The sequence below is a fragment of the Podarcis erhardii genome, assembly GCF_964252035.2.
Source record: "Podarcis erhardii genome assembly, chromosome: 2".
Taxonomy (NCBI): Eukaryota; Metazoa; Chordata; class Lepidosauria; order Squamata; family Lacertidae; genus Podarcis; species Podarcis erhardii.
Genome location: NC_138498.1, coordinates 73,950,003 through 74,051,346, shown reverse-complemented (window position 1 = coordinate 74,051,346; position 101,344 = coordinate 73,950,003). Strand labels below are relative to the sequence as shown.

Here is a 101,344-nt window from a genome sequence, read left to right as displayed (position 1 = left end):
GCCTGCTAATGGGATTCTTTTCAGTAGCCATGTGCTATTTGTCATCTCTCAAAACAACAGTTGACCCAAAACTTCCTTTGGAGCGCTTATGGGTGGATGGATGTGGGCTGGTTCTTTCATTATAAGTCAAATGAGGTGACACAAAAAGGATTGTTTTGAAGGTGACTAGCTTTTCCTTTCAGGTTTAGAGGCCAAGGCTGCCTGTTACACCCCCTGGTCCGCACTGAGCTTTGTGACAAGATCCTTTTATTCTGCTGAGCCATAATGAAACAAACATAGCTAGAAGGAAGTGAGTCAGGAACCCCGGTCTGCTTCAAGGGAAAGTGTGATTCAATGCTTGCGACATCAGCCTTGTTCCCCAAAGGCTCCACAGGATGCTGCAAAATGAAATGAAATTGTGTAATCCACAGAGACAACTCACTGTACATCCTAAATCTTCTGATCTTCCCATAGGAGGGGTGCTTCTGCTGAGTACTGTATGTTAGCTGATTTCTTAGAATGAAAACACCCAAAAACTCTGTGAGCGAACTGAGCTGAAGGCGCTGGTGCTGGGCTGCCTGCCCACACTGACAGCTGAGCTAGGAACCACAGGCGTATCAAATTTAAGAAGAGCTCAGCAATGATTTGGCAGAGAACTCCTGAGTCCTGTTTAGTCTATGCTTTCCTCCTCTGCAGCTTGCCAGGGCTAAAGGTATCAGTAAAGGAGATGGACTGACTGGTGGTACTTATAGGCCACTTTTCCACAACAAGCTGGGCTCGGTGTGGCTTGCAGCAAACAAACAAAACCTTCAAAATAGGGAACATTGGAAATACAGAACACAGTAGTATCTCGGTTTTCAAACATTTCCATTGACGAATGTTTCGGTTTTCGAATGCTGTAAACCTGGAAGGAAATGCTTTGGTTTTCAAACACACCTCGGAAATTGAACATGAAACATGGCTTCCGCTGAGTGCAAGATCCTGAGACCTAGCTGTTGGCTATTGAGTTTTCAGTTTTCGAACGTTTCATTACTTGAACCATCTTCTGGAACAGATTACGTTAGAAAACCGAGGTCTGTATACAAAATACATAATAGTAAATTTAAAATAGCAGGAACCAACAATTTAGCAAGAACAGAATAAATTCAATATTACAAAGGAAAAAAAAACAATCTAGGTATTATAAATACACACAGAGAGAAAAGTTAACCAACAAAAAAGTTGGTACAGCTCTTTCTGTACTCCAAGGAGCCTGGCTTAAATGCTGTTGAGAGGCAAGGGGTAGAAGACATACAGCAGGCATGATGACAGGGGAGAAGAAAGTGAGGCTGAAAGGTGGATAAGGCAGCTCCAGAAGGCATGTAGTGAAAGCAAGGCAGCTCTATAATACAATGCAGGGGGAATGGCAGTATCTCAGTGGCCGAGTTTCTGCTTTTCATGCAGAAGGTCCCAGGTTTAATCCCTGGCATCTTCAGGTAGGGCTGGGAGAGACCCCAGTCTGAAACCTTGGAGAGCTGCTAACAGTCAGTGCATGCAATATTAAGCTAAATGGACCAAATGGACCATAAAGCAACTTTCTATAATCTTATATTTCATTGGAGTCTGTCAATCCATCATATTACTTGGGTGCAACACTTTTCTTAGTGTTATTTATTTAATGCCTTCCTCTGCATTGTCTCTAATATCATACCAGCTACTTAGTAAAATAACTACCATTTTGGAATTACTGAGATGGAGCAAAAGGAAAACAAGGAGTCAGGTAGCACCTTAAAGGAAAAAAATGAATTTATGATTGCATCTGATGGAAGCAGAGTCTAGTCCACAAAAGCTTACGCCATTAAAAATGGTTATTGTTTAAGGTTCCACAAGGCTGTAGCTTTTGCTGCAACAGGGAGAAAAAACAGACATGGACACACCTCTTGAAATTGAGATGGAGAATGTTGCCGAAAGGGTAGGGAAGGAAAGAAAGACCATGAGGAGGAATCATGGGTCCTGAAAGAAGAAGGAAAATAGAGATGTGAAAGTGCATTAAAGGGTAAATGCAGCAGAGGCACTGTGGGTGCTTCAACCAGACTTTTAGCAGGCAAAGGAGGGGCAAGCGCTATCTTGAGGTTGCCCTTTCAAGCCATTGCCATTTTCTGTCCTGATATTTGTGTGCATGTATAATTCACCTTGACAAATACCAGATCAAGAAGACTTTATGAGGGTGCACTGCAATGGCATGCTTATTCCTAAGTAGACCCACCCAGTACAAAAGGTAGGGGAGTTTGGTTTTTCCTTAAAGCTGCTCTCCTTCTCCTCACCACCCCCACTGGGGATCTTTAGAGGGTAGCATTATTACTAAGGGTACAAATATCATTGGAAAGTATTGTCTTGGGCACAGAATTACTGAGAACCAGCAACACCTTCAGCCAAACTTTGGATTCAGGCCCCTGTGATCAGCCATGAATTTTTGAGTTGCTTTGGGCTAATCACTCTCCTACCTTTTGAGCTTCAGGGTACCATGTGAAGAATTATAATGTGGTAAGTTTGGGTGGTTGGACGGGAGAGGATGAGTGGAGACTGTAAGGAATGCTGGGAAGTCCCTTAATGGTCTTGGCAAAGCTGCCAAGTACCTCTTTTGCTAGGGAGACTACAGGTAATATGTTTCTGTAGAAACTAGTTGTTAGAAAACCTTCCTGAAGTCTTCTAAAAGAGCAGAAGCAGAACTTTGCTCCTCCACCTCCATCTAGATGTAAAGGTGGACAGGGTTGCTGTGCCTTTAGTAGTTGTGTAGAAGGGGGTGGTATTTCATCAGTTGAAGCTCGTCCTGTGCCCTCTTTCACACCTGACCGGATTCCCTCCATCCTCAACTAAGGATGATGCAATCTATGTGTCTCTGTGTGAAGAGACACAATAGAATACTGAGGTTTTGGATAGACTGAGACACAAGAACCATCTTCAGGTGTTCAAAGCGAATTTATGAAGGGGCAAAGAGGAATCTGCAGGATGAGCCCCACCACCTTGATGGTGCTATGCGTGCCAGGCACATGTGATCATTGTTGGTCTGAAGGGAACCGTTTTCATCAGGTCAGCTAGGGTTCCTGTCCCTTTTTTGGAAACCCTGTATTTGAGTAAGGCAGCCCCTTCAGTCTAACACCAATCCTGCATGAGCTGGGAAGCAGGTCTGGCATTTGAAGCATTATGGGAGCAGGGCTTGCATCTTCATGTGTTCAAATGAAATTCCCAGAGAGCCAGAGAGAGCCAAGCATTTGTGGGTACTAACTTTCTGTATCTGGAGATTTGATGTGGAAGCAGTCGTCTCTGGCTGTCTGGTAGAGCGCTTAAGCTGTCCCTCCACCATACTTAACTTCTATATTTTTAAATAAATGCAAACATTGCAAAACTCCAATAAAACTCCACAGACCTTCCAAACGAAGTGCTGCACCCCTGGAACTTCTCATCATTTGGAGAAGCAGGGTGAAGCTATAATGGCTTGTTTTGCAGTGTTGTTGTTATGGCGAGCAACACTAAAACAATTTGTACAGAACAGTGCTGCTCCTGCATGGTAGATCCCCAAAGGGCAGGCAGGGCCTGCACTCTGCCCATTTTTTCTGAAGAGCCACGACTGCAACTCAACACAAGATTAGCATGTGTTTCTCTCGATGTTGAAAAAGAAAGGGTGGGTGAACAGAAAAAGCAGATTGAAGCCAAACCCCAGTTTGGAATATAGCCACCCGCAAACATCCTAAGGAGTAAAGAGTGGGCTCACAGTGGAAAGAACTAATCGCCCACTTTGAATACAATAGTACCACTCAACTGTCAAGAATGCAAATGTATTTTAATATGGTACTTTCCAGCTGCTTCTTCACACCTCCCACACAAAAGGAAACCCTGAGTTATGCATCACCCAAAGTGGTTCTGAGTGTCTGCCTAGGAAGTAATACTTTGTATAGGCCACACTGTAACTGCCATGTAACACAAGCAAACAGAATGGACTTTCCCTTTCCAGAAGTGCTGCTGGTTTGTGTGTTTGTGCTGCTGAAGGAAGGAGGGCTCTGCCCAGTGTGTGGCAGTGGGGTTGATGGCAGAGGGAGAAAAGGAAGAGGCCTGGCAAGGAAACTTTGCAGTAGCAGGAGTGGATAACCCACGCCACCCTGGGGTCGGGACCCACTGAAAGCTAAGGAAGGAAATGGTAGAAGAGGTCATGAAAGACTTAGTCAAACTGTCTGCCCAAAGGAAATCCCACTACGCAGCAGGCCTGCACTGAACCGCCAACACAATCCTGACCGCAGAGTATCATCAGCAGAAATAAAGTACACTACGGGGGAGGAGGAGGGAAATGAGATCACTGAAGAACAAAGAGTTTGTCGTTGACTCAAATACAAAAAGGCAAGTCATGTGTTGCAGCAGAAAGCCACCATCCATCTAGTAAGGTAGCAATGCCCCTCGCAGATTCTTAAATTTGATTCGGAGGAAAATACCTTTTGACCAGAGATATTGGACAGATTGAGCGTAGCCGTTGATCAAAGATCATCAGTGTTGAAGCAATGATTCTTCAACATCAGCTTCGTTGGATTGGTCATGTTGTGCGGATGCCTGATGATCGTCTTCCAAAGCAACTACTCTATTCCAGAGTGGCTACGTTTGCACTGGCAAATAAGAGAAAACACATCACAAAAAAGAAGAGGTTTGCAAAAAACTGCACACATGCTATTTTGTATGTATAGATGCAAATTTAGAAATCATTACTTTAATATAAATAAATAAAGACATCTCACATTATATTGGGAGGAGCCTATTGGGACCAAGTGACCTTTGTGTGGTAGGGATAGATGCATCCATTTCAGTTCTCCCAATTTTTCATTTTCCCAATGTTAAATTCAGTTATCCACATTTCTTCAGCATTTTTTTTAAAAAAAACCTTCTGAAAAATTGTCAGCAATTTGGTGCAAAATTCCCCCAATAATGCACATTTTTGTATGCAGCTTTCTCTAATGTACACATTTCTGCAAAGCAATTCCCACCAATGTAATGCATTTTTAATGCACACTTTATTATATGCCCTTTTGCACACATTGCTTGCTGGAGAACTGCATTGCAAAATTCAGGGACATGTGAATTTCGAAGGATGGCTGCTTTTCAGTTGGCGTATTGTTTCAGAAAGTGCAGATTTGGTAGGTTCTCTTTCAAATGTGAACTTAACATCAAATTGCTTCCCCATCCCCAGGGCTTTTTTTCAGCTAGAAGTCACCGGAACTCAATTCTGGCACTCCTAATTAACATATTAGGAACCATGTAATACATTAGGGTAAAGAGATTCTGGTCCTCCCTCTAGTTCAGGGGTGTCAAACTCAAATTCATCGGGGGCCGCATCAGCAGTTTGGTCACCCTCAAAGGGCCGGTTGTATCTGTAGGACTATGTGTCCACTCTTTATTATCATAAATTATTGTCACTGCATTCAATTATTACTGTTTTTTGTAATAATGTAGACGGTCCAGAAAGATGTTATGGTCGATTGTATCAAAGGCCGCTGAGAGATCCAGCAGAACTAGGAAACAAAGTTGTTACAAATAATAAGCCCTAATGAGACGATTGCTGCAATCCTATGTGCATTTACTTGAAACTCCTGTCAAAGAAAGTGAGGCTGGCTTCTGAGTAAACATACACGGCATGGGGCTGTAAATAAAATGTGTGTGTGTGGGGGGGGAGAGAGAGAGAGAGAGAGAGAGAGAGAGAGAGCGCTCTGACAGGAAAGCATCAACATGCCTTGTGCACTCTCATTTTCCTTGGCTAATTCCCCTGCCCCCCCCCCATCTCGGGGTGCCATTGCATAGCACAAAAGGCGAAAGAGCGCGAGCGCGCTGCCTGCAACTGGATCTCCGGCTTCTTCCTTTCCTTCCCCGAGGCAGGAGGGAGAGATCAAGATGGAGCTGCTCGCAGGGCGGAGAGTGAGCCGGCCAATTGTGTGACCGAGTGATGGAAGGGCTGCAAGGAGCCGCGTCCGATCTCCTCCCAGGAATGTGCCAGCAGGACTGACATGTGCTGGAAGGCGGGGAGAACCGCCCAGTGCCGCTGCGCGGGCGCGGAGTCCAACTTGTGGAGGTGAGATAGAGAGCCGGGCGCCAGATCGCCTTCCTCGCTTGGCTTGCCGCGAAATTGCAAGAGTAGGAGGAGGAGGAGGAGGAAGGCGGCGGTGGGGGGCGGGGAGCGGAAGGGGTGCCAGGGAACACAGCCCCCTCCCATCACGGCCATCATCATCGCTGCCCCCACTTTACATTTATTTTAAGGGTGTTTGGAGTGTGCGTGCCTCTCTCTCTCTCCCACTCACCCCCCCCCAGCCACCCCATATTCCCAAAGAACAACTTGATCACGGGCATCGTTGGTCCTGGAAAGGCTGGCTGTGCAAAGATGGAGTGGGAGGCGAAATGAAGAGGAAGGGAAGCCCCGGGCTGGTGAAATCCAGCGCGGAGGAGAAGAGGACGCCTCCCGCAGGGCGAGTTTGCACGCCGGGATCCAGCGGAGAAGATCAAAGGCTGGAATAAAAAAGTTTCTCCGAGGAGAAAGACTCCCCCTCCGCGGCGCGGAGAGACCTGACCTTCCGCTCGCTCTTTTTGAGCAGCGAGCGGGAGAGAGAAGCCAGCTGCCCGCCTCGCTTCGGCCCCCGACAACGAAGGCACAAGTTGAGAGACGCGGGGACGTTTGAAGCAGCAGCCACGAGAATAAAAGGTGAAGGCTGGCGGCCGGCGGCGGCTACACGGGCCACATGAGGAGGTCTGGCGGGCCGGATTTGGCCCGCGGGCCTTGTGTTTGACACCCGTGCTCTAGTTATAAACCTACATTCAAAAAAAGACAAAGTAGGTATTTTATCCAATCATGCACACTGCAGGTGGGTTCTGAAGGGGTTATTTATATGAAGCTTTCAAGCTTAAGGAGTTGTTAGTACACTTTACACTAATTATAGAGAAAAATAAACACCATCTCATAAAGAGAAAGAAAGGATATAAGGTTCATGAGAGGCCTGAAAATAGGCTGCGGAAAAATAGGCTTATTTGGTTTCTTTCTTTCTTTCGAACCAAAACACCCGAACTTTCTCGGTTCAGACTGACATAACCCAGAAAAACTGGGGAAAGGACAGTAGGAAGGGAGATGTCAGAGCCACTCATTTTTTTCCGCCCAACAACCCCTGGCTACAGAGAATGCCTGTTTCTCACTTTAAGTCCCACGGACTTCCAGGAAGGAGTAGTGAGCTAAGCTGAACTGCTATTCCCAGGAACAACTGAGGGGGTGGCAGGGATAGAACATGACTATGTTCTTGGAAACCCCGGGGGGGGGGGACCTATCACAGAGCTGTACAAATTCCCTTTCCCCTCCCTAAACTAACTGGACTGAAACATCAAGCCTGCTCAATTTGACCAAATAAACACACACACATTTTGGAGCAGATAGTGGAGATAAGCCGATGAAATAAACAATGCTCTGGAAACTTTATCCAGAGCCATGTCCGACCTACAGATCCACTGAGAAATACATTAAAGTAAAGGTAAAGGTACCCCTGCCCGTACAGGCCAGTCTTGACAGACTCTAGGGTTGTGCGCCCATCTCACTTAAGTGGCCGGGGGCCAGCGCTGTCCGGAGACACTTCTGGGTCACGTGGCCAGCGTGACGAAGCTGCAGCTGGCGAGCCAGCACCAGAGCAGCACACGGAAACGCCGTTTACCTTCCCCCTATAAAGCGGTACCTATTTATCTACTTGCACTTAAGGGTGGTTTCGAACTGCTAGGTGGGCAGGAGCTGGGACCGAACGACGGGAGCTCACCCCGCCGTGGGGATTCAAACCACCAACCATACAATCGGCAAGTCCTAGGTGCTGAGGTTTTACCCACAGTGTCACCCGCGTCCCTGAGAAATACATTAAATGTATATAAATATATATATATTTTAGAAAACAGCTTGTGGTGGCTTTTTATTGGGCTCATCTGTTAAGTAAACCACGACTTAGGCTGCAATTCTAACCCCACTTCTGAGTAGACATGGTTAGGATTGCACTGTTGGTAATTAACTCTTGATATTTTATATATATATATATATATAATGCCTTTTTTTAACCTTTAAATCAGAAACAAAAAGTCAGGAGGCCATGGATCATGATGTTTATTAACACACTTAACTACAAAAATATATAATCATAGGTCACTTTTCCAGTCTTAAATTCAGTTCTGCACATTTCCACATCAGTATGGTTTTTAAAAGGCCCTCCTGAAAATCCACCAGTATTTTAGGGCAAATTTATCCCAATACACACATTTTATATGCAATTTTTTCTAATATAAATATTTTTCCTAAGCATATTTTATCTAATATAATGCATTTTATGTTCCATCCCCCAATACATTATATACACTTTTTTTGGGCACACTTTAACTTAGTATATGCATTTTGTACAGATTACTTGGCTGGAGAAGTGTATTGCAAAATTCCGGGAATGCAGATTTTCAAATGTGAACTGAACTGAATTTCTCCCCTTCCACATATATTTCAGAAAGTACAAAATAGTTTGTACTATTGTAGTTTGCTTGCCATGCATCTGGGCACCTCTTTAGTTATCATAACCAAATGATGGTTCCTGAAAGCAAGCAGCAGGTTTTTGTCTTTGCTTGGATACAAGTCAGTAGCATTTTGAATCAAGATGGTGGACGGAACCTTTTAAATCTGTATAGTACTGTTTTTTCATTTGTTTCTTAGAATTCCCAAAGCAATAATGGAGTCATTCTTTCAATGCTATTTCAATGCTGGAGTCATTCTTTCAATGCTATTTTCCATTGTTCCAGTATTAAGTACATACTGATCTAGCACTGCTAGCACAGTGTTCTTCTGAGTTCACTATCTGATTTACTGTGAATGGGCCTAGCACAGAAAGCAATGCCAGATCAGAGACTGGGATCTTGCATGAGAAGATTTCTTTCTTTCTTTCTTTCTTTCTTTCTTTCTTTCTTTCTTTCTTTCTTTCTTTCTTTCTTTTTAAAAAGAAAAAAAAGTTTTAAGTCCTTGTAGATTTACAGAGAAGTACAGGTAATAATAAAATAGCAAGTAAGCTCACAAATTCTTCTCGTTACATATTGAACCTACATGCATTTCAAAAGGGCCAAACAATAACCCAGCAAGAAAGATGAGCAAATGAGATTTTTTTAACACACCAGGAACTCAAAATAAAAAAGGAATAATGAAAAACAAGGAACTACAAAAAGGAAAGGAAAGCTGCTGCCATAAATTATCATGTAAGGGCTACTCTTTCTCCCTCTTCGCTTTGCCCCAATTGATTTAGGTGTCCCAGGACATGAGAACAGAAATTTGGTAGAATGCACATAATTTAAAAAAGAATCATCAAATTTCAGTTTAGTGGATCCCTTGATTTGTGAGGAAATCTTATTTTGTATTAACACTTACCAGTCTTTATCCTCTGGTGTGGCCCCTACCAGCAACACAACTGGGGACAGTTCTATGCTGGAGGCCTTCAGCAATGTGTAATATTGGGGTGGGGTGATAGGAGACAGGCAGGCAGTGATCTTTAGCATAAGTCTAAAGGAGTTAGAAGGTGAAATATACTCGGAGTCGAGAGTGGATTTCATGCTCTTTATTCAGCTCATAGTGGTGAGGAGGAATGGAAGTTCCCCCAAAATGTCTGCTTTATATACCGTATTTTTCGCCCCATAGGATGCACCGCCCTATAGGACGCACCTAGTTTTATTGGGGGGGGGGAATAAAGGAAAAAAAATTATTTCCCCCCCAGGCACGGGGTTGGCACGGGGGAAGCCTGAGCTTCCCCCGACCCCAGCCCCCAGAACAGCCTGCTATCCGCAAGCCTAGGGAGCCGCGCTGGTCTCCCCAGGCTTGTGGACAGCTGTGCGAAGCCCGGGCGCGCTCTTCAGCGCGCCCGAGGCTTCAAAATGCAGGCAGCTCTGCGCAACCCTCCGGAGCCCGGTGTGGCTTGGCACCGGGCTCTGGAGGGTCGCGCAGAGCTGCGCGGACCCCGGGAGTGCAGGCAGCTCTGCGCGACCCTCCGGAGGCCGGCGCGGCTTGGCCTCTCACTCTCGCTCTCCAGGCTTCAGCGAAAGCCTGTATTCGCCCCATAAGACGCACCCACATTTCCCCTTCATTTTTGGAGGGGAAAAAGTGCGTCCTATAGGGCGAAAAATACGGTACATTATTTACACAATGGGCCCCACGTGATTGGCTAATTCCGGGATTCACCTGTAGGCCAATCCGGTTGCGGATTCACTTCCACCTGGAGCTGGATTGGGTGGCTCCTGTGGACCAATCTGACTGTTGCATTCTGGATCCTATTGTTCTAGGACCAATCAGACTGCTGCATTCTGAATCCTATTGTTCTAGGACCAATCAGACTGCTGCATTCTGAATCTTCCTGTTCTAGGACCAATCAGGCTGCTGCATTTTGGATCCTATTCAACTCAGTACATAACAGAAGGCCCCATGGGTGCCCCTAAAATCAGCCGTGATCTGTGGGATGGCAAAGAGAAGTCTTGGGGTTTGGGAGGTGTAGTGGAGAGAGGGCCCAGTTCCCTCAGGACAGTCTGATCTGCAGAAGGGCTGAGAAGCAGATGGTGCCGGGGATGCTTAAAGGTTCTCACCTCATCTCTCTGCTGAGGCTGATGACAGCAGAACCAGCAGCTAATCTTCTGCAGATCACCGAAATGTCCTGAAATAGCTCAACCCCAAAAGTGACAACAACCAAGGCTATCAGCCTCTGATTGGCCAGACCTTTTGGCTGGTGTAAATTGTCATTACTTCACTGACACGACAAAGTGATAATAAATTTAACCAGCACAGATATCTGAGCCATTAACTTTAATTAGAACAGGCTGGCTAGGACTCAAGTCTACATAAATATTCTTGCCATTCAGAAGCTTAGGTTTGCATTGACACAGGTCTCTATATTTAATGTACAGTACTCTAAGTGAAGCAATCAAAATAGATCCCCAAATAGACATGCAACTCTGCATTTAATGAAGGATATAGATGGCTTTCTTAGAATCGCAGACAGAAAGATTTATGGGAAGAAGCCACAGAAGGGAAGCAAGCAAGTCACTATGCTTACTTTTTTCAAGCCACACACATATGAACCATGTCCCAAAAGTTTGGATGAAATACTGGAGAGCGATCAAAACATAAAGCTTCAGAGATTATGGGTAATGCTGGAGGAATTAGTGACCACATAGATATTCAGGGAAACAACTGTACTTGGCAAAATTACCGTCAGTATGGAGGACGCTTATCTGTATCCAGAGGCCTGGGTCAGTAGCTCCCCCAATAGGTTTGCAAGATAATTGCAAAAGCTGGAAGTTCTCTAAATTTCGAATATCTACCCTCACAGTTTTGTGACACTCTAGATGGCCTGATAAAGGCATTACACTAATATGGATTTTGGAGATTTTCTTATGGGCCAACCGAGTTACATTTATATTTACATTCACAGTTCTGTCCCAGTGTGTTGAACCAAAGATGAACTCCTTGCTGCGGTGTCCATCCCACACATGTAAAAGGCTAGGAGACCTGGCAGGCTGGTAAGTCTACACCTTTCTTAATGAAGCACTAGAATTGATCACTCTGTTGTCTTTGGCACCCCCCCCCTTTTTTGGCATACCTGCACCCAGCCACTCCCATGAACCTTCCTCTTGGTCTATGGTTTAGAACACCCAGACAATACAATACAGAGTCTCTCTTGGCCTTCTTTGTAAAATTGGCATGTAGGTCACATCAAAGCTTAGATCCTCTAGAGCAGGGATGGGGGACATGTGGCCCTCCAGATATTGCTGAGACTCCATCAGCCCCAGCCAGCATGGATAATGGTCAGGGATGATGCGAATTACAGTCTAACATCTGGAGGGCGACAGGTTCCCCATTCCTGCTCAGGACAAAGGCTAAAGTAAGGTTAGCCAAAGCGGTGTCTTTTACTTTTACTTACTAGGTGTGCGTAGTACAGCCCCCATCAACCCCAGCAAGCAAGGCCAATGCTCAGGGGTAATACTAGTTGTAGTCCACAATATCAGGAGGAAACGACATGCTGTGAAGTCACTTGTTGTTGCACATCACCATTTAAGCCATGCAGTGTGAATTTGCTGGGCATTGGGGCTGGCTGTGCCAGAAGAGGAACAGAAGAGTTGCAGCTGCTGGCCAAACATGTATGAAACCAAACAATCACAATTCAAGGGCTGCAACCCTAACTCCTAGCAGCACAAATGCTTTAATATTTCTGAGTCCTTAAATTAATCTGTTATTTCATGTGGATAGTGATGCATAGTTGCCTACCCTGGGGGCAAGACCAGAACCTGCCTGCAGCTGCTGCCTGGCGGATCTCCCATCTCCCTATACCTGCTGGACCTATGGCCTCTTGGGGGACTTCCAGACCAGGACTTGCCTGCAAGTGTGCAAGTAGGGTAGGGACCAGACCCCTGGGTGGGCAGGCAGCATTGGAAACACCTGCTGCCCCAGAGAGGCATGCATTAGTTGCTAGGGCAGCTCTATAAAGCCTACCTGCCCTTTATTGTCCCTTTGGGGGCAGCACTTTGGAGAGTGTTAAGCACTGAGAAGAGATTAGTACTATACAACAAATCTTGGAAAGTGGTCCTACGTGCTGTACCACTATCTTCTCTCTCTCTCTTTATTTTATGGAAATTTATGCATTTTACTAAACCAGCATGGCCAAACATTCCTTTAAATTAAGGTGTGTAGGCACCGTGATCTTAGCTTTCCATGAAGGATGAATCACATCATTTCCAGGGATTACTTCATTGCACATCCACCCTACTTAATTCCCCTGTTTGGTAGTGTCTGGAATCTGACTGATTTATCGCTTTTATTTCCTTTGATGCAAGGAAATGCTGGGGGAATGTTACCATGCAAAATGGCTTTTATTTAGTTCATTTCCTATTTATATGGGTCAGTTCCCAATAGTTCCTATGTTTCCCGTCTTTGAGGAATACCTGAACGTAGCAGCTGTGAGAGATTGCACGTGTCCTGCATGTAGAAACCAGATCACCAAGAACTGATCCATACAGCTTGAGAGGAACTGTCGAATTAATTTAAAAAGTGAGAAGTAAATGGAGGTCAAAACCAAGACCTCTTCAACCACAAGTTGAAAACGGCTGCAGGGCCATATCTTTGAGCCTGTCCCTCGTCACACAGTTTTTGCTGGAATAGGGAACTTTAGGTTTGAGGGCCAATCAAGATATAGTACCAACTTCTGCCTACCAAACTACCAATCATGACACAATGCCAGCCACTTTCACTAACCAGAAGCTACCCAAAGCCTGTATACATGAAAACTTTCACTGCCCTCTTAAAACCATACAGCAGTGATGGGGGAACTGTGGTCCTCCAGATGTTTCCGAACTACAACTCCCATCATCCCTGATCACAGGCCCTGCTGACTGAGGACAATGGGAGTTGGAGTGCCACAGGTTCTCCATCTCTACCAAGAGGAAGTGCATCCAGCAGATTGATTTGGGGAGTATTTCTCAATATTCAGATCCAAGTAAATATTTGTGAGAGGATGATGATCAGCAGTTAATTCACGAAGGCTGTATTCATCTCATTGTAACTGCTTACAGCACAACCACACATTAGCCGTTTTCTCGCAGCACATGGATTGAAAATGATTGTGTTAAGGTTTCATGCTACCCAGAGACATGCTGGGGCAAAGAAACATTCAAACTATTGCTGTTGCTAACTCTGAAGGTATGTTGCCTACACAGCAGGTTTCTAAGAAAAGGTGTGGATGCAAACGCATCATTTGCAAAGTGCTATTTTACCCCGTGTTCCTACATGCTCTAGAAACCTATTTCTCCAGTTAAAGGAAGCCTTTACCCCTGGAAGTATAGCGACACAGAAATGATTGCTGTGAGTTCCATCATATAGAGTAATTCCTTTAAAACTATGCTAGGAACAGAAGTTCCTAATAGGAACCCGAAGTTCACAGCAGTTAGGCTTGGGACTGGGAGCTTTTGTAAATTTTCCCTCTTGCTGCTGCTTTCTCACTGATGCAGGGACAATAAAAGGAGTATTTATAATCCCTCCAGGCTGGCTTGTCTTTCACATGAAGCCCCCGTGACTTGTCCTTCCATGTTTTACAAAGGAGAAGAGAAACCAAAGAGAGGGAGGCACTGACTGCAATTTCAAGCTTTTCTATTAGGGATCAAGTTTAACTGGATCGCTGCCCATAACCTGTTCTCTAAAATGGTAAAGCGATTGCTTTAGCACATAGAAATACCTTGCATTCCCAACCTCCGCCCAGAAACATCTAGCCTGCTGGAGTAGTTTCTAGCAAGTATGAAGGTTATCAGAAAATAGGTATGTTAGGCTAGAGCTGTTCCTTCTATTATTATCTTGGTCAAGGGACGGAGCAGGCATTTTAGCAGGCCATTTTCTCTGAGCATGGCTGAGGTTGGAAAGCCCACAACCAAACCCAGGGGACATTGTAGAGAACAGCAGCAACCATCTTGCTCCATTATTTAGATGGGGATGGGAAGAAGGCAGGCAGGGATGTACTGAAAGGGAGCCAGTCTCCCCTAAGATTGGTGGCAGCAGCAAGAGAGATAATAATAAAAAAGTAGCAGCTGTCATAGTCAAAGCTAACTGACGAAAGGATCCAGCTACCAACTGCACTGTTTTGCTGGATGTGTCTTGGGAGCAGAGCTTTGCTATGGCGGAAGGAGCTGAGCCAAGAGCTTCTGTCTGAAGTGTGAGGAACATCTGGCCCTCCAGATGTTGCCAACAAGCATGGCCAATGGATAGGGGTGATGGGAGTTGTAGTTTAACATCTGGAGGGCCAAAGGTTCATCACCCCAGCTCTAGTTCTACCATTTTATAGTATTTATGAATGGTGCTCTTCACAGCGCAGGTGGCATTCCTTCCGGATCTTACAATATTAATTACATATTGGACTGTTTTGACATCCCGCCATGTTCTGCGCCTTGAAAAATATTTCTGGAGCCCTTGAGAACAGATATGGTTGTACCTTTTCCATAAACCATTCAAGAAAAAAACCAAAGATTATTTGTTTAAAATATTTATATCCCATTGAAGCAAGTAACACTACTTCGTAAAATAGTACCTCAGTGAAATAAGAACGCTTAAAAATTGCAACATAGATGGCATCCGGCAGCAACACCTCAGAGGCAAATCATCAAAAGTGTGCCATTATCCAGATGTCTGTGATTTAATCTAGACCGGCCAGGTTAATTACATACCAGCCCCTGCACATCGCAGATGACATAAATGGTGGTGTGTGGCTTAGAGGCCTCTGCAGATGCTATGCCTTTCCTGGGATGTGTCAGCTTCTTCCCACCCTAAATCAGTAGGTAGGGGAGGGAGTAGTCTAGAGGAAACGATCTGCACGCGAAAGGACACACAAGGTGATGGCAGATGTGGCAACTTCTAGCCACCTTAAAATGCCCATTGCACCTGATCACGGTATATGTGACTTGTGCCTAGGCTGTTGCCTATTTGTGGCTATAATTATGGAACAAACAAACAAAACAAAAACCCCACCTACTGGTTCCACACACCCTCATTTCAAACATCAACTATCATACCTCCTCATTACAAAGAATAATACAACAAACAAGGGTTAAAGGCTAAGCCAGCTCTCACCAAAACATTATTCATGGCTAGGGCTGCTGAAAAGTTGGTACCAGTGGAATTGATGTGCCAGCCCCACAGCTCAGGCACATGTATTGTCTGGTACTGACATGTACTGTATGTGCCATATAGCTCATCACTGGCTTCACCCAGTGAATCTGCTTCCTAATATTCCTATGCATTCTTGATTCAAACTTTCCATACATAGGATTTCCCTTTAATGAGAGCTGCCCCACATAGCACCCCTTCCACAAAAAAAGCAGATTATCCTGGGTGCTGGAACCTGGACCATTGTTTTTTCTTTAGAATATGCTGTCCTTTTCTGTAGGGCCACAATCTTCCCCCAAACACCGACTGGCATAGATCCCCTGCTTCTTTCAGCCTTTGCGGGCTGAATTATATTTCCAAGCAGATTTGTTTCTATTCTCAGAAACATTGGCTGTTGTGTAAACAGGGGTTGCTTAAGGTTGTAGAGAGAAAAAGGTTCTGTTGCTCAAGAGCTCTCACTCTTGCATCTGCATGAGAGATGGAAGCCTTAAAATGTGTTTGTGGAAGGGGGGCTATTGTTTTGTTGTTTTTAACTGTTTATTTGTCTGTTTTCTCTTGTATTTTTTTTCTCTTGTGAGATCTTTTGATGAAGGGCAGTGTATAAATTTATTAAAATAAATATATAAATAAATAAAAATTTCTGTTATCTTGCATTCAACTGAAAGCCAGCGAGGAAGGGCTCCAAAAAGTCAAGATGAAAGCAACAGACATATTGCTATTGCTGGGGCAAACAGTTCTAGTTCCACAATTACGCATGTCTAAGAAACAAATAGAGAGGAGTCTGAGGAAGGCTGCATGCCTGTTCTGTACTTCTTGCAAGAATCCGCTCTCTCCAAAGCCCAGGGCTATTGGGGCCTAGCACAGTGGAATATACTGCATACTGAATAACTGTTTAAGTTGCACATAGCAACTGCAACATTTGCAGAACACTCAGTCAGGCACTGGTGTGAACCAATCAGTCAACATGCTAACAGGCAGCTGACTCTTCTCTGCCAATTACAAATATATCAGGCTATGTGGATGTATAGAACAATGGATGCCAACCTTTTTGGGCCCAGGGGCACATTTGGAATTTTGAGAGAATGTCGCAAAATGGCTGCCATGAACTGGACATAAAACTGGGATTTCTGGTAGGCCTATATAACAAAGCATAAACTGATTGGTTGACCTGAGAGAGGAGGGTTCAGATCCACACTTAATCATGATGTTCATTGGTTGTTTTGGTGCCAGTCATCACCTCTCAGCCTAATGTACCCCACAGGATTGAATGTGAGGGTGTAATGGGGAGGGGCATAACCATTACGCCACCTTGAGCTGCTTGGAGGGCTATTATTATTATAAATACAAAGTAATACAATACTCAGCATCTCAGATTACACAACATTTTCTAAGTTTAAATATCATGAGTTCTTCCTAGATTCCCACTTCTTTCTCTCTCACACACACTGCTGGGCTGGGGCTTTCTCGGTTCCTCATTTATGCTTGGTTGCTGACCTTTTGCTCTCTTCAGTGATAGCTGCTGCCTTTCCTGATGCATCATCCAGTCCGTTTCACAGACATATGCTGCCACATGGCTGTGCACAGCTAAGGGGAGGATGGAATGGAGAGAACATGGCACTCCTTTCCACAAATATTTTCTGTTTTAAATTATTCTGCTGCCAAAACACTTTCTGTTTAATTATTGATTTGCTAAACTAGCTTTTATTTAATGATGCTCTGTGGTGATGTGCTGTATCAGAGGAAATAACAAACAGAATATCTCATACCATAAAATGGTTTCGCCACAAAGTCAACACTGGCTTCGGGTAGAATGTGTGAGCGAGTGAGGGAACTGGGGTGAATATTGGGTGAACAAGTGGATCAGACGATAAAATAGGCTCTGAAAGCTTGACCAACACCCACCATCTACCCAATGTTGGTTGTAGTTGTTTGGGCTCTATTGACAAGAGACCATTGTAACTTAGTGATAAACACACACTTTGCATTCGTAAGGTCTTGGCTTCAGTTGGTCACTGGGCTACACCATCATAGTCTGCACCACATCACTGCCATCCCTGCCAGGATTCCCCCTGTTGGAAACCTTTTCAACCTGAGGACCACATGTCTTTGTAGACAACCTTCCAGGAACCATAGGCAGTGGTAGGTGGGGCCAATGCCAAAGGGAAGTGAAGCCAAAGCCACATACAGACCCTATTCACACACCCTAATCTCTCTCTCCCCACCCTCTCTGTGACAGCTTGTAATGTGACGGCTGAAGCAAGGATTCCCCAAAACTAAAATTAGTGTGTAGTAACATCTCTAGACAACAGGCTGGTATCAGACAGACCCAGTCTATGTAACAGTTGTGAATAATAAAGACTGATGCAATGCCTTAGAGACAGACATTGCAGGTAGGCTACCACCAGCAGCTATTAATTAACTGATGGTGATGAGGAGGATAATAATAATAATAATAATAATAATAATAATAATAATTTATTTATTTATACCCCACCCACCTGGCTGGGTTTCCCCAGCCACTCTGGGCAGCTCCAAACAGAATATTAAAAACACAATAAAACATCAAACATTATACATTAATTTTATATACTGCCTTTCATCCAAAGATCACAGGGCAGTTCATAACATAAAAAATGAAAGCAAAATGAAAGCATATACTAAAACAAGAAAAGTAATAAACCAATACCCCCCTCCAAAGCACACACATTTAAAAGTACATAGAATGTTAACTAGCCAAAGGCCCGGTTAAAGAGAAACATTTTCATCTGACACCTAAAGTTATATAATGAAGGTGCCAGGCGAGCCTCCCTTGGGAAAGCATTCCACAAACGGGAATCCACTGCAGAAAAGGCCCGTTCTCGTGCTGCCACTCTCTGGACCTCACATGGAGGAGGCACACGAAGAAGGCCCTCAGATAGTGATCGCTGGCTCTGGGTTGGTCCATATGGGGAGAATTGTAGGTAATTGCATCCTTTCAGTGTACACAAAGCCAGTAAAGGATGCAGGTGGCGCTGTGGTCTAAACTGCTGAGCCTCTTGGGCTTGCTGATTGGAAGGTCAGTGGTTCAAATCCGCGTGACGGCGTGAGCTCCCATTGCTCTGTCCCAGCTCCTGCCAACCTAGCAGTTCGAAAGCATACCAGTGCAAGTAGATAAATAGGTACCACTGTGGTGGGAAGGTAAATGGCGTTTCCGTGCACTCTGGCACTCGTCACGGTCCTCCATGCACCAGTAGCAGTTTAGTCATGCTGGCGACATGAGCTGGAAAACTTTCTGTGGACAAACGCCGGCTCCCTCAGCCTGAAAGCGAGATGAGCACTGTATATGGTAGCTGGCAGGGCAGACATGGATTCAAATCCTTAGTTGAGCATAAAACCCACTGGATATCATCTGGTCACTCCCCAACTCTTAACCTAACTTACTTCACAGGATTGCTGCAAGAATGAAATTCCCCTAAGGAAGGGGAAGAGAGTGATTTAAGGTAGAAATATAATTTTTGTAGCCGGTGATGTATTTTATCGTGTGCAGCATAAAAAAAGCTAAAAGGCCCCTAAAGCCTGTGACACGACTGACAAGGTTTGTTGGTGCTTGTATTCCAACTGCAATATGTGCCTTGTTTGTGTTTGTTTATATGATTCATATAAGCAGGAGGTACCTCTGTTTTTGAGCGTCTCGGAAGCCAAACGTTTCAGTTTTCGAACACCGAAAACCTGGAAGTAATTGCTTCCATTTTCGAACGTGCCTCAGAAATCGAATGGCTTCTGCTGTGTGTTTTTCAGTTTTTCCAATTGAACTTGCAACCAGCCCTTTGTGCCTTGGTTTTCGAACAATTCAGAAGTCAAACAGTCTTCTGGAATGGATTACGTTCGAGAACCAAGGTACCACTATATCGGAAAAGGATGTAGACATTCTCAGTATTGTGTGTAGACATTCTCAGAATTGTGAGATGCAATGACTTGCATTTTCCTGCTGTGGTCTTCTCACTGCTGTCAAGAGAGAGAGAAAATGCTTTAAAAAGTTGTGGCAAGAAGGCCACTCTAAATTCCCCTTTTGGTTTTATCTTAATGTCAAAAACAACACTGGAAGCCAACACAGGCTAAGAATATTTTGCTAAAGGTTGTGTTTTTAGCACTGGCAGGAACAAAATCTGAACAGCTGACAATGATTCATGCACTAATTGTTAAAACTACATGTGGTTGTGTGGAGGGTTTCAGAATAAGTTTGAATCACAATTGCTCTTAGGGCAGTGGAAAAGTATTTGGTCCAAATAACAGGAGAAATCAGTCTGTCCTGGACAACTTTTTGTTATGGAGCAGCAAACAATAATTGTTGTTAAAAACAGTTACCCACAGTTTACCTGTCATATTGCATCAGGCCTACTTACCCATCACATGTAGCCTAAGGTAGGTAGTGAGAGTCATAACCCAACTCCCTGCTCTAAAAAAGGATAATCTAATACAAATCAGTCAACAGTTTAGTGCACCATTATACTTGACAAAGAGCAAAACTATCAACCTCAATTAAAAAAACCCAAACTGAAGTCAAGGTATTTGCTCCATTCACTTCTTTGGAGGAAGTGTCAATTTCACTTCTGGGAAAGAAACTTGCCTCACATAGAATGCAGAAGGATCAGAGAAATATTTCTTGGAAAATAAAACACAGATGTCTAGTTTGTCCCCCCCCCCCCCCGGAAAAACAAACAAACAGCAGACGATCTTATGATTCACTACTTATGTCCCATTATCGCAATCACCTCAGCACTGTATGGGAAGAAAGTCTGCCCAGAAGGTCTGCAGCAATTCGCAGCCTATGGAAAGTAGCTAAGCCCACCTGCAGGTCTGCTCACACTTAACCAGCTTTCATACATTGAATCATGTCAAACAGGTTGCCTCTCGACTACTTTAGCATATGGCAGCTAGATGAAAAAGCTTGCCCATGTTGGCTGCCAATCCATGCCAAGCAGATGATGCATATAGGCTTCAGATTTGGCACATTCAACTTTGGAGTGGCAGAAAAAAAGCTTAATCCTGTGCATGGTGATATGTGCCCACAACTGGGTCTCTCCCATGATCACCAACCATGTGGTGAGGTGGCAAGGAGAAGTGGCCCTTATTCAACATGTGCAGTTCATGTTGGCTACTATTACTGATCTCGTTTGTTACACTGGCCATCTTCCAAGGAGCTCAAGGGAAAAGGCCCAGTATTATTCCCCTTTCACGCTCAGCAATTATGCGAGGTAGGTCAAGGTGCCAAGCGGTGGACTTATTGGCTGAAGGAGGATTTGACTCTCCGGTCCAACCAAATGCTCTATCCACTCCACCAAATTGGTTGGCTATACCTATCTGTGCCTGAAAGCTGTGCTCCCAAGACGACTTCACATATACAGAGATTTAAGACTTTTCTCTTACTCAGCCTGCAAACAGAGTTTGGTGATCCGTGTTGTGAGTCTCCACCATTTTTTGGGGAGATGGAAGGTAATGGCAAAGGCAATCACAAACATTGCACGGGCTTCAATCAGATTGTGGTTTCATTTCTAGTTTCATTTCATTTCAGAATGGATAGCTCTGTAACAGATCACAGAGCAGCCCCATCTCCACATCAGGGTCTTCCTGGAGAGAATCACCATGGGCCTGTAGTTGGAATTGCTGCGCCACCTCCTGGTACTCTGGCAAAGCCCATGTTATTTCCAGACACTTTTCCAGGAAAGCTGAAATTGTCAGATGCAGTGCGTTGTCCCCAAAGAAACCTAATCACCACCAGCCTGAGGGGGGAAAACAAAACCCAGCCCTCTGCAAATTTCATTTAAGGAAAACACTCCCACCCCCTCCTTGCTGAGGCTCCAAGGAATCGAATACATGTGCCAACTGACTAGGAATGAGTTCTATTAAATTATGATACAATTATGTAAAGTGAGGAAAGCAGTAATATTACCTGCCCACAGCTTTATGAAGCAATTAGAAACTCTCTAGTGAACTGGTTGTCAAATTGCAGACTTTCCATGGTGGAACCTCCCCTCTTGGGAGAAGTCTTTGGCCTGGGGTGTCACTGGCCCCTTGGAGCCTGCCACGTTAATATGTTCTCAGAGGCTTCTGAGATGAAGTGTTTTGCTAAACGTGTATTAGATGCTGTGGCACACACTGTACTGAAGAAGGCATGCTTCCTGTACCAGGACACTTTGGCAAAGAAACTCATGCAAAAGAAAATGGCAATTTTCTCCCCTCATGTCCTAAAGAGGAGGTCAGCACATGCCATGTGATCTTAAAGATCACTGGCTCAATAACTGTAACACAAACTTTTATAAAAGGAGACAAAATGGGAAGGTAAGCATAGGCATATAGCAGCATGGACCAGTTGGACTTGGGTTCAATTTCCCTCTTAGCCATGAGCTTGCTGGGCAGTCTTAGGCCAGTTTCTTCTGCATTGTGCCCAACTGTAAATTAGGACTAAATGGTCATCGACCTCTGAAGACTGTTGCCAGGAAAGAATGAGATTAATAATTGCAATTTAGGTTGCTTTCTCAAAATGCTTAAGAAGTTAGGAACACCGATATAATGCTGGGATAGCTCAGCCAGTACAGCAGGAGACTGTTAATCTCAGCGTTGCCCTGCGTTGGTCAAATAATTCCTGCATTGCAGGGGGTTGGACTAGATGACCCTCATGGTCCCTTCCAACTGTACAATCCTATGCTGAGTCAGTCCAGCTGAGTACCATTTTGCACAACGTAGCCTAAAAGGCACACTGAAAAATACAGCTGTAACATGTTTAATGAGTGTGGTGGAGTCTCCTTCTTTGGAGGTCTTTAAGCAGAGGCTTGACAACCATATGTCAGGAGTGCTCTGATGGTGTTTCCTGCTTGGCAGGGGGTTGGACTCGATGGCCCTTGTGGTCTCTTCCAACTCTATGATTCTATGATTCTATGATACATCAGAGTGTGAAATTATAAAGCTGATGGACAGAATAGTTAGCGTACCTCTCAACAATCCTACAGGAGCATGTCATGTTTAGTGTGTGCTCCCTAGTTGTGTGGCCTGAAAATCCTCTCTAAGAAACCTGTGTACATATATATATGTGTACATATATATATATCGGGGTTACAGCTAATAAGGGCCTGTCCTCAAGAATATTCACTGAAATGTTGCCTCTTAGTCCACTTCAGTCATTCTAATTGTGTGAATAAGATAAGTAAGGCGGCAGGATCTACCTGCTCTTTCACCGGAAAGGAATTCCTGTCTGTGCTTAGAGGCTGCAAAAAGACTCCCAACTTACCCCATACAAAAGATGTAGGGAAACAGTAGAGTTCCTGCTTGTATACACATGGAAGCAACAGGTATCCTTTCCCTTAACAAACTTTAGCCCACAGTAGGGTGGTATAGCATAAGAGGCACTTAACCAGTCACATGACCTTAAAAATGCACACTGGAGGGCAGTTTTTATGGATGCAAGGATGTAACCAGCATTTACTAAATCCAGAATAACCAGGATGATCTTATGACTACCCTCCTTTAAGTTTCTGTCCAGATGTTTAGTCAAACCAGAGTAAACTGCAAAACCTAACTTTTGAGTAGAAGCCACAGGACATTTCTTTCTTTGTCCCATTTGTGGCTTCTGTTCGTATTCGGTCCGAAATCCTCTAGCTGGTTCCATTTAGGGAAGAAGCTTGACTATTGATACATGCACGTTTGTCCTTTCTTTCAGCAAATTCATCTCCTGTTTCTCCAGACATTCCTCCTGGATGAGTAATTTTCCCCTACCAAAAACCCTGGATAAACAAGTCTGGACTTGGATCTGAACTAGAGGCAGAGGTCTAAATTTGGTTCAAATTCACTGAGGTCAAAATCTCGTAAGTTAACATGCCAGCTCATTCTGGGCTGGGTCAGACATTTTGCTGCAAACCCAAATGTTCTGCCCTGGTGTCTGCTGCCACATTCCAGTGGAACCTGGGGGCAAGCACACTTCTTGCATCAAACACAGCATAATGTTTGCCTGCCAAGTAACTGCTTTGGTTGTCTTGCCCTGCATGGTTGGGCTTGCCCTGTACTTATATATTTCTGGTAGACTCCAGATTAAAAGATCAAGAGGAACAGGAGCAAGTTTTCACCCAGTCTTCATAAGCAACCTGTGTGCTTCACTCCCCAAAGATGCAGTGATGGGCAACCAACCTGGATGTCTTAAAATGAGATTTCCACAAATTCATGGAGGATAAGGAGGTTAGAAGGGTATGTTCTGCATCTGCTGTTGCAGGTAGTATGCCTCTGCACACTAGTTGCTGGGAATTCCAAGTGGGGAGAGTCCTGTTTCACTCACGCCCTGCTTGCGAGTTTCCCATAGGCATCAAGCTAGCCACCTTGAGAACAGGGGGCTGGACTAGATGGGCCTTTGACTTGGCCCAGCAAGGTTCTTCTTACATTCATGGGAAGGTTCAATCAATTTAAGGTCTTCACATATGAAAACTTGCCCCCTTGACTTTTGTTAATGCAAAGTTGAACACTATCATATTTTACCAATATAAACTTCTATTCGTTTTTGTGAGGCTTATGCAAGCACAGTGTGGGCTTTACTTTCAATGATCTGCTTATCCATATTTGGAAAGTGGAACTATTCCACTTGTTGAAAACCAATTGCTGGCAAAAATCATGGCAGAAAGAAAGAGAGAGAAAATGCATCTAGGTTGGATGCAGAGCACACACCTCTCATGTGAGAACAGCAACAATCGTGTGACAGTTTGACAGTTTAAAACTTTCTTTACATAACATCTATCACACAACGGGGCCTGCTGATCACCTGAATGAAGTGTCCACCAGCATGGAGTGTTCTTACTGGCTGTTTGAGAATATACCGTCAGAGTTCACTGATACAGGTTCCAGACACCCATCCCTATTGCAGCACTGAGGTCTAACAGAAGGATTCTTTTCTGTGTTGACTAACACTAAAGGCAGCTGTGCTGGGAAGACAGAACTCATTCAGTATCTTCTGTTGTTTTCTCCCCCATGTTTCTGGATATGCAGGAACCTTGGCCTATATAGGAAGACAACAAAACACAGCATTGACCCCCATAGAGAGACCACAAGGGCTACAATGAAGAAGAAAATATCTCATGGGAAAACCTCTTTTCCCATGAATCCACTTCATCAGATACAGGAAGTGTTTAAAGCACATTCATGATATGCCTGAGTTATTTTGGCGGAGAGCTGGAGGTGACAAGTGGTGTTCACCTTCAGTTACTTAGGCATGATGCCCAAAATGCATTAGGACAGAAAGAGAATAGAGTTTTTTCATGTGATTAATGGATTTCAAAACTGTTATTTCTTTTCCGAAGGCCGTCCTGCCATGGCATGCATGCCATGGAAGGAGAAAAACATGTGGCTCAAACTTTTGTAGCAGAATACGCATCAGCTGGAGCAGGGGTCAGCAACCTTTTTCAGCCGTGGGCCGGTCCACTGTCCCTCAGACCATGTGGTGGGCCAGACTATATTTTTTGGGGGGAGAACAAATTCTTATGCCCCACAAATATCCCAGAGATGCATTTTAAATAAAAGGACACATTTTACTCATGTAAAAACACCAGGCAGGCCCCACAAATAACCCAGAGATGCATTTTAAATGAAAGGACACATTTTACTCATGTAAAAACACGCTGATTTCCGGACCGTCCGCTGGCCGGATTGAGAGGGCAATTGGGCCACATCCGGACCCCGGGTCTTAGGTTGCCTACCCCTGAGCTGGAGCATCTTTCCACTGAGACTCACAGCATTCCAAGCAGGGGGCAACACTTGCCAGTGCTCATTACGCTTCTGTGAAACTACTCTAGTAGACAGTAGAACAAGAATGAATGTAAAACAGGCTCTTACTTTCCACAAAAGTCGTTATGGGTGGCAGACACAAAGAGAAGCAAGTCGGGGTGACTGCACAGCCAGTTCTCCACCATCTCTGGATGCCTGGGGTCAACTTCTAGAAACACACTCCTGAAAGCAGAGAAGCAAGAGAATGAGCCAACTTGATCAAAACTTCCTAATAGACAGGGCACTTCACATGATCAAATTGGCATGTTGAGAATGTGGGTTTAGTGGATCTGCACAGAGTTTTAAGCACACACTGAAGTGATTTGTGCAACTGCTCAAATACACTGAGCTTCCAAATGTTTTTGGCAACTTTGAGGCTGCAAGTTGAGCATGGATTAAATTAAGAGCTGGGTGAATCGTGATGAAATCACATGCCCAGTTCAATTAGGTCATGATAGTTGGGAGCCTCAAGCTACCATACGGTGGTTCATTAAGTCCAATACAGACTAGTCCAATTGATGCAGGCTCCTCATCTGAATACTCACTTCTTATTTCTGCACTTCAGTTCCTAACTTGACAGCATATAATTCAATAGTGATTGAGAAAGAATGCTATGACTCCTTTAAACTGAAGCAATCAATGGTGTTGAAGGAATGGTGGCGCAAGCAGTATCAGATGGATTCTTTTGGTGGAGCAGGGGGTAAAAACCTGTTACTTGGGACCAGAAAATAGAATTCTATGAACCTAAGAACTGCTGGTGCTGAATCTGACCAATGGTATATTAAGTTCAACACACCATCTCCAAACAGGGGCCAAGATCAAGCAAAGCAAGATTGAGAAAGACACTGTCTGCTTTTGCCCTAAGCACTTAAAACTATATTCAGCAGCTATGGCTGATATTCAGTACTTTTGGGTGGGTGTGTAACACTCCATGCTAGCCTGAAGCACATTCTTTTTTCCACACATAAAGCACTGCCGATAGCCATTGGTGGACCTGCCTGACCTCCCCCAAGTTGGAGGCTATCAGAATCTCTGGTTGCAATTAATCCTCTATGGCAGGCACGTCCAACCTCAAGTTGCCTGTAATGTACCAACAAGTATCAAAAACTGGCAGTGATCTACCATCCTCCATAGTCATTTAAGTTTATTAAAGAAAGAAAAAAAGAAAGGATCTTTATTTCACAGATATAGTAGTTATGTTTGGATATCATTATGACAGATCCAAATAGTTACTCCCTATCAACGGGAATCTCACACCTGATGGGGATCCCGATAGTGCCTCATGCCTCCCTCTGCCTCCACTCGCCCTCGTGCTGCTCAGGGTTGCATCGCTGTGGAGACTGGCTGCGGCAGCAGCTGCTGCTGCTGCATCTGAGGTTGCAGAGAAAGGTCCCACGATTGACCAGAGACAACCCGGCAGTCAACCGCGGGCCCGCGATCGACGTGTTGTACATGGCTGCTCTACGGTATGCATATTGTGAAAAAGTATTTTCTTTCATCAGCCCTGAACCTACTGCCACTCATTGTCATGGAATCACCTGAGTTCTATATTATGAAAGAATCCTGGGGGCATCATTCATACATGCCTAACAATCATAATCCCCTCCTTATCTGCCAAATCAGTTATTTGTTCATGCTGAGCATTAAGCATTAATCTGTCCTTGAGTGCAACAAGGGCTAGAACACACAGTATTTTATCAGTGTATTACTGCATTTAATGTGTCCTTCTGCTGTTGTTAATTAGCAGTTGTGGTTGGGAAGGCATTCAGGATTGGGACCGCAGTGGAATGGAAGATGGCTTTTTGTTTTTAAGAAACAAACAAACCAGGAGAGAATTTCTCCAAGAAAAAACAAGCGCTTCGGGGAAATAATAGGATTTTCCTCAGGACAGTGAAAGGACAAAGCACTACAAACTTTTCCTCTTGCGCCAAGGGTCCAGATTCTCATTCCACTTCTGCTGTGGTTGCTGTTTAACAAGAACTAACCCAGATACATGAAATGCAGGGCTGCAGTTAACATAGAATGTAGTTTGGTTCCCAGAGGACATTTTCTATTCAGAGATTCAGGATTCCACACCTGTCACCAGAACTAATTATTTTCTGCTACTGGACTAGGAATCTTACAATCTAAGTTTCTAGTGCACCCTGATAGACATCTTAATGACTATACCCAAACCCATCCCTAATGATTCTCAGCTTGAACACAGCCAATGGCAGTTTTGCAGGCTAAATAATAAACTGATGGAGAATGAGCCAAGCCTAGGCAGTGAGTGCTTTCAGAGCTTTCCCACACGGAACATTCCCTCTGAATCAACCAGGCCCAGTCACACACACAAAATGGGCATGTGTGACCTTCAAAATGTTTTTCCTTCAATTCCTCCTCCACCTTTTTTGAGGGGGGGGGAGTTAATAAATAACTAAAATAAAGAAAAAACTCCACAGATTCTAAGAAACACTGGTTATGCTTTGAGGTTAACAATGAAAAATGATATTATAAACCCTGGAGTATGAGATGGCAAGATTTGTGCTCCAACTTTGCAGGAGGGATTTCAAGTTGCTTTTCTTTGGCTGTTAAATCATCAGTGCCTTTTTAAAACCCACAAGAATGTAGCAATATAAGTGCTACCAGTTTTCATTTTCTCATGCTCTGGGAAAAACACTGCCATCCCAGCTCTCTCCCTCCCCATCCCAAGAAACTGCTTGAAAATATTTAGCCACCTTCCAATTTTTCGTCTAAGCTTAACAAACTTTGTTTATTATTAAACAAAAAAAAAAAACCTAAGTTCTAAAAGACTTTAAACACTTCTCTCTCTTTTTGGTTAGTGCTTTATTGAAGTCTGCTGGTTGAAGAATTCTCTATGCCCAGAGATGATCAACTTCTTCAATACAGTCACTGCCACCATTACATCACTGCTAACCCTCCCTTCGGTTAGAGTAAAAGGTAAAGGGACCCCTGACCATTAGGTCCAGTCGTGACCGACTCTGGGGTTGCGGCACTCATCTCGCTTTACTGGCCTAGGGAGCCGGTGTACAGCTTCCGGGTCATGTGGCCAGCATGACTAAGCTGCTTCTGGCAAACCAGAGCAGCGAACGGAAACACCGTTTACCTTCCTGCCGGAGCGGTACCTATTTATCTACTTGCATTTTGACGTGTGTCAGGGAACTGCCATCAGGGCCGGAGGGAGAGAGCGGGCTCCAGAGGGATTCCAGAGAGCGTCCCGGGATGGGGAGAGGCAGCCCATCTTCTGGGGAAGAGAATCAGCGTAGCACCAGTGGAGAAGGGGGGCAGATGGGGGAATCGGCGAGGCGGTCCCATGACTCCTTGTCGGGGACCAGCGGGGAGAGTAAGGGTCCTCCGCTGCCCACACCCTCCTTGCGCAGAAGGCTTCCGCACAGGGAGAGTAGGAGGAGACTAGGCATCAAAGAGCTTCTTTGCTGGAAGAAGTTCAAGAAACGCCCACTGACGGATTCTGCCAGCGATTGAGACAGCCATGGGCGAGTGGCTGTCCGGACAGAAGAGGTTCACTCAGGCAACCCAGGTGTGGTGCCGGTTTACGCACGAGCAACCCCTAGAACTATTACAACGTGCTTTTGAATTGCTAAGTTGGCAGAAGCAGGGACCAAGCAATGGGAGCTCACCCCGTCACGGGGATTTGAACCGCTGACCTTCTGATAGGCAAGTTAACCCACAGTGCCACCCGCATCCCTTTGGTTAGAGTACTCTGAGCCAATAAAGCAGCCTTTCCCTTAAGCTCGGACAGGGACAGCAGGGAAGGAGGTGCCAGAACAAAGTTGACTTTGATCAGGACAATGTAGTACCCAGTTTCCCCAAAGTACAGTATATTCATCAGGAACAGCAAACACATATTAGACACAGCATCCAAAAATTAAATTAATTTAAAATGCATAAAATAAAATGAAAACCCTTCCTAACACAACAATAAAGTTTTTGTTACATGACAATCCAATGAGACCTAGTTACTGTAATAGTGATGAGAAGGACGGTAGCTCAGAGCAACTGCTTTGCATTCAGACGACCCCAGCTTCAATCCCCAGAATTGACAATTTCGGCTGAAACCCCAGAGAACTTTTGCCAGTCAGTGTAGAAAACACTGAGCTAGACGGATCAGCTGTCTGACTCAGCATAAGGCAGCTTTCTATGTATGTTCCTATTGTGTAAAATTGGTATTTAAATAGTTCCCAACTTCTTGTTTCAGGGCTATGTGGTCAAGGATTATTTGCCCCTTTTTTGCTTTTGTACTGAGTTTTCCTCTCTCGGCACCATTCTCCATCTAGTGCTGGGACTGGAAGGCCAAGGCATAGCCCAGCTCAGAAGGGACATGACTCTCAGGAACCCTGCACTGAGAAGCACAGCCTAGGTGCTGTGCACCTGGGAGCTGCATGAGATTTCTAAGCTACCCCTCCACTTTCCAGCACTAAAGGGCAAGATAGCACAGGGAAGTGATGCAGAGGCCTCTGGGGTATTACTTCCTATTTTGCTGCGAAGGCAAAGGGCTGGCTGGCTGAGAAATGCTTCCTCGCCCACCACTGCTGGTCTAAGTGATACTGCCTGACGACACTTTTGACCTGTAAGGTGCCAGGAGTTAAGTAAAGGAAGATTGGACCCTGCCACTAAGCGCTTTAGGCTAGTTAAGGGGGCACACACAGTTTCCCTCTCCCGGTAGGAAAACAGCCATGGGAGCTGCCACTGCTGCCCACCTCCCAGCATTTGTCTGAGCCAAGTGCGTCACACTTACATAATGGTAGGGACAGCCCTGGCATTGCTGCTGTTTACTGCAGATCAGATCTCTACATGTATCGTTCAATTTGCTTCCACTGGTGGCTGTTCCACTAACCATCCTTTGTACAGTGGTACCTCAGGTTAAGAACTTAACTCGTTCTGGAGGTCTGTTCTTAGATGGTTTATCAGAAAAAATAAAGAATAAATCAAAACAGGAATTTATTTCTAAATGGGAGGTTTTCAAAGAATATCTGAAAAATAAATATAGTAGTTTAAATTCTGTTGCAGCATTCGAGGAACTTCAGTGATAGTTGCTAGGTAGATAGAAGAAATTAGATTTATTGAAAATAAGTTTAATTATGAAAAAAATGTGTATTGGCAATACGTAATATGAATTTGAAATATGGAATAGACGGGAAGTTGGGTCTTTAGTGTTAAGACCAATAGATGTTTTATTGTTTGGCAAGAAAATTATGTGTCTATGGTTATTTTTGTAATTTGTGTGTAATTTGGTATTTGTGTTTTTTTGTGTGTTTTTTTTCTTGTTATATAAATAAATATTTTTATTTTTTTTTAAAAAAGAGAGAGCACAGAGCTGACTGCCATACCCCAATTCTCCCTGATCTGGTACACTAAAAGTAACTGGAGGCACTGAGAGAACTCTCAGCCTCCAAAGAGGTGTCCAAGTTTTCCACAACCACTACCCATAAATATTATCTGACATTTTCAATAATTTGTGATTTGTGGGGTTTTCTTCAAGTGTTTTGAAATCCACTGTAACATCGTAGTTGCGAAAGGAAGCTGTAGGTTGTTTCCTAGGATTGAGTTCAAACTGGACTTGTAATAATCTGGCTAATGAAGCAAACATTAAAGAGATCTTTCTCACACTTGTTTATTACACGTACTGTGGTTTCTCTCCTCCCAATCTATCTTAATGGAGATCTTGGCCAGCAAAGCTACGTTTTCTGGTTGATGGGTGTGTTCTTAAAACTACAGAGCCACAAATTGGAACATCTCAGCCACAGCAGGGTATTTTGAGATGCAGCAGGCTGCTGGCCTTTAAGTTCCCAAATGAACTTCCCCAAATCATCACAATATAATATCTTAGGATCACTTCCCAAGTGCCACCTAATATAACTTCTTCAGCTCCAGTGATTCCTTCAACTATTTTTAAAATTATCTTTTTGTAACTCCTTCTCTCTCTCTCCATACCAGCTTAGGCGCCAAATAATAGATATAAGGTGCCAATATTTTTATGGTTTGTTGAAAATAACCAACGAATTAATGACATAGGTAGGATGGTCGAATGGTTAGGCGGGGGGCTGTAGACCCCCACATGGGGGTTTAATTCCTCCTCCTATCAGTAAAAGGGAGTCCCGTGGTGTTTCTACACCAAAATGCAAATTTGGAGGTGTACTTTACAGGTGCTGGGCTAGGGCTTGCATTGAGTGGGGGTGCCCCCGTTTCACCCCTGCTGGCCTCTACCACCCACTGTCTGTGGAGTGAATGCTGAGCCTAGCTCCCCCTCTCACCCGCCAAACATGTGGGCATGCCAAAGTGCTCCTGACAAGATCTGCACTGGTGGCAACATAAGAAACCCCCTAAATGGCACTTTCTAGGTGCAGGGATGAGCCAGCCTAGCTGCTGTCATGGGATGACACCAGGCCTGATCTGGACCTGACTGCTGCTCCCGCTCCAGGCTGACATAGCAGTCTGTTTGCCTCCCCTCTCTTTTGCCCTGGTCACTGTGTGCAACAGGGCAGTGTATGTTGTACTTGTGCCATGCCATAAATGTGGTTGTTTTTTTAAATTGCTCTCTAACTTGGTGACTTTCAGACATACTAATGGTGGCTATATTGATTTTTAAGCAAAGGGAACAGGTAACAAGGGAGGATTTCTCACCTCAGTTGTGGAGTTTTTCCTCAATCCCCAATCTCTGAACCTGAGACAGAAAAGGAAGAGAACTGGGAATGACAGAAACTGCTCTCATTTGCACACTCCTGTCATTCTCTCCCTCCAAATTATTTTAGCTGTGGTGGCAGATGGTGTCCCTCAGGAAGTCTTATTCCCGGTTCCCTGCAACAAAGCTCCCTTATTGTCGGAAAAGAAGCAGCCAGCATTAGCCAGAACTTACCTGCCACCCTTGAGGATGTATGAAGCCAATTTCAGAATCTGTTTTATTACACTCATCCCATCCTTTCCTCCATCCAGTGCACCAAGATCCTCGTATCTAGAAACCAAAGACAAGGTCTAAAAACCAAAGCATTACCTAGCTTTACACACAGCAGCAAAACAAACAAGGTTGCCTGAAATATATGTTTGCTACTGACAGGCAGTAGCAGCTCTCCAAGGTTTCATTCAGGCAATATTTTTTCTGGCCCTACCTGGAGTTGTCAGGGATTGATTCTGGAACCTCCTGCATGCAAATTACATGTTCTATCACTCAGCTATGGCCCATTCTTTCAAGGGAAATGGAAAAGGTCATGACACTTCAGAACCATGTCAGGGAGATGGGGAAGGGGTCCAGCAGCTGCTACTATCTCTTCAAAATATGGCGAGAGCCCCTTTGAACTCAAAGATCTCCCCACATCATACCTAGACTGGCCTTTAGAATGCTAGCAGTCCTCACCAAAGAGCAAAAGAGATTGGGGGGGGGGGGGAAGAAATGTAGCGAGGAACAAAGAGGGAAGAGGTTTCTGGCTACCTGAGGATTTCTGCCGCCAACTGAGTCATGTCTTCATGGAAAATGTATGGTGGATTACTGATTATAGTATCTATCAAACCCCAGGGCAGTAGGCATTCCCAAGAACCTACATTGAAGAAAGAATAAAAACAAATGTTAGGTTGACAGAAATGATAAATATCACCAAAATTAATGCTACTGAATATTTTTGATGCAACCAGTGTATACATATTGCCAAAAGAACTGATATTATATACAATCTTAGCAACACAAATTGCAACTCAGTGGAAAACAGCCAAAAAACTTGCACTGGACGCTTGGCACTGCTCACTCTGGAATATAGCAATAATGGAGAAAATCACATATAATTTGAGATTTCAGCAAGGACTAGAACCCCCAGACACTTTTTATATGGTTTGGCATTCCTTTATGACATATATAGCAGAACCATCATTTTCAAGACAAGCCTGGCAAATCTGGAACTAGAGTTGACAGTCCTAACTTGGGCTCTGTTGTTTTTAAATCCTGTGCAACTACTCATTCTATGTGCCTATTTTATAATTTTGTTTTTCACCATTTAATTTTTGTCTGCTCTTATAATCGTACATTATAGAACGAAATAAAAATTATAAAAAGCTTTACCAAAAAACAAAAGCAAAGCAAAACAAACTTTAGGTATAATAACAGGCTCAAAGGTAACTTGCAAAATTGTATTTGTTTATCCCTCCCGACCTGCCAGAACAACTAGCAGGTTGGTCTGGATCATATGTGTAATCCAGCCTTCATAAACCATGGTTCATAAATCAAGGGTGTCAAGCACTCCTTCCTCACTCCTCCCCTCCTCTGACAAAGAAAAGATGAAGGAGAAGTACTTGGTCCAGAGACTAAACAGCAGCTTATAAGGCCTACACTGATCATCTAAAAATGACACCACGCCCCCCCCCCCGCCCAATAAAAAAATAAATCAGAAAACCCTTCCAAACTTATAAACTGGAAAATAATGTTTAAGGGAACTGTATACTGTTAAAACAGTGGTGTGAAAAGCAGCAGTAGCGCTCTCCCAATAAGTGTGTCCTGCTTGTCAGGACTGGGCAAGATGGTGGCAAGTTTGGGGGAAGCTACAGGTTGGTGGAAGCCCTGCAGAGGCCTCTACCACCAACTTGGAACTCCCTGGCCTCACTGCCTTGCCCCTCTATTCCTGTCCACTGGGAGGGCACTGCTGCCTCTCTGCTCCCCGCATGGGCTGCTGTTGTACCTGGCCGGATTATAAAGAACAACATATGAAGCTGTGGCAATTTTGGAATAAATAATACCTTATGGGAGCTAAAGCAGCACAGGTTTCATAGCACTATATTGGGTGCTGAAACATGCCAATGGTTATATAATGGCAGCCTTATAACACAAAGTGTTTCCCAGCATCATGAATGCCAATGCCCTATAGTTCTCAAAAGCCAAATTCTGGTTATTTTTATGTCTATTCACATCCTGCCTTTTTCCCTGACAGGGACTCGTACCTGTTAAGTTTAAAAAATCTGGCAAAATGGCCGCTTCAGAATTTTGTGAAGACATTTAAAGTGACATATTTGAAAAAGGGACTTTTTCTTCAGGGGAGGAAAAAGGTTACTGAAGTGCAGCCAGGTTTGCTTACCTCAGCATTCAAATTGTTTACAAAAATCAGCAAGCCACTGCTTTGCAAGTACTGTGCTGCCATATAAGGCCTCAAGCTCAACACATTTAACTCATTCTTCAACTGAAAATAATAATATACAGTACAGGGCTATTTTTTTTACAAAAGCTCATGACACATTAAAAAAAAGTAATATATCAATAAAATAACTGAAAACAGAGAATACTAAAAGGAATAATAAGCAGAATACAAAATATGACGGAGGTAACTGGGCAAGTTATTGATGCATTTTGGGTACCGCATACTGATACAATGTTGAATGTACAGAAATCACGACTGGCAACTGTATTCTGCAGGTCACTACACGGTGCTTCCGACATGTGAGAATTAGCACTCTTGCATTTTAATAGACAATGGCTCTTGTCTTTGTCCTTCCCTTGGTACCATTTAACATGAGCAACTGCATATATGAAACTTACTTGAAGACACATCATGGTGAAGGATCTTTACCCTGTCCTGCAGACGTAACCTTTTAGAGAGGAGATCATACATGAGATACAGATCATCTTTTAATGTAACAATTGAAAATGGCATTAAAACCCATCACATCCAATTTAATGAAGAAAACCATTGCAACAATCAACAGCACAGTTTTTCAGTCTGAAAACTGTGAAGTAATTATTATGGTTCTCTTTGGCACAAGCTCAAAAGAAAAAAAGAGAGAGATGTTATTAGTGTAACCATCAATTATGCAAAACTTTGATTAAGCAAGGAATTTTGCACTCCTCACTGCAGTCCTCCTCTGTAGGAAGTCATTAGAAAACTAAAGAATATCAGTCTCCGTGGCCGGCAATTACCTTCTTCCTCCCCATCTCCTTTCCAACATCATAATATACCGCTAAATCACCAAGTTTAGCTGGCGGTATATTATGATGTTAGAAAGCAGAAATCGCCTCGCCCTGGCTGCTGCTGTGATATGTTCAACACCTCCATGTGTCTGCAATATTGCTATAGTGGGATTTGTATATATTTATATATTGTTTATAGTGGGGCATAGCAGCGGTTGTGGAGAAGGTGGCCATGGGTTGAGGAAATGGCCTCACAGGCCAAATTAGGACCCCTGCCAGCCAAATTTAGCCACAGAAAGGTTTCCCCACCTCTGCCATTGAAGATGGGCAAAACAGAAATGTGATTAAACAAAAGGAAATTTTGCAGCTGTATAACATTCTGCAGAATAGTTATTACGTAAGTGGAAGCTAAGAGAACAGTTGCTTGACAAGTCCTTACAACAACAGTAAGCAACAACAGTTGGTGGTGGAATTTAGGAACCGAAAAAAAGGGATGCCAAGTCCCATGGCTCTGGCCAAGTTTCTCAGTACAGGGATCATAAGCACATGGCAAATCTTGACTAGGAATAAAGGGCCCCCTAAAAAGAAAAGAAAATCCACCAGTCTGCAATCACATGCCTTTGGGAGATATGGGCGTGGGACTCACTAGCAGAGAATGGGTCTTACCCAAGATTTGCCCACAGGGGAGCACTAACATGCCGCTTAAAAGGTGTAGCAAGCCCACAACTGGCTTAGATGGGAAGATAACATGGCTTAATATGGTGGCCTTGTGGAAAACCGCTGCAGGGAGACAGGCCTTGACAGCCTCTCAGGATTAAAATGTAAAAATGAAAAGGTGAATTTGCAAAGCTCCATGTTTGCTTCCTACTCGCATCTCCTTATCAGATTCTCCAGCACTAGCAGATTGGGAGATAATTCACCTGACATAACATCTAGAAGTCTGAAAATCCTGTGGCTGGTGCCTCTTTCACTAGCAGCCTGTAAGAAAAAAGCCACGTGTGGGAAACAGGTGGCTCCGCTCTGCTACAGGCAGCTCGTATCTACTCTGTGGGCTAATTTAGACCCACAAGATTCAGTGGTGGTGTTCATTTTCTCAGGGTTATTATCCTGAGACAACGAAATGTGTATACAAACTAAGGACACGTGCTTTAGCCACCTCAACTTATACTACAGATCACCATGCCTCCCCAAAGTGTAAACAGAGAACCAGGATGGGTGACTCTTTTTCAACTCATTTCTGGGTTGGCCTGATTTACCAATGCAATGAACAAAAATGACTCAGAATCTGAAAACACCATTCCAAGACTATGCAAACAAATCTGTAGTCCTTTAGGACTCATTTACTCCACCAAATATTACTAATAGTCTTGGTTAGCAAAACTATTTGCAGAGGGCATATCTTTTCCAGGAATAGAGGGATAATCTACAGTAGGATAAGCGAGTCCCTTCTGATAATTAGCTCATCAACAGGCTGCAGTCCTCTCTATTACTGCAAGTACTCCTGGATGACACTGATTATTTGGATCCACTTCAGTTTTGGTTTAGTCCTGGTTTCAGGAATGAATCAGTCTTGGTTACCCTGATGGATGACCTGTATCGGGAAAGTGGCAGGGGAAGTGCAACCCTGTTACTCTTACTTGATCACTCAGCAGCTTTTGATATCATTGAATATGGTCTCTTCCTAGATCAACTGTGTGGGATGCAGTTTGGAGGCACTGGACTACAGCGGTTCTGTTCCTACCTGCCCAGTGACCTGTCTAATTGTCCTCTTCAAGCATGCAACTAGGGAAGTGATGGAGCAGAACCCTCCACTTGCCCTGTCTGGGGCAGATGAGAGCCCAAAAACATCTGGAATGCCATTGGCTCCCTACCACTGCTCTAGGAAATTGTGCAGACTGGGTCAGAGATAGAGGGCAAGTGAATAGATGGTGGTGAGGAGCTGACAGGCCCCCAAGACTTACAAATTGCACCAATAGCTGTGACATGCCTAGCTGGACCTATTCAATCTCAAGAATGAGAGAGAAAGCTGTCTCCATTACTGTAGCAGAGGGGCTGTGCTCTTCTCCAACCACTCACCCCTGATCTGATCCCTTGAATTTTCTTTTGTGAGGACTTGCAAATAATAGCCAAAGTGGGAAGGGCACCTTTTTAGAGGGCAAAAATGCTTGTGACTAGCTCAGCAATAATTGGAGCAGAATGTGGTGGCCTAAAAGAGGCCCAGCAGTCTAACTCAGAATATCGGAGATTCCACCTGCAGGCTGCAATTTTCATGATCTTAAACTAAACTAATGCAACTGTCTCCTGCTCACATGTTAGTTGCTTCAACTTTCCCCCAACTCTGCTGCCATTCTGAATGGATTCCTCTCCCCCCCCCCACCCCCACCAGCACAGCGGAAAAGTAGTCATGCTTGTTAATCAGAAATTCACAGGTATCAAAATACTCCTCCTGTGAGATAGCTCTACTGTGTTGCACCCATTGTTATCTACTGATATTACAACACAATCTCTGAATTACTGTGTAAACATCCCAAATGAGTCTGGGTGCTACAGGAAGGGGAATAAAGTAAAGTCTCTAGCTGTCAGAAGAGAACAAAGCCATAATTAAGAAAGGGTAACTCTTATGAAATAAAAAGAAGGCATATGTTTATTGTTCCTTTCTTCACTCTGTCACATAACCAACAGGTGATATGTAGTAATTAATTTAACTTGATCATGATGATAGAGCGAGCCCATGTCTTATACTGTAAAACTTGTTTATATTTAAAAACCTGGGTAAAATTAAACAATGTATTAATAAGAGTAAGAATTTAAATTTGTAGACTGCTCTTCATCCGAAGATCACATGGTGGTTCACAACATAAAAATACAAAATGAGAACACAAAATACATAATAAAACAAAAACAAACCAATAACCCACCTCCTCCCACAAATCTCCCAAATCAGATTTGTAGAATGTTAATCAGCCAAAGGCCTGGTTATAGAGAAATGTTTTTGCCTGGCGCCTAAAGATATGTAATGATGGTACCAGGCGAGCCTCCCTGGGGAGAGCATTCCACAAAAGGGGAGCCACTGCAGAAAAGGCCTGTTCATGTGTTGCCACCATCTGGAACTCTTGTGGAGGAAATACAAAAAGAAGGGCCTTAAGGACGCCTCTCCCTGTATAAACCATGCCAGATTCTACGTTCATCATCTGAGGCCCTTTCTCACGCGCTAATTTCCCCCTCTGTAGAGGGGGAAAGGTGCTGAAAGCCTAAATCTCAACAGAAAGTAATCTGACGGTGAGAAGGGGCTGATGTCAATATCATTCACTTTCAGATCACCTTTTTTCTGCTCAGTTGAGAGAATAAGGTCCAGAGTGTGGCTTGCCTTATGTGTTGGTCCGATGACATGTTGGGACAGCTCCACGATAATCATGGCAGCAATGATGTCCTGAGCCAGTTGCCTTGGCCCAAATGTTGAAGTCCTCCAAAACCAGCGGTCTTGGGAGTCCTCAACACCGCTTCCAAGACCAGTTCTGTCAGCTCAGGCAAGGAAACTCCTGGGCAGTGGTGGTAAACTAGCAGACTCCCTAATCTGTCCTGACTGCCCAATGTCTGCCCAATGTCAGGAACTCAATTCTAGTTTCCCCAGAAACTGGACAGAGAGCCTGGAGAAAGAGAGATGGGATCTCTATAGATGACAGCAACCTGCCCTCCCTGTCCCTCAAGTCTGCCCTGATGCTTGAGTACCCAGGTGGGCACAGCTGCGTGGGACCAACTCCATCCTGCTCACTCACCCAGGTCTCAGTGATACAGACCAGATCAGCCTCCTCATCCATTATCAGACCATGGATGAGAGAGGTCTTACTCAGAGCACCCCTGGCATTCATCAACAGCAGCCACAGAGTCAAGGGCTGACTGATAGGACAACCGCAACCTGTCAGATTGGAGGAGGAGCTGGCACAGGGTACAGCCACTAACTGCCTGTGGTATTTGCTCTTTACCTGGCCTGCCCTCCTACCCTGAATTACTGTGATTGGGGTCGCCCCTGTTATTCCCAGCTCTTCTCTTCCTAGGAATGTCTTACTCCCTTATTTTAAAAATAATGAAAACCCCAAATTAAAAAGTTAAAAAGCAGTTAAAAACAATTTAAAACATTGTAAACAACTGGGGCAACACCAACAGCAGCAAAATCCACTAAGCTATACCCCGACCCAAGAGTCTGTTCAGCTGCCTCAGCTTTTGTAGCTGGAGTCAGTCAGGGAGCAGGTTCTCACAGCCAAGATCTTAATCTTGTCTTATTTTTAAAAAAAATCTGATCAAGTTTCTCCAGTAATTATAGGTTGGTTGTATGATAGTTGATTTAGTAATGCTTTCTAATATACAAGTGCAATAGTGCTTGGAGAGTTACGGCAGAGTTGTTTACGCTGCATCCCACGGTTTTAAATCCTGACCATTAAAAATATTTGTTTATACAACCCAGATGCTTTGTTTAAACTGCCTGAAATTAGGAACAGAGCACCAGTAAACTGACCAAATGTCAGACACATTGGTAAATAAATAGAAAATGTTGCCTATTAGTATATATATAGGGTACGTGCTCTTAAAGGAAAAGGTAAAGGTACCCCTGCCCGTACGGGCCAGTCGTGTCGGACTCTAGGGTTGCGCGCTCATCTCGCTCAAGAGGCCGGGAGCCAGCGCTGTCCGGAGACACTTCTGGGTCACGTGGCCAGCGTGACGAAGCTGCATCTGGCCAGCCAGCACCAGCGCCGCACACGGAAACATCGTTTACCTTCCCGCTATAAAGCGGTACCTATTTATCTACTTGCACTTAGGGGTGCTCTCGAACTGCTAGGTGGGCAGGAGCTGGGACCGAACGACGGGAGCTCACCCCGCCGCGGGGATTCAAACCGATGACCTTGCGATCAGCAAGTCCTAGGCACTGAGGTTTTACCCACAGCGCCACCCGCGTCCTTACAGTGCTCTTACCTTGCTGCATTTTCCTTGGCGAGATTCACAGCAGCTTGTGATTTATCTGTGGCAATGACTCTGCTCTAAGAAAGAAAGGGAACAAGCACAACAGAAGCAAACATGAAATAATTTCTTGGGCACAGCTGGTGAAAAAAAAATGCCCTTTGGAGCAACTGAGATGAGCAAGGCCACTGTAATGCTTTGGAACAGAGCTCTTTCTAAGCCCCCATCTGCACTATATATTCAAAGCAGTTTCATACTACTTTTATATGGCTTCTCCCAAAGAATCCTGGGAAATGTAGTTTGTTAGGCATGCTGAAAGCTGGTAGGAGATCCCCTATTCCCCTCACAGAGCTACAATTCCAAGAGTTGCCTGCGAAGAGGGAATGATTGTTAAACCACCCTGGGAATTCCTGAGCCATGCCAGGTACGAGGCTGCTGGTGCAAAAAATAAATAAATGAATATGATGTTTGTTCTTGACTTTTAGACCTCAGGTGGCAAACTTTTGGAAGCAGTGGCTCGTCTTTCCATCCCTTGTTTCCTAGTGAAGCAGGGCAGGGGCAGGTCTCTCAACATTATTGTCGTAAATGAAAATTTCACTCACACGAGGCAGCTTCTTCAGGAGACTCAGAGCAATCGCCCCTGAGCCACAGCCAACCTCCAGGATCAAAAGCCCACTGTTCTCTGGAGACAGCTGGGGATGCTTGCAGTTTGCTGAGGTCGATCGCTTCCTGCATTCTTCATCCACAATAAGGGAGACCAGTTCCTAGCAGGTAAGAAGCAGGTTCTGTGATGAGTCCACAGAAGTCTGACCCTAATTTCTCAGTTTACTGTCTGAATGCAGAGCTTTCTGTAGGATACTGTAGAATTAGCTGGTGTGTTGAGGCATGTGCTGAACACAATATATTATATATTATAAAGCCAAGTGCTGTAAAAAGGGTCCTCATTTATTTCTTAAAGAAGGAACCCTTAATAACATTAGCACAATAGTTTTGTATGCAGTGAAAACCTGTACAAAACCCCTTCAGCATGCAGAAACAAAGCCTGTAAGAACAACGCAAATGCTCCAAAGTGCAAAGGCAAAAAAATGATAGGGCTTTAAATAATGTTGAGTTATTGTTAGTATTTTTGTTGTGTTCATTAATGCCTGCATTAGTGTGGAATGGAGACTTTTCAGAAGGGCTGCTTACTTCACCTGAGTGGCTTTAGACCAAAAAGTTTTCCCCAGGAGAGACGCCTGTTTGCCTGTTACACCTGTGTATTTGCATACCTCCTCCTCTGGATATTGAGCAACCAGAAAGTGGGTCACAATAGTACATCTGAGGCTACAGAAGCCTAGAAGGAATCCCATCTGTCTCTTCCAGTTTTCTCCCACGTGTTTGCAGCATGGCTGGTTGCTGTGGGAACTATTAGGATGTTGAAAACTGGTAATGAAATGTAGTAATTGGGGCAGAGGAGTCCTTCAGGGTTTGGTGCAAAACATTTACCCGTGGGGAGTGGGTGACTAGAGATATTCACACTGACATGGGGAAAAGGGAGGGATAATGCTCAGCATAGGACTCTTAGCCTGCAGGTTGCTCAATTCTATGAATGCTCTAGGACTACAGCTCCCATCAGCCCCACCTTGTCCAAAACATCTGGAGGGCACCCGGTTGGTGAAGGCCGTTCTAGGAGGCCCTCAATGCCTGAGGCCATGTTCATATGCATTCCAGAATTAAATTACTTTTCCTAATCTAAAAGTGAGAATAATGGATTACAAAGCAAGGGAAGAGGGGGACAGATGACAGTATGCAACAAGAAACTCATCCTGGGCTACATTCTCACAAATGCAAAGCTGTAGTGATGAAAAGAAAAGGATTAGTATTTTTGGTGTAGGAGAGTTTCCACCTTTTCCCCCCTTCACAAGCAGCCTATGCTCATGCACAGAATATTCTTAGAGCTCCCACAAGAAGGCTGGAGATTACACAGAAACTCAGGAAACACAGGTCTCTAGTACTCTCTACTTTCATTTGTTTTGCTCTCTCTTTTTCAACTAAGAGATGGGAATTGTGCTGCCGGCAGCGGTCATAAAAGGGGCACTTCCACGAATTTGCAGGTGAAGTTTGTACCCATACTTAGAAAGCTTTGTCAGCAAAAGCACCCTTGAACGCGCTGGCTTTCTGGTACTTTGCAGCAATGTGTGTTGTACATACAAAGGCCTCAGCACTTCAGGAAAAATCTCAAGCACCAGGATGGAATGCTGAGACGTATAACATGAGCATACAGTACAGGAGCTTATATTGACGGTGGAGTTTATATAACAGTTGCATAAGGAAGGGCCCTGCTTCTGCCCTTTTACTTGTTAGCTTACCGCCTTAAGGATCAAAATTCCATATAAACAGAGGCAGATCCATGCAAATCTGGATCTGTGCCCAGTAAAAAAGGGGTGGGAGAAAAAGGAGCACAGGGGGAAAGAAGACTGCTAGATCTTCCACACTAGCCCTAAAGGTAAAGGGACCCCTGACCATTAGGTCCAGTCGTGGCCGACTCTGGGTTTGCGGCACTCATCTCGCTTTATTGGCCGAGGGAGCCGGCGTACAGCTTCTGGGTCATGTGGCCAGCATGACTAAGCCGCTTCTGGCGAACCAGAGCAGAACACGGAAATGCCGTTTACCTTCCCACAGGAGCGGTACCTATTTATCTACTTGCACTTTGACGTGCTTTTGAAGTGCTAGGTTGGCAGGAGCAGGGACCAAGCAATGGGAGCTCACCCCGTCACGGGGATTCGAACAGCCAACCTTCTGATCGGCAAGTCCTAGGCTCTGTGGTTTAACCCACAGCACCACCCGCATCCTACCCATGTCTTAAACCTCCCATAGTTTGTCCTCCCAGAGGCTTTCCTCATCAGTTGGCTCTTCGGTTGGCTTATATGTGCTCGACACAGAGCCAGGCCTGCCATCACCACACCTAGTTTCATCCTTAACCAATGGACCGGTGAATGCCATTAATTTATGGGTATATAAGAGAGTGGGTTTAACTGGATTACCCATTCAGCATGCAGGGTATTTTGATTCACATTGCGCCAAATTTAGTGGGACTTCCAACTAGGTGAATGCAGACAGGACTCTAGAACTTGTGGACATCCAATGAAGCTGAACGTCGGAGGAATTCAGGACATATCAAAGAAACTACTTCTTCGCATGGCACATTGGTAAACTATGGAACTCACTCCCATAGGAGGCAGTGATGGCTTTGAAATTCATGGGGCACAAGGCTATCAACAGCTACCAGCCACAATGACTATGTCCTACCTTTGCTCTTAGAGCCAATGGACCTCTGAATATCAGTTGCTGGTACACACACACACACACCATCTTGAATTTGAACCACTACATCTATGCACCCTGGCATATTAGTAATTCTGAATTACAATTTCTTCTAGGAAAAGCTAAATCTTGCTGCATCATTATCTCAGAAACTGGTTACTCTCACTATCTCCATTAAAGGCTCCTCTCCCACATATTTTTTTTTTTTAAAAGCAGACTGCATCGTATTTCTACTAGGGTGCAAATGGAACAATGTCAGAGATGCAGCATTTATCAAGAAATACTACTACTACTACAAATAAAACTATGCTGGTAATCCCAGGAGAACAAGGAGCTAGCGTAGGGCAAAATGTTCCAAGATTAGAACCAGAACAGCGAAGGGAAAAATGGGGAAATTAAGAGCAGTAGTCTGGATGTAGCCTAATGATGCAGCTACAGAAGATCAACTTCCTTGTGATAAAATTATGAGGTTAGAGGAATCAGTAGCACATTGGTCACAGTTTCTTCCATGTTGTCTGCATCCTTTTCCACATGGCATGCTAAAACACTGAAGAGGCATCTGACCTAGTTTCATGTATACCCCGCAGCAACTGGATAGATGAGTCATCAGCGTGGTGGTAACAGGCTCGACCTATGGGAATATCACAATGCACATAACTGCTTAAGAGCACTACCTACTAGTCATTCACTATGAGCACATCCCACATGCTAGACACCCTGCCAGTCTGAGTCACTGGCACAGGTTACAAAAAGCAGTTTGAGGATTTTAGTGCCTCTTTCCTAGAACTGGAGGCTGAGTAAAAGCATTTCAAAATGAAACCTCCCTCCCTCCCTTCCGGCCTTGAAAACAGCAGCACCAGCTTTTTCAACAGCTTTGCTCTGGTATATATTGAACTATGATTGGGAGAGACATTGAGGGAAGGGCAGGGAAGAGAGAGAAACCAAAAAAAGAGGACTACTTGGCTTTCATTTGCTTTAAACGATGATCAAGAAAAACAACAGCATAAAGTGCTGTAAGAGGAACGGGGCAGGATGTTGCTATAATAAAAGAACTTCTTCTTCTTCTTCTTCTTCTTCTTCTTCTTCTTCTTCTTCTTCTTCCAGTGGTACCTCAGATTAAGCATTTAATTTGTTTTGGAAGTCTGTTCTTAACCTGAAACTGTTCTTAACTTGAAGCACCACTTTAGCTAATGGGGCCTCCTGCTGCTGCCGCGCCGCCGGAGCACAATTTCTGTTCTCATCCTGAAGCAAAGTTCTTAACCCGAGGTATTATTTCTGGGTTAGCAGAGTCTGTAACCTGAAGCGTATGTAACCCGAGGTACCACTGTATTATTAATAGCCTGTCCATCTGGCTGGGTTTCCCCAGCCACTCTGGATGGTTCCCAACAGAATATTAAACAGAATAAAACTTCAAACATTAAAAGCTTCCCTAAACAGGGCTGCCTTCAGATGTCTTCTAAAAGTCAGATAGCTGTTTATTTCCTTGACATCTGGTGGGAGGGCATTCCACAGGGTTGGTGCCACTACCGAGAAGGCCCTCTGCCTGGTTCCCTGTAACCTCACTTCTTGTCATGAGGGAACCGCCAGAAGGCCCTTGGCACTGGACCTCAGTGTCTGGGCTGAACGATGGGGGTGAAGACACTCCTTCAGCAGCAATTTCTTAAAAAGAAGTTCATTTCCCCTTGAACAGAAGAGTTGCAGATGGAAGAAAAACAGACTGCAATGCCTAAAACATAATACTATGTCTAAAGTGAGTGAAAGGGGAGGAGAGATGGGAGAGTATATCCAGGTTAGACAGCAGTAATTTGTTTTATGTGGGGGATGCCTTTGAAGAACCAATTCAGAACATGGCAGCTATGTAGTTAATGGAGATGTGCTAAATTTGGAAATACCACTGTTAAAATATCTGTACTAGCTTCTCATTTGTTTCCAGGCACAATTTCCAATTACATATTGTTTTTATATATCATCATCATCAATTTATTATCAACAAATTTAAAGTGCTGGTTTGGGCCTTCAAAGCCTTCAAAATTGCTTGTGACCAGCAGGGCCCTATTTTCTTTCAGATAAACCTCTTTGGTTAAAACTATTCAGTATGTGGAACAATATGCAAGAAAAGCCCAGTGATCATTTCCCTTCCACTAAAGAAGTCTTGAAAAGGACACTCTGGAGTGGAAAAGGCAGTTACTGTGAAAGAGAAAGGGGGCTGCTTAACACTTTTCCAACTGAAATCTAGATTCGCATAATCAGGAAACAATTTTTGTGGTGTGCAAGGCAGACCATCTGAATCAACTAGAATATGACAGCGCTATTTAAGGTGTGAATTTCTCTTCTTTTAAACTTCTCCCTGGCCTATTTGACGTGTGTGTGTGTGTGTGTGTGTGTGTGTGCGTGTGTGTATTTAGATCAACCAATCAATCATTATCTCCTCATTTCCATTTACTTCCCTGGCTGATTCTATTCGATTTCTTTAGTCTTTCCTACTCTTAGACAGTTAACTCTTTCCCCTTATTTTACTGTCTCTTCCATCTAGTGTACTTTTCTTCCCTTCTTTAGCCACAGATCTGTGTTTGTCTATTCTTGTATTGTTAAGGGTTTAGTAGGCAGCTACAATAGCAGGTGATGATTATGTTTTACTAGATATTTTGTTGATTATTGTGATGAAGCACAAAATATTTCACTGCCTTATACAAACATGTCTACAATTTTAGATTTTTAGTTGTGGTAAACATGTATGTGTGTGCACAGCTGTGTAACCTGCTTTTAGTGGAACACTGGCATATGAATATTCAAAGTAGAATATAGCAACAATGCTGAAGGCAAGAGGGCTGGACAGACTCTCTTAGTTCCATGAACTTTGTGGATGCCTTCACCAGAAGATACATTCCTGGAAGTACAAGTTTCTAATCTGGAAAACATATCCCCAGAAAACTAATTCTGGGAGTTTTGTAAGGGAAGATCACCTCACCTGAACATACAATCTATGTGTCTCCAAATGTCGTGTCAACAACTTGCAAAGGCTTGACTGGGCCAGAAATTATTTAGAAACAACCCAGTAAAGCATTCTGAAATTTTTGCAAGTAGTATGTTGGCACTGTATGACAACATACAGTGGTACCTCTGGTTACATACGCTTCAGGTTACATACGCTTCAGGTTACAGACTCCGCTAACCCAGAAATAGTACCTCGGGTTAAGAACTTTGCTTCAGGATGAGAACAGAAATCGTGCTCCAGCGGTGCGGTGGCAGCAGGAGGCCCCATTAGCTAAAGTGGTGCTTCAGATTAAAAACAGTTTCAGGTTAAGAGCGGACCTCCGGAATGAATTACCATATTTTCTGCCCTATAGGACACACCTCGGTTTTTTTTTTGGGGGGGGGATGAATTTTTAAAAAATATTTCCCCCCCCAGCCGCGGGGCTGGGTCGGGGGAAGCCCGAGCTTCCCCCGACCCAAGCCCACAGAACAGGCTGCTGCCCGCAAGCCTTGCAAGCCCGCGGGAACTCCCCCCGGGCGCGCAAGCCTTGCAGACACCTGCCCAAAGCACAGGGCATCCTCCGGAGGGTGCCCCGTGCTTCGGGCTGCCACCTGCAGGCCTTGCGAGCCCGCAGGAACTCCCCCCGGGCACGCAGGGCTTGCGGACACCTGCCCGAAGCACGGGGCGTGCTCCGCAGCTTGCCCCGTGCCTCGGGCTGCAGGCTGCCGCCCCAAGCCTTGCAAGCCCGCGGGCACTCCCGCCGGGCTTGCAAGACTTGCGGATAGCTTCCTGAAGCCTAGAGAGCGAGAGGGGTCGGTGCGCACCGATGCCTCTCGCTCTCCAGGCTTCAGCGAAAGCCTGCATTCGCCCCATAGGACGCACACACATTTCCCCTTCATTTTTGGAGGGGAAAAAGTGCGTCCTATAGGGCGAAAAATACGGTAAGTACTAAACCCGAGGTACCACTGTACACAGAAACATTATTTTCCCTGACTAAATTATTGACAAACTGCAGTTCAATGAGATAATGCAAACTTATTTCATCATGCCCCTTAACTCTGCTGCTCAGGGGGTCAATATAGCATGAGCTCTGGTATGGTTTCATTTCATTCATCTGAAGGAATACTAAACAGTTTCTCTATATTCCTATTTGCTTCCCAGAAATACCAGGGCATTCCTCCTGTCCAGTTATTGTGGCGGGGGGGGGGGGAGGCAGCTGTCACACACAAAATCAATATCTCCTAGCTGTCTTGTAGCTGGGTAAAAGGTAAGATGAAAAAAGGAAGTCTCTCGGTTCTCTAGGATGTACAGGATGTTATGATGCAAAGCTGACATCCTAAACTCTTAAGACACCATTGTAAGAAACAAGAAGTGACAGAATAGCCATGAAATCTTTACTAAGAAAGAATAGTTGCATTAGGAAGGACCATGCTGTAAGAATTCCCCCATGAAAAAAAGGCCACAACGTTTGGGACATTTCAGCTCAGAAAAGTAGTTAAGGAGGAACATGAGAGATGTATAAAATCATGCATAGTGTGGTGAAAGGGATATTACCTCCCTGCAAACTCCAGAAGTAAAATAGTTTGGCCATTAAGCAATGAAATGAATTAGATCCATAGTATGTAATGGTGCAGAACAGGACTGACACAGAAATAGGACAGGTCCAAAACAGGACTACAGGAATGAAAACTGCTAACAGTTCCCAAGACATAGCTATACACAGGTAGGAATGGTTGATGGGGAAGAGCCATGGAGCTGGCACCACTGCCTACTGGGATGGCAAGCGGCAGCAGCAAGGTTGGAGCAGTGTGGGCACATTGCCCAGTGGTGGCTGGTGCCCATTGGGAATGGCAGGGCAGAAATCAGGGAGGCTAAGGGTAGGTGGAGCCAGAGCCAATGGCACAGAAAGGCAGAGGCTACGACCGGCCATGCCAACTAATACTAGTTTGGATCTCTGATGAGTTATACAAAGGCAACCCTAGGACTAAAGAGGAGGAAGCTGAGAGCCAGTGCCACCCCCTGGACTGGCTGTAAGAAAGCAGGTAGGTGGGGGAAATTGAGGTTGGTGGATCAGTTCCTTGTTTGCCCTAATGGACAAGCCTCCACGGTCACCGACAGTGCCAATTCTGCTGGTGCCTGATATTAATGGCAGAATACTGATCTCTGGAAGTGGATAGCCTTTTAAATTCATGGAGAAGTTATTCGGGGGGGGGGGAACCTATTAATTTCTTTCATGTGAGGAGAAGGCATTTGGGTTGTATCCAGCTAAAGTCGTACTCAGAGAAGACCCACTGAAATAAACAGACTTAAGGTACCCATATATGTTGAGTTTTAATGGGTTTCCTCTGAGTATTGCTTAGTGGGAGACGGCGTGCCGGGGCCCTTTTAAGTGCAACAGTGCTGTGCAAAGAAGTCCTTCATTTCGTCTGCTCTAAATTTTCCAACATTCAGCTACATTAGATGATCCCAGGGTTCTAGTAGAGATATAAGAAAAGCCCTACTGGATCGGGCCAAAGGCCCCCAGCATCCTGTTCCCACAGCAGCCAACCAGATGCTCCGTGAGAGCTTGCAAGCCACACCCAAGTGTAACAGCATTCCCCACACTTGTGAATCTCTAGCCACTGGTACTGAGAGGTGTGGCCTGTGTCTGACCCTGAAGGCAGTGCCTCCATTAATTGATCATTTTGGTTGCCTTTTTCAATTGAAAAAGTAGGGCAGTCTATCCCATATTAAGAACATAAGAAGAGTCCATGTGGACCAGGTTAATGGCCCATCTACTCCAGCACCTTGTTCTCACCAGCTGCCTATGTGACGCCCACAAGTACAACCTGAGTAACTGGCATTCAGAGGCGTATTGCCTGCAACAGCAGAGGTAGCACGTAACTGTTATGGACAGCAGCCATGGATAGTTTTTGGCAGTGTGCACTAACATGCTGCTTCTTCAGATTAAACCAGGGTGGGTTTAAAACTATGGTTTAAACTAAGTCACTGTATGCCATCACAGTGCTCTGGTTCCAATGTCATCTCCAGCATAAACACTTCCTGATAGAAGAAGGCATTGCAGGACACAGAGTCACCTCTTATCCTGGCAATCCCTACAGAAAACTTCCTTCAGTTTGCACACAAGATACAGGGCAAGGAAGAGCAGTTGTTGTTTTCTCCTGCTTCGGAAGGTAGGAACTGGACCAATGGATTCAAGTTACAAGAAAGGAGATTTGTGAAGGTAAGAGCTGTTTGACAGCTTAAAACATGACTGCCCTCTGGTGGCTTAACAAAAACCCGTAAACAGAAGACAGCTGGATAGCGTGTGCTGCAGAAAATCCTAGAAATATAAACAGCAAAGTTTTATTTAGCTCATAGATTCAAATTGTATACACAAATCCTTTGAAACAGAGAGGCAGCTGAGAAGTGACACCCTCTCCCCCAGCTCGGTAACCGAACAAATCGTAAGTAACGAGGATTGTTTTGGATTGTTCCAGGGGTCTTGACCTTGCCCTGATGCCCAAGAAAAAGCAGCTGCTGCAGCAGAAAGTGCTTACCGTGCCAAGCCACTTGACCAGATCCAAATCTAAGCAACTAAGTCTGACTGACTTCTCGGACTGGATAACTCCTGAAACAGCACAAGAGGCTACTGAAGGGCTAAGATCATGGTCGGAAGAGCAAACAGAGGAGGGGGATAATCTCCATAGCGTGACAAACAGTCCCTAGATAGTTCAAATTCTCAGCAGTTAGATCCCCCCAAGCAGCCAAAAGGTTTAAAGAAAACAGACCTACAGGAAAGCTCTCAAAGATCAAAGCAACCCAAGCAGCTCAAGCACCGCCCAAATAACATCTCAAAAGCTATCTAAACTGCCTGAAGCAACAGAAGAGTTATTTACTGAAGAATTGGAGCTTGATTGGAGAGCAAAGCCTACTCACTGGAAGGTCTCTGGCGTTGATCTTCCAGAAGTTGGAGAGCATTGGGGAATCGTGTGGCGAGGGGTCAGAAGGAGGAGAGCCTGGTGCGGTCCCCCGAGCCCCAGGGGAAGAATGCTGAGAATGCTCAACCAAGCAGGCTGGAGCCCTTCAATCCTTCAAGGAAAAGCACCCACGATGCTCAGATTAAATTCTGTCCCTGGAATAAGACCAATGGCCCACATCCCACTAGAAGGTGTTTGCAGTTGGATCAGATAGCTTTGATCATCCGAAATAATTGGGAGAAAAAAGGGCACTGGATTACCAGACCAAGAGTTTGCTCCTCCTTATCTGAACTACTGCGATTAAACATAGGTTCTTTGGACCTAAAAACAATAGGAAAATTGCCGAGCCATCCAAATGTAATAAGACTGCTTCTCAAATTTCATAGCCATGTTGCTTCCTAAAATGTGTGACTTTTTAAGTAGATTTCACATTTCAATCAGAAGGGTGTTTGCAGACTTGGACACTGTGCCTTTATTATCAGACAGTCAAAAGCCTGCTAGTCGGCTAACTCCTGAGCTAAGAGTAACATCACTCTCAAGGTTAAACCTTCCCAGAAATCAGCCAGCCCCTCTGGCTGATTCTGCTACAGCTCCAGTTAATCCAGAGAGGCCTCAATTAGTGCCTCTGAAGAAATCGCTGCTCCAAAGGAATACTGAGGAAACAACAGCAATAATTAAAGCACCAACTAACACTATTCTAGCAGAATTAGAGGATTTAACAAACCGTATCCAAGTCTTGCTGCGTGGTTTCAACAAGACCAAGGCAAAACCCCTGGATCTGGCCAATGTGGGCTGCACGAATATGAACACGAAAAGGTCTGTTAGAGAGGATATAGATATGGATGACAAGCAAGCTAGATTAGAAGTTACTCAGAAGCAAGGGGGATATTCTAAAAACAAACAAGAGATATCTCTCGGGATACTGGACGTCCTGGGCTCTGAGCCTCGACCGAACTCAGCCGAAGCCCAACTAGAAATTCCCCAGGAAGGAATCACAATGCCAAACTTGCTGAATTCAGTACATATCACTAATCAACTCACTCTCCCCCCAGTGTTCCAGGACTGCCCCAAAGTCCATCTACAGGAAATTGACATTTTAATACATCAATCCATGCCCCGACTCATAAATGCTGGCTTGGTCACCAGAGTCATGCAAGACTCTCCTGGCTTCAGCAAAAGGAACCTGAAGCCTGCGGAGCACAGCGGGAACTTGCGCTGCGCTCTGAAGGCTTCAGGGATCTTTGAGGCTGGTGGTGAGGGAAAGCAGCACTTCCCCCCACCGCCAGCCCCACATGCTCGGGGGGGCAGCAGCAAGGCTGCGCACAGCCTTTGTGCTGCTCCCCGACCTGGTCTTTGAGGCTGGCGGTGGGGGAAAGCAGTGCTTCCCACCACTGCCAGCCCCACAAGCTCGGGGGGCAGCAGCAAGGCTGTGCGCAGACCTGCACTCTGGAGCCTTTGAGCTTTGAGCGCCTCTGCAGGCGCTGAGCAGAGAGGGGGAGAAATTTTTTTTCTTGTTCTCCCCCTCTAAAACAAGGTGCGTCCTATGGTCAGCTGCGTCCTATAGAGCGAAAAATACGGTACATGTCTTCTCCCACAGAAAATTACTTCTGATTTTTTTTTTATTTGTCTGGATCATGTGTTAAAAATATTTGTGAAAAGAAAAGGATCCAACAATATAAGATTAGGCAAGTGAAACCTACAACAGAATGTTGGAGTGTATTCTCCACCTAAAATCTAATCATATGAAGGCTGTAATCCTGGGCACAGTCACTACAAAGCAAGTCCCACTGAAATCAGTAAGACTGACTTCCTAGTAGCCATGTATAAAATTGCATGCTTATTTCCAAACTTCTTCAGATATCCAGAGCAAAACATAAGACGAGCCCTGCTGGTTTAGGTCCATCTGGCCCAACATTCTGTACAGTCAACCAAACACCTATGGGAAGCCCACAATATTCCAATTCTCTCCCCCGCTCAAGTAAAACCTTATTTACACACATGCACCTACCCAGACATATAGAGGTAGATCTGTATTGTGGCAGGCACTGAACAAATGGGTTCGCCCCCTCCCCTTATATCAATTTATCAACAAAGATCATTGTAGGAAAGTTTGTGGCAAATGGCCAATTATCACTCAAGTATTAATAAGAAAGTTTTCTAAGTATTTCACAGATGAAAACTCAGCTACCTGGGTAACAAAAATATGCTATACAGTGGTACCTCGGGTTACAGACGCTTCAGGTTACAGACTCCGCTAACGCAGAAATAGTACCTCGGGTTAAGAACTTTGCTTCAGGATAAGAACAGAAATCGTGCGGCGGCAGCGGGAGGCCCCATTAGCTAAAGTGGTGCTTCAGGTTAAGAACAGTTTCAGGTTAAGAACGGACCTCCAGAACAAATTAAGTTCTTAACCCGAGGTACCACTGTATGATCCTTCTGGTAATCTGGAAACTAGAAATGCAATTCTTTCATCAGCCAGAGTTCAAATGAAATTCCAGGGTAAGTACCTGCAAAAGAAATCCTGTTGTTTTCAAATGCTACATAATGACCTTGCAGCCCATGATCTTTTAAGAAATTGGTCAAGTACACAGCTTGAACAACAGGTTTATATGTATAAATGAAATGCTGGCAATTACAGGAAGTCACACATACATATGGCTTTATCTCACTGCTTGAACACTCCCTCTCCCTCCATTCATATTCAAGTATCCATCTCCTAATTTGACCTTAAATCCATGTGGTTATTGTGCGAAAGATGTGGACATTCTTTCCACCAGACCTGTGCATCTAAAGCACCAGCAAATGCATGAGAGCAAGCATTCTTAATAACAACAACAAAACAACAACAAATTTATTTTTAAATTTAAAGTGTTCAAAGTGTTTCTGATAAAGCCTCACAACGTTCCTGGAAGGTAGACTAAATTAGATATTGCTAGGGGGATGGAGGGCTGAGGCTACATGCAACTACAGCTGAGGCAAGATTTCAATTGAAGACTTCCCTGTTGATAGCTTGCACTATGTCTAGAAGCAGAAGAATAGAAAACGATCCAAAAGCAGATGGAAGTGGATTTGCTCTGCCTTCCGAATTTAGATCTGTGTTATTGCTTTGGTGCTTGGCAACCTGCAAATATAGCAAAGTCCAAGAGTTCAAAAACTGATGGTTTGGTCAGCAACTAAGCATTCCCTGATCCCTTCCCTGGGTGATGAGAGGACAACACAGAAAATAAAGAGGTGATGCAACAACCAATTGTGTTGAGAGTAGAAGCAACTCTATGATGGTTACACTGCTCTTTTTAAATTTTGAATCTCACATGTAGTTATTTTGGAGGAAACACTTCCCTATTTATTTATTCTCTCCTCCACCACGATCATTTACGCAGCTGCTGTTTTTTGTTAGCAAGTTACACCCCCTCCCCAAGTCTCTCTAAAATTGGCAGCCCCAACTTCTGGCAAATTCCAGGTGTTCTCGTTAATCTGTGAAATATTCCTGGAAGGTCAACTGGCATCAGTCCCATACTGCTAGGTGGAAAGGAAGACCTTCAGCCATTCTACACAATCTGGTTCTAAAATGATGCCTTCAAACTGCAGTTCCTAAGTCCCAAGGGGCTTAATGTGAATTACTGGCAAGCAGATCAGATATACCCCCTTACAAACTGTGCAGCCAGTTGAGAAACACTGACAAACTCCACAGGTTCAGATCAGGCCAAACCAGCGTTTACGTGCTTTAGCAAAGAGACGGATCAGGGAAGAAGTCCAAGGGCTTTGGGGTTGAAAAGGAGGTCACATTACAAATACGTTGTTGTTTTTGCTTTTTTTTAAAGTACAGAGGTTAGCACTTAGTCAATGGTTCACATCAAACACAGCATTGAATTGCAACTAGGCTGGCATGGGCAAACATCGATCATGCAAGCATATGGGCAGAATAAGCAACACACTCTTGTGTTTACTATCAACACTTGCATCACACACAGCAGGCATTTGTTTAATGATTGCGGGAAGCGATATTGCGTGAAAATAGTGACAACACAGCATGGAAAACAGCGATATCACCAGATAGACTTGTGTTGGGCCATCCACTATCTTGTAAGTTCCATTTGGCACAGAAGGATTTGGCACCCAAAATATTAACAGATACTTGGAAACTGGGATTTCTTTGTTAGAACAGTAGATATCTATGCAAAGGATCCCAAAGTTAAAAGCAGTTCCTGCTTTTGTATAGGACATGGGCATTCATTTTGTCTAATTAATGAACTTCAACTTCCAGTCCTGAGGACGCAGAACCTTGGAAATTTCAGTGAACTTTCCATAGGTTGAACTTCAGGTTTCTAGGTCTTGTGATTTTAAGGAACAGCAAAATGCAAAAGGAACAATCAGAAGAGAAAAAAGCACATTAGAAACCACTTGGATAGAGAAGAGAATACAGAAGATAACTAAAGAGGAGCCAGAAAATTATGAGATGAAACCCCCACCTTCTTGAATGGCTCACACCATATTTTCTGATCCCTGGGACCTTTGCTTCTGGAAAATAATTTGCCTCATGGTTAAGCAAAACTGAGAAATAATTTGAACTTTAGGGGCATATGGTGCCTCTTTCATACACCCAAGTGTTTGTTCCTTAGTCTAACCTCTCTGTTTAAGCTCTACGCAACAATGTTGTTTTGTTTTTATATTGTTTCAGAGGTAGCTTATACCTCAAAAGAGATATATACATTTTTGAAACAAAAAGAAGAATTTCACAATTGAAGAGTATTAGAAGAGTACCATCTTTTCATATGTAAAGACCACCACATATGTACAGATCACTGGACACTGGAGTCCTGAAGGGTTGGAGGTTAGCAGGGAAGGGACTCTGACTTTGCAGTTCTTAGGTTGTGCCAAGTTACTGCTGAAATTGTCCTGCCCTACTTTCTATTCCGCTCTTGGAGCAGAGGAATGTCAGTTTGGAAAAGGAGCATGAAACTCAGGCCAAAATCACATGTGATGCTCAGTCACATGCATTTCCAACCTCCCACCCCCTTCTAATTCTTTTTTTAAAAAAAGCACAACTCAAAAATAACTGGAGTGGCTGCAATCTTGAGTGGAAGACCAGTGGGAGGGGAGGGGCTGCTTGTTTCATTCCAGTTAACACACAAGCTGCAGCTAAGGTCTGTTCTTGGTTTACAGCTCATGGTTTGTCTGGAGCAAGACAAACTATGAACCAGGGTTTGGACAATACTTTAAGCCAAACCATGTCTTAGCTCACAGCAGCCAAAGCAAGACTGAAGAAGCAAAGTGGTCATGATCTTGCCTCCAGCAGCTTGGACATTCATGGTCTGGCTTAACATTACACGTGAGCTGGGTCATTGCATACATACTTTGCCATTGTGTGTGTGTGTGTAAATCAACTACATATATTCTAAAGATTTCCTATCTGAGATTTGCTGCAGCCAACCAAGGTAAAAATATGTACCTCATCATATGTGCTTATGATAGTGCTCACCTCTCCCACTCTCCCCAGGCAGCAAAGACTACCCATGAGAAAGGAGGCAGGGGAAGGAATGCCCTCATGGCTGCCTAATATTGTGCTTCCTTTAAGTGGAGGTGGGCGTACGTGTGTAGCAATGCAGCACTCTGGAGAAGAGCTGAGGTTTGTCCCTTATGATGACTTGCCTCTGTCTCTGGTCGAGGAATGAAGACCGGAGGTTTCATCTTGAGTGTCAGATCCTGGAAATCCCACTCACCCAGAACATATTGCACTGGCATCCTGGAACAGAGGACGTGAATTACACTGTGCACTTGGCCAAGAATCCAGTTGCTTACAGTAACTCATCATCATGCTCAAATATACCACCCTCTTCCAAAGCACAAACAACTGGACAGGCAGTACCTTCCCTAATGGGTGGAGTGGGAAGGAAAAAGAACATTCAGTCCTATGACAGAGAGATTTCAAATGTTCCCTAATGCGAAGTTTGAAGCACTGTACTACTGAAGCTAAAACTGATACCACTGGTTTTCCATGACAGACTATCTGCAACTCTGCAAGCTACTGACCAGGAGCCAGATGAGAACGTAAGAGCCCTCCCGGATTAGAGCAAACACCTATCTTTATCCAGCATTCTGTTTCCTGCTGTGGTCAACTAGATGCCTGTGGAAAGCCTGCAAACAGGACACGAGTGTGACAGCAGTGACCTCTTTGTGCTCCCCACATCTGGAATTCAGAAGTCTCATCCACTGGAAGTAACACAGCCATCATGACTATTAGCCACGGATAGCCTTATCTCCCCTGAATTTGTCTAAACTCCTTTTGAAGCCATTCAAAGTTGGTGGCCAACACCACACCCAGTGGAAGCTAATTTCATAGTATCGTGCTGCATGAAGAAGCGTTTCCCTTTGTCTTTACTGAATCTCCCAACATTCGGCTTCACTGGATTATCTCGGGTTCTAGTATTATGAGAGATGGCCTATTTTTCACACTGTGCATAATCTGGCACTTCTATCATGTCCCCTCTTGATATGTTCCCCGCTGATCATGTCCCCACACAAACCCCCAAACTCTGCAGTCTTTCCTTACAGGGGAGTTGGTTCCATGCCTTTGAGCGCTTTGATTGCCCTTTCCTGCAGCTCAGGTTCAGTTCTCTCCTCCGACCATTCACTGAGCAATGCAAACATTCATAATTCTGGATAGAAAGTCCCTTAATAACCACTTTGAGCAAACTGATCCAACGAAGCATTCCTCTTTGCTACACTTCCTTTTGTGGGTGCTGAATCCCCAGTTCCAAGCATCAGAAAAAGTCACTATCGGCATTTCACATGGTGGATTCCATCCAGCAAGAAGGAACTCATTCTAGATTCCTGTCTCTAAAGTCTGTCGTTCCTGACGGTGCTTAGTATAAAGCTAAAATATGACAATCAGGCTCACAAGGCTACGGTAGAGATGGGAAATCTGTCTCCCACCATGCCCTCCTGGCTCTGTCACAACTCCCCACCATATCCCTCCTGCTAAGCTGCAGCCATGCTAGTGACCAGGTGTGTGTTGCTGCCCCTCCTTGTCGGCCACTCCTGGAAGCTGGCGTGCAACATCTAGAAGGGCAGTCTCCTTATCCCTGTACTATAGGAAGGCCAGGCAGCTGTCATGTTACCATAAGCTTCTTGGTCAGGTATTCTTGCCATCTCCTCACAAAAAGCAAGCCACACATTCTACCCTGAGGAATCATAAACTAACCAAGGTACTATTCTCACTCCCCACCCCCTTTATCTCTCAATATACACACTTACTAGCGTCAAGATAAGGATCCAGCATGTTTAATTTAGAATCCAATAAGGTTATATATTTTAGCTTTCAGGTACGTACAGATCCAAGAAATGTAGATAAGAAATCTACTGGCATCTTTATTAGCTAGGCAACACACTCTCTGGCAGTTAAATCATTCTTCATGGGCAAAAGCCATTGTGAATGCCCACTTGTCTTAAAGGTATCCACATTGCTTAACAGATCTGATGTGTACCTAAACTCAATCATGTGCATTTTTTAAATTCTGTAATCTTTTCTTATAGGGAAAAAAGAAAAAGAAAAGCTTAGAAGGCTGTATTGTCTTTCAGCTTCTGAAGCTGAACCACTGAAAGAAATATCCATGCTACCCACTTCTCTCTCTCTCATTCTCTTGTAACATTAGATGGTCCAAGAACAACCAGGAACTGAAGCTTGGTGAGTTGGTTGCTTAGCTTGGCCTACAACTACAGCTGCAACAATTATTGTTGGGGTTTGCATAGTTTATTCATACTTTGAATACCTGAGTCTCCTTCATGATTTCTGGGCAACAAGAGAACAAAGCCAGAGACAGGAACAGATGACTTGTATGCATTTCCACCTACAGCAACATAACCTTGAACTGCTTTTGGTTCCAAAGGCTCACAGGATCTTTGTATCTCAACATCTACTTTTTTAACTGCTTACTGAACTGAAGCTTGTGTTAACAATGGACTTTCCCTTGTTGTCTTCTTTCCCAACTTTGCTGACAGGGTTGTTCTTTCTTTTGTAAGCCTCCACATATACAGTCCACTTACATATTAAATGTAATATGTACAGCAGTAAATGCAATCTTGACAACACTAACTAGGAACTAAGTTCCATTAAACTCACTAATTAAGCATAAATAGAATTGGGCTGCACGTACTACTTTTGTGGGACTCTTAACTTTACATGCACTAATGATTGGGGCACAAATGAGCACCTGAAATGCAGCAAGAATAGCACTAGGAGCCAGACTACTGGGAGGCTGGAGAAAAAGATATAACCTCACTGTCTTCTCCTGCATATCCATTTTGCAGCTGCAAGTCTCCTCTGCAGGAGTCAGCTGTGAACCATTTAGCTTTGTGAGAAGGCAGTGCCCTCTCTGACCTGTTGGTCAGGCTGCTCTCTGCAGCAACACTAGAAATGTGCATTAACTTTATTTGTATATATTTACTTTTTGGTCACTTAATTTTGGTTCAGCTCTCCACTTGTTATATATGAAGTCTAGATTATTTCATTGTAGTAATGAATTAATCTTGTGCTTATTGCATTGCTGATTTTGTCTTATTTCAATTTATTATGTCCTACAATACATTTTTCCAAATATTATGTATCTTGATAATAAGTAAATATTTATTGTGAGCCCCTTTGGGCATAGTTAACTACGGAAAAGCAGAATGCAAACAAACTAAAACCTAAGTACAGTACCTGGCTTTCATATCTTAATTTTGCCTTCATGGGAAGCAATCTGCTTACTATAATTAATAGCTGTGGCAACATGTACCTGGGCTAATAAATAGTGATAGAGAGATCAAGGGTAAAGTTCCTCCATCTGTATATTTCCTTGGTAAGCAAATGCTTAATTCCCCTGAATGGGCAGAAAGAAGAGGCTGTCTCTTCTCACTTTGACCCAAATCTAAATCGAAGATATACTCAAAAACTGTGATCTGCACATATGAGGAAGTATCCAGTGGCTATGCAAGAGGAAGATCCCAGATGCCTAAAGAGGCAGGTGACACTCAATTCAGATAACCATGCCACATCTGGTGGTAGCAAATGCCAGCAAAAATATGTGTTTGTGTTACAGTGGTTAAGAGTGTTTAACTGCAGTTGAGGAGACACAGGTCAAATCCCCACTCAGCCATGAAGCTCAATGCGGGTGACATTGGGCCAGCAACTGTCTCAGCCTAACCTACCACACAGGATTGTTCTGCAGATAAAATAGCACGGAGAGCTATGTAAATGACCTGGAGCTCACTGAAGAAAATGTATGATACAAATGTAGTCAATAAATTATAATATCACTAGCTGCTTTGCATACGTGGTTGGAAAAAACATTAATAGCTAGATGGCTAAAACACTCTAGCATGGAAAGGAATGCCTGAAGGGAAGCACAGGTTCAGAGTAGGCTGTACCTGCTGTATATCTCCCATGTTTCCAGAAGTGCCTTGCTATGGAACAGAAGAATAACTCATGGGTGGGGAACCTTTTCTGGGCAGAGGGCCACACTACAGCAGTGGAAAGCTGTCAGGGGCCACATTGCAGAAGTGGGAATAGTGAGTACAGAGGGCTAAATCCAAGCACACATGATTAACACATACACACAGTGCTATTTCCCATGAATACAAGAGCGCTGAATTCTTAGTAACCCCACACAAGTTTCACCTTCCATTTTCTCCATAAGTTTCCTCCACCCCACTCCTCTGCAAAGATATTTGTAGGTTGTTGTGTTTTTTTTAAGGAAGCTGAAGCTCTCTAATGCTTTCCTCTGTCCTGAGTATTCAAAAAAGAACTCATTAATTCCTACACAATGCAAATAATACCCAATGCACAGCTGAGCAGCAAGTCTTGCCTTACAACTATAAAAAGCACCAAACTTAAAATATCTATTTCAAAAGAAAGCACCAAACTTCAGAATGCAATTGCACTCCAAAACGTGCACATCAGGTGGAAAATGCATCTGGTCTGGTACCCTGTCACTGGTTCTACCAGAAAGTAGACAAGGATAGCAGAGGAAAACAGCAAAGGAGATTACACAGACAGATCTCCTAAGCCCAACATGCAACAAACCATGATGGTCAAGTATGGACTATGGCTACCTATATAAGACTGTAACCTTATGCCTACTTACTCAGGAGTAGACCCCGCTGGACGCAATGGGGCTTACGTCTGAGTAAGCCAACATACACAGGTTTGCATTGAAAAGTTTCATGAACTGTGCAAATACAGCCTCTAGTGGTGGCTGGGTCAAAGCACATATATTTCCATAACCAAAGATGAAGTGCAGCAGCCGAAAAATGAACTTCCAAACTGAGGCACACAATCTAAAAAGACACAGAGAGAAATGGGGGAGTTGTTTGAGATCAAAAAGCTCTCCTTTCACCCATCTTCTACTGCACCTGAGGGAGCAGGCTAGTTAAGGTCCCAGGGTAGGCTGTATGGCATCCATAGCTCACAACAGAGACAAATGGCTTGGGAGGGTGGAGAAGACCTCAGGAGCAACAGCTAGGCAACCGCCCCTGATTACTGAGCTGGCTGCTTCTCACTAACGGTGGTGGGGAACCTCCAAGCCACAAGGCCATTTCCCCCAAACCATTCCCACGAATCAACTGATGTCATTGATGACATCAGCTGGTGGGCAAGAGGACAGAGCTAAATCCTGCACTGACAGTGCACACCTGCTCCCAGCAGGGAATAGATTTTCACAGCCAAAGCAGCAGGATTTAAACCCTACTCAAGAACTGATGAGCGGGGGTTAACTCCTGCTCAGTTTAAGCAGCCCAGCATTCCTGTTTGCACCTCTGATTTTCTGAGGCTCATAGTGTGTGAGCGCTCTGCAAAAGCACTGCTCTTGCCTGGGGTGGGGGAAGGAGCCTTGTGTGATTTCATAGGTGGGTGGCTTTGCTCACCTGTCAAATGAGGCCCGCAAGTCTGATCCTGATAAGGACCTGACCTGCGGAGCCAAGAAGGTTCTCTACATGCTGTTCTAGACCTCATATAGGACATCAGGTGGCGGTGGTGGGGACAAGTAAAAATGTGACTGAGCCAAAAAGGGTTTTCCAGCCACTGCCAATCAACTGATTGGTGACACCTGCAAAGTGCTTTGTGAAGCACTATGTGCAAGTGTCAGAAATAAGCTGATCGTCAGGGCTCTGTGCACAGTGTTGTGCAAAAACAGGTCACTTGACATCACTGTGACATTGGATGATTGACATGTGGGCAAACCTGTACAACATGGCCCACCAGGGTGGGTGGTGAGAGATAAAGATTCAGCCCACATTAGAAGTCTATTGATTTCTAAGCTTTCAGCAGCTATTACTATAGATGGCCCACCCATGAAACAAGGTGAAGCAACTGGCTCATGTGGCAGGATTCACAGGGGCAGGAGATCACACTGTCAATCCGACTTCCTCACCTTTTGGACCTTCCCTCACCCCTTCTTCTCTGGCAGGGAGGGAGGCACCATTCTGGGGTCCACCTCAGGTGTCAAAATGTTTTGGGCCAGCCCTGGCTATTGCCCTTCATCTTCAAAACTTTTACTCAGTACCCTCAAGAGCTAGATACTATTATTGTCTTAGTGGGGTTAGAGTACAATAAGGGATGCATGTGGCGCTTTGGTCTAAACCACTGAGCCTCTTGGGCTTGCTGATCAGAAGGTTGGCGGTTTGAATCCCCACGATGGGGTGAGCTCCCATTGCTCATTCCCAGCTCCTGCCAACCTAGCAGTTCAAAAGCATGCCAGTGCAAGTAGACAAATAGGTACCGCTGTGGCAGGAAGGTAAATGGTGTTTCCGTGCGCTCGTTTCCATCACAGTATCCTGTTGTGCCAGAAGCGGTTTAGTCATGCTGGCCACAGGACCTGGAAAGCTGTCTGCAGACAAACACCGGCTCCCTTGGCCTGAAAAGCGAGATGAGTGTCACAACCCCATAGTCGCCTTTGACTGGACTTAAACGTCCAGGGGTCCTTTACCTTTAGAGTACAATAAAACAGACCCCAGATTCAAAGAAGTCCAGTTTTCTGTCCGATTCTATATTGTGAAAAATATGGAATATTAACAGTGGGGCTACTTGTATTTCTCCTACGTTTTAAAGCATAAACATATTAACACAGTAATAACAGCTAATTTGTTTCAACAGGAGGATTAATTAGTATGCAGATTGCTATAAAATCAGAACCAAAGAGACAGTGGGCAACTGGATTCACTATCCAAGACAATGAGTTCCAATACTGTATTTTCTTAACCCTAATTGTTCTAAACTCACAAATAATTTAAGAGATTGTGGCTTTAAAATGCATGCAAAATTGTCGTTATGGGTGCTAAGAAATCTACAGAACTGATTCAGCCACTATAGATGAACACATTTCAGTGATCCAAGCCTTAAATATTCTCCATCTACCCTGGACGTCTCTTTGCTGGAAATGCCTCATTTATTTAAATTATTTAAGGCCACTTAATTGTTGAATGGCATTGTGTAAGCCTAGCAGCCCAGCTTGTTACTTGCACCTCTCTGCTGGCCCTATGGATTTAAAAAGGGATTTGCTCATGATTTATTAAAGTGCTAAATGGACGGCTAAATGTTTGCTACTATACTGCAGAGTGGTAGCGATAGCTCAGCAGCTACTTCTAGCACTAGTACCTACTGGTTTGTCTTGCATTTTTTTTATTACTAAGTAATATGTAAGGGTGCATATTTCTAAGCTAAATTGAGGTCAATTCCCATTAAAAAGAATGAATTTAAACGTATCCTTCCAACCTTGAAGACAGGACTTGACCCCTGTCTTCATTTTAAAACTACTTTAGCTGCCTGACATTCCACAGGCATCCTAATAGAGCAGTTTTTTTCCTGCAAAATCCTTGAGAAAGTGAAACAAATCAGCGTTAAGTACCCACCTTTGTAGCCGTTTTGCACATAGCTGCTGGATCTGTTCTTGTTGCTTTGTGGAGAGGGGAGTAGAGATGCTGCTGGAATTCAAGCTCTGGAACTGAAAAGTTATTTACAGGCATTTAGACTAAATTCTGGTAGCCCACAAAACTGAACACAGCAGCCAGGAGGGTTAAATGCTTTTCTTGATGGTCAGCCCACCTACCCTCTCCGTTGTACTGTGATAAGAGCTCTGCTGGGTGAGACCAAAGGTCTATCTAATACAGCATTCTGTTTCCCAATGAACAATTAGATTTGGGGTGGAGAATTTGTGGCTCTCCGGACATTTAAGGTAAATGGACCCCTGACCATTAGATCCAGTAGCGAACGACTCTGGGGTTGCGGCGCTCATCTCACTTTACTAGCCGAGGGAGCCAGCATACAGCTTCCGGGTCATGTGGCCAGCATGACTAAGCTGCTTCTGGTGAACCTGAGCAGCGCACGGAAACGCCGTTTACCTTCCCGCCAGAGCAGTACCTATTTATCTACTTGCACTTTGATGTGCTTTTGAACTGCTAGGTTGGCAGGAGCAGGGACCAAGCAACAGGAGCTCACCCCGTTGCGGGGATTCAAATTGCTGACCTTCTGATTGGCAAGCCCTAGGCTCTGTGGTTTAGACCACAGCACCACCCACGTTGCTAGACTACAAGTCCCATCTCCCCTGACCATTGACCATGCTGGCTGGGCCTAAAGAGAGCTGAAATCCATCAACCTATGGAAGGCCATAGAACCCACTAAACTTGATTAATCTGGAAAACCAACAAGCAGGGAATGAAGGAAATAGTCCCACAACCATTCACTGGCATACTGCCTCATGAACAAAGGTTCCTAATAGCTATTATGACCAAAAGCTGTTGATAGGCTCATTCTACATAATTTTGTCCCTTTTAAAACAGCCTCGCATTTAACAACTATAGCTATGCAGAGGAGCAATTGGGCTGTAGAGGATGGTTTTTAGGCTTCCTATCCTAAGTAGCCATCAAAGAAGTGAACAAGGATGGTGGCTGAGGGGTAGAGTGTTGTCATTTCCCTCCACCATTCTGCCTTGCCATGCAGAAAGGAAAGACCCTTCCACCAAGACTAGCACAGAAACCAAGCAGGCTGGCACAGAATGAACTACCGGTAAATGCTCCATCCCTACTTTTTTAGTTCACTTACTGGAAGGCAAGTTTATACACTAGACTGCTAAGAGGCTACTAGACTGCATTTCCATGCTGACCACAGAGGATTTCCACCAAGGTAATGCAGGCTACTAATCTCTTATTAAGCTAGAAAGGTTAGCTATTGTTTATTGGTTGCTTAATAGATTAATTCATTCATTCCTTTCTCTCTCTTTTTGCTGGCTAGTAACTTTGTGGGCTCATTGTAAAAAGTCTTCTGAGCAGTCTCTCCCTTTCTGATGGCATAGCAGTAAAAAATCTAAGTCCCCTGCAGTACTTCAAACCAAAAATTATGGGCTTATGAAAATTGGGGCAAACTTAAATGTCAGACATTTTGACCAAATAGCATGCTGCCAAACATCCACAGTGGTACAACTTATTTCCAGTTGTGGAACTGTTTAAGCAATTATTTAGCCATTACAATCTATGGCAAACAGATATAAATAGCAATCCAGAAAAAGCATCAATGATGTAAACAGGATAAACTGTACTTGGATGCTACTGCAAACAGCCGATGTGCTTGGTGAACCTTGATCAGAGCAAAGTTATTTAAAAGGAGGTCAAGGCTTAGCCTCTCTGTCTACAAGAAGCACTATTTACTTCATTAGAGTGCAGAATTGCTGGCTAGTGAATCAGACATGAGGCAGATCTTCCAACATTCATTTCAGTGCTCTGCACAGACAACCACTATTTTACCCACATCACTTAACTGTTTTTGCTCCCAGGACATGAGAAACGATATATTCGGAAGATGCCTGTGCTTCGGGGATCTCATTCACTTCAAACATGCCTTGCCAGTAGTTGACCAAGTCAGCAGCTGTAACCACACCTGCCTTATAACAGAAATACTTTCTTAGCAGTCTGTTACACGAATTTAGATTGAAGCCTTTGGCAGGACTTTTCCCAAGATGAGGGAACAAACTAAAAATCTTCCTGTACAAAGAGCTAGTAAGAACTTTCATGGCTCCAGAAGGTTATGGTTCCGAAGAATGAGAACAGGCTCAACTTTTTATAGGCCACCAAAGTACACCACAAGTCTCTAACACCAGCAGTCTGGTTTAAGAAAATATATCAACACAGGACACTCCAGTCTCATCAGTGCTTATACAGCAGAATGTCAACAGGAGATTCCATGTGACCTCTTGTCCTTGCAGAGCACACAGGTGATTCATTCATCCAGTAGTAACCTAGAGAAAAAGAGACAACCAAAGGAAATCATCTCAAATTCAGGATAAGCTCACTTACCATTTAGGCTGAAGTAATTTTTAAGGAGGTCATTATAAACACAGCATAAATGATGAACTCATATGACACATGAAAATGAAGAAGGCATAATGCATTTCACTTTCCATAATTGTGATTCTAACCACATTTGAATAAAATTAAGCAGTACTGAAACTGCCCAGATTTGCTTTTCACCAACACTCAAGCTACAGGCTAGTTCACAATCAGGAGGGTGCTAGTATGCTCATGTCCTGTTTGTGGGTTTCCAAAGGGGATCTTATTGACCATTGGGGGAACTGAATGCAAACTACAAGGGCTCTTGTTCAGGTGTTACATAATTCCTACACACATTGTTTGTCACACATATACTATACACCAAGGGTACACAGACTATAAGTTTGTGGGATCTGGTTTGTTTTTTACTTGAACTCTGAGATATACCAACCGGAGCTTAGCACAAAAGACTTAGAATGAAAGAACTCTGAGCCCGGGAATTTGTTGTGAGTAGAAGAACGGAATGGAACTCACAATATACAACTACGTCCTCTGTAGCTTCTCAAATAATTCAGAGAGCTACCAGTAGGTCTGGATCTTTCTTCTGCTAATCCCAGCTATATACATGATGCAATGGTGATATTGTCAAATATTGTCTTGACTACATGTGGATTTCCTTTTAACAGTGCCTTCCACCTGTGGCCTGGGACATTCATCCTAAATATGTTTACATAGGAGATTAGGCCCAATAAAATGAATCTAAGTGAGGTGTGGGTTCCAACCATCTGCAGTGGTAGGACTGATATTTGGTCAGCTTTAGACTGATTAGACTATAAAATATAAAAAAACCCACCTTTTTAAATTCATGCTTGACCAGTTCACAAATTGCCCACATAGGGAAAAAGACATAATGGACAGCTGATGCAGGTAACAAAGCATAGGAATATAGAATGGGAGGTGCGGATAAAAAGAGCCAAGGCTCCTCTATAATAAAGAATATAAAAGGTATCTGTGCTATTTTGCATTTTTAAAAATGTCTTCCTGTCATGATCCAAGCAGATCAGAATGTTACCCCCTTTCTCCAAATAATCAGGAAGTAGCCACAGACAATGAGAGTTGACAAAATAGTCTGAAATAGTTGAAAGTAGTTGTTTCCTGTAACACACACACACTTATTTTGTTCTGGTGTCATTTCTGATCAAACAGGTAGCAACGACAGGAACTTGTACACATAGATGATAGTGGAATAAGCACAAATGCCTCTGGCAACAATACCTGCCTCCATCATCCCTTCACCTTCTGCTGTGAAGATACTATCCTCTGTGAGAAGTGAGAGTGTCACATACAATAAACAGGAGAAATAGGAACTAGTATTCCAAGCCCAGGAGGGCACTCCATGGCATGCTTGCACATGAGTTTAACGGGATTTACTTCTAGGTTAGTGTGCAAACCTTACGCTGCAAACGACTGCAGTTTAAAATACATTATTCGTTGGGTGGAAGAAGGCTAAACCATTTTGAGCTAAACCTTCACAGAGCAGTTTCCGCCGCCCGATCAATGCAGCTGAACAGCAGATAGATGAAGTCAGAGAGAAATTCTGAATAAAGCGCGGGAACGAAGCTTGGCTTAAGAACGGTTTCCTATTTAAAAACGGGGAGAATGAGGGAGACCAATTCGCAGGTCCTTCCTTCTAAGTGAGAAGCCTTACGGAAGGCTTTTATGGACGCGTACAAAAAACATTATACCAAAATGTGGCGGCAATGAGATATTTTGTTCCTTTATTTACCTGCAAATTGACAAAGCACCAATGCAACTACCGCGCTTCTTTCCCAAGAGCAGGAGGCGAGACTCTTAAGCAAATTACGAGACTGGCAAGCGACGCACTTCCGGTTGGGGCCGCAAGCAACACGGCCTTACTCGCTAACAGGGGCGGCGGCGTACAGTTCCGCGTGAAAGGGAAAGCCTCAAAGCGTCAATCTTCCGTAAAAGGCAGAGCGAACGAGGCAAGGGGGACCCCGCATGGAAGCCTTAGCCCATTGCAGCACTTCCACAGGAGTGGCTGCGGCAGAAAACTGTGCACTAAAGAGAGAAATAGAATCTTCCTTGCAAGTTCACTTGGAAGGAAGTCCTGCAGTGTTCAGTGTTTCTTAGGATTTAAGGCTTAAATTTAGCACGGGGGGCGGGGGGGGGGGAGAGAGAAAGCCTGATTGTGTTCATGGGGCTTCTTTCCAAACAACTGCGTATAAGATAGCCCACAAGTGCTGTTCTGCTGTTGTCTCAGCATCTGTCTCTTTCTGGAGACAATGGAGGAGTGTGTCAGGGACTGGCTGGAGGAAGAGGAGTAGGGGGAGGCATCCGCCAGGGAACCCCCAAGGGGAGCCCAGGAGGCGGAAGGCTCAGAGCCAGGAGATCAGTGGTGGGACACTGAGGAGAGGACAAAGGGAGAAGATTGGGAAGAAGTGCCGAATGCCAAAGGGGCAACAGGGTTTCGTGAGCAGGGAGAGTAGTTAGAGAGTAGTGCTAGAGAGTAGTTCAGATTCGTGTGCTAGAGAGTAGTTCAGATTCGGCAGCTGAAGCAGAGGAGGGGAGTCAGGAGGCTGCTGAAGAATCCCAGGAATCTTCCTGTCCTGCTTCAACAAGCTCCCCTCCCCTCCTCCCCCATCTCCCAGAACAAGCAGAATAATGAGGAGGGAAGGACAGAGGCCAGAGGTATGCACACGCAATTTGAGACTGCTGGGGAAGAGCCTTAGAGAGGCGTGGAAGACAGGGACCTTCAGTCCTGGCAACTGCTCCATAGGGGCATAGTTTGCTGAGATCACTAGGTCGAGTTGTGTGTTTGTTTCCTTGAATAAAGAGATAATGGAGATCTGCTTCCTTTATTGCTGATCTGTGTCTGACTCCAACCCTGATAGAGTGTGCCTTTGTGAGTGAAGTCAAACTGTTGTAAGATTACAGCGCCTGTTGTGGCTGTAGAGACCAATACAGGAGATAGTTATATATATTGTAGCTGGGGCAGATGAAGGTGTCAGATTGTGCTGCTACAGATCCATCATGGTGTTTCCTCTCTCTGCGCTCCTCCCAGTGGTCATTCCCCTTTGGCCACTGCTGTGGATTCACAGCCTGACTGTTTCCAGGTACTGCAGGTATTCCCAAATGGCAGGGTTGATGTTGCTAGTCTTCATGTCACATTTGCATACATCTTTGTAATCCAGAGTTGGTCTGCCAGCAGGCCGGATGCCTGATGCCTGAAGCCAGCTCCCTGTAGGGGATCCTTTGGGATCCTGTCATCTTCCATTCTGTGGACATGACCAGCGTAGATATCTGCAAACGTGCTGGGAATGTGGGCTTGAGAGAGCACTTTTTCTTTGATATTCTGTCCTAAGTAGATTTGAGAACTATTAACTATTTCATAATACTACTAATAATAATCACATACTGGTTTTCATAAAAATATCTAGAAAAACAAATGCAGGTTAGTAGCATCACTTTGCTAACTGAACTGGGCCTCAAGCCACTTTCTCGTCACCCTCGTTGGGGTCTCAAAGGTAGAGGTTTGTCAATAAATAAATAACTGAAGTGGTTTTGATAATGGACTGCATGCATGCTGAGTGGAAGCGCAGATCCAGCAGGGGGGTTCAGACAACAATGAGTGCTGCGTTTTGGGTGGGGAGGAAGCCTCCCACTCCCAGCATTTGATGTCTTGCAAGAGACAACTGTAAGAATCATGAGACGCAGCCTCTGAGCATGGGCAGAGCACTCACCTCTCAAAGGTAGTTAAAACAACAGCAAATGTATGTTGCAAACATTAAAGAACCCGCCCTCCCCGCTCCCCCCAATTCCACACATACACGTTTTCTTCATTGCTTTATTGTTAGGGAATTCGAGGATGGGTTTGGAGGCGCGCAGCCGGTAAAATACAGTCCTGCTGAGTAGGCAGTCTGACTAGTCGAGGACCACTTTACACTAGACGATGGATTTGCCCCGGCCAAGGGCACAGCGATAAGGGACAGCTGCCGAGAAGAAAAACCCTAGTAGAGTTTTCACCGGCTCAAGCGCCTGCTCCATCGCGCTGCCGGGCACGCGAGCTTCCTTCGGCCGACCGCGAGGCGCGCCCGGATCCAGGCTTCTCGCCGTTCATCTCCAGGGCTCGCATTGCAGCCCATCTCTTCGCGGTGGCATCTCCCCGCTGTGAGTGACATCCCGGCCGGCCAATCCCGAGCCACAGCGCTGTCCTCTACTGGCCAATCCTAGGGAGAAGGGGAGATCAAAGCGGAGCATCAAGAGGGCTGGTGACAGGAGGGAGGGAGGAAGGGCTTCACCCAGCATCTCGGGAAAAACAATGGCAAGTAAGACCATGGCAGCAGCAGCAGCAGCAGCAGCTCCTGCTTTCCTGTGCAGGTAATCCGAATAGCAGCAAAGCCCCCGGAGCCCCCCAGTCTCCCAGCAACCAGAGCGATGTGCTGAGGTCCCCAGCCTAGGCGGCCATTGCATGGGAAGCGGAGAGGGGGGCAAGAGTCTTCCACGTCCAGCACAAGCGCCCCTGGCTGGTCCTCATCTCTTTGCCCTCCTCGCCAGGGCCACTCTCACAAGTTGCAGACGGGGCTCCGCCAGAGTGTCAAAAGAAGGGGGCGGGGGGGGGGCGAACGTCTCCCTCCCTCTTTGGCCTCCGCGATCCTGGGCTGGGCGGGGGGCTGCATTCCCAACCCAGGCAGGTCAGCGTCTCCGGGACTTGCAAGGGACCCGTGTCCTCCTTGCCCGGCGATCGCCTCCGTAAGTGCTGGTGTCATCATCATGGTTTTGTTTAGGCTGCTGCTAACGGGGCCCGGCACGGCCACGCGCGCCCGGCAGGGAGCGAGGAGGTCGGCGCTGACCTCTTAAGCAGGCCACGGAGATGGGTGGAGGCGGTCGGGAGGAGCGCCAGGCCAGCCAGCCACCCCAGGGAAAAAACCCCAAAATCATTCTCGGTTCCCTGACATCCATCATGTGTTGTACCTTTCCCTCGAAGGCTTCCTTTCGCTGTCCTGGTCTGTCACGTTGGGAATTGGGGAAGTGGGACGGGGAGCTGGATTTAGTTCAGAAGTGCCTGGGAACCGACTCATCCCTTGCAATAAGCAGAGCTCTGCCCGGACAAAGTTTCTCTTTGACTCTCTCTCTCTCTCTCAGTGCTTAAGCGCACTTCCATGCAAGGCCCCAGCCAAGCGGGCAATTCTTCTTGAGGTTCAACAGGGCCTTTGGGAATAGGGGTAAATAGCTCCCCACCCACCTCCACCCAAAAAACCCAGGCTGGTCTTGTATAACAATGATAATCAATCTTGGGAAATGAAAATCCATTTGCATGTTTGAGCCACACAGTTCTCACTACAGAGCAATTAAATAAGTGAATGAAAAGTCGGGGTGGAGTTTGCTTTAGAAAATAGACTTCTATATTAAAAAGTGTCCCAATGTTCTTTCCTGGTTTCCTTCATTCTCTTGAGCATGCTCCTCTCCTGGGGAAAGAAGGACACCTGAAGTGATGGGGAAAGAGTCCTAACCACATATGAACTATGATGGCTGAGGTTCAAAGTGGTTAGGGCTGCTTAGGGATGGGATGTTGTGGTCACGGTTGAAAGTTCTTTGAAAATGTCAGCTCTGATGACAACTCAGCTGTAGCAATATTAAGGCAAAAATAGTGTCTGGTTAAAAACAACAACCCTCAAGGGTTAAAATAAAACTGAGGCTGCTGCAATGCGCTGCACATTTACGAGAGAGTAAGTCCAACTGAACACATTGGGACTGCACAATAAACATGCATAGCACCTGAATGCTGGCATATATGTGCAGGGTGTGTTTTAGCACAGGGGAAAAGGGCATTTCAATGGCATTTCAATGGCATTTCTTTTTAAATGTAGTAACAAATAGTATGGAGTGCCCAGGGATATAACTGCAGTCTTATGCCCACTACCTCCTGTTGGGAGAAGATGCCATTGAACTCAGTGAGGCTTGCATACGAGTAAAGATGCCTAGGGTTGTACAGTCATTCTCTTAAAATTCAAGAATTCATGCTCTTTCATTAAAACTAACTTAGCAACAAAAGGAAGTGCTTCACACAATGCATGCATGTAGTTTGTTTTTTGAACTTAACATCACAGGATATTGTTATAGTGAGAATATGTTTAAATGACTTGATTCAATTCAGGAGAACTGATCTGTTGGTAACTAAATTTCATTGCCAAAAGTGAATAGTAAGGATTAATAACAGGCGTGGGATATTGCTATTGAATCTTGCCTTGAAGGCACCTCAAGTACTGTGCCCATGTTGCTTGACCACACCCAAGTCCACTCACATGATACTTCTGTAGGCCAGCTGACTAGGCCATGTGAGATTCCAGAAGGTCAGCCGGCCACCTGGTGAGTTACTTGATACTCCGCTAAACTTATTTCTACTTTATTGACTCACATCTATGTTTATAGTACATGCCACCATCCAGAAGGCTTGAGCTGAGTAACTAAAGTATAACCTTCCTAACAAAACAGAATGTTCAAATTAAAAAAGGAATTCATTGAGACTAGCTTCTGGGGAGATGTGCCTAGGATTGCAGTATTAGTGTTGTAAGGTGGTTAAGAGTTTGGTTCAGATTTCAGCTCAGCCGTGAATGAACTGGGCTGGCCTTAGGCAGCTTTCCCTCCTCAGCTCTTCATCTATAATATGGTCCTAAGAATACCAGTCTAGTTTAAAGGGTTGCTGTAAGGATACCTTGGGAGGTAACGACTGATTTATCCTTTCCCTTCTATTGCTAGAGATTAGCCAATAGGACTTCAGAAGAGCAACGGAAGAAAATGCAAGGAAAGAGCTTTCCCATCAGGCTTCTTAACTGAAGAGGCAAGGAAATGCACTTTGCAGCAGAAAAGTAAGAACTTGGTTGTTCAAGACATCAATCAAGGAGAAGACAACCAAAAGCTCTGGCCCAAAATGAATTATAGCACATCCACTGCAAACACTTTGTACCATAGTGGCACTCCCACTTCCGAGCCAGACCATGGCATGACTGTGGATGGTGCTGGATCAGAAACTGCTACACTGACCCCTGAAACCAGCAGCTTTAACAGCACCAAAATTCCAGATGTGGCTGGCAATGGTTCTGGCATGGGGACCATGCTGCTGTCCTTCGGCATCATCACTGTGATTGGGTTGGCTGTTGCTATGGTAAGACGGTCTCTACCATGTGGTTCCTACGGGAGGGCTGCAGATTGCTTAGTTCAGGAGCTCCACTATAATATTTCAAGCAGGGTACAAAAATGCTTAAGCCTGGTCCAGTCCTTGGGTGCCAGTCTACCTTGATCATGTATCAGTTTAAATGGCACGGCTTTTCACCGAAGGACCCTGGGAATTATTTTCTCATTTGGTTGTTTAAAATCCTCTGTTAGAGATCCCAAGACACCCCCTCTCTCCAAAAGCACAGAACTGCAGTTTCCTAGGAAAAGCGACTAATTATTAAGTCTAGCTATAGGGTTGGCTTCAGAGATGAAGTGCAAACCAGTGCATGTCTACCCAGAAGTAAGTTATGTTGCGCTCAATGGGGCTTGCTCCAAGGTAAGCATGTGTATAGACTTGCAGCCTAAGGTTGCAATCCCATTCATATTTTCCTGAGAGTAAGGCCCGTTGAACACAGTGTGACTTACTTCCAAGGGTTGCTCTGTAAATTAAGCTGTAATCCAATATGGGCTTATTTGGGAGTGAGGTTTCCTTCTGATTATGCATGTCTAGGATCGCTCTCTTAGTTACTGAGTTACCTCTTACTAAGGTAAAGTAAACTGGGTTTCCAACTAGTTCTTCCTAGTATGCATGAGTGTACACAAATGCCCCAATCCTACACCTACTTTCCTAGGAGTAAGCCCCATTGCACTCAATGTAATTTTGCATGCCAAAGAGTATACAGCACTTGTTTTTCCTAGGAATGGGTGTGAAAAGGTTTCTCCAGTACTTACAACAACTTTCTGCTTTTCTAGGTTTTATATATCAGGAAGAGAAAACGGTAAGTGCCCCTTGCTGTTGGTAAAGCAATGTTTAGAGACTGATTGTTTCTGTGTTTGAAAATCTCCTGTAATAACCTCTGCATTTAGGCAGCAGAGACTGAACCAAGCCAAAGATTGTACCATTAAAGCAATCTTATACATGCCTCCTCAGAAATAAGTCCCATTGAGTTCAATGAGATTTTTCTCCCAAGTACATACATATAGGATTTCAGCCTAAATGCAACTCTGGTGATGTGGTCCCTGCTCAGAGTACTTAAATTCTAAACGGTTGCGGAGGGGCCACTAGGGATGCATCGGAAGATGGCTGACAATAACATCTCTCCAACCCACAGGGGGTAATTGGGAGGCTGTGATGGGAGTAAATAGCCTCCCAACCCCCCCAGGATTGTGTGTGTGTGTGGGGGGGGCTGCCCTTGCCTGCTGTGCCCTATACCACCCCCGAATTTGAGGGGATGGGGGCACTAGGCAGAATGCCCTCCTGTGGATCTCGGCGCTCCTGGACGCTGTCTCTGATCCGCGCCTCTAGCTGCAAGAACTTCAAAAGAAACAATTAGGAGGAAGCGAATGCACATATTTCAAGGAAGGAGGGGGAGTAAAGACTGCTAACTGAAGAGTTCTCTGATAAACAAGATGAGTCGGAAGAACAAGAATCAATCATGAGAAGACAGCCAAGACTCAGTATGGCAAAGGGACTGGATGGGGGAGGGGAAAAAACTTTTCTTTCTTTCCTCTATGTGATTAAACAAGAACCCCCCCCCCAACAAGTAAGAAATGCCGTTTTAATGACTTAAGCAGTGGATTTACATCTGTGTGGAGATAAATTTTCTAACCAAAGCATGTTTTAAGAAGAGCGTGGAAAGTTTTAAGAGCTCTGGAATGACACAGTTAAAAATACCGTCGCCATATTGGTAAGCTCTGTCGGAGGACTTGAGTCTGGGAGGAGGAAAAGAGCTGTTTTTATACTGTGGGTGAGACTCCTCAGTGGGACTTAAGAACGACAGATCCTGAGATTAATGATGGAAAGAGCGATGTTATTTATGAAAGTGATGATATATGGAAACCATCACGATATGAGGATTGGTCGAACGGAAAAATGCACACAGGATATAATTGGTGTTTATCTGCTTAAGGAGACTATCAGAAGAGATCATAAAGGAAAAAGAAAAAATGTACGAACAAGATGAGATGTGGAAACAGCAAGATAAGACTGGATAGAATTATGAACTTTATCTGGACTGATTTGGATATGAACGCAGTAGCAAGAAGATGATCAGAATCCCCCTTCGAAACTTGAAATATGGGTCCCCTCAACAAAAAATTTAAATTTGGCTTTGTAATTCAGAATTTATGTGATGTGATTTGATTTGATTTGATTGGTCGGTTAATAAAAATTATTTTTTTTAAAAAAAATAATTCTAAACGGTTGCTGAGCAAAAACTGGAACGTTGATGTTCCTGCGCAGTCCGATAACTTCACAGTGGTGGAATTTTCACTGTCCGTTTCCCCTCCGTAGACTAGAGAAGTTGCGACATCAGCTCATGCCCATGTACAACTTTGATCCTGCTGAAGAACAGGATGAGCTGGAACAAGAGCTGTTGGAGCATGGCAGAGATGCTGCTTCTTTGCAGGCTTCACAGAATAAGGTAATCTCCACCCCCCCTCCCGCCAACCAAGGCATTGATAGTTTGGTATCTTAAAGGGGTATTGTGATCATCTCTGCTTGCATGGCTCCAGGCTAGACCCACATCAGGTTAGAAGAAGATTTTCTGTGCTGCTTTTCCTTCTGAAGCCATGACTCTTTCCCCCTTTTTCAAAGTACATACTGTATATGGGATTGGAATTTGTGATCAATTTTAGTCCAAAATTAAAAGGTTTCTGTAAGTGATTATAAAGGATTAGCTGAAGTTATTGCAACAATATGTGTGTGTGCGCGCGCGCCCACACACACAACTTTCTGATTTCAATGGGAGCTGCTTTGAGTAAGTGCACAAAGGATTGCAACCTCTAATGCTAATAAAATGAACTGAGTGGAACCTGAATGCAGGAGACACCTGGAAGATTCATTTGTTCAGCTGAACTGTTTAGATGGCAGTTGTAATGGCCCTATAATCCTTGTCCTAAATGTGTGAAACTGCTTTTATACTGCATCAGACCATTGGTCCATATAACCCAGTATTGCCTACTCTTGACTGGCAGTGGCTCTCCAAGGCTTAAGATACAATTCTTCAGACATAAGTTCTTTAAGTAGAGTTTCTGGGATTGAACCTGGTATCTCATGCATGTAAAGCAGGGGTGACCAGGCCTGCAGGATCTCCTTTGGTGTGTGTGTGTGTGTGTGTGTGTGTGGTTTTTTTATTATTATTACTAGCACTCTGAGGTTCCCTAATGACAGTTGGGTGTAAAATAGTAACTCAGGCCGGCTGGATGCTCAGCCCAGGAATTAGCGATCAGCACCAGAGTTCTTCCTCTCAAAAATACATGCCTGGTTCCCCTCGCCCCCCATAAAAAAAAATACTTTGCAGCAACATAATTTGTGGGAGTAAAGAGTCTTTGTTGCTGCTGCTGCTGTTTCACCCTTGAGAATACCAAAACCTTGCTAATCTATTGCAAATAGCCAGCAAATCATCCATTAGATCCTGACCTACCTTCTGCCTTCATTTAATGTAAAGCATGTATTGAAGTCAATATGATATAGAGTGGAACTTATATTGGCTGCAACTCTCAGAGTTCTGAAAAAATAATGTTGTGTTAAAAACTGATGAGGGAGAAACGCTTCACAAATGCTCAGAAGAAATCTTTACTATTGCTCTGCATGCTTCGAATTAAGCTTTTCCATAGAAATAAAAGGGACGCGGGTGGCGCTGTGGGTAAAAGCCTCAGCACCTAGGACTTGCCGATCGAAAGGTCGGCGGTTCGAATCCCCGCGGCGGTCCCAGCGCCTGCCAACCTAGCAGTTCGAAAGCACCCCCGGGTGCAAGTAGATAAATAGGGACCGCTTACCAGCGGGAAGGTAAACGGCGTTCCGTGTGCTGCGCTGGCTCGCCAGATGCAGCTTGTCATGCTGGCCACGTGACCCGGAAGTGTCTGCGGACAGCGCTGGCTCCCGGCCTATAGAGTGAGATGAGCGCACAACCCTAGAGTCTGGCAAGACTGGCCCGTACGGGCAGGGGTACCTTTACCTTTACCTTTATAGAAACAAGTTCCAGAACTGAGCCATGGCTTCCATAAAGAAGGAGAGGAAAGGAGAAGCATTAGCTGGTCTCACAATGTATGTTTGTTTTTTCTTTACATTTTCTCTAAAAGCTTAGCCAGCGGGAACAGGAAGATCCGGTATGTTTCTGTGCAGGTGGTGGGAATGGAATAGAGTAGACCCTTCTCTTGTACCTGAACCTATCCTGTAATAGATCAGTAGAGAAATCCTGGTAGCTTTGAGAAATTTATCTTGGCCGTGATCAGAGCAACAAGCTCATGCCAGCAAAGTACCTGTTCACATTCACACTGATAACTAAGGAGATTACGAGCTACTGGTTCAGTGTGATGAAATCAGTTCTGCAATATTATAATTAAAAAAACCACAAACAAACAGCTTTTGAGGCAGTTTAGCGGGATTTTAAGCCAAAGTGGAACATGCTTAGAAATAGCAAGTGGCTCTGGTAGGCTTGGAGCTGCCCCTGGCTATAGGGTGGTAGTGATTGGGTGCCACCAAGTTGGGGTTCTGAAAAGTCAGAGGAGGGTAAGGCTACCTCCTTACCCACCTGGCAGTGCCATCTCCTTGGGTCCCCTTCCTGACAACACTCCAGTGAGGCGGGTACTGCAGGGGCCTCTCCTAGTGTGATTTCCTCCCTATTCCAAGTCCAGGGCCATGACAGTAGCAGTTGCAACACCTGCATTCAATTTTTGCTTCATTTCTCCCTCCCTGCCCACCTGGCGTTTTTCTTCCCCTAACAATATTTGTTTGTGGACAACCACTTCCTGCCACCCAGGCCACCAGAGAGCAAGAGATTAGTTGTGTGTTTACTTTTACGATACATGGACCTTTAAGAATCTGGCTCACTATTACTTCTGTCATAGGATTGCCTATGAGGGCAACATTTTACAGGTCCCAGAGAAGCAAATGAGGGTAAAGTACACACAAATTCCTTCTTAAATCTGTTTCCACCACTGTCTCTTTCCAATTTCTTTTTTGTTTTGTTACAGACAAATCAAGGGGTACTCCAGAGACCTAGTCGCCTTGTGTTCACAGATGTTGCAAACGCCATCAATGCATGAGCAGTGCTTCCTCAGTCCGAGAGGCAGGAGGGTGACACCAGCCAGCTAGCAACTTGCCACGGACAGTGACCATTGATTCCAGGTGGGGTAGAAGGTGCCAGGAACCAATGTGAAACCTGTCGGGAATCTGTTGCCATCAAGAAGCTACTTCACTCAGAGCTTGATTGGTAATGCCAATACCAAGCTGTGTGTGCTGAAAAGTGCAAGGTTTTTTGAGATAAATTGATAAGAACATGCATTGTGACAGGCTAGAGTTAGGAATGAGAGCATCAGTTTCTAAGGCCTTCTTCCTTTGGGTTGTTGTCAGAGTATCCTAAGGTCAGAATCTTGCGGGTTAACTCAATCCACTTCATGCAATAGACTCCCATTCTCAGATATGTGGGTGCATCTTTCTGGCACTGGAAGCCTGGGCAGTTGTCTCTGTCATCTGGATTCAAGCCTATATTATGATGTGCACCTGGTTGTCCCATCTCATGTTTCATGCGCATAAGAGGCTGACCTTAAGCATGAGCACAAGGTCCAGAATTTTCCTTACGAACTTCTATTAGATTTCTCGAGCCCAGGTACTCTAGCTAGCTCACCTTGAGGACCATTTGCAAGTTGATGCTGTAGAGTGTGGCTTCTAGAAGCTGGGGACTCTCCCATATCAGAAGGGCTACCTCTCATGAGCACTTAACTAAAGGGAGAGTCTTAGAAGTAGGAGCAGCAATATGTAACTCATGGATTTTGAGATGATTTATCCCATCCTTCTTCAGCCAAAGACAGTAAGCCTTAGCTGAAGACCTTTGTGTGCACATGCATATTCTTGCATATACTTAATCAGATATGGGTTCATGTCCATACAGAACTGTTAAAAGCCTGAACTGTGTCTGCCACAGGATCTGCATTCAAGGTTCTTTTTGCATTCTTTTGAAAATATTCAAGAACATTACAAGAAAAGCAAAAGGCGCAGGACAGTTTTGTACATTGGGTTCTTGTTCTGACCTGACTCTGTGTTCCATGCTGAAGATATTCCAAATTTTCTGATAGTTACTAAATCGAATAAATCCTACAATGCAGGCAAACCTCAGTACATGTAAGTTAACACAGTTTTATTTTACACTCCTGGTAGAGTGGGGAGGAGAATGTTGTTATTTATTTATATATATTAAGATAATTTATATCCCAGCTTTTGACTAAAAATAGAATGCTCAAAGGGCTCGGGGTGTAGAATGCAGATTTTGTCCCCCCCCCACCTTATTTTCAGCATAGGACCAAGGAAGAGAGGGGATTACCATTCCTCTGGAACAGCCTTTTCCAATCAGATGCCCTCCATATGTCTTGGACTACACCTCCCATCAGCTCCAGCTAGCCTGGGGGCTGATGGGAGTTGTAGTGTGAAACATCTGCAAAGCACCAGGCTGGCAAATGCTGATGCAGAACACAAGGGAACAATATGATGCTGATGTAAAGGGTCGTGTGCTGAGCAAAGAAGCCCCACACTGTCTCTGCTAGGAGCTCAGGTTCCTTATGAGTTAACAGGGATATTTTGGGACACTGAAATTTTCTTTTAGAATTGTGAATATGATAGTTTTGTTCTCCTCCCCAGTGGTGGCTTACATACTCAGGAATTTGCAGTAGCAGCCAGGTGCTGCGTTAGGTCAGTCTTTGTGGTCTGATGATGTCTATGCCTGTTTCCGAAACCCTCTTGATATTTACGTATTTATTAGAGTCCTATCCTGCCTTTCCACCTCCACGTTCGAGGAGACAAACCAAATAGCCATTACACGAAACTGCTGTAACAAATCAGTCAAGAAGCATCGAAGTAAAGTACAATCAAAGGGACAGTGTTTCTTGATGGAAAATGGGAGAGCCTGGTTTGGACCCTCCTGCTGCTGGCGGCTGGTTGTGCCCTACAATGTCATTAGTGTACAAAGAGAAAAGCTGAAGCGTGGGCAGGTAAAAAAGCCCTTCTGCTATCCACAATCCCTGTGCAGTTCAGCATCATAGCTCCTTGTACCCCTCCAGATGTTTTTGACCACAACTCCATCAGCCCCAGCCAGCATGACTAATGGTCAGGGAGGATGGGAGATGGAGTGAAGCGTAGAAGGGCTACTGTGCAAGTATTGACATTTGTGGGCATCTATGCACTTTAGCACAGGTTCCGAAGCTAACCACAAACTACTTATTTATGTGTGGGCTGCTTATCAGGGCAAAGGAAAGTGTAGTGCAGTATAAGTAGGATTTCATATTAAAGTGTTTGTGGGGGATGAGAGTCTCCTGGCTGTTCTCTTCTGTGCTCCCAAGGGAGCTACAGCAGCCGAAACGCACTTCCGTCACCTTCTTCGGTTTCCATTGGGAACAAAATGGGAAGCTTGGGGGGGGGGAACGTCAGAGAAACCTCATTCCAATCCTTTAACCTTCTAAACCCAGTTTCTCTTTCCTCCCTTGATAGAATTTTTTTGCTTGCGTTTCATGCAAAAGGCAGGTTGTGATCATGTAAAGCTGGATCCATATGATAGATTTGAGATGCTCTGCTGTCATGCAGATGAGTAAGTGGTTTGACATATGCGGAGCGGTACTGTTGATGTGTTGTCACTGAATGTGCCCCCCACCCCTGGCCTGTGCATGCAAATTTGCCACTCAGGTCTTTTCTAGACCTGTAAAACATGTGTGTAGAGGTGTATAATGCATATGACTGGCGACGTGAGTATATAGTGTCAAACTCCATGAATTAGAACTTTGCAGCCAGTGTTAAGTCTCCCTACTCCCTATGTATCTTCTTCACTTTTGGGGTGTATATAATTGCATCGGATAATGGAAACTTTCTCATTCAATGATCATTTCCCGAGGGCATTCACACAAACACCAGTAACACAATTCCCTCCACCAGTCCTACTTGACACTCCGAAAGAAAGAAAGAAAGAAAGAAAGAAAGACTCTCAAAAGATTCCAAGGGCTCAGCTGAATCTACAATTCACAGATAGCTTTCACTGTGACTTCAATTTCCATTTCAACCCAGATCTATAAGACAGAAACCCTGGCTGGCATTGATGGCATTCAATAAGGCTGTAGCTTATAAAGTGAAGTATATTGAGGCATTAGAGATTGGCAGTAAGGCCTCCAACACTGAAGTATCAGGTGGTTCTTTAGCAGGCAGCAGCTGCTACTCAGAAGTCATGCACCACCCTTTGCCAACCATAAGTTTTGGACTACAATGCCCATCTACCCAGGCCAGTATATCCCCAAAACATTTGGAGGGCACCTGGTTGGCAAAGACTGCTCTATTCTTTGCAGTACTGGCTTTCTTTTTCTCACTGACAGCATTGGCTTTTTCGCATTCTCATCACCGAAGCAAAAAATAAAATAAAATAAAAAATGACTGGAAAATGAAGTTTGTTTCCAAAGGCAACAATATGCTCCATGAAGTGCCATTAACTGAAATCCTTGCAATTCTCAGGCACTTGAAAACATAGAGGCTGAGTGATTAACTTACTGCATATTTGGTAGAAACGTGCACTTTGATCATAGGCTGTTTCTGAAGGGCGTGCTATATATAGTATGAATGGTTCTGGAAAGGAAATGGGATATTATTACCAGTTCCTTTCTGCCCTGCATCTGGAAGGCTTTCAGTAATGTAGTGCTGATGGCTTCACTGAAAGGGCAGTGCAGGTATTTGTTAGGCTTGTGTACCATCGTATTCTTCGAATGCAATAGCCCTTTCTTACATGGTACTTGGAAGTCTCTGCGTAATGTAGGATAACCATTGCAATATGTTCCTGTATTTGAGACGTTATTAAAATATTTATGTGAAATCAAGCGTGTGTTTTACTTGCTCTGCTTGCTGATCCGTGGGGCTGCCCTTGAGACTGACCCAGAAACCCCAGCGGGTGCAGAATGGTATGCCTGGTATGCCCCACAGAGGAACTTACGGTCTTCAAATAAAAACACCTTGAAGGTCCCAGGCCACAGAGAGGTTAGGCTGGCCTCAACTAGAGCCAGGGCTTTTTCGGCTGCGGCTCCAACCTGGTGGAACGCTCTGTCACAAGAGACAAGGGCCCTGCAGGACTTGACATCTTTCCGCAGGGCCTGCAAGACAGAGCTGTTCCACCAGGCCCTTGGTCAGGGCGCAGCCTGACTCCCTCCTTTGGCAATCTTTACAAAACTTTAATTTATGGTTGCCATCAATTTTGATTTTAATTAATTTTTATAATGTTTTTATAATGTTGCACTGTTTTAGTGTTGTTAGCCGCCCTGAGCCCGGCTTCAGCTGGGGAGGGCGGGATATAAATAACATTTATTATTATTATTATTATTATTATTATTATTATTATTATTATTATTATTATCCTGAAGTATTATCCTGAAGAGTATTACTTGGTAAATGGCTGTCAATGTTTTGTCTGGTATGTGACAGCTTTCGGTAGTAAACTCATAGGGTGAAAAACAGTTGGTGTCCTTGTGCTTATGGGAGGACTTTTGATTCAGCAGAGATGTATGCTAATAGGAGGAGAGATAATTCTTGCTCTATTTGGGACCCACCAGGATGGGGTGGAAGGTGGCTCCCCCAACCATCTGGAGGAAATTTTGAGGTGCACTAGTTGCAAGTATGTTTTTAGTCAAATTCAAAGTGCTGGCTATAAGGTCTACACCAGCAGATCTCCTAACCTGTCCCACTACTTAGATCAGCAAGGTTTGGGGAAACACAAGAAAGAGAGTCTTTTCTGTGGTGGCTCCATGGCTCTGGAACGCCTGACCAGCTGCTCTCCAGAAGGCTACCTTACTTCAGACATTTTGGAAGGCCTTGGATTCCTGCCTGTTTTATATGGCCTATTCATAATCAATGCATTTTGGGGGCTGGTATTTTTTATTTGAACTCCCAGACTTACAGAAAATATGTTTTGTATTTTGGCCTGAGTGTTCTTTTATTGCTTTGGGAGAGAGTCTGTAGAAATGTTTATTCTGAGTTCTTAAGAATGCAAGCTTGAAGAAGGCAGTCTATATACATAATTTAAAACAAACAAATAACACTCAACGGGAAGCCTCAGCCAATCCCAGAGCTCTGCCATGTGTCCCTCTTTGATACTGCTTGCTACAGTTGTGTTTTTACATTTTAAGGTGTACATCTAAAATTGTAAGGCTGCAAGTCACCTCTACATATTTCACAGGAACCATTGACTCTGTGCTGCCATAGTCATTCCTGTCTTTTGCATCCCATCTTCATCATACGTTGCCAATTCAAATAGTCAAAGCTCAGCTACTTTATGATGTGCAAATGTCCCACACTCCCACTGTGCTTATCACATCTTGTACGGAAGCACAAAGTCCAAGAGAATTAGGAACCAAAAGGTGGTGTTGGAGATACAGGCTTATTAACGGAGAAATCAAAGACCCCCGCCCCACTTCCCACCTCTAAAGGCATAATCTTCCCCCTCTTTTTTGCTCTATCAGTAGATCAGTATCAACTGTCAAAAGCTCCCCAAAATTTTTTAGACCTCAGATGAAACAGATCCTAGCTTTTCTTCTGCATCATCTCAAGTAGTGATCTTCTGAATAAACATAAACCCAATTTTCTCAGCTGTTTCTGGCCTGCTGCATTTCAAAGACCTTATCTTCATAAGAAAGTCCAGGGATCTTTGAGGTCTATGCCCATCTGAAAATGTGGCACATCAATGAGGATAAGGCATTCAGGATTTTACAAACAGCAGTGTGTTAGGGCCATGCTGGCAGGGGATGATGTGAGTCCACAACATCTGAAGAGCAACAGCTTCTCCAACCCTGCTATAAAACTGTACAATAAACAAAAAACTATGTATTGGGATTTCTGTTTCTTTAACCAAAGGGTGGGGAAATCTGTTGCCCTCTGCATATTGTTAGACTACATTTCCACCATCCCTGATAATTGCCCTTGCTGACTGGGGCTGATGGGAGTTGGAGTCCAACATCTGGAAGGCTATAATTTAGTGACCCACATCACCTAGCTGGTTGAGTTGGGCTGAAGAATTGCAGTGCCCCTCTCTAGATGGCGCTGCAGCACAGAAAACAGCACATTAGCTCTCTCCTGAGAGCTGCGCTGGTGCTGTAGGACCTAGGCAACCCAAGTCACTTTTTCGAATCCCCTTACAGTGTGTTAAATATGCAAAAATGACCTGTTCTTACAGATCAAGGACTAATCCATTTCTTGAGGAAGAGTCTTCTTACATCATGATGCACTATCCCAAAGCTACATTTGCTCACAGAAAGGTTGCAACTGTTTCCAGTAAACAAAGATTTCCTTGAGAAGCAGCAGGTACACTAGACTTGCATGGCAATCTTTGCAGTCCAAGCCATTTATGCTGAAAAGGTGAACAACAGCCCTTTATTGGACCAAAGGGATGAGAAGAACCCAAACCCAAGGGCAACTCCTGGGTTACTTTTTTCCAGATCTTCTTTGAAAAAGGGCATGTTTACCTCTTGCTTCCCTCCACATGCTGCCATAAACTATGTAAGGCCTTGCATTGACAATCATTTCTCTGGAATAACAGAAACAACTTTTTCCTTGTGGCTACTGTGATATTAACCTTGCTCCAACACCAGTAGCTTAATAACTGTTGGAAGTAAATGGAGATGGATGAAATCTGTCTGAACTAGACTCAGAGAAGCTTGGATTAAAATCCTGGCTTCCCTCCCACTCCCCTGCCAATCATCCCAGCCTCCAAATCATCCTTCCCATCACTCACCAGTTCTCCATAACACTTACCGTACCTCCTCCTTTATTTACTGTAGCTGGCCAGTGCAAGTGGTGGGAGGAGCAATGGTGGTATCTAAGAAGGACAGAGGTCTGTCCCCACTGCCCCTTGCTGTATTACTATGTTGAGTACCAGTAGGAAAGCTGTGGTGGTCCTTGGGATTTGTAGTTTTCCTAAGGCTACTTTCAGGTGGTGGCGGGTGGCTTCCCTCTTCTTTCTCTGAACATCTCTATTAGCTAGGCAAGAAGAGGAAAGCTGAGGCTGATGGAGCAGGTGTTTAGTAGATGGGGAAAGGTGGCGAGTCAGCATTTCCCATGGGCAAAACCCAAAATTCTATAATAAAGCATCAAGCCTCTAAGAAGTGATTATCTACTTAACTCAGGCCTACAGATTTAAGTTTATGTTCCTAGGACACAAACCCCAATGGACTTTTGAGTGATTGTACATAGGAACCTGCTGTTATTTGCCATTCAATTTTTTCTCATTTATTAAACTTATTAAATTTATTAAACACTTTGGGAGTGTGAGCATTCATCCTGACACAGCACAAAATGGTTTTTAAAGAGCACAATGTTACTTTCATTCCAGGCAAACCCTGATGAGCTCTAATCAACCTCCTTCAGCCCAAATGTACCATTTTAAAAGTGAATGTCTGAATCTTGTGAGAGATGGCCACTGGACTGGGCAAAAATTGATATCAACAGCATGGGGGAAGAACAAGCATTGGGATTCGCTTGACACAGTTGGGGCAGAGAAGGAATTTAATATATTAGAACAAAGAGTTGGAAGGTCCCATGGTGGCCAACCAGGGGACACTTCTTGATGGCAAGAGCAGTTTGACAGTATAAACCAGGGGAGGGGTGATGGGCTCTCCATCACTGGAGGTCTTCAAACATCTGTTGGGGATGGTCTAGCTCTGGATTTCCCGCATCAAACAATGAGTCCCCTTCCAACTCTAGGATGGTAATATATTTTACTTTAGAGACACATCAACAAGCCGTCTGCAGCTGAACCACAGCTGGAGAGGTGTCCAACAATGTACTGGGTTCTGTAGTTCTGTTGATCCTGTGACATCCTTTTCCAGATGTGCCTAGAGAAAGCATGAGACAAAGCGTACATTAAAACACTAGCTTTCGCCATAAAACTTTCCTCCTTCAGGCAACCCTTTCAACATTGAAATGTCTGCTAAGGAGGAACTCCTGTGATTGACAGAAGATTCTGGAGCAGCAGTGCATGTTATTGGGAGCACAGCCAGTTCTGATGGAATATTGCCAATAGGGCTGCGGGGCACTGCCACACTTGAAATGTGTATCCCAGCACAATGTAGTGGGGAGAAATCGGCAAAGGGACTAAAGGTCACCTTCCAGGGAAACTTTTCCACTCTTTCTGACCTCACTGCATAGGCTGCAACACCTGCACAGTTTGGCTGGCTAAGCTCCATTTATTTCAGTGGGGAAGTGAGCACGGGATTACAGCTACAGCCCAAGGCAACACTCAGCATTGTCAGGCAACTGCTTTGTTCCAAATGCCTTGAAGCTACTTGGCTGGTACTTGGCCCTCTGACCCATCCATGCTCAGTGACAGGAAGGTGTTGGCTGCCAGCCAGGAAGCTGCAGTGCCTGCAATGGGGGGGGGGGAATGTGAGTGTTGGAAGGGACTCATCGGGTGGTAACCCTCGAGTTGGCCTTGACCACCTGGTTAAAAACAGATCTGTGCTGGATCGGTTGGGTTATATATCTCACTTACAGACTATCAGCCTTTTGGCATACATCTCTCACCCATCTGGGTAGATGCTGGTGATATGTCCATTATAAAGTGCACCTTCCTAACCCCCCAAGAAAGCAGGTGCACTGCAAGCAAGCAACAGCACTGAGGTGCTCTTGCACAACAAACCTGTTTTCAACTCTCCACCCCCACCCCACCCACAGGATTTGTCTGTGGTAAGAAAAGTACTAATAGGAAAAGCACTGGCAGCTGCCACTTGCTGGTGACACTGTATAAACCCTGTGCAAAACAATCAGGGCAATTGCTCAATAAATGGGCCCATCTGGCACGGGTCATCTGTTCCCAATACTCACTCTGTTGCTTCACCCTTTTGCATCTATGTTTTGTCAAATGGCACAGGACAGGAGGTGCCGCATGAATGCTGCTATCCTAAGCAGAAGGGGAAAGCACAACCCACTGCAGCCGTGGTTTTAAGTGGCACGAAGGAGCTGCCTACCATGCAAACCTGACGCAGAACTGGGCAGGAAGTGAGGCCATCACAAAGGTGTCTGTGGCTGTAGCTGACATCACCATGCGCCTTAGAGGCGGGAAATGATACGGCAGCAGAAGTCGGAGAGGAAATGGACTCAAACAAGTGAGGTTAAACACCCTGGCATTTATCAGGTGGCATCTACATCAGCTTTCTTAGAAATCAAGGCAGTGCTTGTCAGTCACCAGCTTACTTCATACGTCACATGATTAAACAACCTAACAGGCAGCAGGGTGACACCTCTTCTGTCTCTCCCTTTTAACTTCAAGCCTTAACAACAACAACAAAAATTGATGAGTGGCTTCCTTCAATGCACTATGGTGCCTCCACCCCCGTTTATGCGAGGGCTGATTCTCATGTTATCTGCAGAAGCCCCACTTGAATGCCACAAACCTTCTGTGGCAGGGCACGATGTATTAGAACTTGGGTTGCTCCTCCCTTGAATGCTAGGTTTCTGCAATTCTTCCTCCTGGACAACAAGCTGCAAGAGAAATGTAAGCATCTGACATGAATGATAAGGCTATTGACAGTTACTAGCCATGATGGCTCTTTCTGCCCCCATTATGCCGCTTAGTAACAGTTGCTGAGAATGACACATGGAGAGGGGGCTGTTGCACCCAGGTTCTGCTTCTGACTTCCCATAGCAGCCCCAAGAGGCTGGACGAGGTGGGCCTTTGGTCTGATCCACTAGGGGCTCTTCTGATGGCCCTGTGACACTGATAGGGGCTGTGACCCTGCTTGCTTTGCTTGCCAACCATCTCTACACATTGCCAAACCCTCATTCCTCCCCACTAAGCTCTTTGCTCACCAAACCCACCTACCCACCTCGCCAAAACACCACTTTCCGCACCATAGGTGCCAACTCCCTGAGGCCCTGGGCACCCACAAAATTCCCCATGAATGGGCTGGGCACCCACAAATTTGCAGCCAGGGCCATGCACATTGTATGGCACCCATGGCCCCGGGCACCCACACTTCGGGGTCAAGTTGGCACTCCTGTTCCGCACCCCTTTGCTTACCTGTCCTTCCAACCCCTCCTATGCTGTGCTTTAAATGCATGGTGTGGACATGACCTAGGCTTAGGTATTATGGTAACAAACCTCTCCTTCTGCTTCAGATTCCACATTGTCTCCAGCAGTGTATCAGATATACAGTTGCAAAGCTATGTTGTGTGAGTCATGACGGAGCCTTTCCCCCTCTCTGTGTTGCTGGCAGTTTAACCACAGGCCAGCCTATGTCAGCAGGTGTCTTACTGCTAGTCACTGTGACGGTTCTGAATACTTAGCAAACAGCCTCCTCCTGTTTGTATTTTTAGTATGGGGTATTGTTTATGATTTTTAAAACTGCAAGTTGCCTTGACCATTCCGGAATAAGAGATCTCTATGCACAGGTGATAGGAGCTAACCAATTTACTGAAATACTAGAAATGGGTGGGGGGGAGGTGATACAATTTTTAACAGATTACTAGGTTCTGTTGTTGAAAAACAGCTTCCATCTCCATATAGGATCATAGATCAATTGTCACAGAGCCCAAAGTAAAAGGACTAAAGCAATTAGGGCACTAACTGATGAAGAATCTTAGGGCAAGCCTGTTCATATTTACTTGGAAGCAAGTCCTATTATGTTCAGTGGAGCCTATTCCCAAATAATGTTTAGAACTGCAGCTGTCCTCTTGGTTGCTAAGGAGTGATGGTAAAAAATGGAATTTAAACTGCATGTAGATCAACACTGGGGAACCTGTGGCCTTCCAGATGTACTGGACTCTCCCTCCTTGGAGATTTTTAAGCAGAGGTTGGATGGCCACCTGTCATGGATGCTTTAGTTGAGATTCTTGCCTTGCAGGGGGTTGAACTAGATGACCCCTGGGGTCCCTTCCAACTCTACAATTCTATGATTCTATGAACATCTGGAGGGCAACATTTTCCATTAGGCTATTGGAATAGACTGGCTGCTGGCCCATCCATCAGAAGCACAGGGGCTTGCCTCAAGATTTCAGGCTCATTCTTTTTGCTGGTTGATACTAAAGTTTGTTCTCAATCTCTTGCATGCGAGCTGATCTTGCACATTTCATGGCATTATTGATGAGGAGCAATTTCAAATGTCCCAAATATGCCGTGTGAATGGATGTGCAAGCTTGTCCTCTCCCCAGAATTTGGTCACTCCCCAGATGTAACTTGATCCCAGGCTTATGTGATCAGTCTTTAGGAACATCAGGTGCCACTTTTTTTTAATTTTTAAAAAAGGCACTTTTGATTACATTTAACTTACCCATTTCCGTGGTCGACCCCTGGGCCTTTTTTCAACCGAGGTGTGTACCTGCAATAATGGAGAAACAAAAATAACCTTCTGATTAGTCAACAGGTGGTCACAGAAGCAAAGGAATGAGAAACACTATATTTTTTCCTCAAAGTGCAGTGCCTAAACGACTCTCCCTCTCTCTCCCTCTCCCTCTCTCTCTCTCTGTGTGTGTGAGTGTGTGAGAGAGAGATTTCTTTGGAAAGGGGCCACAGTGAAAGATAAACAGTGATACATGATAGCATGAGCATTAAGAAGATGACTGGGAAACCACTGACAGAACAAAGAAATTGAGGAAGCTCCCATATATAGAGGCCTGCCACTGGTCTATCTAGTTCAGTATTATTGTCTATGCTGACTGGCAGCAGCTCTTGAGATTTTCCAATCAGAGGCTCCCTAGGCTCCCTTACATCCTTGGCAAGGAGCTGTATCACCGCTCCCTGCCCTTTGTGGCCTTGGCAAGCAATGTTGGCTGCCCTAAGCAGCAGAGGAGCAGCTCAGGGAGCGCACAGGCAGGTGTTCCAGCTCCTAGTCACTCCAAGCCAGAGTGGAGAGGTATGGTTTTTGTGTCCCTCTGTGCTTGCGCCCTTGGTGGGGCCAACCTGGCTAGCTCCTAGGTACACACCTGTTTCAGGGTCTTTGCCAGCCTTCCCTGGAAATTGAATCTATAACCCTCTACGTGCAAAGCAGATGCTCTACCCATGAGCTATGGGTCCTTCTCTAAGTAAGCTATTGGCAACAGAGAGGAAGGTGCTGAAGATGCTTAGGTCGATGCAGGTGGTGCTGTGCATTTTGCCTCAAGCACCAAAACGAGACATGTCGCCCCTAGCAGAGGCTAGCCTATGTCAGGTCTTTACTGATCATACATTCTGAATTCATCTTGGTTTGCTTGCACAGTGATTATGTGGCTTCCCCTTCATCATTCATCTATCCCACACTTTTCTGTGAATTTCTCTGTCACTTTCCTAACTGCAAACCCACCACCTCTTTTAAAAAGTGGATTCGTTACACAATGGCAACTGAGCTCTTTAATGCAATTTAATCCACTAGGGGGCAGCTCAAAGGAACCTGGCAGTGATTTATATTACAGTAGTGGAGAATTATGAAAAACAACTGGACAACAGCAGCTGCCCAAGGGAGGCGATGTTGAGTTTGCAGCTGGTGAAATATATTTATGCAGAGGTGGTAGATAATTAAAGGAGGCTTCTAGGTTGCATGGAATTTGCATGTGAATTTAATCATTTCTAAAGCTATAGGAATGAGAGGATGCCAAATGCTTAAAGATGGGTACATATTACATCACAATTAATGCAGCATTGCTGGTGAGGTTATTCTTCAATCTTTGGCAGGAATGCCCTTGGGTTTCATTATTCTGGTCCCAAGCATACCAAAAAATAACTAAAATAATTAAATCACCTGTTCAGGCTTCCTAGTAACTGTTATTATTGAATATGTAGATGGACAACATGAGAGCTTGTTGCTCTAAAGAGCTTCTGACTTGGATGTTACCTGCAGCTGGAATTTTAATAGCTTAGCAACGGAAAACCTTGAAAAATCTGCATTTGGCTGTGTGGTATAAGAATCTATAGAATTTGGCTATCAGAGGGGGGAAATCACATACAAATTGTGAGTTTCCAGGAGTTTGGAGGATCCAGAACATTTCTATGCCATCCGGTGGGATTTTATTTCTTATGCTCGATATTCGCCATCCACGTCCGCTCAGGAAGTATCGATTTCTTGATTTATATTGGTGTGTTACCATTTCCTTTTCTTACAATTTATTGCTTATCAGCTGTTTATAAGGTATGATGCAATGCCCAGCTAGTAATAAGGTGATAATAATGTCAATAAAATTTTGAAAATAATAATAATAATAATAATAATAATAATAATAATAATAATAATAATAAATAAAAATAAAAAAAAGATGGACACCTTCCTTCTCTCCCTTCTCGGGGGATATGGGTTGAGTGCCAATCAGCATGAAAGCTCTTTCTGTCACTGGTTCTTACCATCTGTCCACTCCCAGCACTCTGCTTTTTGCTTCCTTTTGGCCTTCCACGAGGTTTCTTTGGTGGCAATGGCCCAACAGGCTCCTGTTCAGATAGGGAAGGGGCATTTACTTGTACAGTACAGAGCAAAGATCGTGTATTTCACACACATTAAAAGGGCAGCAGCAGCAGCAGCACAAAACAAAAGCAACCAGAAATCGAACAGGAATTTTATTAATGCAGGTGCTTTTGCGCAACGAGCTCTTTATCAGGACAAACAGTAAGGAGCAGCTCATATCCACTGCAATTTCTTAGATGGATAGCTGCAAAAGGAGGGACAGTCCTAACCTACAGTAAGTCTCACTGACTTCAGTGGGGCTTACTCCCCAATTAAGTGGGGATATGGTTGCACACTAAGTCACACTCAGAGTAGAAATCATTTAAGTTAGCTGAGTTAATTGATTGCAGTAGGGCTACCCCAAGTACAAGGGTGCTAACTTGAGTAAAATATTGAGGGGTGGGGTGGGTAAGCCCTGCCCCACACAATTGATCAAATAATTTATTGGCCCCCCTGAAGGGACATTGTCCCCTAGGAGTTGGCTTCTATGCTCAAGTATGACTTGGATGCCAGCCCTTGCATTGCGTTTGTCAGAATTCAAATCGGGCCATGCCTTAATCCAAGACAAAATGTTAAGAGTTTTTATCATATAAGCTTAAATAAATTAAAATAAAATAGGTATGTGATTATGCAAGTGTTTTCATTCTGTGGGAGAATGATGAATGCCCTCCAATGAGAAGAGAGACCTTAACATTATTATTTTTTTGAAAAAAGGAAGTAGTGGATAAATAAAACTAGTACAAACATCATTAACGGAGAGGGAGAAAGAATAGCAGTAAACGAACATGGAGTAAAGGTGAAACAAATATTTACAAAGATTAGAAATTTGGCAATTGTTCCACTTAAATCATGTATAATTTTGAATAAAGATATTTCAAAGTAAAATATTTTGCATATGCCTTTGAATATGTGACATTTGTAACTCATCATGCAAAACCCAAATGATTAAGAACTCTGGAGTGTTTCAGTTTTGGCAATCCAAAATCTCATAAGCAACCAACTGTCAGCTATTCATTACCATTTCATGTTATCCATACAATTCTATGAGATAAAAAGTGACATGCACAGCGACTATAAAACACAAGTACTCATTCTTCGCCAACCATTAAATACTGTCAACCAAAGCAGTGAATTGCAAGCCAAGTTCTTGCAGTGGTGAGGTGCTTTGGAAGCCTATTAAGAATTTGCCGGTGTGGACTGAGGGCAAATGATGTAGCCATGATACTGATGCTAAGCATCTTTGGATCTGGTTAGTGCCTGGATGGGAGATTTCAAGGGAAACTGCTGTATACTGCCTTAAGTTTCATGGATATAAAGCATGGTATAAATGTTCTAGATAAAGATCTTCCAATGAGAAAAACAACACCTCATCTATCACCAGTGCCGGATTTATGTATAAGCTAAACAAACTATAGCTTAGGGCCCCACTCTCTTGGGGGCCACCCAAAAAATTAAAGTAAAAAACCAAACACCTGGATGTACATTTCCAAAATATAAGATAAAAAACAAATAAATAAAACCTACATACAGCAAATGGCTTTAAATACCTATTAGGTCCATAAATTGCCATATAGCATATATTCAACACAAAAAACAGTGACAATTTGTTGTTGACAAAGGACAGCTGGACATAGCTTAGGGCCTCATCAAACCTAAATCCAGCCCTATTTTGATATTCTATGGTGCTGTACAACAATAGGGGGACACTGTGTATATCAGGGTCAGCAAGGTTTATCTTGCCTGGGCCAGATCGGTCCTGCGGAGATCCCTCCATGGGCTGGATCACGCGCACTCCTGCGATTTTTGGCATCTACGTTCGCAATTTTCGACGCCCTGGAAGCGAGTCCCTGCACCACGCTGTGGTGGCTTAGTGCAGCGCACAAGCAGGCGGCTCAGTTCAGGGGTGGCTCATGGGCTGGTCAAACGACCTCCACGGGCCACTTCTGGCCCATGGGCCTTAGGTTGCTGACCTCTGCTGTATATTCTAGGATGTTCTAACAGTGCATGAGAGTTAGGTGAATTCTGCTCCATTTAGAGTATGAACTCTAGAGCATGCCCCAGAATCCTTTGCAACATGGAGCAGTTCCTTGGCAGGTATAGAAAGTGTTCCCTGGGGGGGAAAAATGAAAACCACTACTATATACTAAGTGTAGCATTGCAGCAATGCTGTCAGATATTTAAAGACTACTATCCAAATGCTGCAGTCTATCAACTCACAAATATCGAGAGAACATTTGAGTGACCAGGAAACTTCAAGAGAGTATTTGACATCAATATTTGCAAAAGAGAATTCTGAGGAGAATGTTGTGAGAACAACTTCATTTTCTTTCCAAGATGGGGCAAGAGCAGTTCAAATGTTATTGAGCATCACTGGTAAATTTCAGTTCCTTTAAAAACAGGTGTATGGTGAGAAAAGAGATTTCCCAGGTCATACACGTCAGCAGATATGTCACCCTCCACCTAGAACTGAGTCATTCCATGTTGCACATCAAAATGTTTAGGGTCATTTTGGCAGTCCAGTATTATTCAGAAGTCAATCCCTAATTTTGTCTCACAGTGTTAACTCTCACAGTCTCCTCCCTCCTCAGAGTGTATCAGCAAGAAACCCAGGGATACCAGGGAGCTGGGATATAGTCCCACTCTTGCTGGTGGCACTGACAGGGTCTTGCAGACCTGGAGTTCCTGACTGGGAGTTGCTCTGACCAGCGACAAACAGCACCAAAAGTTGGTGGCACTACAGCTGCCATCCATATGTTAAACTGTACAAGTTTGCTCACAAAGCAATTGCCCTGCCAACTGAGATGCATTTAAGTGTATTTCAATCTGACTGCAAGTCAGGTTAAGATGCCACCCAGACTTCCCCAACCTGGTGCCCTCTAGATGCTTTCTACTACAACTTGCACCAACCCCAGTCAGCACAAAGTCCAATTCCTGGTTTCAAGAAGGAATGGGGGGTTGGAGACATCTCCAGACCTTTTGGACTCCCCTTTCTAATCTTCAGCCAATCTCTCAAGGTAAGGAGACCTCCCTGGCTACATAAGATGTGCCCCTTCACATGCCTGTGAAAGTGGCCCCAGCTGTCTCAACCATACTCAGTATTAGCAGCTGATACTGAAGAAATGAATCACGCTCCTCTTTGAAGCTGTAAGATATGCTGCTAGATATGCCTTTCCCAGTTTAGCGAAGGTTGAACAATCAACCAATCACTCCCTTAACAGTAGACAGGTTAATTTCTTGCCTAGTAGAATGTCTTGCCTAGTAGAAAAAAGAGCCCTTGAACCCAAACATTAGAGCTTTCTGGACATGCCGAACTGTTTTGAGGGTCACACCTAAGTTTAGTCATTCTAATAATATCACTTTCTTTATGTCTAAAAAACTGTCATCAACTTCCTTCTTATAACTCTTAACATGGTGAGAAGGCAAAGCACTGAGGCTGAACACTTACCTGCGGCTGCTTCCTCGGCCGTCCCCTCTTTCGTTTGGGCAGCTCGGTCGGAACAGTGGACCCTGGTCCTGCCTGCTTCCCAGTGTTGCTCATAGTGGCACTTCACCAGTCTCTGGAGATGATCAGCCAGTGGTTTTTCCCACGCTGCAGCCTTTTAAAGGAACAGGAGTGAACAATCCCACTTCTACCCTGCTTGTTCTCAGCTGCAGAAGAAGGAATGCAGGCACATCTGACAGAGCACTCCCCTCGAGGCTTTTTAGGACAAAGTATCATCATGTTCTCCCACCTTTTCCTTCCATCCTCAGCGAGTCCCAAAGTCTTTATGGAGGCCCTCAACAGCTCCTATCTGTGGGTTGTGTTAGCTCCAAAGGGCTCAGGGATGTTCTCCTGCACGGCTCCCACAGAAGGCTCCACACAGCAACTTACTATAAATGATGGAGGAACCAACTGGAGGTAGCCAATTCAGTGGGGTTTATGCAGAAGAACTTTTCAGCTCTGTGCAACTCAGGCTAGTGGCCAAATATTCAACAAAAATAGGCTTCCTCCCCAAGGAAGATAGAGAAAAGCATCTGAAAGAGGAGGGTATACTAGGCAGGATCACCTGCAGCATTTTAACACTATTTCTTGTCCCTCCCTCTGTACCAAAGATTCATTAAGAGAATCATCTGAGCAGCATCAGGGCAAAGGTGACTTCCCAAATTATTTTAACAGGCAATCCACATGTGCATTTTAGATACAGACCCAGAAAGGTGATGAAGAAAGAGGAAGCTTACCTGTCAAGAACTTAGATAGCACAACTTGCTCTGGCCCCAGTACACTCAGACACCTAAGGAAGGGAGCGGGGAGTAGAGAAAGAGTGGTTCAGTGAGTCACCCTTTTCCTGCTCGGGGTGGGGAGGGGTGGGGAGGTGGATCGCTAGTTTTGAGAGCTACGTATGTTCATTTCAGGAGCCTCACTCTTCACAATGCCTGTCTGCAGTTCACTCCTGGTTAGTGATATGGAAAGCAGGTTGAGTGCTGCTGCCTATGTTCTAGTGATGGCAGTCTTGAGCTGTGGCAGCAAGTGAAACTTGAAAACGTTCACTTTTTAACTCAGCTAGACTCAGACAGGGAGGGAAACCCCACCAACCCAACCAGAAAGCACTGGTTCTCTCAGCTTCCCCATTTACTACAAATAAAACCAATTTCCTAAGGAGCGAGCAAGAGGGATCTGAACAGAGAGGACATAACGTTTTTACGCAGCAGCAGCGAAAAGAGGGTGATTCCAAGCATCGTGACCTTGTTTCTCTAAAACTTCTTTCTCATATGAAGAAATGAAACGTACACTGGGTTTGAGATGAGGCAGAGTGGTTCTAGGTCTGCATGAAAAACTCTTTGGGGCTTTTGTCATACGTCAGCCTTCACAGTGACACACAGGACTGGAAACTTACCCAGATTAGAATTAAGTAGGCACAGCTAGGGATTTAAACTAAGGTCAGGCCTGCAACACAGATGCCTGAGTTTCTAGTCGGCCACTGATGTGAGCAAGTGAACAAGAAAGAGAGCACTCGTTCTCCCCAAAGAGCATGTGAAGCTGTCTTATACTGAGTAAGACTAGTTAAACCTGCAGTCCTGTTTTCCTATCTCTCCAGGGACTCAATCAGAGGTCATTTGCTACAGGAGGCTTTCCACTGTAGAAGCCAGGAATTGAACCTGGGAACTTCTAATACAAAGCTTGTGCTCTTTCACTGAGCCATGAAAGGTCATCCCCTAAGAGAAAAGTCCTGCCTTTTAGTTTTTTGAATGGACCTGCTTACAAAGTGCAAGGACAACATCTGTTATCCTAGGTAAAGGTAGTCTTACTCAGTATAAGACAGCTTCACATGCTCTTTGGGGAGAAGCGAGTGCTCTCTTTCTTGTAAAGGGATCCCTGACCATTAGGTCCAGTTGTGACCGACTCTGGGGTTGTGGCGCTCATCTTGCTTTATTGGCTGAGGGAGCCAGCATACAGCTTCCGGGTCATGTGACCAGCATGACTAAGCCACTTCTGGCGAACCAGAGCAGTGCATGGAAATGCCGTTTACCTTCCCTCCAGAGCGGTACCTATTTATCTACTTGCTCTTTGACGTGCTTTCGAACTGCTAGGTTGGCAGGAGCAGGGGCCGAGCAACGGGAGCTCACCCTGTCGCGGGGATTCGAACTGCCGACCTTCTGATCAGCAAGCCCAAGGCTCAGTGGTTTAACCCACAGCACCACCCACGTTATCCCAGCATGTACCAAATAGCTACACATCACTGCTAATATTTCACCCCTAAGTCTATTGATGATGTTTTACTCTGTTAAAGAGTGAGGCTGTAAGTAGACTTGCTTCCCCCTAAGAGAGGAAATAGATGCCCTGCTTAGGATCCGCTGGATCCAGATGCAGACAAAAAGAAAGAGTCAGTAAGTGTGTGTGAAACATGTGAATTCTTCACCCCAAAGCAGAAAAATCTGCCTTATAGATCTGGGGTTCTCGGCAACAGCTGGGGAGTGAGTCTGGTTTAAGCGTTAACAGCATATAAAAACCTACAGTGTTGAAAAAATAGTCTCACCCAGCAGGAGCTGAGGAGGGTGGGAAAGCCACTCAAAGTCACACAGGCGGGAAGTCATCTATCTTTGTGAAATACAACAGTTAAGACACTTAGATGGGTCCTTCCAAACTCAGTGTGGTCTTTATTTCATTCCACATCCTCAGCAAAAACCAACAACCCTGTGGCCTGTGGTAGTAGGATTTCCAGTCTTTGCAGACTGTACTGGAAACAATGACGGCTTCCTGATTTCACTCACACCAAGTGATTTATGGCTGCACACCACATTTTGCAGAAGAGAATGTTTTCAAGTTATTACTCTCTGAACCTGTGCAGATAAGGAATGCAAAGAGGACCTCTCCAGAACACAGAAAGCCAGGTGCAGAGGCTAGATTAGCTAGGCTAGATGAATATATGTATCTGGAGATGCTGGTAGACAGGGTGAACATGGAGCCAGAGGCAGCGCTACTCATGTACCCAGTTACCCCAGGTTCTCATGGGGTTAATATTCTCTCTCTCTCTTCACTCATATCGAGACTTATTTGGTCACTCAAATGAAGTTAATCTTGTGATGAGCATCAGAATCCCTGTATTAACACTCATCATATCACAAACATCTTTTCAAAATACACTAAGATTATTCTGGGAGATCCCAGATCAAGAACAGGGAACACACACACTATAATATGAATCCTTGCCTTGCTGAGGTCCCATGGCAAAGCTCACAAAACTCTTTGCAAAGAATGTATCATTGAGGGGCTCTAAGGGTATGGGAGCCCCCTTCTTTATTAAACTGACCTTCTGTTACATCCACATGACCAAATTAAACACCCTCTCCCTCAACATTAACAAACCAAGTAAGAAATCTAAATTAGAAGAAATCATTTGAATCACTTTCTGCAGACAGTTTTGGGGGACTGATTACGACTTGCAACTGCTCTGTTTCATGGAACACAGATTTCTTTTGAGCTTTAGACATTTTCTAGATTGCACATTTGCCAGATTCAACTAACCAGTCCTGCTGGTGGAAGCCAACTGGCACAATGGGGAGTTTGCCCCTCTTCCCTAATTGCTCCCTCGCCAATTGGCTCAGGGGGTCAGGAGAATCCCCAGAGCAGTATGCAAAGAGAGGAGAAGGGAGATTGTTTCATTGGGCTGTTCTCAAATGGCTGAATAGGTATAATACAGGATAGGGTTCCTGTCTCTGTTGACAGCTGTGTAGATAGAAGAAGGTTAGATATGTCATGAGTGCTGAATTTCCCCTTTCTACATAACATTTAAAGGGGCAGCAATCCTGACCTCCTTTGCATCCTATTCTTTCTTCTTCTGGGATGTGATGGGACATACCCCACAACTCCCTTGTCTTAAATGAGCTGGCAAAGGCACCATTTCCCTCTTGGGAAGCACCTGGTTGGGCATGCTGCCCTTTACATCCCCCCAAATCCCTGCCTTTCATATGCTATACAGTGATACCTCAGGTTAAGTACTTAATTCGTTCTGGAGGTTCGTTCTTAACCTGAAGCACCACTTTAGCTAATGGGGCCTCCTGCTGCTGCTGTGCCACCGGAGCATGATTTCTGTTCTCATCCTGAAGCAAAGTTCTTAACCTGAGGTACTATTTCTGGGTTAGCGGAGTCTGTAACCTGAAGCATATGTAACCTGAAGCGTATTACCCTTAGGTCCCAGCTCACAGAGGACCAACGCTCGGCTGTGGTTATGTACAAAAGTCTTTATTGAAGTTCAGTTTCCATTTCAAAGCCGTAGCGCGCAGCCCTACGTCTTACACCCTAGACCGGCGAAGCTCTGTCTGAGTCTCCTCCCCTTCCACACCAGTTTAAGACTCTAGCCTTGCTCCACCTCTTCCTTAGCTCCTTCCTCCTCTGGGCCCTCCTGCCCGCTGGGGTTTCACCTTTTCTGGACTCTTCTGACGCTGACCCCCCTGATTCTTGCCCCTCCTTCCGGCGGGCTTTAGGACCTGGTTCCCTATCCGGGCTACCTGCTGTGCCACTCGCCTGTACATTTGAACTTGGCGCGCGCACCCAGCCGGCAACCTTCCTCTTGACCGTTCCCTCGCTCTCCGATGGAGGCGTGGTCAATCCTGACTCATCTTCTCCCGCTGGTGGTGAATACGCTGGCCCCAATACCTGGGACTCCTCCCCCCCACTACGCTCTGGTGGGGAAGCTGGTCCTGATTTCCAATTGCTGCTCTGGGAGTCCCCGCTGGCCCCTTGCTTCTGGGGTGTCCCCCTTGGGGCCCCCCTTGCCCTGGCCACCGGCGCCCCCTTCTGTGAATCTTCCAATTCGCTGGAGAGGCTCATGGAATCTCTTGGGCTACTGTCATCTTCTCCTACACTGCCCTCGGATTGCTCCCCCTCGCTCTCCATCTCCTCCCCTCCCTGCGCTCCCGCTGCGTCCCTGACAGTATGTAACCCGAGGTACCACTGTAATGTTTTTGCTTATCTGTTCAGAATGTTTTGGAACAAACTGATCAGAGCAAAAAGTTGACAAGATATTTCTTTGCTATCTGCATTTGCAACTATGAGAATGGGCACATCAAAAATTAAATGGTTACATTCTAAGGTGCAGGAGTGGGGAAACTCTGGTGTTGGGACTCCAGTTCCCATCAGCCCTAGCCAGCACTGCCAATGATCATGTATGATGGGAGCCAGAGTCCAGCAACAGATGGAGGGTTAAAGGTCTCCCATCCTTCCTCTGTGGGTTTAAACTGTTTTGTGGCATCTGACTGAGAGCCCAGATGAAGTTGAATTTTCCAATTAAGTATTGAATGAGGTTTGCAGGAAAAGTTAATTCTATTGTAGAAAATGGAAATAAGGAATAAATTCCTGATAGCTGAAGAGATTCCAGATAGCTTGTGGCAGCAATTATGGTAGGCATATATGAAATCATCCTTGTGTATCAATTTGTTGGGGAATTGTTAACATGCTGGTTTGTAAGACGAAGGAGATGAAAGTAGAGCTGTCTTGGTGCTGGCTCTTCTTGTGGGTGACATAATCAAGAAAGTGGGAATCAGGTTTTCTAGATGAGAATTATTGCAAAACATTCCAAGACAGCAAGGATATTTGCTCCATTACACCCTCAAAATATAATTTTTGGATGTTTTAATGAGTTAGGTATGAAACAGGAAACAGTTTCACTTAGTCACAGCAGCAATATGTTTAATTGCTCATTACTGGGGAAGAAAGAGGTGCCATCTATTCATGTGTGTGGAAATAAGTGGTGGCGCATGATTAGTTGTTTCAAGTTAACTCATTATGTTTGGTATAGAGAAAAATAAAGAAGATTAGAAATTGGCATTTGCTTAACAAGTTTTTTCCGTATTGGAGTAAAAATAGTGGTAATGTGGATAATGAAGATGAACTAAATGTACTGAATTGAATTATATTGAGGAAATAAGAGTTGAATATTTGCCAAACTGATATATTTATTACTGACACTGTGTATTCATTATTTTGCATGCAATATACCATTTTCCCCAGTACATTTATTAAAGAAAAATGAAGGTTTGGGGATGGAAGATCTGATCCCTATCTTTAGGGTAAGATGGAATAGTTCACCTCCAAACAATGTGATTTTCAAATGGGAATTTGTTCTGTTGAGGTATGAGGAAAGGGAAAATTGGGGTATTGTTGTTTATTTTAAGCATTTTTCAACCCTCATTTTCAGTCAACCAACTTTACAGATGAAATCCACCAAATTAGAATAAATAATGAAATTCCAAGGAACTAAAATAACATGATGCTGGATTCTGTGGACATGACTAAGTCAGCACAGATGTTGCTGACACAAATAGAAGCCAACTCCTAGGCTCCAAGGCCCCTTCGGCCCTCGCAATAAAATATTTTGAAAGGGTACCCCCTCCCCAGTTAA

The 101,344-nt window shown here is 44.5% G+C and overlaps 3 protein-coding genes across 7 annotated transcripts; 1 reads left to right on the top strand and 2 right to left on the bottom strand.

Moving 5' to 3' along the window:
• Positions 1-18,130: 18,130 nt before the first annotated feature.
• On the bottom strand, positions 18,131-67,740 carry HEMK1 (HemK methyltransferase 1, mitochondrial release factors N(5)-glutamine). Of its 2 annotated transcripts, XR_014153507.1 has the most exons (12): positions 67,606-67,740; positions 65,312-65,788; positions 63,411-63,502; positions 56,178-56,271; positions 40,895-41,056; positions 40,308-40,372; positions 34,971-35,020; positions 32,886-32,991; positions 32,316-32,411; positions 25,511-25,624; positions 24,444-24,677; positions 18,131-19,648 (listed from the first exon to the last, which is right to left on the bottom strand). XR_014153507.1 is itself a non-coding variant. In XM_081850501.1 (11 exons), the coding sequence occupies exons 2-11, from the start codon at positions 65,561-65,563 to the stop codon at positions 24,623-24,625; spliced, it is 1,086 nt and encodes a 361-aa protein (XP_081706627.1). In that variant the 5' UTR covers positions 65,564-65,788; positions 67,606-67,740; the 3' UTR covers positions 24,378-24,622. The 2 variants fall into 2 exon arrangements, 1 of the variants encoding a protein (XP_081706627.1); XM_081850501.1 differs by lacking the exon at positions 18,131-19,648 and having other exon boundaries at positions 24,378-24,677.
• A 2,343-nt stretch (positions 67,741-70,083) lies between these two features.
• On the top strand, positions 70,084-81,895 carry LOC309335861 (uncharacterized protein C3orf18). Of its 3 annotated transcripts, none has more exons than XM_081851132.1 (5): positions 70,084-70,217; positions 72,597-73,002; positions 73,806-73,831; positions 75,346-75,475; positions 78,030-81,895. In XM_081851132.1, exons 2-5 carry the CDS (start codon positions 72,769-72,771, stop codon positions 78,099-78,101), a joined length of 462 nt encoding a protein of 153 aa, XP_081707258.1. In that variant the 5' UTR covers positions 70,084-70,217; positions 72,597-72,768; the 3' UTR covers positions 78,102-81,895. The 3 variants fall into 3 exon arrangements, with proteins under 3 accessions (XP_081707258.1, XP_081707256.1, XP_081707257.1); XM_081851130.1 differs by having other exon boundaries at positions 70,111-70,165; positions 72,611-73,002; XM_081851131.1 differs by lacking the exon at positions 70,084-70,217 and adding an exon at positions 70,628-70,714 and having other exon boundaries at positions 72,611-73,002.
• Positions 81,896-85,282: 3,387 nt separating this feature from the next.
• Positions 85,283-95,755, bottom strand: LOC309335463 (uncharacterized protein). Of its 2 annotated transcripts, none has more exons than XM_081850516.1 (6): positions 95,685-95,755; positions 94,912-95,062; positions 91,370-91,453; positions 89,331-89,378; positions 87,456-87,543; positions 85,283-85,898 (listed from the first exon to the last, which is right to left on the bottom strand). In XM_081850516.1, the coding sequence occupies exons 2-6, from the start codon at positions 95,002-95,004 to the stop codon at positions 85,798-85,800; spliced, it is 414 nt and encodes a 137-aa protein (XP_081706642.1). In that variant the 5' UTR covers positions 95,005-95,062; positions 95,685-95,755; the 3' UTR covers positions 85,283-85,797. The 2 variants fall into 2 exon arrangements, with proteins under 2 accessions (XP_081706642.1, XP_081706643.1); XM_081850517.1 differs by lacking the exon at positions 95,685-95,755 and adding an exon at positions 95,338-95,562.
• Positions 95,756-101,344: the final 5,589 nt, after the last annotated feature.

Excerpts from the sequence above, each read along its gene's own strand:
- HEMK1 (XM_081850501.1), bottom strand. The coding sequence starts at position 65,563 with ATGAAAGTTCTTACTAGCTCTTTGTACAGGAAGATTTTTAGTTTGTTC. Across the intron at positions 41,057-56,177 it reads TTCCTCGACCAGAGACAGAG|GAACTGGTCTCCCTTATTGT; the intron begins GCAAGTCATCAT and ends CTTACCTGCTAG. Across the intron at positions 24,678-25,510 it reads CATAACGACTTTTGTGGAAA|GCCAAGGTTCCTGCATATCC; the intron begins GTAAGAGCCTGT and ends CTTCCTATATAG.
- LOC309335861 (XM_081851130.1), top strand. Across the intron at positions 73,832-75,345 it reads TATATCAGGAAGAGAAAACG|ACTAGAGAAGTTGCGACATC; the intron begins GTAAGTGCCCCT and ends TCCCCTCCGTAG. Across the intron at positions 75,476-78,029 it reads TGCAGGCTTCACAGAATAAG|ACAAATCAAGGGGTACTCCA; the intron begins GTAATCTCCACC and ends GTTTTGTTACAG.
- LOC309335463 (XM_081850516.1), bottom strand. The coding sequence starts at position 95,004 with ATGAGCAACACTGGGAAGCAGGCAGGACCAGGGTCCACTGTTCCGACC. Across the intron at positions 91,454-94,911 it reads GGCCGAGGAAGCAGCCGCAG|GAGCCTGTTGGGCCATTGCC; the intron begins GTAAGTGTTCAG and ends CTATCTGAACAG. Across the intron at positions 89,379-91,369 it reads GTGCTGGGAGTGGACAGATG|GTACACACCTCGGTTGAAAA; the intron begins GTAAGAACCAGT and ends CCATTATTGCAG.